The 101493-nt window shown below is 39.7% G+C and overlaps 3 protein-coding genes and 1 long non-coding RNA gene across 9 annotated transcripts; 2 read left to right on the top strand and 2 right to left on the bottom strand.

Moving 5' to 3' along the window:
- Positions 1 to 31909: 31909 nt before the first annotated feature.
- Positions 31910 to 32764, bottom strand: LOC144988691 (uncharacterized). The gene is made up of 2 exons (XR_013652663.1): positions 32586 to 32764; positions 31910 to 32286 (listed from the first exon to the last, which is right to left on the bottom strand). It is a non-coding gene; the product is annotated as an uncharacterized LOC144988691 (long non-coding RNA).
- An 11068-nt stretch (positions 32765 to 43832) lies between these two features.
- On the top strand, positions 43833 to 71049 carry LOC101171223 (lactase/phlorizin hydrolase). Of its 6 annotated transcripts, none has more exons than XM_078939456.1 (19): positions 43833 to 44508; positions 44617 to 44696; positions 44837 to 44914; positions 44999 to 45092; positions 46119 to 46203; positions 46285 to 46948; positions 47029 to 47677; positions 47772 to 49322; positions 49413 to 49681; positions 64340 to 65498; positions 65597 to 65865; positions 65936 to 66226; positions 66322 to 66520; positions 66897 to 67099; positions 67169 to 67275; positions 68062 to 68193; positions 68286 to 68509; positions 68630 to 68866; positions 70612 to 71049. In XM_078939456.1, exons 1-19 carry the CDS (start codon positions 43908 to 43910, stop codon positions 70620 to 70622), a joined length of 6903 nt encoding a protein of 2300 aa, XP_078795582.1. In that variant the 5' UTR covers positions 43833 to 43907; the 3' UTR covers positions 70623 to 71049. The 6 variants fall into 6 exon arrangements, with proteins under 6 accessions (XP_078795582.1, XP_078795583.1, XP_078795584.1 ...); XM_078939457.1 differs by having other exon boundaries at positions 68630 to 68881; positions 70612 to 70716; XM_078939458.1 differs by lacking the exons at positions 64340 to 65498; positions 65597 to 65865; positions 65936 to 66226; ... (5 more) ...; positions 68630 to 68866; positions 70612 to 71049 and adding exons at positions 50015 to 50305; positions 50396 to 50594; positions 50762 to 50964; ... (3 more) ...; positions 51942 to 52199; positions 52771 to 53351.
- A 5249-nt stretch (positions 71050 to 76298) lies between these two features.
- On the top strand, positions 76299 to 87796 carry LOC144988690 (lactase/phlorizin hydrolase). The gene is made up of 17 exons (XM_078939462.1): positions 76299 to 76992; positions 77333 to 77403; positions 78049 to 78126; positions 78207 to 78303; positions 79881 to 79965; positions 80042 to 80720; positions 80801 to 81449; positions 81544 to 83094; positions 83196 to 83464; positions 83546 to 83836; positions 83923 to 84121; positions 84251 to 84453; positions 84540 to 84646; positions 84737 to 84868; positions 86579 to 86802; positions 86890 to 87126; positions 87342 to 87796. Exons 1-17 carry the CDS (start codon positions 76392 to 76394, stop codon positions 87506 to 87508), a joined length of 5640 nt encoding a protein of 1879 aa, XP_078795588.1. The 5' UTR covers positions 76299 to 76391; the 3' UTR covers positions 87509 to 87796.
- A 683-nt stretch (positions 87797 to 88479) lies between these two features.
- gjc4b (gap junction protein gamma 4b) lies at positions 88480 to 95100 on the bottom strand. The gene is made up of 3 exons (XM_078939463.1): positions 94888 to 95100; positions 90217 to 91394; positions 88480 to 90143 (listed from the first exon to the last, which is right to left on the bottom strand). The coding sequence occupies exons 2-3, from the start codon at positions 91364 to 91366 to the stop codon at positions 90130 to 90132; spliced, it is 1164 nt and encodes a 387-aa protein (XP_078795589.1). The 5' UTR covers positions 91367 to 91394; positions 94888 to 95100; the 3' UTR covers positions 88480 to 90129.
- Positions 95101 to 101493: the final 6393 nt, after the last annotated feature.

Here is a 101493-nt window from a genome sequence, read left to right as displayed (position 1 = left end):
CATTTGCTTGGCAATAAAACAAACAAATAAAAACTTGATTTCACAGGGGGAAAAAACTCCCCCATGGATCATTTGTGCGGTGGTTTTGTGAGCAGTTGTGTTTTATGCTCACAAACACAAAAAAATATTTCTCAGCTTGCTTCCATAAACACTGTCTCATCCTTTGATTGCTTTTTAAACTCTCTCAAACTAAATAGGTTGCAGACTGACTCTACGATCTCAGTCATTTCAGTGATGGGGAGTTTATTTTTTTCCCTGCTTCCTGCAGTTTGTGGTTTGTGTCAAGCACAGGTCCTTGACACAAACCCTGACTGGGCTAAGACTCTTCTGCAAGTGTGCTGAAAAGATCCTGAAAACGTCATCGAGGCTGCTTTCAGCTGCTTTGTACATGAACAGCCGCAGAACAATGAATGGGATGAGTCAGCCGCTGACTCATCAGAACTGACGTGGAAGATTTAAATTAAAGGCTATTCATCAAACCCAGAGCACCTCCCTTCACGCCCAGCGAGCTCGTCTTCCCGGCGCTCTGAAAGGAAGGATGACATCCGAGAAACAAAAACGGGCTGAAAGTGACTTCCAACAGGAAGTGCCTTTGATCATGAAATCCAAAATTTACACTTACGCAGACAGAAAAAGCAACAATTTGGCTTTTTAATCACTTGTTTTGTCCATATGGAGAGTATCTGAATCATTCTGTCCTCAGTGAGTCCTTCATCCATTAGAGGCTTAATTATCAGCTGCAACAGCTGCCAAACAACAATTATTTTCACAATTGTTGCTTCGTATTCGTTTAGTAGCCCTTTGGTGTTTGAAGACTTGTTTTTTTTTTTGCTAGTAATTATGTGTATTTTTATGAACAAAAATAAACAAAGAAGAACCATGATTTTTTTTTTCACTCCAGTTTTCACTGCATTTCAAATATCAAAATAAACCTAAACAGCAGCAAAAAGCAGAATCCAACTGAGGTCATTTGGTCTGACATGAGCTTTGCTTCATGAAACATCTGGTCCAACATGTGCCTGGAAATTCCTTTAGGTTTTACTTTTGCACTTAATGAGTTAAAGTTAAAAGATTTGTTTCCCCAAATCTTGCTGAGACGGATGGATTTCAGGAAAATGAGCAAATTAAAAGACCTTTTTTTCAATAATGTCTCAAAACTGTGCAGCTGACATGAAAAGGACAAACAGAAAGCTGAGAATATCTCAAAAATACAACAAAGAGACTGAAACATTAAGCACAAAATGTATGTTTCATGCACAAAAATGGTGTTTTTTACCCTATTGGCTAAAACAAGGACTCAAGATTTCTGTGATTTAACAGTAGACAAACATGAAAATTTGTATTTAAAGATCCACTCGATGAAAATAGTTTTTTTAATATGTTCCTGTGGCATTTTATTTGACAATCAAGGACATACATAAAGAAAATTCAGCTCAGTTATGGGTGATGGGAAAAGGGGCAGGGTTGCTCCACGCCACCAGTCCCACCCACAACTCAGAGGTGAATTTCTAATGAACTTCTGCCGCTCTGCAGAAACTTGACACCGTTTTGTTTTTTTTGTAGCTAAAAATGGCAAAATCATCATGAAAAGAAACTTTTAACCTCTTAAGATTAAAGCTAATATTTGCCCGAACCTTCTGCACACATAGTCACATGTAAGGCCCCAGTTAAGCAGAAACACCTACTGTGGGGATTCCACCCAAAATCTGATCTCTACGCATGTGGATGCCAGGTCTTAAGAGGTTCAAATACATCAAAGATGATGAGAGTGGGACTTTAAAAAGTAATGAAGCGGGGAAAAAAATGTCTGTTAGCAAAAACGAGCATCTTTGATTGATAAATAGGTTCTGGATCAACTTATACTGGGAACATTTTGAATTACCGGTAGTTTTTTGTTCTATGTTGACCTGAATGTATTTATTAAATACAGGCAGCAGCTTTCAGAGACTAAAACTGGACACAGAGTTCCAAAGTCTTGCACCTTTCATCAGGAGGGCAGTCTGAACAAAACTAGTAATGTCAGAAAGGGATCTTACTATTTCCACTCTGATCAGTGGAAACAGAACTGATGTTAGTTAATAAAGGTTGAACATTAATTTGAATGACTGTGAAACATGTAATTGTCTTCAGAAATGGGCAGATCTTCTCATTTCTGCCTCCTCGACTTGGATCTGGAGGAGTTTCTGCTGAAATGTCATATTTTAGAGTCCCAAACTCGATTTGAGATTCATATCCTCATTGGATATTGTTATTTTGTGCTGAGCACAACATACACAACTTCCCATAATTTCATTTATATGTCCTTTATTAATAGTTTTTGACGTCATGTTCTTGTAGAAATCACGTAGAAGCACATCTGCTTTTTGCTGAAAGAGCTTGTCCCGGCTTTTGTCACATCCGTTTTCCAACATTTTTGTGGTGCAGGATAAATAAAAAGCTCTGCAAAAACACAAAATATCACCGAGCATTTTTGTCTAGTTTCTAGTTTAAATATCTTTTTACACTTGATGTAAGATTTTGAATGTCTTGCTGCGTTATTTAATCTGGAAAAAAAATATTTTAAGCAATATCCCTGATGAAAACGTTTTTTGACCCACAAAAAAACATTTAATTTTGAGAAATCTATCCTAAATTGTGCATTTTTTAAAAGGAGGACAGTGGACTCTTGTAGCGCTTAAAATAGGATATTTAAGGGAGGGGGAGTCACACTGTATGAATGTACTTACTTTAAAGACATAACATGTTTCTTGTGGTTATTTTAGGACTTTGTATTTTCAATTTCCAGAGTAATTTATCGAAATAAAAAATTTCAAAATTACATTTTGTCTTAAAAGGTCACAACTTGTGTTACGATATCTTACCAGAACAAATTCTACTAGTTCTATTGGCAGATTGTTTTTTCTTTTTCTTATAACAAGGGAAAAACATCTTGTTTTCTCTTTTTTCATTTGAGAAGGACATTTCTTCTGGTGAGGTTGGGGGCCTCTGAGTGTGTGTTGGTTAGTTGTGCACAGACAGAAGCACATGCCTGACGCAGCAGGGGGATTGAGAGTGTGCGGCCTACATCCTATCATCATGAAGCTGCTTCAAATCGTTTCCTGGAGGCCAGCAGCACACCAGACAACCAGACCTAATGAGGACTTTATAACTAAATTACCTCCCAGAAAAAGTTTCCCTCATATTCCTCTTCTTTTCTGTACCTTTTTGCTTACATTTCTAAAACTTTGAGTTACCTTTTGTACAAAACAGTAAACTGATAATTTTGTTGAATCATGTTCTGTTGGACTAATTCTTTTTTTTTTAAATAATCAATTTTTTTCCATGAGTGGTTTCTGTTGAGTTTGGCTGTTTACAGTGACGTAGAAATGAAAGTTATAAAAGTTTATAGCTTTGAATTTTTTCCAGTTTAAACAAACATGAGATGAGTTATGATGCATAATTGTGTTATAACTTTGAAATTAAAGCTACAAGTAGCATTTAGCGGGCCCGAGCACGTGCGACCGCCTGGCACGAGCGACCGCCCCGTGAGCAACGCCCTGCTCGAGCCATTCTCGTCGTTCTTTCTTGTCCATTCTGGAGCTTCAAGCTAATGTCAATAGGAAAGCAGCCTGTGGGGGGGGGGTGGGGGTGGGGGGGGGTACTGTAATCTGTTGCCTTAAGGGACAAAGACTTTTGCATATAGCATGAAAAAAATTCTTAAATCTAAGCCTCGTTTAGACCTGCTCATTTTCTCATCAAGTAGAAGAAGTTTTTTATCAGATTAAGAAACAAGCAATGATGATAATTGCTATCACTGTCCCTAAGGATGAGAACAATAGAACTCATTCAATTTTCACTACAATGTCTAGTTGAGTGTCAGCTATGTCTGATAACTTGGCCAATTAGCTGGACCGGGATCTTACAAAGTGCAGGTGGTTAACGTCCAGTGTGATGAGTCTGTGGACGGCAACAGAACAGCATAGCTTTTGGTTTCCACAAGAGAAGAATTCCTGACACATTTGCCCTAACAGACAACTACAAGAGGAGTTGAAATGTATAACACGGTGAAGGAGTTTTTGTGCAGAAAAAGGTACCATTAGAAAAGCTGGTAGCCATACCTGCAGACGGGGCTCCTGCTATGATTGACCGACAAACAGGTTTCATCACTCACTGTAAAGCTGACCAAGACTTTCCAAAATGTCTGCATTACTGCTGCGTCATTCACTAGTAGGCCTTATGTGCAGAAGTGATTGGCTCTGGACATATAATGACTCCTATTGTGAAAATCATAAAAAACCTCAGCTGCAAAGCAAAACAGAACAGGATTTTTAAGGTGCTATTGGTGGAGATATCTGCTGAATATGGTGAATCTGAACTTGTATTCTTGACTGACATTACTGGAAAACTAAACCACTTGATCTGCGAGCTGCAAGACATTGGTAAAACTATATTTTTTTATTGACCAGCCTGCCTGAGCCAGTGTTTTTCTTGTGGGGATCTTTTCTGCCAGGGCTTGTCAGCTTGGTCAGTGGATGTTGCTGCAGTTGTCTCCCTTGCTGGGACAGCTGGAGTTAAACACAGCAGCCTCACGGCTGTGAAGTGGACCCCGTTGCTGTCCCAGTCTGGATGGGCACTGTGGTGATGTTCCAATGTTCAGGCTGGCTCCTGGTATGAAGAGATTCCCAAGTACCATTTCCTAACCGCAGAGCCAAGGATGTGTTTTCATGTTTAGGTCAAAAATGTGATGAACAGCTTCATGTTGTCTATTGATGTAAGTTTAAACCTAAACATGTTTCCCTGTTACTAATCCAGTTGATATGGTTCTCCATCTGTGTCTAGGTGATAGAAAAGCATTTTTTTATATTTAGAGCTCCAAGCAAACAAACAGTTGTCTATATAAGAGCTTTTACAATTGTGGACTTTTAGCAGGTCTCTGAATACATGTGACCAATGTATGGTGGATTTTCACAGACTTTGTGTAAAACTGAAGGTGACAGAGACTTTGGAGAAGTGGCTACATTGCTCTGGACTTCTTTGTTTCATCCACAGAAGAGTAAAATATGTGATTGATTTTGAAAAGCTGCTGAAAAATGTATCTTTTTAAAATTGCAATTTCTAATTTGGGTTTTACATTTTGTGTTCCATTTTTTGTGATTGTATTAGAAAGATTTGTTATTTATTTGGTGTTTAAAGGTGGTACATAATGTATATACACAATCTTCTTAGAGACATTTGCTATATGTTGTGTTTGTTGTCGTTGTAGTTTAATTTCTTTGGATGTATTGAAAGGAAATGAAAAGAAGTTGCAGCATTGATTAAAAAAGCATAAAAGAGACATTTACTGTCTGATGTTACATCTGTAGGAGTGTACTGAGACTGGGTTTTGTTTTGGAGCACATTCATATATTTTGTTTGTAAAAAAAAAAAAAAGATAAAATATAAAGTTAATTGTATTTTGGATGATTAAAAAAGCAATGATTAGTGCTAAGGATGTATAAAAGACAAACAAAAAAAAGGAAATTGCTGTAATTTAGTGTTGAACTAGGCTTTCTAACTGTTCTACTTTCTGTCTGCCACTCCTGGCTAATTTACATGTGAGCACACAGCCGGGGGGGGGGGGGGGGGGGGGGGGGGGGGCTAACTCCACTCCTGCAGCAGGGGAGACTGATGAAAAGCTTGAGGATGTAAGATTGAATAAATAAAATCCTAGAGTTGACCAGTTCATTTTATAAATGTAAATATTTTTTATTTTGGTGCTGATAAACTAAACAGATGTTATGATAAAAATATTTGCTTGAGTCAAAATGTCCAAAAATTTGCTTTCAGCACAATAGGGTGATTAAGGTGGTTAAATGTTTCTCGTACGTATAGTGCTGCTTTTCAAACGTGGAGCTTTGTAAGACGCATCTATTTCTGAAATCTCAGCTTCCTGAGACAAACGGCTGATTTCCTATGAAGCTTGATTATATGATCATGCTTCATGATCATTTATGAACATATATAGCTCGTCCAAAATTGTCATATCCATGGGTTCAGAATGGAAGTTTCATCAAATCTATTTAATTTCAGTGAGATCAGACAAGGAATGTGAACGTGAGAGCAACATTTGTGCATGGCGAGATACCCAACTTCGCCGCTCTGTCACGACCACACCCCCGCGTTGAAAGATTTGTTTTTTCATCAGAGTAAACTTCAATGGTTTTTCAACAGGTGGACGTCATTTTGAGGTGTGTTTGCTCATCCTACTTGGAGCAGTGATGCTCCAAGTAAAACATGTCATTTCCTGTTGCCAACAGGTGGCGCTACACCTGTTTCGGATTTTTCCACTGCAGATGTGTTCAAAGTCAGACTACAATCATGCACAACAAATTTGGATCAGATTAGATTATTTATGGCTGAGTAATGGCCATTTTTCTTTTCATGGCGTGATTTCGAAACGACCTCAAATTTTGACGCGCCGCCACGGTCACAAACAACCGTAAAAACTTAAAAGCTTCGCAATTTAAGATCGGACATGTGTTTAGTTTACAAAACCAAAGTTTGGAGTCATTGTTCAAAAATCTCTAGGAGGAGTTCGTTCTAGAACGAGGCCTGCAAAGGACCAAAATACAGCAAAACTGACATATTGACATCAATATAGCAGACTTCCTGTGCGACTGACAGCTTGGTCCCAAGAGACTTTTTTGTAGGTTTCCATCTGATGAACATGTCCTGTAAATATCAAGCTTGTATGTTAAAGAACATGGCGGGGCTCTCAAAAACAAACATGGTAGGTGGCGCTATTGAGCCGTTTTTTGTTCACCCATGCAAGTGCTGTGTATCTAAGTTGGAGATATGTAAGAGGCCTCTCATTCTGAAATCTCAGCCTCGTGATACAAACGGCTGATTTTTTATGAATTTTTAATTATCTGACTGCAACGCAATCAACCACTTCCTGTTTGGTGGTGGCTTGCGCAGGCACCGTCAGGTGTACACCCATGAAACTTTAGATGATGAGAGAAGACCCTTATGAGTATCTCCTGTTGTAATTTTATGAATGTCGGACAAAGCACAGAGAAAAGATAGGTCAGAATGTGACATAAAATGTATTTGTCAATATCTAGGTGGCGCTATGGAGCTCGTCCAAGATTGTCATATCCATTGGTTCAGAATGGAAGCCTCATCACCTCTATTGAATTTCAGTGAGATTGGACAAGGAATGTGCACGTGAGAGCAACTTTTGTGTGCATGGCGAGACGCCCAACTTCGCCGCTCTGTCACGACCACACCCCCGCATTGAAAGTTATGGCTTTTTATCAGAGTAAACATCAATGGCTTTTCAACAGGTGGACATCATTTTGAGGTGTGTCGGCTCATCCTACTTGGAGCAGTGATGCTCCAAGTAAAACATGTCATTTCCTTTTACCAGCAGGTGGCGCTACACCTATTCCAGATTCTTCCACTGCAGATGTGTTCAAAGTCAGACTACAATCATGCATATCAACTTTGGATCATATTGGATTTTGCATGGCTGAGTAATGGCCATTTTTCTTTTCATGGCGTGTTTTCAAAATGACCTCCATTTTCGACGCGCCACCACGGTCACAAACAACCGTAAAAACGTAAAAGCTTCGCAATTTAACATCGGACATGTGTCTAGTTTACAAAACCAAAGTTTGGAGTCATTATTCACAAATCTCTAGGAGGAGTTCGCTCTAGAGTGGGGCCTGCAAATGTCCAAAATGAAGCAAAAATGACATATTGACCTCAATATATCAGACTTCCTGTGCGAGTGACAGGTGGGTCCTTTCAGACTTTTTTGTAGGTCTCCATCTGAAGAACATGCCCTGTAAAAATCAAGCTTGTACGTTAAAGCGTATGCGGGGCGTCGGGACAAAAGTCACTGTAGGTGGCGCTATCAAGCCGTTTTTCTGCGCCCATGCCAATCTCCTATAAAATACGAAATTTTTCGCGACTCCTGATGTGTGTGCCAAATTTGGTGAGTTTTGGGGTATGTTAAAGGCCTCAAAAAGGCGACTCTTCCGGTAGAATAATAATAATAATAATAATTAAAGCTACAAGTAGCATTTAGCGGGCCCGAGCACGTGCGACCGCATGGCACGAGCGACCGCCCCGTGAGCAACGCCCTGCTCGAGCCATTCTCGTCGTTTTTTCTTGTCCATTCTGGAGCTCCAAGCTAATGTTAATACGACAGCAGCCTGGGGGGGGGGGGGGGGGGGGGGGGGGGGGGGGCTGTAATCTGTTGCCTTAAGGGACAAAGACTTTTGCATATAGCATGAAAAAAATTCAAGCAATGATGATAATTGCTATCACTGTCCCTAAGGATGAGAACAATAGAACTCATTCAATTTCCACTACAATGTCTAGATGAGTGTCAGCTATGTCTGATAACTTGGCCAATTAGCTGGACCGGGATCTTGCAAAGTGCAGGTGGTTAACGTCCAGTGTGATGAGTCTGTGGACGGCAACAGTACAGCATAGCTTTTGGTTTCCACAAGAGAAGAACTCCTGACACATCTGCCCTAACAGACAACTACAAGAGGAGTTGAAATGTATAACACGGTGAAGGAGTTTTTGTGCAGAAAAAGGTACAATTAGAAAAGCTGGTAGCAGTGACTGCAGATGGGACTCCTGCTATGATCAATAGACAAACAGGTTTCATCACTCACTGTAAAGCTGACCCAGACTTTCCAAAATGTCTGCATTACTGCTGTGTCATTCACCAGCAGGCCTTATGTGCAGAAGTGATTGGCTCTGGACATATAATGACTCTTATTCTGAAAATCGTAAACAACCTCAGCTGCAAAGCAAAACAGCACAGGATTTTTAAGGTGCTATTGGAGGAGATGTCTGTTGAATATGGTGAATATGAACATTGTGAATCTGAACTTGCATTCTTGACTGACATTACTGGAAAACTAAACCACTTGATCTGCGAGCTGCAAGACAATGGCAAAACTATTTTTTTTTGACCAGCCTGCCTGAGCCAGTGTTTTTCTTGTGGGGATCTTTTCTGCCAGGGCTTGTCAGCTTGGTCAGTGGATGTTGCTGCAGTTGTTTCCCTTGCTGGGACAGCTGGAGTTAAACACAGCAGCTCACGGCTCTGAAGTGGACCCCGTTGCTGTCCCAGTCTGGATGGGCACTGTGGCGATGTTCCAATGGCCAGGCTGGCTCCTGGTATAAAGAGATTCCCAAATACCATTTCCTAACCGCAGAGCCAAGGATGTGTTTACATGTTTAGGTCAAAAATGTGATGGACAGCTTCATGTTGTCTTTTGATGTAAGTTTAAACCTAAACATGCCACCCTGTTATTAATCCAGTTGATATGGTTCTCCATCTGTGTCTAGGTGATAGAAAAGCATTTTTTTTTATATTTAGAGCTCTAAGCAAACAAACAGTTGTCTATATAAAAGAGCTTTTACAATTGTGGACTTTTAGCAGGTCTCTGAGTTCATGTGACCAATGTATGGTGGATTTTCACAGACCTTGTTTAAAACTGAAGGTGAGAGAGACTTAGAGAAATGGCTTCATTGTTCTGGAGTTCTTTGTTTCATCCACAGAAGAGTAGAATTGGTGATTGATTTTGAAAAGCTGCTGAAAAAAGTATCTTTTTCAAATTGCAATTTCTAACTTGGGTTTTACATTTTGTGTTCCATTTTTTGTGCTTTAATTGGGAAGCATTTGTTATTTGTTTGGTGTTTTTAAGGTTCTGCAAATATACACATCATTTTTTAGAGACATTTGTTATCAGTTGTGTTTGTTGATTTGTAGTTTAATTTCATTGGATGTATAGATGTCGTGTGGGGGGGAGGCTCGAGAGCAGGTAGGACCCAGGCGCAGAGACGGGAGGCAAACGGGTTCAGGGCAAGTGGGTTTATTTAACTAACAAAAAGCGCTGCAGAGCAGGATGACAAAACTAAAAACAAAAACTTACTGTGGCATGGCAAGGGACATGGACGCCAGACAAGAAGACGTGATCAACATGAGCAGAAGTTAATGGACCAGCACAGGAGGAAGGGAGAGACAAGACTTATATACAGACAGGGCAGACAAGACACAGGTGAACACGATTAGGGCAGATGGGGACCAAAGGAAGTAAAACTCAAGAAACATGACAAGACAGGAAACCTTTCAAAATAAAACAGGAAACAGAACCAAACAAGACAAAACAAGAACTAAAGCGAAAAACAAGACAACAAACTGAAACCATGACAATAGAAAGGAAAAGAAGTTCAAACATTGATTATAAAAAAGGATATAAGAGATAAAAAAAAAGAAAAAGGAAAAGAAAAAAGATAAAATATTGATTTAATTGCATTTTGAATGAATAAAAAACAATGATTAATAGAATCAGAATCAGAATCAGAAATCAGAAAAAGTTTTATTGCCAGGTTCAGTAGAGCGCACTTTACAAAACGAGGAATTTGACTTGGTGTATAGTGCAATTAAGAATAAGTTAAAAATTAAGTTAACAACAACAACACACTATATACAGTAGAGTAAGGTGACTTAAAGTGGGAGCACAGATGGGCTGGGATGGTGGGGCCTGTAAGTGGCACCGACAGTCCTTTGGTGGGCGGGGGGGGGGGGGGGGGGTCACCTGGGGGAGTTGGGGTACTGTTCAGCAGGCTGACTGCAGTGGGGAAGAAGCTGTTCTTGTGGCGCGAGGTCCTGGTCCTGATGGACCGGAGCCTCTTGCCAGAAGGGAGGGGCCGAAAGAGATTATGTCCTGGATGAGAGGGGTTGGCTACAATCCTGGCTGCCCGCCTCCAGGTCCTGGAGATGTGCAGCTCCTGGAGAGACGGGAGGTGGCAGCCGATCACCTTCTCTGCTGAGTGGATGACGCGTTGCAGCTTGGCCTTGTCTCTGGCCGTGGCCGCAGCGAACCAGACTGTGATGGAGGACGTGAGGGTGGATTCGATGATGGCATCGTAGAAGTCTACCAGCATCTTTTCAGGGAGGTGAAACTTCTTCAGCTGCCTCAGGAAGTACATCCTCTGCTGGACCTTCTTAGTGATGGAGCTGATGTTCTGCTCCCACTTGAGGTCCTGGCTGATGATGGTTCCCAGGAAGCAGAAGGACTCCACAGAGGTCACCGGGGAGTCACAGAGGATGACAGGGGGGAGGGGGGCTGGGGCCTTCCTGAAGTCCACTGTCATCTCCACTGTCTTCAGAGCATTAAGCTCCAGGTTGTTAGCGCTGCACTATGACACCAGCCTGGCTATTTCACTCCTGTAGGCCAACTCATCTCCGTCAGAGATGAGGCCGATGAGTGTGGTGTCGTCAGCAAACTTCAGGAGTTTGACAGACAGGTGACCAGCTGTGCAGCTGTTTGTGTACAGGGAGAGTAACAGGGGTGAAAGGACACAGCCCTGGGGGGATCCGGTGCTTGTGGTCCGAGTATCTGAGACGAGCTTCCCCAGCCTCACATACTGCTGTCTGTCCGTCAGGAAGTCTGTGATCCACCTGCAGGTGGAGTCAGGCACATTCATCTTGGAGAGTTTTTAATACTAAAGATGTATGAAAGACATACCGAAAAATATGTCTTTCAGTGTTTAACTGGCTGTCTTTGGATTATGCATGCCTGAGTAATGGCCATTCTTACTCCTCATCTCTCTGTTCACTGCTTGCTAATTTACATAGCAGGGGTCCCAGCAGGAGGGGGCGGGGTTGTAACACGACTCCTTCAGCAGAGCCAGGCTGAGAGAGGCTTTGACATGTAAGATGTTAGATGTTAGAATGCTAGATGTTAGAATGACCAGTTCATTGTATATCTATGAAAATATTCAGGGAGCTATGGGACATGTTCAGCTATAGGTCTGTGAAAATTGGTGTCGATTGTTGAAACATAAGTTACCATAAAAAAATGTTTGTTTGGAGTCTAGACAGATTTAACACAGGTTTTTGGATGAAAAAGGATTTTTTATAAATCATCTGTTACACTTTTAAGTCTGAAAAAAATATGGAAGGCAGCAAACACAGATCTCTACCGTTTTTAATTTGTTTGTGCTGATATTTGAAAGATAAGTTATGCAAAAAAATAGGTGTTTGCAGTTTTGCCTAAAAAGACGTTTTCGGACCTTTTTGGATCAAATGTTGTCTAAAAGTTCACCTGTAACTTCAATCATTCTGAATTTTTTTAGGAAAACTAAACCACTTCAACTGTGATCTGCAAGGCAATGGTAAAACTATATTTTTTATGGAACAGCCTGCAGTGTTTCTTGTGGGGATCTTTTCTGCCAGGGCTTGCCGGCTTGGTCGGTGGTTGTTGCTGTTACCAATCCAGTTGATATGGTTCTCCATCTGTGTCTAAGTGATATAATCAGAATCAGAATCGTTTATTGTCATTGTACATGGGGATACAATGAAATTGCAGCAGCCTTGGAGTGAAGGAGTTACATAAAATAAAAATAAAAATAGAATAGAAAAAGAAATACTGTATTTACAACTCTTAACAAAAAATGAACAATATGGACAGAAACTGTTAAATATTAAATATTTGTGAATAAAATAGAAAGGAATTACATGAGTTGCTGTGAGCACAGCTTAATAAATATCAAGTTATTGCACAGTGACCCGGTTAGACAGTCAGGATATTGCACGCATTGTAGTAAAATTAGAGTGAGGTGTGGTTGGTGGACGTATGTGCATTCCGTATGATAATTGCCTGTGGAAAAAAGCTGTTTCTTAGTCTGTTTGTCCTGGTTCTGATGGACCTGTACCTCCTTCCAGAGGGCAGCAGTTCAAACAGAGGGAAAGCAGAATGGGTGGAGTTAGTGGTGATGCTAGTCACTCTGCTGAGGCAGCGAGACTGGTAAATGTCCTTCAGTGAGGGGAGGGGGCAGCCGATGATCCTCTGCGCTGTCTTTACCACTCTCTGGAGACTCTGCCGTTCTGCTTCAGTGCAGTGGGAAAACCACACTGTGATGCCATAGGACAGAATGCTCTCAATGGTTGAGCGGTAGAACGTTACCAGCAGCTCCTGGCTGACGTCGTTCCTCCTAAGTTTTCTCAGGAAGTGCAGGCATTGCTGGGCCTTCCTGATGACAGTCATGGTGTTGTTAGACCATGTGAGGTCAGCAGAGATGGTGGTGCCCAGGAGGGTGAAGCTGTGGACCCTCTCCACACAGTTTCCATCGATGTAGAGTGGGGGTGGATCTGTTCTGTTCTGCAAACTGGTGGGGGACGAAGATTGGAGGGAGGGAGTCTTTGATGTGTCCCAGGAGCAGCCGCTCCAGACACTTTGTGATTACAGCAGTGAGTGCAACTGGGCGGAAGTCCGTGAGGAAGGCTGTGGATGAGGACTTTTTGGGTATCGGGATGATAGTGGATGACTTCAGGCAAGCAGGGATGAAAGCCTGAGCTAGCGACAGGTTGAAGATTTTTGTGAAGACCTGGGAGAGTTGATCGGCGCAGGCCCGCAGAACCTTTCCGGGAACTCCATCAGGTCCCGCCGCTTTCCTGGGGTTTACCCTGCTGAACATCCGTGCCATCCGTGCCACGTCCATAAAGGCATTGTTTTTATATTTAGAGCTCTAAGCAACCAAACAGTTGTCTATATAAAAGAGCTTTTACAATTGTGCACTTTTAGCAGGCTGAAAAAATTATCTTTTTAAAATTGCCATTTCAAATTTGGGTTTTAAATTTTGTGTTCCATTTTTCTGTGCTTGTATTGGAAGGATTTGTTATTATTTTGTTTAAAAGTGCTACATATTGTATATACACATAATTTATTTAGAGAAATTTGCTATAGGTTGTGTTTTTTGGTTTTGTAGTTTAATTTCATTGGATTTATATTAAGGAAAAGAAGTTGCAGCATTGATTAAAAAAGGATAAAAGAGACATTTACTGTCTAAGTCTTATGTTACATCTGTAGAACTGTACTGAGAGTTGGGTTTTGTTTTGGAGCACATTCATATGTTTTGTTTGTAAAAAAAAAAAGATAAAATATTAAGTTAATTGCATTTTACATGACTAGAAAAGCAATGATTATTCATAAAAATCTATGAAAGACATACAAAACAAATGAAAAAGCAGTCTGCCCTCCCTCTTGTGTCTAAACTATTGTCACCTCACTTCTGGGTTAGTTAGCATATAAACAGGCAGCTGGTGTGTGTGTGTGTGGGGGGGGGGGGGGGGTGAAATTTGACTCCAGCAACAGGAAAGATTGAGGAGCAGGCTGCAGCATGAGAAAAAGACTGAACCATGTAAGAGGAAATGACATCCTACAGTTGACCAGTTCATTTTATATCTGTAAAGAATATTCAAGAAGCATTTAGACATGTTCAACTATATGCGTGTTAAACTTGGTGTGGATATTTGAAGCATAAGTAATTTTAAAACACACTTGTTTGGAGTCCAGACGGAAAAAGCACAGGTTTTGGGATGAATCAGGATTTTTTTAAAATCATCTGTTTCACCTGGACTTCTGAAAAAAATATGGAAGGCAGCAAACACAGATCCCTACATTTAAAAAAATAAATGGTGTTGATATATGATGATTAAGTTATGAAAAAAAATAGGTGTTTGTAGTTTTGCCTAAAAAGACGTTTTCGGACCTTTTTGGATGAAATGTTCTCTAAAAGTTCACCTGTAACTTCAATCATTCTGAATTTTTTTAGGAAGCAGTAGCACATAAATGCCTATGAAAGTTGAATTCTTGGTGCTGATAACCTAAACAGAATTTATGCTAAAAATCTTTGTTCAGTCCAAAATTTCATTAAAAAAATCAAGTGATGAAGTTTCTCGTAGACCCTATAGTGTTACATATCAAAGCTGGAGGTTATTAAAGGCATCTAATTCTGAAATCTCAGCTTCCTGAGACAAACGGCTGATTTATAATAAATTTCTATTATTTGGGTGCACATAATCGACCACTTCCTGTTACGCAGGCACCGTCAGGTGTACACCCATGAAACTTTACATGATGAGAGAGGACCCTTCTGAGTATCTCCAGTTTTAATTTCATGCACATCGGACAAAGCAAAGAGAAAATACAGGGCAGAATGTGCCCAATGCAATAACTAGGTGGCGCTATAGAGCTCGTCCAAGATTGTCATATCCATGGGTTCAGAATAGAAGCTTCATCATATCCATTGAATTTCAGTGAGATTGGACAAGGAATGTGCACGTGAGAGCAACTTTTGTGTGCATAGCGAGATGCCCAACTTTGCCGCTCTGTCACGACCACACCCCCGCATTGAAAGTTATGGTTTTTTGTCAGAGTAAACTTCAATGGCTTTTCAACAGGTGGACGTCATTTTCAGGTGTGTCGGCTCATCCTACTCGGAGTAGTGATGCTCCAAGTAAAACATGTCATTTCCTCTTGCCAGCAGGTGGCGCTACACTTTTTCCAGGTTTTTTCACTGCAGATGTGTTCAGAGTCAGACTACAATCATGCACATCAATTTTGGATCAGATTGGATTATGCATGGCTGAGTAATGGCCATTTTTCTTTTCATGGCGTGTTTTCGAAACGACCTCCAATTTTGACGCGCCGCCATGGTCACAAACATCCATAAAAACTTAAAAGCTTTGCAATTTAACATCGGACATGTGTATAGTTTACAAAACCAAAGTTTGGAGTCATTACTCTCAAATCTCTAGGAGGAGTTCGTTCTAGAGCGAGGCCTGCGAATGACCAAAATACAGCAAAAATGACATATTGTCATCAAAATATCAGACTTCCTGTGCGACTGACAGCTTGGTCCCAAGAGACTTTTTTGTAGGTTTCTATCCGATGAACATGCCCTGTTAAAATCAGGTTTGTACTATAAAGCATATGGAGGTGCTCGCGAAAACAAATTTTGCAGGTGGCGCTATCGAGCCATTTTTGTTTACCTATGCCGTTCTCCTATAAAATATGAAATTTTTCGCGACTCCTGATGTGTATACAAAATTTGGTGAGTTTTGGGGTATGTTAAAGGCCTCAAAAAGGCGACGGAAAAGTCGGAAGAATAATAATAATAATAATTAAAGCTACAAGTAGCATTTAGCGGGCCCGAGCACGTGCGACCGCATGGCACGAGCGACCGCCCCGTGAGCAACGCCCTGCTCGAGCCATTCTCGTCGTTTTTTCTTGTCCATTCTGGAGCTCCAAGCTATTGTTAATACGACAGCAGCCTGGGGGGGGGGGGGGGGGGGCCTGTAATCTGTTGCCTTAAGGGACAAAGACTTTTGCATATAGCATGAAAAAAATTCAAGCAATGATGATAATTGCTATCACTGTCCCTAAGGATGAGAACAATAGAACTCATTCAATTTCCACTACAATGTCTAGATGAGTGTCAGCTATGTCTGATAACTTGGCCAATTAGCTGGACCGGGATCTTGCAAAGTGCAGGTGGTTAACGTCCAGTGTAATGAGTCTGTGGACGGCAACAGTACAGCATAGCTTTTGGTTTCCACAAGAGAAGAACTCCTGACACATCTGCCCTAACAGACAACTACAAGAGGAGTTGAAATGTATAACACGGTGAAGGAGTTTTTGTGCAGAAAAAGGTACAATTAGAAAAGCTGGTAGCAGTGACTGCAGATGGGACTCCTGCTATGATCAATAGACAAACAGGTTTCATCACTCACTGTAAAGCTGACCCAGACTTTCCAAAATGTCTGCATTACTGCTGCGTCATTCACCAGCAGGCCTTATGTGCAGAAGTGATTGGCTCTGGACATATAATGACTCTTATTCTGAAAATCGTAAACAACCTCAGCTGCAAAGCAAAACAGCACAGGATTTTTAAGGTGCTATTGGAGGAGATGTCTGTTGAATATGGTGAATATGAACATTGTGAATCTGAACTTGCATTCTTGACTGACATTACTGGAAAACTAAACCACTTGATCTGCGAGCTGCAAGACAATGGCAAAACTATTTTTTTTTGACCAGCCTGCCTGAGCCAGTGTTTTTCTTGTGGGGATCTTTTCTGCCAGGGCTTGTCAGCTTGGTCAGTGGATGTTGCTGCAGTTGTCTCCCTTGCTGGGACAGCTGGAGTTAAACACAGCAGCTCACGGCTCTGAAGTGGACCCCGTTGCTGTCCCAGTCTGGATGGGCACTGTGGCGATGTTCCAATGGCCAGGCTGGCTCCTGGTATAAAGAGATTCCCAAATACCATTTCCTAACCGCAGAGCCAAGGATGTGTTTACATGTTTAGGTCAAAAATGTGATGGACAGCTTCATGTTGTCTAAACATGCCACCCTGTTATTAATCCAGTTGATATGGTTCTCCATCTGTGTCTAGGTGATAGAAAAGCATTTTTTTTTATATTTACAGCTCTAAGCAAACAAACAGTTGTCTATATAAAAGAGCTTTTACAATTGTGCACTTTTAGCAGGTCTCTGAGTTCATGTGACCAATGTATGGTGGATTTTCACAGACCTTGTTTAAAACTGAAGGTGAGAGAGACTTAGAGAAATGGCTTCATTGTTCTGGAGTTCTTTGTTTCATCCATAGAAGAGTAGAATTGGTGATTGATTTTGAAAAGCTGCTGAAAAAAGTATCTTTTCAAATTGCAATTTCTAACTTGGGTTTTACATTTTGTTTTCCATTTTTTGTGCTTTATTTGGGAAGCATTTGTTATTTGTTTGGTGTTTTTAAGGTTCTGCAAATATACACATCATTTTTTAGAGACATTTGTTATCAGTTGTGTTTGTTGATTTGTAGTTTAATTTCATTGGATGTATAGATGTCGTGTGGGGGGGAGGCTCGACAGCAGGTAGGACCCAGGCGCAGAGACGGGAGGCAAACGGGTTCAGGGCAAGTGGGTTTATTTAACTAACAAAAAGCGCTGCAGAGCAGGATGACAAAACTAAAAACAAAAACTTACTGTGGCATGGCAAGGGACATGGACGCCAGACAAGAAGACGTGATCAACATGAGCAGAAGTTAATGGACCAGCACAGGAGGAAGGCAGAGACAAGACTTATATACAGACAGGGCAGACAAGACACAGGTGAACACGATTAGGGCAGATGGGGACCAAAGGAAGTAAAACTCAAAAACATGACAAGACAGGAAACCTTTCAAAATAAAACAGGAAACAGAACCAAACAAGACAGAACAAGAACTAAAGCGAAAAAAAAGACAACAAACTGAAACCATGACAATAGAAAGGAAAAGAAGTTCAAACATTGATTATAAAAAAGGATATAAGAGATAAAAAAAAAGAAAAAGGAAAAGAAAAAAGATAAAATATTGATTTAATTGCATTTTGAATGAATAAAAAACAATGATTAATAGAATCAGAAATCAGAAAAAGTTTTATTGCCAGGTTCAGTAGAGCGCACTTTACAAAACGAGGAATTTGACTTGGTGTATAGTGCAATTAAGAATAAGTTAAAAATTAAGTTAACAACAACAACACACTATATACAGTAGAGTAAGGTGACTTAAAGTGGGAGCACAGATGGGCTGGGATGGTGGGGCCTGTAAGTGGCACCGACAGTCCTTTGGTGGGCGGGGGGGGGAGGGGGGGTCACCAAGGGGAGTTGGGGTACTGTTCAGCAGGCTGACTGCAGTGGGGAAGAAGCTGTTCTTGTGGCGCGAGGTCCTGGTCCTGATGGACCGGAGCCTCTTGCCAGAAGGGAGGGGCCGAAAGAGATTATGTCCTGGATGAGAGGGGTTGGCTACAATCCTGGCTGCCCGCCTCCAGGTCCTGGAGATGTGCAGCTCCTGGAGAGACGGGAGGTGGCAGCCGATCACCTTCTCTGCTGAGTGGATGACGCGTTGCAGCTTGGCCTTGTCTCTGGCCGTGGCCGCAGCGAACCAGACTGTGATGGAGGACGTGAGGGTGGATTCGATGATGGCGGTGTAAAAGTCTACCAGCATCTTTTCAGGGAGGTGAAACTTCTTCAGCTGCCTCAGGAAGTACATCCTCTGCTGGACCTTCTTAGTGATGGAGCTGATGTTCTGCTCCCACTTGAGGTCCTGGCTGATGATGGTTCCCAGGAAGCAGAAGGACTCCACAGAGGTCACCGGGGAGTCACAGAGGATGACAGGGGGGAGGGGGGCTGGGGCCTTCCTGAAGTCCACTGTCATCTCCACTGTCTTCAGAGCATTAAGCTCCAGGTTGTTAGCGCTGCACTATGACACCAGCCTGGCTATTTCACTCCTGTAGGCCGACTCATCTCCGTCAGAGATGAGGCCGATGAGTGTGGTGTCGTCAGCAAACTTCAGGAGTTTGACAGACAGGTGACCAGCTGTGCAGCTGTTTGTGTACAGGGAGAGTAACAGGGGTGAAAGGACACAGCCCTGGGGGGATCCGGTGCTTGTGGTCCGAGTATCTGAGACGAGCTTCCCCAGCCTCACATACTGCTGTCTGTCCGTCAGGAAGTCTGTGATCCACCTGCAGGTGGAGTCAGGCACATTCATCTTGGAGAGTTTTTAATACTAAGTCTAGACAGATTTAACACAGGTTTTTGGATGAAAAAGGATTTTTTATAAATCATCTGTTACACTTTTAAGTCTGAAAAAAATATGGAAGGCAGCAAACACAGATCCCTACCGTTTTTAATTTTTTTGTGCTGATATTTGAAAGATAAGTTATGCAAAAAAATAGGTGTTTGCAGTTTTGCCTAAAAAGACGTTTTCGGACCTTTTTGGATCAAATGTTGTCTAAAAGTTCACCTGTAACTTCAATCATTCTGAATTTTTTTAGGAAAACTAAACCACTTCAACTGTGATCTGCAAGGCAATGGTAAAACTATATTTTTTATGGAACAGCCTGCAGTGTTTCTTGTGGGGATCTTTTCTGCCAGGGCTTGCCGGCTTGGTCGGTGGTTGTTGCTGTTACCAATCCAGTTGATATGGTTCTCCATCTGTGTCTAAGTGATATAATCAGAATCAGAATCGTTTATTGTCATTGTACATGGGGATACAATGAAATTGCAGCAGCCTTGGAGTGAAGGAGTTACATAAAATAAAAATAAAAATAGAATAGAAAAAGAAATACTGTATTTACAACTCTTAACAAAAAATGAACAATATGGACAGAAACTGTTAAATATTAAATATTTGTGAATAAAATAGAATGGAATTACATGAGTTGCTGTGAGCACAGCTTAATAAATATCAAGTTATTGCACAGTGACCCGGTTAGACAGTCAGGATATTGCACGCATTGTAGTAAAATTAGAGTGAGGTGTGGTTGGTGGACGTATGTGCATTCCGTATGATAATTGCCTGTGGAAAAAAGCTGTTTCTTAGTCTGTTTGTCCTGGTTCTGATGGACCTGTACCTCCTTCCAGAGGGCAGCAGTTCAAACAGAGGGAAAGCAGAATGGGTGGAGTTAGTGGTGATGCTAGTCACTCTGCTGAGGCAGCGAGACTGGTAAATGTCCTTCAGTGAGGGGAGGGGGCAGCCGATGATCCTCTGCGCTGTCTTTACCACTCTCTGGAGACTCTGCCGTTCTGCTTCAGTGCAGTGGGAAAACCACACTGTGATGCCATAGGACAGAATGCTCTCAATGGTTGAGCGGAAGAACGTTACCAGCAGCTCCTGGCTGACGTCGTTCCTCCTAAGTTTTCTCAGGAAGTGCAGGCGTTGCTGGGCCTTCCTGATGACAGTCATGGTGTTGTTAGACCATGTGAGGTCAGCAGAGATGGTGGTGCCCAGGAGGGTGAAGCTGTGGACCCTCTCCACACAGTTTCCATCGATGTAGAGTGGGGGTGGATCTGTTCTGTTCTGCAAACTGGTGGGGGACGAAGATTGGAGGGAGGGAGTCTTTGATGTGTCCCAGGAGCAGCCGCTCCAGACACTTTGTGATGACAGCAGTGAGTGCAACTGGGCGGAAGTCCGTGAGGAAGGCTGTGGATGAGGACTTTTTGGGTATCGGGATGATAGTGGATGACTTCAGGCAAGCAGGGATGAAAGCCTGAGCTAGCGACAGGTTGAAGATTTTTGTGAAGACCTGGGAGAGTTGATCGGCGCAGGCCCGCAGAACCTTTCCGGGAACTCCATCAGGTCCCGCCGCTTTCCTGGGGTTTACCCTGCTGAACATCCGTGCCATCCGTGCCACGTCCATAAAGGCATTGTTTTTATATTTAGAGCTCTAAGCAACCAAACAGTTGTCTATATAAAAGAGCTTTTACAATTGTGCACTTTTAGCAGGCTGAAAAAATTATCTTTTTAAAATTGCCATTTCAAATTTGGGTTTTAAATTTTGTGTTCCATTTTTCTGTGCTTGTATTGGAAGGATTTGTTATTATTTTGTTTAAAAGTGCTACATATTGTATATACACATAATTTATTTAGAGAAATTTGCTATACGTTGTGTTTTTTGGTTTTGTAGTTTAATTTCATTGGATTTATATTAAGGAAAAGAAGTTGCAGCATTGATTAAAAAAGGATAAAAGAGACATTTACTGTCTAAGTCTTATGTTACATCTGTAGAACTGTACTGAGAGTTGGGTTTTGTTTTGGAGCACATTCATATGTTTTGTTTGTAAAAAAAAAAGATAAAATATTAGGTTAATTGCATTTTACATGACTAGAAAAGCAATGATTATTCATAAAAATCTATGAAAGACATACAAAACAAATGAAAAAGCAGTCTGCCCTCCCTCTTGTGTCTAAACTCTTGTCACCTCACTGCTGGGTTAGTTAGCATATGAACTGGCAGCTGGTGTGTGTGTGTGTGTGGGGGGGGGGGGGGGGGGGGTGAAATTTGACTCCAGCAACAGGGATGATTGAGGAGCAGGCTGCAGCATGAGGAAAAGACTTAAGCATGTAAGAGGAAATGACATCCTACAGTTGACCAGTTCATTTTATATCTGTAAAGAATATTCAAGAAGCATTTAGACATGTTCAGCTATATGCGTGTGAAACTTGGTGTGGATATTTGAAGCATAAGTAATTTTAAAACACACTTGTTTGGAGTCCAGACGGAAAAAGCACAGGTTTTGGGATGAATCAGGATTTTTTTAAAATCATCTGTTTCACCTGGACTTCTGAAAAAAATATGGAAGGCAGCAAACACAGATCCCTACATTTAAAAAAATAAATGGTGTTGATATATGATGATTAAGTTATGAAAAAAAATAGGTGTTTGTAGTTTTGCCTAAAAAGACGTTTTCGGACCTTTTTGGATGTAATGCTCTCTAAGATGTCACCTGTAACTTCAATCATTCTGAATTTTTTTAGGAAGCAGTAGCACATAAATGCCTATGAAAGTTGAATTCCTGGTGCTGATAACCTAAACAGAATTTATGCTAAAAATCTTTGTTCAGTCCAAAATTTCATTAAAAAAATCAAGTGATGAAGTTTCTCGTAGACCCTATAGTGTTACATATCAAAGCTGGAGGTTATTAAAGGCATCTAATTCTGAAATCTCAGCTTCCTGAGACAAACGGCTGATTTATAATAAATTTCTATTATTTGGGTGCACATAATCGACCACTTCCTGTTACGCAGGCACCGTCAGGTGTACACCCATGAAACTTTACATGATGAGAGAGGACCCTTCTGAGTATCTCCAGTTTTAATTTCATGCACATCGGACAAAGCAAAGAGAAAATACAGGGCAGAATGTGCCCAATGCAATAACTAGGTGGCGCTATAGAGCTCGTCCAAGATTGTCATATCCATGGGTTCAGAATAGAAGCTTCTTCATATCCATTGAATTTCAGTGAGATTGGACAAGGAATGTGCACGTGAGAGCAACTTTTGTGTGCATAGCGAGATGCCCAACTTTGCAGCTCTGTCACGACCACACCCCCGCATTGAAAGTTATGGTTTTTTGTCAGAGTAAACTTCAATGGCTTTTCAACAGGTGGACGTCATTTTCAGGTGTGTCGGCTCATCCTACTCGGAGTAGTGATGCTCCAAGTAAAACATGTCATTTCCTCTTGCCAGCAGGTGGCGCTACACTTTTTCCAGATTTTTTCACTGCAGATGTGTTCAGAGTCAGACTACAATCATGCACATCAATTTTGGATCAGATTGGATTATGCATGGCTGAGTAATGGCCATTTTTCTTTTCATGGCGTGTTTTCGAAACGACCTCCAATTTTGACGCGCCGCCATGGTCACAAACATCCATAAAAACTTAAAAGCTTTGCAATTTAACATCGGACATGTGTCTAGTTTACAAAACCAAAGTTTGGAGTCATTACTCTCAAATCTCTAGGAGGAGTTCGTTCTAGAGCGAGGCCTGCAAATGACCAAAATACAGCAAAAATGACATATTGTCATCAAAATATCAGACTTCCTGTGCGACTGACAGCTTGGTCCCAAGAGACTTTTTTGTAGGTTTCTATCCGATGAACATGCCCTGTTAAAATCAGGTTTGTACTATAAAGCATATGGAGGTGCTCGCGAAAACAAATTTTGCAGGTGGCGCTATCGAGCCATTTTTGTTTACCTATGCCGTTCTCCTAGAAAATATGAAATTTTTCGCGACTCCTGATGTGTATACAAAATTTGGTGAGTTTTGGGGTATGTTAAAGGCCTCAAAAAGGCGACGGAAAAGTCGGAAGAATAATAATAATAATAATAATAATAATAATAAACCTAACAGATACAATAGGGTCCTTGCACTCCGTGCTCGGGCCCTAATAATAATAAACCTAACAGATACAATAGGGTCCTTGCACTCCGTGCTCGGGCCCTAATAATAATAATAATAATAAACATTCGAATTACAATAGGGTCCTTGCACTCCGTGCTCGGGCCCTAATAAACAAAATTCAGTGGATCTTCACCTAGTTTTTTGTAGACACTTGTTCCATTGTTTTGACTTTGTCATTGCAATGTTTTGTAGATTTATAATCTTGAGGAACTATCGTGTATTATAATCAAAAATATATTTGTCAAAATAGACGCTAGGATTGTTCTAAAAGGTTTGATGTTAAGCATGGCCACAAAAAACTGTTTGAAGATAAATTAATAAAGCAAATGTGAATGCAAAGTTAGAAAGAAGTGTTTAAAAAACTAGACTAGTGAGTGATGAAAGTCCCACTCCAATCCTTTTTGGATCTGTTGTTAGCACAATAAAAAAAAAACTGTCTTTTTTTTTAAAAACAGTTCCTGCAGAGCAGCAGGAGTTTGTCAGAATTTTGTTCTGAATTGTGGGCGGGACCGTTGGTGCGGAGGAAGCCAATGCATTGGAATGGAGCGGAGCAGGGAGCTTGTGCCCCGCTGATCGTATGTACGACATCACACCAAAAAAAACACCAAAAACAGGATTTTCATCGGAGTGTAAGAAAGTTAACATCTTTGCACATTCCTGCTTTAATTCCACTGTTTTCATTCTGTAGCCTTACCCAAACTGAAATCAAAAGCAGATAATTTTCACTCATTTTCTAATGTACAGAACTGAGGAGCGGCAGAGGCTTTAAAGAGACTGCAGCGCTCAGAGAAAGACAAGCTGTGAACCTGCTGCGGTGGGCATCCTGTGTCCTCTGAGCAGCCGCAGTCAACCAGCCGCCAACACACATGTCTCTATAAAATGTAATGGAGCTTTAAAAAAAAAAAAAGCGTCACGGTTACTAGTAAAGTTGCAGAACATGTCTGACCAGAATTTTCCCCTCAAGGACTGTGAGGATTATCCGACAGGACACACACACACACACACACATCTGGTGAATGCGCACGACTGGCATGTTCAGAGGAAATAGCAGCAGGCCCAGCAGTGCCCACATCACAACAGGACCTCTCTTTTCAATTTCCTGCTGCAGTTTCCATTTCTGCTTCACTTCACGCAGGGAACTGTGAAGTGGGATTGGCATAGAAAGAATGCAACATTTAGCCGATATGACACAGCGGAGCACAAAACAAGGAAACTGATTCTGACAAAGGCTATATTTGTGATAATGTTCTCAATAAAAGCATGAAAGCGACTTCTGACCTGATTCCCTCTGGAGATGGAGCTCCTCCATCGCAGCAGCGGTTTCATGCCGTACGGCAGCCTGATATTACACATCTGAGCTAAAGCACTATAGTTTTTAAGTTTGTTGTTAGTGTTTTCTCTAAAGCTGGGCTGCTGTTTCTGTTTTTTTTATTAGAACTCAGAGACTTCATGTCTGGATGACAGATGCCAGAATGTCTTGGTGTGACACCATTCAGGTTCACCCAACACCGATTAAATGAATGCTTTTATTCATAAATTGGAGATTAAAGGTTGAGAAATTCTTTTTAGACATAGTAGGAGGATTGCCTTGAGCTTGCTAGCCCACATTTAATATGTCAATATGCATCTTTTTCTTCCTATTTCTGGTATTTTTACACCTGTTCTTCTTTTCCCCCTGTTTGCTTTGTCTTTTTACCTAAGAGATTAAGACACCAACGCCAAATTTCTTGTATGGTCTCTCATATTTGGTTCTGATAAACATGTTTTTGGTTCAAATTTTCTTTCAACTTGTGCACAATTTTAATAAAACGTCAGTACGATTATATGGATATATTGGAAGAACGAGTGAGGTAATCAAAAAAATATGATGCTAAAGTAAAAAAACTCAGTGGCGTCAAACAGGTATTTGGTGCAAATCTGTGTTTTGGTCAGCCTATTTTTTCTCAATCTTTGGGGCCGACTCATATTTCTTGGGTGTTAATAATAGCACCATAACTTCCGACACCCCCAGTGTAGGAAGTGTCACCGCAGGTCATTTATCTGTAAACTCTACTATATGACTAGGTCAATAACAATGATCCACTTATCTATTTATTTGTTTCTTGTTTGGCTTATTTGGAATGATCTGTAATTTGTATTGTTACTTCTTTTGTATTAAGACTCCCTTTGCACTGCCTTGACTGGTGAATTTCTCCCCTGTGAGATAAATAAAGTTAAATTCATATAAATGGCTTTTACATGCATGTGAATACATTCATACATTGTTATTAGCAGATCTGAGAAGACAGAGCACAATGCAGAACATTACAGGCATTAATCTGTGCACATATTTACCAATGACAGTGAAAAGATGACCTACACTTGTGGTCATCATCATCGTTGTTGATCGTGAGGTCTTCAAACACCTCAAAACAGGCAGAACAAACTAGCGATCGCTTGTTGGAACAAAAAGGTCTTTTAGAGATGTAGATTGAATGGTCACCTGTCAATCAAAGTTCCACAACTATGTGATCAATTTAATTGTGGAATGCAGAAAAAAAAGAGATTCATAAAATTCATCTAGTCTACAGTTTACCTCCATATTAAATATTACCATTGAACTGAAGTGTGTTTGGCATATAAGGTGTTTCCACTGAGCAGCAGCATCCAGTCCAGTCCAGTACAGGTAGAGTGTTTTCAGTCTGGAAGTCAAGGACAGCAAACCATCCCATGTGATGAATGAATGATTGAACCTTCTCCAAACATTGTGTCCATCCATCCAACCATCCATCCATCCGTCCGTCCGTCCGTCCGTCCGTCCGTCCGTCCGTCCGTCCGTCCGTCCGTCCATCCATCCATCCATCCATTTTCCAAACCCCATAATCTCTTTTGGGGTCACTGGGTTGCTAGAGCCCAACCCAAAGATAGGGTACAACCAGTGACTGTACATGAGAACTGGAGTGAGTGGCCCCTTCCCCCTGGTGTTCCAAACAGGAAGTACTCTTTGGGTCCAGGAAGCTAAATCCCCAGAGACTTCTATAGAGTAATTAACATGTTCTTACTAATCCTATTTATTTGTCATGGTTTTTGGTCTGTAGTGCAAGTTATTCAGGTTATGAACTGACCAATCAGGTGTATCAATTACAGTCTCTTGTCCAACATTCAAAAAAAGTGATTGACAGATTTCGTGTAGCCTGCTTTTAGGTATTAGGGGTGTGGACTTCCAAAAAGCTAACTCATTGGTGAGAATGGTTGCCATAGAAACAATGAGAGACATACTCAAATCAGTCACTGCTTACTGATGATGTCAGGCTCAAACATAGCGCTGTCTGTTTCGTGGAAAAATGGTGACTTAATAGGTTTCATTTAGTTGGAGCCCAAAGTGAGCCATTCTCTCTGGTGACGCCACTCTCACTCAGTCCAGTTCTCTTATACAGTCAGTGGTTCCACTCTTGACAGGTCGCCAGTCCATTGCAAGGTCACACAGATTCACACAACCATACACACCTAAGGGCCAATTTGGATTTACCAATGAAATCTATGAAGCATCTTTCTGGGTAGTGGGAGGAAGCCCAGATTCAAACCAGGGCCTCCTCACTCAGTCGGAGGTGCAAACCACTGCACCACCTTGCAGTCAGACATTGAGTATAATCTTTCTCCAGTAGAGAGTTGTGATGTTGGGTTTTTTGGTAGCTTCTCTACATTTTGCACCATTTAAATTTTCCAAATTGTCCACTTGTGAGCAAATGATTTTCGCCCGTGAGTCACTTTTGTGACAGTGGGTGTTGGGAGAACAGTGGGTCATCCACTGAGTTCAGTCCCTTGATGATGATCCAATGACTCATAGGTCAAACACGCACAAAGACGGGATAGTTGCACTTCACTAATAAGGCTAGTAAAAGGAGAAGTAGCCTGTACTTGCCTATGTACAGTTGCCATGGGTAGCAGACACAACACTACACAACACTTCACAACATAATTCTTCCCAGATGGTGTTTTTGTAAACTTGTTGGTTAGTCCATTTAATGAATAATGTTAAATTCCTGTGGAATCACTAATTACAAATCTCAAAACAGGAGTTTTTTTGTTTTTTCTGTTTCTTGAATTCACTAAAATCCTTTTAAACCATGTACAACTGCTGACTCAGAACAAAAATATTCAAACCCAATATTCCTGTAATATCAGGGAGCATTTACTAGAAATAAAGGTGATCCTTCCCAAGTTTTCCCGCATCCACCCCTCCAGGGACTTTTACAAAAACACCAACAGTGTGTCAGCATATCCCCTAGTTTATTTTCCAAAAACATTCACATGCTTTACACTGCAAAAGCGTAATCTTAGGAAAGTAAAAATTTCAAGAAAATTTGTCTTATTTTCTGTCTTGCAAGAAAAAAAAATCTTACCATGAAAGTTTTTCAGTTGGAAAATAATCTTAATTTAAGAAAATATATGTTTTTCTTAAATACAAATTTTTGGTGAGACAATTTTTTTAATTTAAAGAAATTTCTTACTCATTTCTAGGGAGCCGGTTTTTGCTGTGATGCTCAACAGGAAAGCTGATCACCTTTGAACGTTCAACACCAGCAAACGACTTGTCCTTAGAAACAGCAAAACTCCTCTTTGCCAGTGTGGTTGTTGTGGGGCTCATGCAGCAGAGGGTGTCAGGAGGAAAGATGGCATGCGGTAGTTTGCAATCACAATCATTCTTCCTTCATGACTCAAAAGGGAGGCTCTCGCCCAGCAAGCATTTGATTAAAGCAACAGTGGAGCATCGGGTCTAATCTTTTTGTCGAATGGAGAGGCGACACGCAGCAGCAGGTTGTTTTTTGTGTGTGTGCATTCAGTGAGTTAAAGAGTCGGAAGGGTCTTTAGGAGGAAGCTGCTTAAAGGCACAAGAAGAAATAAAATGTAAAACAGGTCCATCAATGAGTGTTTGACCTCTGTGAGATCTTTTTTGGGGGGATTCTCTAAATTCTATTCAATTTATACACTAATGATATTTTTTTTGTCACAGATGGTCTATAGATGAGTTCTGCCACCAAGCAACCATGGTCCATCAGAGTCTGTTGGATGTTCTTCAGTTAGATAACAAACAACTGAGAGGATCTTTATGGACTTCAATCAGAACTCACTGCAATGTCAGACTTTCAGCGTATAAACTCGGGGGATTTTTGAGTGTTTTTTAGAACAATTTGCTGTGATAATGTCTCAGTTTTTGCTGTAATATTTGATATCCACACAAAGTTCCAAGTGATAATTAAGCTACGATTAAAAAGATATATTGTAATAATAAAATGCAACAAAGTACAGATACTGCAAAAGTTAGTTTACCATGTTTAATGTGATGTGTTTGTGTTTCCACATTACTTACTTCAGTCACCGAAATAACCAAATAAAGTATTCCAGAATGTGTTATCACTTCAATAAGGAGAAATATTTGGAACGCGAGTGGAGATTTATTTTTTTTGCATTACAGAAAAAAAGGGGAATGAAATAAGGCCATAGTCTTTTGACATCTGGCGTACTTGGGGTGAACTCATATGAATAAACCCCAGAGCCCAGATGTTGATGGTGGTTAGAGGCCAGACCATGACAAAGCAAGGCTCCAGGTGGAGAACAGGGAGGAGGAGGGCCGCCAAAGAATGAAGAGAGATGATGGCAAGTGACGTAACAACCTGGAATTGTGGCAAATCTTCCTTGTGAAAATTGGCACTGAACTAACTTATACTGTAAAACCTGCAAAGAAAAAAAAAGACGATTGAAAATAATAAAACAAATATGGTCAAACAAGTAAAATTTCAGGCTTTTGATGAAAAACTTGGATGCCCAACTTTTGTTTTGTCGGCTTCTATTTTTTCATGACTTGATTGTTGTTTAAAAAATATTATAATAAGACAATAATAGTGAAAGGTGATGTTTCTGATAACAGAAAAAAAAAATTGCCCAGACGGATGAAACTCAAAGGAGCCAAATACATTTGTAGTTCGGACAGAGAATCACGACGTTCTGTGGAGTTACAGCTGAATATCTAGCTGAATATTTTAAATGTCAAGGAATAAAAGGTCATGAACTTTCACAAACTGGTGTCATTTGCATTTATTTTTAATCTGCTCCAAAGTGTTCAGGTCTAAATTTTTTGTGACACTAAAGTTTCCTTTGTTGGCCTTTTGGCTTGCAGTTGAATGTCCCAGCCAAAAGAGGGCGCTAAAGATCCTTCCTGTGACAATCTGTAATGTGTTTATGTATTAACAATAGTTTAAGATTTTTTACCTCATTTTATTTTGTTTTACAACCATCAGCAAACCCAGCAAAACTTTCATGAGTTGATCAGGCCGACCTGGGAATTGTTCCATCAAACTATTTGTAGATGTTTTCTTCCAGCTTGACTCAGAGCCGTCCTGCAGGCTCTGGCCCTTTAGATTCTCCGTGGTTCTCTGTGAAGTGCAAAGCCGAACTGAGCGTGTGCAGAACAGGCGGTGGTGTCAATTAGTGTGTACATCCTGTTGAGAGGGCAGGTCACAGAAGTGGGTGGCTCAGCGGGGAGGCACAGACTTGAGGTGTTAAAAGGCATGAACTGTTTGTACTGTTTCACTCAGCTGCTTTCTGCTATTGAGACGGTCTCAGTCACAGTTGCAGGTAAAATCATACAGGTGTCCCTCCTTAATCCCTTCACCCCATATGTTGCTATGGTAACTACCAGTTTTTTTAAGTCATCATAAACTTGAATAGAAAAAACACTAAAGAATATTTATTTTTATAATTGGAAATACACTCAGGCGTGAAGGGGTTAGATAAAATAAGATGTGGTTTACCTTTTTTTTTTGTTATTGATCTTAAGCTAAATGATCAGATGCTGTGAAAGTCAGTTTCTGACAAAGACAGCTCACTGTCGCCATCAAAGGGTCATTCCTGGAAATGAACAAACGCTCCAGAGACGTGACAAAACATTTAGCTTTTTCATGTTTACGTTTGAAATAAAATCACATAAAACTGTCAAAATCAAAGCAAATCAACTACAAAAGTTTGATTTAACAAGGTAGACAAACAATGATGTTACATGTTCATCTGAAGCTTTTATTTTGTTTCATTAAAAGCAGGATGAGAAGTGATCATCTTTATTGATATAATAAAGATATAATACTGATGTCACAAAGTTAATAGGAAACTGATCAATCTCTTTCTAGATATACTAAAGTGGGTGGAAAGGTTAGCGTATCGTTTTGTAATTGTTTAGTGGAAAGTCATTTTTTGTTGTAGCTGCAGCTGATGAAGTCATTTGGGCACAAATGCCATAAAATGTACTGTCATGTGAAAAAATTTGGACAAAGCCTGTGAATGTTTCCCACATATTTGGATACAAACACGTTTAAAATCAATTTGAACATCACAGAGTGATCCAAGTGACACTTCACACTTAAGACACATTTAAGGGGCTGGTAGATGACACAAAATAGTGTCTCAATGACGCGATTTTAGCCTAAGGAGCAAAAACAGCTAATATGAGGCAGGAGGTCCAAGTTTTGACCTCTATTACAATATAATTTTCTGTCCCGATCTTTTTTTCTATGCGTTGAATAATTATAATGTTTTAGTTTGATTTTTATTTAATCACTTTCTTTTCTAGAAATAAAAAAAAAACATTTGACATTTGACATTCATATGTGAACCTTTTTTTTCAAAACAGAGCTGATTATTTAATGAGGATTTCACATTTCTTCACATGACTGTGGCTTCTATGTGGTGTTGGATTGGTTATGCATAAAAATGCAACTGCAAAACTCCATCCATCCGTCCATCCTGTCAGGAACTGGAGGTGTGGGACCCAAAAATGCAGAACACCAGGATTGGTGAGAGAAACTTAAGCATTAAAAAATTAACCAGAACATGATCAAAACCATGGCGAACCAAAAAGGGTGACACAGCAGATCAGATGACCTGACGAGATTGATTTGATTTTAATTTGATTGGATAGCCCCAATCTGATCTATCCATCCATCTTGTTAACCTGCTATATCTCTTTCAGGGTCAGGGGGTTGCTGGAGCCTGTCCCAGCTACTGTCGGGAGAATGCGGTGTACATCCCGAATGGGTCACCAGTCTGTCACAGAGTTCACAATCACTCCCAAACACACTCGCGCTTGCACATCTGGGGACACTTTAACTTTAAAGTAATCAGTCAACTTATGAAGGACGTTTTGGACTGTTAGAAGCAAGGGGAAAATCCACGCATGTGTAACCTTCTCTTTGCTCCTACTGCTCCACAGGGGGTGCGGTCCACTGTGGTAGAGGGGAATTTTTCTTTTGCTCAGGTTGGGTGAAGGCTTGGGTCAAATTTTACCTATCAAGGTTAATACTATCCACCCCAAGAATTTCACACGACACGTACAGAAAATGATAACAAATGTATTAATAACAGAATTATACTCAACAGTTTCAAAATAAAAAATTGTTCAAAATAAATAAATAAAAAACCACTGAGATCTCAGGGAAAATTGCAGTTTGGAGCTCCAAAAAAAAGAAAGAAAAAAAACCCACAAAAATACCCTCAATTGTGAGTGCACTCAACAGTCCTACCGCCCTCTAATGTCCAGGAATGCAGTTCACGGAGTCGGTTTGGGTGTAAGGGGATGATGGGATGGGACCAACGGTCTCTTCACTCAAGGAGGGAAATTATCCAAGATGGAGGCGTAGAAGGACCGGGAACAGAAGACGGCAGACGAAAGAAAAACTCCTCTGGAATGTCACATAAAAAAAAAAACCAGCCTGCACAACGTGCAGAAATATTATTCATTTAACTCTCATTCACTAGAAATTTAATTAAAACAGTTCAAAAAGTTTTTTTCTTTTTCCTATTCACAGCATATCAACAACATACAATGTTTTTCCACATTTATTAACTGCATAACCAGGTTATAATAACCAATGTGACTGAATATAAAAACTGAAAAAATTCTTATAAAAAGTAATCAAAGTTATCCCGACTGGTTTTAATGTAATCCTGTGCACGCGGCAACTCGGTTTAGCATGCTAACACAGCGGTTTGAATAGCTGCAATAACTCACCAGGATATCCGTTGTACAAGTAAAAAAAAATCTTCAGTGCAGTTTCAACAAGCACAGCTCCAGCTTAAATCAAAAAGCTTTCTGGGTTTTATTTTCTTTAAACTCCAATATCAATATGGCTATTCGCTCCCACGTTCTGTTTGCGTCTCTGTGACTGCACACGGTGTTCCAAAAAAAAATCAATCCCACACAGATCTCAGTAAGAGTGAGATGATCACTCTGAGCTAAAAATAAAATCTGTACGCAAAACAATGCACTTTTAACAAAGATGGTAGACAGTTAAGATGACCACTCTTAATTAACATTTGTTAACATTAACTTTGTTAGGAAAAAAACATTTTTCCTCTTATAAACAAAAACCAACAACAGCAGGCTACCTCCAAGTGCTATATGAAGAGTGGGGTCACACCACCTGGGTTACACATGCACAGGGAGAACATGCAAACTCGACACAAAATGGTCCCAAACAAAATTTGGCTTTTCATGTTGATCTCTCATTGTGTACTTATCTCTATCATTTATTCAGATTCATGTTGCTTAGGTTTTTACTGGGCTGTGCTTAAGGCTTATTATTTTATGTCAAAAGATTTGTGAGAAATAAACAAACAGAAAAATGAATCCTTTAAATTTAAAAATGTCATTTATGCCATGCTGTAAAATAAAAGCCTTGTCACTGATGGACATCAAAGTCCACAAGTGTAAATGCTGACTCATGATTCTTGGTTGAACTTTTGTGTGAAGGTGCATTTGTTTGTTTACGGTTTGTACACAGATAGTGATTGTATCTTCCTGAAATAACCTTCTAGATAACTGCTTAAAAAAAGTTCAGAATAAATGTGATAAAGGAGTATACAAGGAACATAACAGTTGGTAAATAAAAGCCCACAAATGTCACTGAAAATATTTTGAAACTGACAAAAGTGCAAAAAAAAAACAATGAGACTCAAATCAAAGCGAACAAATAGAACTCACCCATAGAAGAGAAAGGTGGATAAAGGTGGAGAGGATTTCATGTCATCCATGCACACCAGTGAAGATCACAAATCATTGAAAAAAAAAGTTCAGCGCACTGTCTAGTGGGTCTAGATGACCCAACTCCCAATGGTAAAGTGCCTAGGATAGCACAAGGGTTATAGGTTAAACATCAGGCATATCAGCTGCATGTTTCCAGATAGAAAAAGAAGATTGCCACAGTGGAGCATAAAAGGAACAAGCTGCATTTAGCACACAGTGTCTTAAATATTAGCAAAGTTCAATGAGATTTCAAGATGATTAGGCCTCAATTCTTGACAAAAATCTATTAGAATCTTTTAATGGAAGTCCCACCCAATTCTCCAGCGTTCTCAGCGGTCCATTAATTATGATTATGCTGTTTTTCGCCAAAACAGAAATAAACCTGTGTGTTCTATAGGACATAATTACTGCAGAGTGGCAGTGATTCATTATTAATTTGCCTCTGAGTCGTGGGGTTGCCCCCATTTCCCCATTTCCCATCATCCCTTTGTTTAAACTCTCTAACTTGCAGCCCCTCACACCCCCAACCTAACTTTACCGGTGCAACAAAAATGGTGAGCAACATGGCAGATAACTGCCATGTTTTAGGTTCTACATCACAACAAGCTTTTCCCAACCTTTTTTTTTTTTTCATCTGCTCCTGATTGACAATGATTTGAATGAAGAAATACTCAGAAATGCCATTTTGAGGTTCATTGTCTTCATATGTGTCCTCCGTCATCAGAAAAATGTCACAAGACCACTAAAAATGATAAATGAGAACACAAACAACTAAAAAAACACCTGAGCGACGAGAAAAGCTATGCATTATTCCAAAGTGTCCTTATTTGATCCCTATTACAAACTCCAAACATCTGTGGAAAGATGCGAAACTGATTGTCCGCAGATGATATCCTTCACATCTGAGGCAAGTTTTCTGTAGAGTAGTGGGCCAAAAGACCTGCTGACCACTGCAGAAGTCTCCTTAAGGCTGTCAATCAACAGAAGCTCCCGAAAAGTTTTCTTCGTTTGCTCTGAAAGTGAGTCTGGTGAAGAGCTAAACCCAAGACTATGTCTGATTTCTCATTGGTTTGCTCTTTGCACATATTTTATTTGAACTTTTGCCAGTTTTGTGTTACACTAATGACCATTGTGAGTTTTTCTGTCATTAACAGAGGAGCACCAACGATGTTGTCCTCCAGAGGGTTCTCTTATCCTTTCCTTCGTACCGCTTTATCTCATTAATTGTGAACTTTTGTACGCAGGAGCTGAAGTTATGGCAGCTTTACAATCACAAAAAAAGCACCGTCACAAACAGGTGCTATTGAGAATCATGATCAGCATTCTCACTTTTGGACTTTGCTGTTGATCTGTTCCAGCAGATACATTTTACTGCACATAATAAATAACTTTATTTTGTATTTTTTATAGAAGTTATGTTCTGATACCAGTGCTTGACAAAAGTTTAATCGTGAATTATGACTCGCCGATCACACTTCTGCATGGAAAGCTGCAGTATATGTTGCTCAGGTGAGAAAACGTGTTCCTGGAGGCTTCGTGCACAATGACGGAAATCCCAATCTGGAGAAGCTCAACGAATCTAAATTCTGAATCTAATTTATCCCCCCCCCCAGTTGCATTTGAAATCACTGTGTGGTTTATGGACTTGTTGGTCAATATCCAATGTATCAAGCTGATAAGAGGAGTGGAAGGCATTGGTGGTACTTTGCCTTTGCAGCTCCTCATTAGTCTTATCTATATGAGATAGTCTGAAATAATTTACTCACTAGGACTTCTGGTTTGAAGCTGTGAAGAAACAAATCATCCAAAAATGGTGCAAAAAGTAGCCTTACAAATATTATAGCTGAAGTTGAAGCAAATTTGAGTTACTGTGATGAAGTTTTCGTTAAAAAAAACTGAGTTAAACTTTGAAAATGCCTTTTTTTTGTTTTAACCTTGTAAAATCACACAAACATGAACATTTTCCACAAATTCTTGCATTTTTCAGATTCTAAAAAAAAGCACCCATTTTTAGTAGCAATAAGGCTTTGTGTGCAGAGTAGAAGTAAACAGGGATGCATCACATTGGACTTTCCCTGACATCTGATTTAATGGTATGTTTGAGCAAATTTTTTCTGTTACTGAAATATTTAATCCTTAGTGTTTGATCTTTATTAAAAAACGAATAAATACTCCTCTATCAGGGGTCGGGAACCTTTTTGGCCAAGAGAGCCATAAATGCCACATATTTTGAAATGTAATTTCGAAAGAGCCATACAATAATGTAGTGTCCCTTCCCCACACTGAGGCACGGAGACTTAACCTCTTTTAAAGTTCTTTATTCCGATTACTGCAGACCGCAACAAACGCCGTACAATTAATTCAGCAACTCCTGAATCTCTCCCGCCGACACGAGAGCGCTTCTCCCAACTTTATATTCCCCTGCTCCCGCTGCAGCCCTCCCATTTCCCTTATTCGGCCCATAGCTGAACCCCATTGGTCCAAACTACCTAACAACAGGCTGAGCGACAGAACTGAGGGCCAATCAGATCTCTGCTTGACGCGTTCAATGAACTCCAGAACTTTTAACGCGGCCCAACAGCCATCCAACTCAGTCCGCGACAATTTGTTTAAAACTAAATATACAAATGAATGTGTGCATTTGATTTAATTTCAACATTTTTAAAGTACAATAAGTCTGTGGATTCTTTTTTAATAATATTGTTATTCTGTTGCTAATAAATGATGAGTATTTCTCGTGGTAGTTTTGCTGATGGTCTAGTCTGGTTGATACGTGGTGAGTTTCTGCTTCGTTCAGGCGTTGAGACTTTAAACGTGATCGTAGGTCTGAATGTTCTGTAGATATGACAAAGACTGATCACATGCAGACGGGGAGCCAAACACACACTCACGCTGCAGTGAGTGACGGGCAGTGGGTTTTACGTTTTTACAATCCCTGCGCGATTCACCTGCTGCCTGTCCCCACAACACCTCAGCCCCACCCTCTGCTTTCTCCCTCACACATCCCGTCTCCGCATCTGCGCGCTCTTTCTCAGAGACGGGAGCGCGTAGTTTTAGGCACGTCAATTCACAGGTTTCCAGCTGGTACAAACTCTGTGAAATAATAGATAATAGTAATCCTCAACACCATATTCCTCCTTTTTTTTTTTGCAAGTTAAGGATGCGTTTTTAGTGTCAGATAAATATTATTTTGTGAAATTTTGTAAGTTATAACTGCAGCGTTACAGACAGACTGCAATTTATCATTGATTTCAAGGTTTTGTTTCTTTAAAGTCCCACTCTGATCATATTTTGATCAATTTTGATATCATATCTGTCAAAGCCAAAATCAAAAAGCCTGTGTCGTTTTCTAGAACATAGTTTCTACAGAGTTCATTTGAAATTCGCCTCAAAGTTGTGGGAGGGTCCATTGGCTCAGAGAAAGCCCACCATCATTTCTCATCATCCCTTTGTTTACTTTCTCTCCCGCTAGCTTACAGCCCCTCACAACCCTAACCTCACATTAGCAGCTCAACACAAAATGTTGGGGCTATTCAGCCGTACAGTTTAAAGCCAGATACCAGCTCAGACGAGGAAAAAAACGACATACGTTGATCTATTTGTCTGCAAGCGGCTGCATCGCAATGGAGCGGAGCTTGTGGCTCGCTGATTGCAGTTTGTCCATAACAACTACATGCTTTTTCTAACGTCATTCTTTTTATCTGTTTCAGATTCACATTAATTTCAATAAAAATATAACCAGAAATGCAATTTTAATCTTTTTAACCTCCATCATGAGAAAATTGCGACAAGAACATGTTAAAAACATCAAAAACACATTGAAGTGAGTCTTTACGATTGGACAACCCAGTCCTACACCGTCTCTGACCAGTCACAGTTTCGAACAAAAACGTTCTCTTTCCTCACATTTTTCTCATCAAACTCCATAAAATCCTCAAACAGATCAGCATTTCAGCCCAAAGAAAGCTTCAGTCACCAGGGATTTTACTAGACTTTTAAATGGGAAGGAGGACCATTCAGCAATGGGACTCATTCTGAAGAACAGACTCTCAGCTTGAGTTCTGGTACCAGACACACTCTGTGTTTAAGATCACATTTCAAGCCTGTGTATCGGTCGTCGTAACCAGTTTTATATCCTTACAAAATAAAAGGTCAGTTACCTTCATGGTTGTAGAGAAAGCACCAGAAGAAAACATAAAGAAATGTGAACAATGTCTCAATAAAGCATTTACTACATCATCTCACATTGTCCCTGAATCACCTGGAAGCAACGTATCTGCAAAAGGACTCTTGTAAATGTGTGACACTAACCAAAGATCAGTCTAGTGGGAAAGTGTTTTATGGCTGGACTCTTTGTCGTGTAAAAACAGACGTGAAAGCTTTCTTCAAAGCTTCTGTCAAATATTTGTGAGTTTGACATTTATGGAACCAAATAAAACATATTGGTGTCATAAATGACGGCAGAACCAGAGGCAAAAATGATTTAAAACGACATTATGTAAATCTTATCTTAAAGATAACAGAGGAGAAACAAAAAGAGGAATAAAAAGCTTTAGATAAAGCTTTAAATTGAAGTAACGGACAGACGTAGAAACAAAACTCACTTTTGGAAAGAAGCTAATTTATTGGCAACACTTTAAAATAAGGGTCTCTTTATTAATGTTAATTAATTCATATTTAAGCATTATTCAATTGTAAAGTGTTACTAAGCTTTCAAACGTGATTCAAATTAAAAATATACATTAAAAAATTCAGAGCAGATGTCAATGTTTTGAAGTTAATTCTGTTTAAAGTAAACAAAATAAAAAATAATATGAACTACCTTGTTAAACCATCAGAGAAGTAGCACCTTTCCTTTCTTGTGTTTCTTTTTCACTTGGATTGAAAGTGGTGTTAAACGTCATCAATCCAATCAGCAACCCGATCACTTGAGCAGCTGTTCAAAGGACGAACCCAAACCCTCCCATATAAAATGATTACAGGCCAATTTGAGGGCCTGTCTCTGCACTGAAAAGCTTTGATGATGTGGCGGTGGCAAAGGTTTAGTTGTTTTTTAATGCCTGCCGGACACCTGCACAGGTTATGGAGGGAAGCTGGAATACAAGCAGAAAAGCCATCAGGAAAACGTGCTCATTTCACCCAGATGGCCTGAGGCGGCTCAGAAACCGCTTTAGACGCTGCAATGTTTCTGCTTTCTGCAGGTATCTAGGAGACCAGGTGAAAGCAATCATTGGCAGTGCTGCAGGCGTTGTCTTAGCGACGTAAAAGCCTCCATGATGTCTGAGTTTTTACGTCAACGTCAAGATAAGTCTGAGGATGTATTTGGACCAGGACTCCTCATAAACTACTCTGGCCTTCAAGCCGGGACACATATCACACGGCTCACGTTTTGTAGAGCTGCCACCTCCCTGTAATGATATCAAGTGTAATTCATTTTATTGAAGGTAAATTATTGTCTTTTTTCAAGCTTTCAAGCTGCTTTTTTAAGGAACTATAAATGACATTTTAACCTTTTAGATTTTTTTACTTATGGCAAAATTTTCAAAATAAAAGAAATTTAGTGATTGATGAACAGTCTTGCTGTGTTCAGATTTGTTAAATTACCAGAGAACTGTTGATCTTCACTCATCAGCCGTTATTGGTTCTCGTCTGTGCTGCACTTTCACATCCCTCTCAGTGCACAAGCTTGATGGCAGTTTTCTCCACCAGAAGGAGCCACTGCATTACCTCCAAACATCCGATTCTCCCTTATTTTGACAGCAGCTGGTGACTTTCTTTCTCTGCACCAGCAAAGCATCACAAACTCCTCAGCTCTGTGATCCCACAACGGACAAAAAACCCGGCTCTGCATGCCCAGAAAGCTCACTTCGGTATTTAAAAAAATTAAACTGAACTTTTCTGCAGCGTTACATTTTATCCAAATTAGACTTACACTTTACTTGCTTAATTGATTATTTGTTTTCGTGCAGGTAACGTCTTGTCTTGTAAAAAGTCTTGTAATTTGCTTCAGATAAAAATATTTGCTTTTATGACAAAAAAATAAAATATTTCAGTTCATGCACATTTGTACTATTGTTCTTATTTTTATAGTTCTGTTCAAGAAAATAATCTCCCTCATGTTAATAACAAGGCCATGATAGCATATTAGTACTTGTGTAACTTCAGTTTAATCTCTGAAAAGCTGCTATCTGGTGACACCGCATGAACTCTTTGAGTGGGATGTTAAAAGGAAATTGGAACCTTCTCCTTTGCTCAGATTTATGTCATTATCATAAAAATGGTGACTAAATTATGTTTATATAATGTCATAAATGTATAAAAAAAACATTCTTGATGGCTTTATAGCTGCTAAGCAATTACACACAAAACGTGGATGTTCCAGAACCTTTCTGAGGACATAATTCAATGAAACAAATGTTCATTTTCAATGAAACAAATGTTTATTTTGAATGAAACAAATGTTTATTTTGAATGAAACAAATGTTTATTTTATTTAGTTCATATACTGTGGTGTGACACTTTTGATTAAATTAAAAAAAAAAATGAAATTTCACATGTCCACAGTCCATCCATCCATTTTCTAATCCCGTTTTTTGTCCCTTTTGGGATGACAGGGCCTAACACGAAAAAGTAAAGATGTGATTTTATTTATCTTTATTTAACTAGGGAAGTCATAGTCAGTTTAAAAATCTCCTTTTCAAAGGAGCCCTGGGAGGGAACAGGGAGTCATTCATTCACATACACACCAAAACTGAAAATTTGGGTTTCTGCAAAAAGCAAGTGCAAATTTAGTTAAAAAGCTTTATATAAATATTTATAGTTCAGCAAAACCTTCTGATTTTATCTGTTAATCCACTTCTCTACTCTTTGCTTGGACAACTTCCCTTGTTTTCACTTTAGTTCTTGCCCTATAGGAACACAGACCCATTTTTCCCCAAAAAGAACAATTATGTGTGATAAACTACAGACCAAATGGACCACAACATTTCTGATGTCTTTCTAATTACACTAATGTCAGAATGGGATTTAAAAAAAAACACTTTGTGATGTTATTTAATTGTTGTTGTTGTTTTTTAGAGAATGCATTTTGCAAAATGTTTCAATAAAGTTTTAACTGTTGCAGAAAATTCGTTTTGTCTTTCCTTTCATGACATCCCTCTCTGGATTGGCTAGTTTTTTGTGTTAACCTCTTCATGCCTGACTTCAATTGTATAAAAATATATTTTTTTAAGTGTTTTTTCCTGGGTTCAATAGTACTTTGCGAATTACATGAAGGGGTTAAACTCTTAAAAACGTTATTGTCTCTCAGTCTTTAACTTTCAGTTACTAGAGAGCTGTTTTGTTTGATTTTGCCCTTTTTCTGTGACAGTTTTTATACATATGTGTCTGATCCATAATTTGTTTCTATCAGCACCAGAGGTTTTTGAAGGAGTCCCTGTGTGTTGATTCTCCAGCTACTGCATCTGTGATGCTGGAAAACCTTCTTATCAGTTAAATTTTTGATTACAAAACCTTGTTTTTGTTGCTATGCAATGATTTTTATTAACAAAATGTAAACTAAAAACAGTCATGTTGAACACGTTATTAATGCTTAAATTTGCAGTTGTACTTTACGGGTTTACTTACTAATATTTGTGAATTTCTGCTCTTGCAAATTGCATTTACAATAACTATGTGTTGGTTTGTATTTAAGCTGTCTAAATTTCTTTTTCAGGTTTTTGCTGTCTGTATTTCTATTAATTCTTACATCACACACCGCCGCACAGACTTCTTGCAGAAAACAAAAGTCTGAAAAAGTAAATCTACAGACGTTGTTGGACTTCATTCATGAAAATCATATAAACAACATAATTTAACTCACTTAAATCTTGTTTATTTCAAATTTCTTGTTGTAAGCAGGAGACAATCAAGGACCTTTGATGTGATTGCCAGTTTAGTAAAAGGGACTTTTATTCTGAAACTTTCCATTTAGTTAATTTTCTGCCTAAACATTTTCATTTAAAATCACAGGGAGGCGTCCATTTCTTTTTACCTGCAAAGTTCTTATCTTATCATGAACTCTACCACGTGTAATACGAATCTTATCATGTAATGGAATTGTCATGTTGTAAATGCAAAAAAAAAAAAATGGAAGCTGTAAAGGACACACATGAATGTTTACAGGTTATGAAACATTAATGATTATGAAGTTTAATTACCTCTGAAGATTTAATAATATTTTTTAAAAAAGAACTTTAAAACACATTGGATTACAATTTTTTCAAAATAAAATCTTGCTTTTGGGATGAAAAATTAGGGTTTTGTGATTATTTGTGGTTAAAGGGGAATTGTGTTTTGAATGCTTTGTCTGCTGGTGGTTTGAAAAAGTTTCCTACTGGTTTTGTAACCCTGCCGTAAGACAGGATTTCACTCTGGGTCCATAGTTTAAAAATGCTTCAGGTGTAACATAAAAAAGATTTGGCCTTTGAATGGAAGAAAACTTTCAGTTCTTATGAGAAATGCAGAAAATATATTTAAAAAGGATTATCTTTTTTAAAAAGTTTTTAAAACCTTTATTCTTTAGCCAACTTAAATTATTAATAATTTACTTTTTTCTTTTTTAAGCTACTTTAAACATCCTTTGATACATTTTTTATACTTTGACTTCCTTTTCTATTTTATTTATCGATTGTAAATGACTTAAAGTGACATTTGATTAAAAGAGGTGCAACAGGAATAAATTAATCCTATGATTTTAAACCTTTTTGGGGAGGAGCCATGTTAAAAAATGACTGTATTGTTGGAGATTTTTGTCTAAAGTTTGCAGCCTTTTCATTTTAGAGAAAAAAAGTTGTGAAATTTGCTCATCAAAAATGGTTATCGGGTGAATTGGGTCAGGTACAGCTTTTGAGATGATGGGAAGTTTTTTTTCTGTATTATCTTGAAACAGTGCAATACAATCAATGGCTGGTACTGAAAAAGAGAAAATAGGCAACATTTTAAAATGAAAGTCAGTTTTACTTTTTATTTCCTTAATCAATGAAAAGTTCAAACCAAATGATCATAACTGGTAAAATTTTTATAAACAATTTTTTTCCCCTGATCGTTTATTAAGCTGGAATACATCTATTTTAGAATCCACTTCAATGAGAAAGAGAAGCAGCTCAACAAGGTTTGTGATCTTCTAACAGCTCCATGTTCTCCAGCATCACTTTAGTTTTACCTCACCTTTATTTATTAGTATTTCACTGCTTACCTTTGGACAAATTTATGACCTGAACTGGATGCTTTTAATAAAAATGAAAAGAAGTCCAGAAAGTTTTCCATTGAAAAGTTTAGGACCAGTCACAGCATCAGACTCATGCAGGACTGTCTGAAATTTCTCTTTAAAACTGTTTAAATAAACAATTTCTGCTGAAATAGTCACATATTTAAGCCTTATATCATGAAAAGTTCAGAAACAGGTTAGTTTTATTTTAACAATTTAAAATCATGATTAAGCCTATTAAAATGAAATTTCAACCCCAACTCTTTTAAAAGAGTGAAGTGAAAGCCAGTTAGAAGGATATATTCGTTTGAAAAGTCTGCTTATAAATGGACCTGTATGTTAAGCTAACTAGGCAAATGCAGACAAAAACATATCAGATCGTTCAGTCGCTTCTAAAATGGGAAGACAGCGCTGTCCTTTTTTAAATCCATTGTTTATGAAATCACATAAGAGTTGTGTAGCCATGGGGGGGGGCTACCAGGGTCTCAAGGTGACTCTGATCTGCTTATAGAAAGTCTTCACTAAGGTCTCTATCTCAAGTATTTTTCATTTAAAAAGATATTTTGCTGAATTGATTAAATTACTTTTGGCAAGCCATCCATGCTTTTATATTATTAGTGAAGCACAATGATAGCAACATTTTGAAAGGGATAATAATTTCTAGGAGCGATCATATAAGTGTGATAACTGGAGAAATTATCTGGAGAGGCATAGAAACAGAGAAAACACATAACAACACACGAAAAAATCTGCTTTAGAACATCCTGCCACTGCCCTGAAGTGCACTTTCCTCAAGATTTTCTGAATGTAAAGGTCTTATTCTAGGTGCAAAACTTTTCCTTGTTTGAATTGTTGCTGAAAATACAATTATACAACTCAAGGTCTACAAACAGAAGTAAAGATGTCTATCAGTTTTGTGAGTCCAGAGTCTGAAGCAATAGAAGGTAGTAACTGGGAGTGTTTGAGATAGTACTTATGTAAGAACCACATAAAACCAAAAGAGTTTGCTTTAAAGAGCATCACAGTCAGTGGGCTGCATCAGTGCAGCCTTCAGACCCAGAATGAAGGAGCTCTTGTGGGTTGCGTGTCTGTACATCTTCTGTCTTCATGGGTGTGGAACTCTTGGAGTAAATGGAAATGAGGACTTCTTGCTCCTTGCAGGTCCTCTGACTGAAAATGTGGCCACGAGCTCCGACAAGGAGGGACTCTCTGAGTGCAGCCTTCCCATAGTTGCTGCTTCTGAGCCGTATTTGAAGGGGCTGCAGAGCAGAGGGGTGACCCACGTCAAGGTGCCGCTGTCATGGGCTCAGCTCCTTCCCACGGGTCTGGCCAGCCAGCCCCAGCAGGATGCGCTCCAGTGTTACAAGACTCTGATGAAGCAGCTGCTGAAGGTGGGTCTGCAACCTCTGGTCATCCTCCATGAATCAACCGTTCCAGACGCTCTGAGGGCAAGGTATGGAGGCTGGGAGAGCCAGGAGCTGGTAGACATGTTCCAGCAGTATGCAGAGTTCGCCTTCAGGGAGTTTGCAGATCTGGCACACTCATGGGTGACTGTCAGTGACTTGGGCAGCATCTGGCAGAACGGACCGACTGCTCAGCAAAATATTCTGCAGCTCAACAAGAATGTTTACAAGATCTTCCATGAACATATTCCAAGCAAATGTGAGTAACCCGACTTCTGTGTTTGTGACCCCTAAATGGAAACCCACTGAAGGGTTTTTCTTCTGAGGTTGTTTCATTAGCCCAACTGAAGAAACACTTTTCTTTTAGTGTTTGCAGGGAGGAAATTATCCTTTGGTCTGGAAACAAAAGACATGGCGACAGTTCCCCACATGGAAGCGTCAACAGCTGTAAGCTAAATTTTATTTATCTAGCTGTTTGGATTTTCACATGATATTCTTTTTTAAATCAAAGAAACTGATATTTATTTATAACACGTATTAAGCATAACTGTAACATTTTTCTATTTTATTTTATTTTTTACAACCAGGCCGATTTCCTTTCCGTGCACGTTCAATACAGTTGTGGCTCCCCAGCAGACTTTGAACAGCAGCTGAGGAACTTACAGGTAAAGAAAAGTTTCATATTCACAGCTGGTTTCTTGTGTCATTTGTCGAAAAGAAATCAATTGTAAACTTATTTTTTTCCATAGATATCTAGTGGAAACTTGCCCATCCTCATTTACAAGATGACTGTTCATGAATGTGCCCACAGCCAGCAACAGCCTGTGGAAAAATTACTACATGGTAAGAGCCAATTCAGATTTTTTTCACCAAAGTGACCATAAAAAATGATATTTTAAAAGGGAGGAATAACAATAAAGTGACTAGAAGAAGCACAAAAACCCTGTGGAAACAAAAAAGCCAGTTTCATAAAGCAAAAATAATAAAAGGTCGATATTACCTCATTTGTAAAATGTAAATATTTTCAATAATAAATAAGACGTTGAATCGGCAACAGCCAAAGAACTAAAGATATAAATGCTGTATATTTCTAAATATTTGTCTTGCCCAAGTACTCTTGGGCAAGACACTGAACCCCACATTGCTCCTGGTGGTTATAAGTTATTTCCATTGCAAGGGATCAGAGTGTGAATGTGTGTGTGTGCATGGGTGAATGGGAGTGTCACTGTAAAGCACTTTGTGTCTTAAAAGCAAGGTTGAAAAGCACAATATAAGTATTTGCCATTTAACATTTAAGGTGAGCACATGTGCGTCTTGCAGGTCCCTTGAGGCTCGTACAGCCACCTCAAGGGACTTTGTGTACATGGAACTAAGGATTGTTGTGCGTGTGGACAGTGTGTCATGAAGTATTTGTACGGCTAATGCCAAATGCTCGCACTTATGAGTTACAGGGATTGCTTTCATACAATGCCCTTTAACGACACATTAGTAGTTATTAAGGTGCAAGTACAGGCTCCTTAGCACTCATTAATACAGAGCGAACAGGGTGTGCATATGATACACAAGTGCCCGCAGGGCTCCTTTAAGATGCCCACACAAACTACACTCTGATTGTCTAATTTCCTCATTCCTAACACTTAGACTCTACTGCAATAAACCGCAACCCCATCCAGGTTTTGCCGTTTTTCACCCACAGGCAGCCTGTCTCCACCCATAAGGGCAGTTATGGATGGGGTCACATGCATACATAACCTGTAAACCTTGTCACAACTACCCAAGATTAAATGCATGAATTTCCATCAGATATGTCTAAAATAATACGACATCTAAATATGCAAATTTTGCCAATTCTGTCTTGAACATCTACAGTACTACAGAGCAGTGGATTGAATATTATTGGATGCGACATCGTCGACATCTTACTAAACATGGATCAAAGGGATGCTTCATTGAGGTATGACTTTAAGTCACACTTGTAAGAACAAACCATGTTTAATCACGTCTGTTAATACATATTTTGGTTTATTGCATCCAGGAGTTCTGGTCACCCAGTGTCCAGGAACAGTTATCAGAGTGTTTGGGATAAATTTGGCTCCCAAACAGCAGCAGAACGAGACGTGTTCCTTGATGAGTCTTTCCCTTCCGGTTTCCAATGGACAACCTCTGCAGAGTCTTTCAAGGTGGAGGGCGGCTGGTTGGAAGGCGGCAAAGGAGAAACCATTTGGGATCGCTTTGGCCATGATAACTTAGCCTTTGAAAATCAGACAGCAGATCTCGCTTGTGATAGCTACAACAAAGTGGAATATGATGTCTACCTGTTGAGAGGTCTTCAAGTCAATACCTATCAGTTTTCCATCTCCTGGGCTCGAATTTTCCCATCAGGCCACAGAGACAGCCAAACAGAGAAAGGAGTTCTCTACTATGACAAGCTCATCAATACGCTCATAGAATCTGGCATCCAGCCTGTCGTCACACTCTACCACTGGGATCTGCCACAGGCCCTCCAGGACAATGGTGGATGGACCAACCCAACTATAGTTGATGCTTTCAAGGACTATGCAGACTTCTGCTTCTCCAGGTTTGGAGACAGAGTCAAGACCTGGAACACATTTAGTAGCCCCTGGGTGGTGAGCCATGCTGGACATGGTACTGGTGAGCATCCTCCTGGAGTAAAAGACTACGCTTCATCCTCTTATCAGGTACAAATTTACCTTAAAATTACAATTGTCTTTTTCCTGCCCTAGTGCATTTACTTTATCATTTCTTCTTACCCTTTCAGGTCACTCACAACATTATCAAGTCTCATGCTGAGGCTTGGCATGTCTATAATGACAACTACAGGGCAACTCAGGGAGGGAAAGTGGGCATAGCACTTAATTCTGACTGGGCTGAGCCCAAAACCCCAACCAACTCTGAAGACATTGCAGCTGCAGATCGCTACCTGCAGTTCATGCTGGGCTGGTTTGCACATCCCATTTTTGTAGATGGAGATTATTCTGTGGCACTGAAAACACAAATTGAGCTGAAACTGAAAGAGTGCCCCAGCTCTCCGCCAGCAGTGCTCCCAGTTTTTACCTCTGAAGAGAAGGCCAGAATAAAGGGAACAGCTGACTTTTTTGGTCTAAACCATTTTACCTCTCGGTTGGTAAATACCGTTAAAGGGGGTTGCACTTCTGGTCCTGAGGGAGTGGGAGATTATGCAGCAGGTGTGGACCCCTCATGGCCTTCAACAGCCTCAGATTGGATCTATTCTGCACCGTGGGGACTTCGGAGGCTTCTAAACTACATCTCATTAGAATATTTGAGTGCTACCAAAGTGCCTATCTACATAACTGGGAATGGAATGCCAACAGCATACAGCAGTGAAACCATCAATGATGTAAGCAGAGTAGAGTATCTGAGAAGGTACATCAACGAGGCTCTGAAAGGTAAGTGTCGTCCATTATATAAAGCAAATGCAACATCAAATATTGTATAAACTTTTCTAAGTTGATCGCTTTCTCTTTTGATTCCATATTTTAGCACAAGCGACTGATGGAGTTGATGTGCAACGATTCACAGTGCAGTCACTCATGGATGGGTTTGAGGGCCCGCAAGGCTATAGTGAAAGATTTGGTCTTACTCATGTGAACTTTGAAGATGCAAACCGACAAAGAACCCCAAAGCAATCAGCATATTTCTTCTCTGGTGTTATTGAGAACAATGGTTTTGGAACAGCCACACGCAGTTTTAAAAATGTGGCAGAAATAACAGTGACTCCTCGTTCTTCCAAACTTTTAGCTTCAGAGGTTCCATCTGAAGCAAAGGTAGTGTGGGACACCCTGTCCAGGCAATCCAGGTTCCGGAGACACGTGTATCACTATGGCACTTTCCCACAAGACTTCATTTGGGGGGTTTCATCTTCAGCTTACCAAATTGAGGGTGGCTGGAATGCTGATGGGAAAGGACCCAGCATCTGGGATAATTTCACTCATGGAATAAACACTATCCCTGAGGTTGCAAATGGAGACGTAGCTTGCGACAGTTACAACAGACTTGATGAAGACCTGTTCATGTTAGGGGCTCTGAAAGTGAAATCATACAGATTTTCCTTGTCCTGGTCCAGAATCTTCCCTGATGGAACACGCTCTTCTCTCAACCAGAAAGGTGTTGACTATTACAACAGGCTAATTGATGGTCTCTTGGCTCGTGGCATCACTCCCATGGTAACACTTTATTATTGGGACTTGCCTCAGGCTTTACAAGATATTGGCGGCTGGGAAAGTATACAAATGATCAATTTGTTTAATGATTACTGTGACTTCTGCTTTGCCACCTTTGGCGACAGAGTCAAATTCTGGATAACCTTCAACCAGCCTCACACAATTGCTTGGGCAGGATATGGAACAGGTGCCATGCCACCAAATGTCAACAGTCCAGGAAGTGCACCATACGAAGTTGCACACAACCTCATAAAAGCTCATGCTACAGCCTATCACACATACGATGACAAGTATCGTGCATCACAAGGTGGTCTGGTCTCCATTGCCCTAGATGCTGACTGGGTTGAACCTTATGATGTTAATGTCCACCGGGAAATTCTGGCTGCTGACCGCGCGATGCAGTTCAGGCTGGGTTGGTTTGCACACCCCATTTTCAAGAATGGAGACTATCCTGAGGCAATGAAAGAACAAGTTCGTGTAAAAAGTGAACTCCAACGGCTGACAGAATCAAGACTACCTTCCTTCACTGAGGATGAGAAAAACTTCATTAGGGGAACTGCAGATGTGTTCTGTATAAACCACTACACCACCAAAATAGTTAATCATGTAACGGACCAACTGACACCTCCATCCTATCAATTTGACAGGGACATTGTAGAAAATGAGGAAACCAATTCTCCAACTACAGTCATAGGGGGCCAAAGAGCTGTAGCATGGGGCTTAAGAAGACTCCTCAACTGGATAAAGGAAGAATATGGAGATCCAGACATTTACGTCTCTGAAAATGGTGCTGCTACAGATCGGGGAATGACTTGGGACGACATTGATAGAGTATTTTTTTACAAGACCTACATTGACGAGGTTCTCAAAGGTACTTTGAATATTTTCTAAGACATGTGTTTAATGGTCAATGGCTTTTTTGAGTGTCAAAAATGAATTTCTTTGTTTGTTTGAATGACAGCTTATGAGCTTGATGGAGTGAAGGTCAAAGGCTACATTGCAACATCTCTCCTGGATTCTTTTGAATGGTTACACGGCTACATATATGCATTTGGGTTGCATTATGTAGACTTCAATGACCCAAACCGTCCAAGAACCCCAAAATTTTCAGCTCATTACTATTATCAAGTCATGAAGAATAATGGTTTCCCTGAAACAGCAGAATTTGGAAAGCTGTGGGGACATTTTGCAGATGGTTTCATGTGGAGCACTGCAACAGCATCATACCAGGTAAAGTGACTTAACCCTTTACACCAGAGATGTTGATGGCAACACCAATTTAACTCATATTTTGACAAACTGTATCTCCTCAACCAACATGAATTAGCTAATTCTTACATATCGGCTCTGCACAGATATACAACAGACTAGTAACGTAAAGTATTGCATAAATGCACAAGAATCAGCTGGAATTACGTTAATTTGGCAAGTGGTTGAGGAGTTACAGTAGTTAAAAGAATGTAAACACTGGAGCTGAACCTCAAGTTTAATAGGGTAAAACGATAGTAGTTTTTTGTAAAGGGAAATTCTTGTGCTTGATCTTTTTTCGTTTTCTCTTTTTAGATTGAAGGAGCATGGAGAGCAGATGGGAAAGGTATCAGCATCTGGGATAAGTTCACCCACACTCCAGGCAAAGTGTTGAACAATGACAATGGGGACATAGCCTGTGACAGTTACAATAAATTAGAAGTGGACATTGGTTTATTGAAGCAGTTAAAGGTAACCCACTACCGTATGTCCATATCATGGCCACGGGTGCTCCCTGATGGTACGATAAATAACATTAATGAGGCTGGGGTCGATTACTACCATCGTGTGATAGATGCACTGCTTGCTGCAAATATCCAGCCTCAGGTCAGTACAATTTTATATTCATTTTCTTTGTGTGTACTCAAATATTTCCACGGAAATGGTAAAAATTCTGCCCTTTTTATTTTGTTGCAGGTCACACTGTACCATTGGGATCTTCCACAAGCTATAGAGGATCAAGGAGGCTGGTTGAGCGATATTGTTGTGGACAGATTCAGGGATTACGCAGACTTTCTTTTTAGCCGTTTTGGACAAAAAGTCAAGTTTTGGATCACAATCAATGAACCATATATTATAGCTCTTTTGGGCTATGGTTATGGGTCATTTGCGCCAGGTAAACAAATGTGATGCTTCTAATGGAAAAACTGAAATACCTTAATTGTAGTAATGGTAATGATTTTAAACTGTTTTAAAGTTGAGAAAATTCAAGTTTAGATTTTTCCCAAATTCCATCAACAAGGATCATGCGGCTGAATTGCATCTTCTTGTATCTGTTTCCAGGAATTAGCCATGACCCAGGCTCTCTACATTACGTTGCTGGCCACAATGTGATTAAGGCACACGCAGAGGCCTGGCACGTCTACAACGACAAATATCGAGCCGAACAAAAAGGAAGGATTTCCATCACTCTCAACTCAGACTGGGCAGAACCCCGAAACCCCTACAAGCAAGAGGACATCGATGCTGCAAAGCGTTACATGGATGTAAGCCAAGATATGTTACGCTTCACAGAAATTGTGCTGCATTTTTTTCTGAAATAGATGCTGAAAAAATGTTTTTTTGTAGTTCTTCCTTGGTTGGTTTGCCAATCCCATTTTTAACGGAGACTATAATGAACCGATGAAAAGAATCATTCGAGAACGCAGTCTTGCAGCTGGTTTGGAGAAATCCAGGTATTTGAAACTAAAGCTAATTGTTATGAGTTGAAAGAACAACTTGTGTTTGGTTTACATTTCTAATTTAAACTTCAATTTTACTTCCACAGATTGCCTGAATTTACTCCAGCGGAGATAGAGAGGATTAAAGGCACGCATGACTTTTTCGGGTTAAACCATTATACATCTGTTTTGGCATTTAGTGTTGATTTTGGGGACACTCAGAACTACGATGCAGACAGGTAAGCAAGTTTTTATCCCAATACTTACTTTGTTTCTAAAATGCCATCTCTGATTTGGGTCATTTTGGAAACCCTGTCAGGGACATAATCTGTTTTGCTTTGTTTTCTAAAGATGTTTTTTACTAAATAAATTGAGTTGAGTTAAAGTTGTCTGTCATAATGTGACTCAAAAATGTAAACCTTTTGATATCTGAAGAAGTAATTTTCTTCTTTCTTGTGTGCTTTAAACGGTTTTACCCTAAAATCGTAACAATTTGACTTCCAGAGGTGTAGTGGTGATTTCTGACCGAACCTGGCTTGAGAGCGGCTCTAACTGGCTGAGGATCGCCCCACTTGGGTTCCGGAAGCTTTTGAAGTACATAAAGGATGAGTATGGAGATCCTCCAATCCTTGTTACTGAGAATGGTGTGTCAGAGAATGGACCAGTCGATCTAAATGATGAGCACAGATCTTTCTTCTATGAGAATTACATCAACGAGGCGCTTAAAGGTATCAAAGCAGTTTCAATGAAAGCAAATAGTTACACAGGTTCAGTAGATTTATTCTTGTACTTCTTTTTTCCAGCTAACATGACTGATGGCGCCAATGTCATCGGTTACACTGCTTGGTCACTGATGGACAACCTGGAATGGGCTTCTGGCTATGGAGAGAGATTTGGCCTTTTCTATGTGAACCATACAAATGCCGACAGGCCTCGTACTCCTAAGGCCTCTGTGCCTTTTTACACCACTATTGTCAGGTGCAATGGATTTCCAGACCCTGCAGATGGACCTCATGATTGTACAAACTCACTCTCTTCAACATCTGCGCCTATATCTGAAGGTAAAGAGGTTCAGGAGCCATTCCGGAGGGATCTCTGGTTTCATCTCTAATGTGACAGCAGTTTAGTTTAGACATTGAACAAAAGCTTACTTAAATCTTCAGTCTTGGCACTGACGAACGCCAGCAATAAATGATATGATGATGTGTATGACACCAAACAATGTAAAAAAAAGTTAGAGTTGGGTTACGTCAAGGAAGGAGCCAGAACATTAAAGACTTTGGAAGGTTGGCAAATGAGAACATGTTATTTTAATTTATTGTTCATTTAATTTGGCTCTGAATTTTGGGGGCAACCCTTTGCTGGTGGGGACACACTTCCCGATCTGCACCTTGTAGCTCCGCCCCTGTGTTATTTTTATTTTAACGAGTATAGCAGCTGTGCAAGTCAACCTAAAACTGCCATGGACAAATTTTCCACTTAAAATACAAAAACGTAGATTTTCCATAGTAACTGTGGCAAAGCTCTGCCCGGTTTCAAATTTGTTTGTTTAGCTGAGCTACAGGTTGCTAACTTTCTTTCCTGTTTGAACCTGATTTACAAACTCTAACCTAATGACTGTTTTATCAGCAGTAACAAAAGAACCGATCCAAGAAAACCCCGTGAACTTCCTGGGTATGAAGCTCTCCATCGATGAAGCTGTGACTGGACTCAACACCACCTTTGCTTTGCTGATAGTTTCCGTGGTTGCAGTGGCTGGTGTAACCGCTTTGCTCATTGTTTCAAGAAAGCGTTCAAAGAAAAGGAAGAATGACCCGTGATGTAAATACGAATTCATCTTCTTTAAAGTTTTCTGTAATATCTGTCAACTTTCACAATATAAACCCAATTGCACCTTAAAAGTTAAATTTTATGAGACGTCTTTTCACATTGATAGAGTTTCTCATTAGTGCCATTTTTTTTACAGCAGCTTTGATTGACAAGTTTTATGTTGCTGTAGTGAAACGTTTGCAATTTCAAAGTCAGTGACAAAATATTTTGTGACAAAAAAGATGTTTTATTTAGTATTTTGTAACAGCAATGTATAAATTTTGATAAAGCCCTGTTTTGATCCCGTGTTTTTCTGTTTCCTTGAAATGCCATTGTATAAAATATTGCCATGTAACGTGTGTTGTGTCCAATCCAATAAAATATTTCTTTACTTGCTATAAAAACCTTTCAAATTATTTGCCTTGGGGAGAACCAAAGGTAAAGGACTGAATGTGTGGACAGAAACCCAAATGATCAAATAAATGGACTTGATCAAACATGAAAGAAAAAAGTGAAAACACAATTTCTGGGGGGAGAAATTTTAGTTAATAGTTGCTAAATTTTACAAAAGAGTTGCAGATTTATTTTCCTGTCAAATCTTATTTGTTCCACTCTGGTCACTTACATCATCTCATTTCGCCAGTTCTAAAACCAAGGGGCAAAGGAGATTGCAACTGTAAAATAAGATTCTTCACAGCAACAATTCCCATTGTATTTGTTTTGTTGTTTTTTGAAGAGACAAAAAGATGTTATTGAGGGAGAGAATCCGAGTATTGTCAGTAGCAAGAGTCGGAATGTGGCAAATCATTTCTAAATTGCATATAAAGCTGGGTCAATACCTGACACCAAAGAGCCTTTACAACATGACATGCCAGAACAAGGGATCAGTATGGAGAGAAATTAGACTCAGTCGGATAGATCAAACATTGTCACCACATCCATCACATGAAGGACATCCAGATTCATTTATATGGATAATCCGGAACAAGTTTTCTGTCTGAAAACACCCCAGTTTGGGCTTTGTGACTGGAACGTCTTTTTAAATTGCCCATTATCACTTTTTAATCCACACCCTGCAGCCAATTAGAATGAAGTATTCACCCGGACCATGGTATAATCCTTGTTTAACCCTTGTGCTATCTTAGATGACCCCACCCTTACATTGACGTGTTCTCCCCACCATGACAAAGGTGGATAAAGGTGGAAAGATTTCATGTAATCCATGGACACCAGTGAAGATCACAAATCATTGAAGAAAAAAGGTTCAACGCACTGTCTAGTGGGTCTAGATGACCCAACTCCCAATGTTAAAGTGCCTAGGATAGCACAAAGGTTACATGGGTGTTGATGGCATCCTCATTGAGAGATCCGGTAAATTTGAGGGATTTTCTGATGTGACCTATTATCTGTAGCAGGGCAGGCCATCCCTGGTCATCAAGAGCTACAACCCTGCCTGTTTTCTAGCTCTTTCTGGACTCCTCAATGCTGACAACCTCAGGATCAATCAGGATGTGGAATCACTTGAGTCAGCTGATCAGCAGCAAGCTGGTCAGAGAGGACTGGAAAACAGGGTTGTTGCTCTTGAGGACCAGGGTTGGCCATCCCTGATCTGTAGAGTTGTCATTGACATAGTTACAACCTTTCAATTTATTGGAAGATCAACAACAAGGCTGGTAGTGACATTTCAGAAACTGACCACACGCCGGTTCCAGCTGAAGCCAGAGCGTGAGGTCATCAAAATAGCGGTTGCCTGGGAATCCCCAATGCCAAAATAAAAGGGCTCTAGAATTTAACTGAATTGACATCAGAAATTTGTTTTTGAAAATGAGCTTTGGATATTTGAGGGGGTTTTCCTGCTCAGATAAATGAGAAAACTCAGTGATGTTTAATCTATAGCAGAGCAGGAGACGGGAAATTATCTTTTTTAGCCTTAATTGAATGATTATTACCTTTATTGAATGTAGTTTTTCTGGGCTCTGACTTCATGAGAAGGCTTATTTCTGGAACTTGACCCCAAGACAAAACATTATAATTAACAGAAAGGTGTTCCGTTTTGAAACTGGGGGAAAATGATGCAGAATATAATTAAATTAGAAACTGCAAAACATTTTTAACCAGTTTTATTGGTTTTTGGAACTGAAATTTAAGGATGAATTTTATGACTTTAGTTGTGCTTTTATAAACCAATAACTGAAGTTTATGTTTGGCATTTGCTTCCCTCTACTGGACAGAAGGCCATAACAACAATAATCATCACAACAAAAAGCCAGATGTGAGCAAAGAGCCAGACCCGGGAGATCCCGCTGCAGCGTCCCCGTTCACTGAAAAGGGTCGATCGCTGATGTGGAGGATCCCTGTGAGGAAAACTCTAGAGTTAAACTAAAATGAGAAAGTAAAATAAGTAAACATTCTGAACAAAAATAAATAAATAAACCAATAAGTAAATAAATACATCTTAATCAATAGATAGTGATCAATAAAGTGACTAAAGAAATATCAAATGAGTAAAAAGAGAACTTAAAAATTTTTAAATATCAAATCAGCTCCTGAATTTCAGCTAAAGGTTTGAATAAAAAGGTAGGTCTTGCGCCTTCCTTTGAAAACCGTGAGGCTCTCTGGGAGGCTGTTCCACAGATGAGGTCCATAATGACTGAATGAGGCCTCGCCATGAGTTTTAGTTCTAACTTTTGGGATAACTAAAAGGTCTGTATCAGAAGGCCTCAGGGTCGCTCATATTTTAAAATCATATCAGTTAGATATGAAGGCTCGGGATGTTGTCTCGTTGTGTCTTAAGTTTTAAAATTCAGACTAGTTTTAGTTTGTCTCATCTTACACAGCAGATAAACATTTCATAATGCCGCACTGCAAAGCTTTGATGAGGAGACTTTGGCAAACATCTCTTCTTGTACCATTTCGTTTTCCAGTTTTGTAGCTAGATGTATTTTTATTCAAACGGCTTAAGAAAAAAAAACAAGTAATGATTAATTTATCCTTAATGCATAGCTTTTTTTACCTGTAACCTAAAAGGCTAAAATAAAATTCTTATCTTCACGACTGTGTTTTTATCCTGTCCAGTGGCGGTTCTACACTAACTTACTCCCTGGGCGAGTAACCCCACAGCCCCCCCCCCCCAACCCCCCCCAGCACACACACACAATTTGACAACATCCTGTTGTGTTCCCTATCTTCTTTTTAGCAATTTTACATAAAAAATGCATGAATTTTCTAGACTCGTATTACAGGGGGGTCAAACTCAGTCAAACACGCTTAAGGTTTTGGGCCGAAGAAGATAAACATTTACTGAACACACTAAAGCTAAACTTTTAAACCTTTTAAACTGAACTTTTTTAACATAAATATGCATAAAAACAGGAACACTTAAACCCTAAATAACTTGTTATATTTTGCTCTCCATAGAAATATATTCTGTTAAAATTATACAAATATGAACATGCTGCAGAATAAAACAAAGAAAGCCTGGAAATATTAATAAGAAATTACAATTCAAATATTTCCGTTTTTTTTTTGCTCTTTTATCATTTTTTAGAGCATTTTTTTAAGCTGGACTCCTGCTTCATTTTTAGCAATAATTTCTTAATGTGTGACGTCCTGTGTGTGTCTTTGTGAAACATATCAGAGGGATTAGATCTAAAAAAAAAACTTATTGTGATTAATATGTTTATGTCTTGTAAAACATAAAAGACTAAATCATAGAATTCATCAGTGGGATTACTCCAAAAATATTTGGCATTTCCCTAAATTTGTGCAACACCAACAGTAGAAATCCTCCAAAAAAACTCAATCCATAAAAAATGGTCTGCACCCATCACCCCTGTTACGGTTTCTGTTTCTTTGCCCCTGTGGTTTGTTTCCTTTTTGTTCTGGCATGTTTTGAGTTTAACTTCCTGTCTTATTTTGTAGGGTTTCCTGTTTCGTTTTTGTTGTGAGTTTAACTTTGGTTCCCCATCCTTCCTGATTGTGTTCACCTGTGTGTCGGTTGTCTGTATGTATTTAAGTCTTGTCATTCCCTTCCTCCTGGGCTGGTCCATAGTATGTTAGTCTGTATGTTAGTCTGCTCTCCCCGTTTCGAGTGTTTAGTGTTTCTAGCCTGCCGTCTGCAGTGGTTTTGGTTTTGTGTCCTTAGTTTTGTTTATTAAAGCCCCCGTTCCCCTGCAACCTCCTGCCTCCTCTCGCTCTCTGCGCCTGGGTGCTTCCTCCCTTCTCCCCCCGTAACAATCCCTCCCCCTCCCCTTCCCTCTGACACACGCGGCTCCGTCTCTATGACGGGAGGCACAGCTGCGGCCCAGAGTTGATTGTCAGATAGAAAATTCTCCCAATCACCTGTTAGCGGGATTCAGCCAGCCACCGGCGAGTTGCGCCCCCCTCTCGAGTTTTTGGACTTATGCTCCAAAGACTACCGCAAAGAGGTGTGGCCGCAAGCATCTTGCAGCAGAGGGCGGTGGTCACGTGTGCGTCGGGTCTGCTGTGTCGGAGCAAAGAATTATGGGAAATAATCCCCATTGCCTGCTTTTGTTGAAAATGGGGTTGAGCACGGATGTTTGTTCTGCCTAATTCCTTTTCATGTGCCTGTTTTATGTTGTTTCACTCTGAGTTATTTCATCTTTTTTTTTTTTTTTTTTTTTGCACCATAAGTGTGAAGGGGAAAAAGGATGAAGACATTCTTAAGAGTCTGATGTGTCTAACTAAAACTGTTAAGTGTCGGCAGCTGAAGCAATTTCAAATTAAAAGCGCAAATCTTCCTTTATGATTATAGTAGCCTCTTTGAATACAGTAGCACAGCATCGGGCACGGCAAATGCCGCCCCCTATGAAGTGCCGCCCTGGGCGACCGCCCACATCGCCCATATCAAAAACCGCCACTGATCCTGTCTATAAATAGTTTTTTTGCAGTTTTTTTTTCTAAGTTATAAATTTACTTTTTGCTTCTAAAGTTAGAGGGAGTAAAAACTATATCATTTTCTTTATCTTAATCTCCTATCATCTTGAACTTTGACACGTCAGGACATTATGAAAACTCTTATCTCTTACAGATATTGGCCTGTCATAATAAAATAAACATTCAGAGGACGGCAACAAAACACAAAGCTTGATTTGGTGATTGCAAAACATGGACTACACTGGGAAGCAGTTTAGAAAAAATACTTTCTCTCTTAAAACATAAAATATTCATCATTTCTGGTATCTTAGTTTACATAAAAAACTGTTTATTTTTTTTTGCTTTTGGCACAATTTTTAAAGCTCAGAAAATCACAACCTCCTAAAATCTAGGGACAACTTCCTTTTTGTCTTAAAGAAAACATTTATAACGAATCTCGAATGCTAATCCGGCCTAATCTCAATACTAAAAAAAGTTCTTTGTCAAGTGTGGCCTGATGTTGATGACTGCATACATCATTCCTAGAGCAGTAGGTGCTGCCCCTGCAGGAACAGCCAACCAACACGAAGCCAACAGTATCAGAAGTAACTTTTTGCCTTTTAAAGGTTAAATTTCAGAGTAAGCCACAAAGAGGAAATTGACTGCTGCTCTCTCATTTTATCTGAATTAAATAACTAGTGGTTTTTTGAATGTAAATGCATGCAATAGCTGTTAAATCTATTCAAACAAACATCTTAAGTTCTTTTGGGGCTCTTTACTGTCCAAAAAAATCATCTTATTTCTCTTGGTAAAGCTGTTCCAGAAAGAAACATTAGCTCACTTTTGAAAATTTTTAAATTAGTCGGAGGTTTTCCTATTCATGTTTTTCAGTACATATAAAGTGGTTGGAAAGCAGTAAACTGTTATGATACAACGCCAAAAATGCATAAAATATGTAAATGATATAATGAAAGACCTTGCAACTGCTTCAGGGAGACTTGATCATCAAAGTCTTAGGTGTCAGACATTTCCAAAACTCCCATTAAATTCATCATGAAGACGCTTGCCGATGGTTAAGATTTGAAGGTCTTTAAACATGGAAGCTATATCTGAGTCCAGAGTCTTTCTGAAGCAATAAAGGCCAATAATTGACAGTAATAGTGTCATATTGTAATTATGCAACAAATGTAAGGCGACCCATGTTTGCTTTAAAGAGCATCACAATCAGTGGGCTGCATCAGTGCAGCCTTTAGAGCCAGAATGAAGGAGCTCTTGTGGGTTGCGTGTCTGTACATCTTCTGTCTTCATGGGTGTGGAAGTCTTGGGGTAAATGTAAAAGAGGACTTCATGCTCCTTGCAGGTCCTCTGATTGAAAATGTGGCCACAAGCCCTGACAAGGAGGGACTTGATGTCTCTGAGTGCAGCCTTCCCATAGTTGCTGCTTCTGAGCCGTATTTGAAGGGGCTGCAGAGCAGAGGGGTGACCCACGTCAAGGTGCCGCTGTCATGGGCTCAGCTCCTTCCCACGGGTCTGGCCAGCCAGCCCCAGCAGGATGCGCTCCAGTGTTACAAGACTCTGATGAAGCAGCTGCTGAAGGTGGGTCTTCAACCTCTGGTCATCCTCCATGGATCAACCGTTCCAGACACTCTGAGGGCAAGGTATGGAAGCTGGGTGAGCCAGGAGCTGGTAGACATGTTCCAGCAGTATGCAGAGTTCGCCTTCAGGGAGTTTGCAGATCTGGCACACTCATGGGTGACTCTCAGTGACTTGGGCAGCATCTGGCAGAACGGACCGACCGCTCAGCAAAATATTCTGCAGCTCAACAAGAATGTTTACAAGATCTTCCATGAACATATTCCAAGCAAATGTGAGTAAAACTGACTGAATACAAGCATAAAGGCTCATTAGAATAATTTAACATATTTTATTTATTGTCAAACTTTTTATTTTAGTGTCTGGGAGAAGGGGTTTGTCTTTTGGTTTGGATGCGGCAAATGTGGCCATCCTCTCCCAAATTGAAGCGTCAACAACTGTAAGCTGATTTTTTTTCAGTTGTTTTTTCTTTTAAATTCCAGTTTGCATTTTAGCAGAAAAATATGCAAAAAAGAGATAAATATATTTGCCATGAAACCTTTTATGAAATATCACTCTGCTTTGACATTACTGTGCTGGTTGTTGCAAGTAAATCATGACTCCACTAGAGTTGCTTATTTATAACTGATATTCTTAAGAATACATTTTAAATAAAAATTGAAAAACTCTGACAGACTTTTGTGCTTTAAAATTGTTCAAATAAATATATATTTTTCAAAACAGGCAGATTTCCTGTCTGTGCATATTGAGTACAGCTGTGCCTCTTCAGCAGACTTTGAACAGAGCCTGAGAAACATGCAGGTATGGTGAACACCGTGTTGATATGAGTATTTCAAATATCATTGTTCAAAAACAAACACAAGTTTTCCATTATAGATATCCAGCAGAAACTTGCCTATCCTCATATCAAAGATGAATGTTCGCGACTGCACTGATAGCCAACATGAGCCTCTCCGAGAGTTACTGCATGGTAAGTGTCCATACAGGTTCTGAAATATTTGCATGGAATGCATTTACGTGGCTTTTATAGGTCTGTAAAAATATGTGTTTATTCAGTGTGTTTACCAGTTAGTCACACTAACTTATTCATAAATGCATCAATCAATTTTAGAAAAATTGAAGTGGTATGATGTGAAATGAATGGCAATGATGCTTGAAAAACATAATGTAACAAATGACTTATTTAACTTGCAGTTAGTTTTCAAAGTGTTCATAAATATGTGATTCATCATGAATTAAATTCATTTTTTGCACCCACCAATCATCTGGCCCATAATTCTAAGATATACACTCCAATAAGATTTAAATAACCAATTAGAAAAATATCCACACACAGCAAATCCAAAGCAATAAACCTTAGAAAGCATTTGGCATCAGTTTGTATATTTAAACATTTTTTTCTGGTATGAAATTTGACTTTTTAACATAGAAGTCAACGGTAAACTGGGCCCTTATGAGACCTGCCTCCAGTGGTCTTTTAAAGAACTCTACCAGCTGGTATTAAATGTGAGAATGGAAAATGGGGGCTTGGAAATAAACAGCTATTACTTAGTCATTTGTCAGAAAAACCATTCTTGTTTTGCCGCCTTTTTTTAACATGATCTTGCTAATCCTATTTTTTGTCATAATATATTTTCTGAAGGACAAGTAATTCAAGTTATAAACTGGTCAATTAGATGCCTCAATTAAAATAGGTGGTGCCAGCTGGCCCCAATGTCTAACATTCAAATCGTTAACTTTCCAATAGATTTCGTATAGCCCACTATCAAGCGGTAGGGGTGTGGACTTCAATCAAGCAAACGGATTGGCGATAGTGGTTGCAATAGAATCGTTGACTCAAACCGACTCGGACCAATCACTGCTTACTGATGTTGTCTCGTTTAAACATGGCAACCTCTTTAATCTGAAAAAATTGTGTTTTGATTGACTTTTTATGGGAACTTGAAGTAAGGAATTTTCATTGATCTACACTGCTGTTGTGGAAAATGCTGTTGTTGTTTTTCGTGTACAGACATAAGGATTACAGAACAATACAAATCAGATAAACAAATCAAGCTTAGTAATTTTGACAAAGTACTTTCTGTTTTCAAGATAGGACTTAAAACATTTAGTGAAAGTAGTAGAGATGTCTTCCCAGTCATCTTGTCTTTACTGTAGGATCACAAGATCAACTTTATCAAAAGCAGAACTCAGTTTCAAGAGCACAAAGACAGAGATTTTGCCTTAATTTGAATTCAGACGAATGTCATTTGCTGACTTGTTAAAAGGCATCTTACCTTAAAATGTCAGGTTTAAGAAAAAGATGACAGTTGTTTGTCATCAAGATTGCTCTTCTTCCGGAGAGCCTGGATGACAAGAGTTTTGAAAACCACAGGGACAAGTTGTGGTAGTGAACTGTTCATTGCAGATTGTTAAAATCTACTTGGTATCGAACAAGCATGTGGATGAACTCAGATTGGAGATCTCACAGATGTGAGGTGTGTTATCTGCATGGTGGATGGATAACTGCAGTTTTTACTGTATCTGTTTTTTGGAACTCGTTAGATGTTTAGTACACAGATTTGGTAATTACATTTTTTTCTAGCTAAAATTAAACATCTACCCTGCGACAGACTGGTGACCTGTCCAGGGTGTCCCCTGCCTTCGCCCACAAGTGGCCGGGATAGGTTCCGGCAGCCCCGTGACCCCGAAAGGGACAAAACAGAACTCTTTTTTCTATACCTTGACCAAATGCTCATATCTTTATAAACGTCCATCCTGTCAGAAGCAATGCTGCTCAATATAATAGCATTTTATGACAAAATATAAACACTTCATTTACATTAATGTATATCATTTGGTTTTGCTTATTTTTTTTAACATGTCACAGTACTTCAAAGCAGTGGACTGAATATCATTGGATGTGACATTGTGGATGTGTTACTCCGAATGGATGTGCAGGATGCTTCATTTGGGTAAGATGTTGTATCAAAGATTAGTCAATGTGTATTCACCTCAGTTGACATATTTGCTTGATCGTTTACTCCAAAGTTATCATCATCAAGACTCAATAGGGATTCCAGAGTCCAGGAATGCTTATCAGAGTGTTTGGGATAAATTTGGCTCCCAAACAGCAGCAGAACGAGACGTGTTCCTTGATGAGTCTTTCTCCTCCGGTTTCCAATGGGCAACCTCTGCAGAGTCTTTCAAGGTGGAGGGCGGCTGGTTGGAGGGCGGCAAAGGAGAAACCATTTGGGATCGCTTTGGCCATGATAACTTAGCCTTTGAAAATCAGACAGCAGATCTCGCTTGTGATAGCTACAACAAAGTGGAATATGATGTCTACCTGCTGAGAGGTCTTCAAGTCAATACCTATCAGTTTTCCATCTCCTGGGCTCGAATTTTCCCATCAGGCCACAGAGACAGCCAAACAGAGAAAGGAGTTCTCTACTATGACAAGCTCATCAATACGCTCATAGAATCTGGCATCCAGCCTGTTGTCACACTCTACCACTGGGATCTGCCACAGGCCCTCCAGGACAATGGTGGATGGACCAACCCAACTATTGTTGATGCTTTCAAGGACTATGCAGACTTCTGCTTCTCCAGGTTTGGAGACAGAGTCAAGACCTGGAACACATTTAGTAGCCCCTGGGTGGTGAGCCATGCTGGACATGGTACTGGTGAGCATCCTCCTGGAGTAAAAGACTACGCTTCTTCCTCTTATCAGGTACAAATTTACTTCAAAATTACAAGTGTCTTTTTCCTGCTCTAGTGCATTTGCTTTATCATTTCTTCTTACCCTTTCAGGTCACTCACAACATAATCAAGTCTCATGCGGAGGCTTGGCATGTCTATAATGACAAGTACAGGGCAACTCAGGGAGGGAAAGTGGGCATTGCACTTAATTCTGACTGGGCTGAGCCCAAAACCCCAGCCAACCCAGAAGACATTGCAGCTGCAGATCGCTACCTGCAGTTCATGCTGGGCTGGTTTGCACATCCCATTTTTGTAGATGGAGATTATTCTGTGGCACTGAAAACACAAATTGAGCTAAAACTGAAAGAGTGCCCCAGCTCTCCACCAGCAGTGCTCCCAGTTTTTACCTCTGAAGAGAAGGCCAGAATAAAGGGAACAGCTGACTTTTTTGGTCTAAACCATTTTACCTCTCGGTTGGTAAATACCATTAAAGGTGGTTGCACTTCTGGTCCTGAGGGAGTGGGAGATTATGCAGCAGGTTTGGACCCCTCATGGCCTTCAACAGCCTCAGATTGGATCTATTCTGCACCATGGGGACTTCGGAGGCTTCTAAACTACATTTCATTAGAATATTTGAGTGCTACTAAAGTGCCTATCTACATAACTGGGAATGGAATGCCAACAGCAAACAGCAGTGAAACCATCAATGATGTAAGCAGAGTAGAGTATCTGAGAAGGTACATCAACGAGGCCCTGAAAGGTAAGTGTGATCCATTATATAAAGCATAGGCAACATCAAATATTGTATAAGATTTTCTAATTTGACTGGATAACCTTGTGTTTCCATATTTTAGCACAAGCCATTGATGGAGTTGATGTGCAAAGATTCACAGTCCAGTCACTCATGGATGGGTTTGAGGGCCCGCAAGGCTATAGTGAAAGATTTGGTCTTCTTTATGTAAATTTTGAAGATGCAAACCGACAAAGAACCCCAAAGCAATCAGCATATTTCTTCTCCGGTGTTGTTGAGAATAATGGTTTTGGAACAGCAAGACATGATTTTAAAAAAGTGACAGAATTAAAGTTTACTCCTCGTTCTTCCAAGCTCTTAGCCTCAGAGGTTCCATCTGAAGCAAAGGTAGTGTGGGACACCCTGTCCAGGCAAACAAAGTTCCAGAGACACGTGTATCACTATGGCACTTTCCCACAAGACTTCATTTGGGGGGTTTCATCTTCAGCTTACCAGATTGAAGGTGGCTGGAATGCTGATGGGAAAGGACCCAGCATCTGGGATAAATTTACTCAAGCACCTGGCAACATTCCTGAAAATGCAAATGGAGACGTAGCCTGCGACAGTTACAACAGAATTGATGAAGACCTGTTCATGCTGAAAGCTCTGAAAGTGAAGTCATACAGATTTTCCTTGTCCTGGTCCAGAATCTTCCCTGATGGAAGACGCTCTTCTCTCAACCAGAAAGGTGTTGACTATTACAACAGGCTAATTGATAGTCTCCTTACCCAGGGTATCACTCCCATGGTAACACTTTATTATTGGGACTTGCCTCAGGCTTTGCAAGATATTGGCGGCTGGGAGAGTGTACAAATGATCGATTTATTCAATGATTATTGTGACTTCTGCTTTGCCACCTTTGGTGACAGAGTCAAATTCTGGATAACCTTCAACCAGCCTCACACAATTGCTTGGGCAGGATATGGAACGGGTGCCATGCCACCAAATGTCAACAGTCCAGGAAGTGCACCATACGAAGTTGCACACAACCTCATAAAAGCTCATGCTACAGCCTATCACACATACGATGACAAGTATCGTGCATCACAAGGTGGTCTGGTCTCCATTGCCCTAGATGCTGACTGGGTTGAACCTTATGATGTTAATGTCCACCGGGAAATTCTGGCTGCTGACCGCGCAATGCAGTTCAGGCTGGGTTGGTTTGCACACCCCATTTTCAAGAATGGAGACTATCCTGAGGCAATGAAAGAACAAGTTAAAATAAAATGTGAATTCCAAGATTTGCCAAATTCAAGACTACCTTCCTTCACCGAGGATGAGAAGAACTTTATCAGGGGAACTGCAGATGTGTTCTGTATAAACCACTACACCACCAAGATAGTAAATCACTTAACGGACCAACTGACTCCTCCATCCTATCAGTTTGACAGGGACATTGCAGAAAATGAGATAACTGATTTCCCAACTACAGCCATAGGCGGCCAAAGAGCTGTTGCATGGGGCTTAAGAAGGCTCCTCAACTGGATAAAGGAGGAATATGGAGATCCAGACATTTACATCTCTGAAAATGGTGTTGCTACAGATAAGGGAATGACTTGGGATGACACTGATAGAGTATTTTTTTACAAGACTTATATTGATGAGGCTCTCAAAGGTACATAACATCGTTTTTACAATATATTTTTATTTGATACATTTGACATTACCTTTCTTTAACCATAGTCATGAATTTCTCTATTTTTTTTATGACAGCCTATGACATTGATGGGGTGAAAGTCAAAGGCTACATTGCAACATCCCTCATGGATTCTTTTGAGTGGTTACATGGCTATGTATATGCATTCGGGTTGTACCATGTGGACTTCAATGATCCAAATCGACCAAGAACCCCAAAATATTCTTCCTATATTTACTCCCAAATCATAAACAATAACGGTCTCCCTGTGCCAGAAGAAGAGAAGATTATGTGGGGACATTTTAGAGAAGATTTTCTTTGGAGTTCTTCAACATCGGCATACCAGGTGCGTTAAAATGAAAACTGTACTTAACTTGTTCAAAGTTGTTTTTTTCATCTTTCAAGTCCCTTTTTAGATTGAAGGAGCATGGACTGCAGATGGGAAAGGTCTGAGCATCTGGGACACGTTTTCCCACACTCCTGGAAAAGTGGCAAACAATGACAACGGCGACATATCCTGCGATAGTTACAACAAAATAGATGTCGACATTGGTTTATTGAAGCAAATTAAGGTGTCTCACTATCGGTTCTCCATATCATGGCCAAGAGTTCTCCCCGACGGCACGATACACAACATAAATGAGGCTGGGATCAATTACTACCAAAGAGTGATAGATGCACTGCTTGCTGCAAATATCCAACCTCAGGTCAGTGTAATTCTTTACTCTCCTTATTTTTTAATTATTTTTTTTAGAAAACATTGAATTGGAAAGTTAAATTCTGGAAACCTGCTCTTTGTTAGATCACTCTGTACCACTGGGATCTTCCACAAGCTCTGGAGGATGAAGGGGGCTGGTTGAATGAAACTATTGTCGACAGATTCAGAGATTACGCCGACCTCCTTTTCAGTCGTTTTGGACAGAAAGTGAAACTTTGGATCACAATTAATGAAGCATATATTGTAGCACTTTTAGGTTATGGCTATGGGTCATTTGCACCAGGTATGTAAGTGTGAAACTTAAACATTTGTGTTGCAACAATGACATTTTACCAGGGTAAAGATAGTAAAACATTTCTATGACACTTTTCTAACATTTTTGAGAAGCATATCAAAACATATTGTTGTCTATACTGAAAAAAAACATAGTAGTTCAACGTTCTCTATTTTTGGGATGAGACTCATCAAGGAATGAGAGGAAGTTAGGCGCGTGCCGCAAAACATTTGTAGAGTTTTGAGCTACTTTACCAGAACAAGGTGCTACATCCAGTTGAGGCTGGATTCTGAGGAGTATAGATAAGATGGATGTCATGGAAAATGGTACTTGATGATATGGCAAATAAAGAATGCTTTAGTTCTTTTTTATGTTTTTATTTCAGGAATAAACCACGACCCAAGCACTCTGCAATACGTTGCTGCTCACAACATTATCAAAGCTCATGCAGAGGCCTGGCATGTGTACAACGACAAATACCGAGCTGAACAAAAGGGACTGATATCTATTACCATCAACTCTGAATGGGCAGAACCCAGAAATCCCTTTAAGCAAGAAGACATTGATGGTGCAAAACGCTACATGGATGTAAGCTGAGGTCTTTTGAATTTTGCTGTTAATTGTAGAAGCTATTAATATATATATTTTTTTCCACAGTTCTTTATAGGCTGGTTTGCCAATCCCATATTTAATGGAGATTACACAGAGTCCATGAAAAAGTATATTCTAGAGAGGAGCCTTGCAGCTGGTTTGGAAAAATCCAGGTAACTAAAACAAATTTTAAGAGATTAGTTGACAGACATGAAGGTTAAGGTCACAGATGTCACCCATCTTCCCATATTGTTGAGTGGGAACGTCATGACATTCCATAACCTCTCTGTGCCACCTCGAACGTTATAGCCATGGGAAATGGATATATGGTAGGGCAATGGGGCAGAAACATGACACCCCAATGATATTTTAGCCAATAAAATGCTGAGGAGGAGAACATTAAAATAAATGACTCAAATTCTAAATGAAAAGTTTAAAGGGCCTACATGTATTTCATTCCTTTAGTAAGACTTTCAGAGTAAACTTTGTCTGTATACATGATCACATGTTACTTTTAGGGCACAAAAGGACACATTTTCAATGAATTATTAGTTTTTTTCACAGCTCCCTATGCTCCTTGTGGGTGCCGCTCATTTCATGAGATCAACCTAGAGCCAGCCTTGGCAGCATGTTGCCCACGAAAGCAAACAACATCCTGAACTCTTTGCAAAGATCGATGTGCTTCTTGTGCAGAGAGCAGGATTTTTTAGAAAAACACTCGGAGATGGGTGAATGGAGCAAAATACCGCTTTGGACTTGTATTTCATGAGGAATTAACATTCTAATACAGTTAAAACCTCAAAAAAGGTTGATTTTGCATAATAAAGGCCCTCTAAAGATATACCTGTAAGACTGAACAAAACCTAAAAAATAAACGCTAAATAATTTAACAATAATTGAACAAAAACAAGTACAGTATAAGGGATGGTGGGAGACTCATTTCAAATGTAATCTTGCAGGCTGCCTGAGTTCACTCCAGCAGAGATTGAACGAATCAAAGGCACCCATGACTTCTTCGGATTAAACTATTACACATCTGTTTTGGTTTTCCCTGTTGATTTTGGAAATACTCTCAACTATGATGCAGACAGGTAAGAAAACCAGATTTTTTTAAATCAGAAACTATAATTTTTAACTATTCACTTTGTTAGAATGCACTCATCCATAATCATCTACCAAACAGGGGCGTGGCGTTTATTCACGATCGGACCTGGCTGGACACGGGTTCCAGCTGGCTGAAGATGGCACCTCTGGGGTTCCGTAGAATCCTAAAATACATCAAGGACGAGTATGGAAATCCACCCGTCATCGTCACTGAGAACGGCCTCTCGGAGAACGGGCCTATTGACCTTAATGATGAACACAGGAGTTACTTCTACGAAAATCATGTCAACCAGTTGCTGAAAGGTACTAAAGCAGGTTTGCTGAAAATGAAGATGGATGTCAGGAAAAGCTTTAATAGAGTGGAATTAGGAACACAATTCTGTTTTTAAATTTTTTTTATTTAACGTTGTTTTTTTTCTCCAGCTTACTTGGTCGATGGAGTGGACGTCCGTGGATACACAGCTTGGTCACTCATGGATAATCTAGAATGGGCTGCTGGCTATTCGGAGAGATTTGGCTTTTTCTACGTTAATCATTCACATCCTGACAGACCTCGTACTCCAAAAGCCTCAGTGTCCTACTACACCACCCTTGTTAACTGCAATGGATTCCCCGACCCCGCAGAGGGACCCCATGAGTGCATGAACCTTGACGTTAAAGGTAAATAAATTCAGAGTAAAGCAGAAATACTGACAGTTTACTTATTCTTTAAAGACCCACTCCAATCATCTTTTTATCTGCTGTACTTTCAAAGCGTTCCCAGCAGTCTTTTAATTCTGATTATGCCGTTTTAGGCTAAATAAAAAACCTGTGTATTTTTGTCCAGGAAATAGTTTCTGCAGTGCGGCATTAAAAATTTGCCTTTGAGTTATGGTCGAGACCGCTGGCGTGGAGCAACCCTGTCCCCTTTCCCATCTCCCATAAAATGAACTGTTTGCCCGCTCTCCTGCTAGCTTAAAGCCCCTCACACCCCCAACTTAACATTACAGATGCCACAAAAACAGCAAGCAATATAGGAGCTGTCCAGCCATACAGTTTTGAGCTAGATTCCAGCTCACACAAGGAAAATTAAGACGTACATGGATCTATTTTGTCGACAAGAGGATGAATCAGAATCGAGCAGAGCAGAGAGCTTGTGGCCCAGTAAGCTCTTTTTCAAACTGCTTTTTTTTTCATCCGCTCCTGATTCACAACAATTTGACCAAAGAAATGCCATGAAAGCGTTATGAAAACATCAAAAACAGCATTTTCATTGGAGTGGGTTTTTAAAATAAAATAAAAATCTAACTTGAATCCATTTTAGGATTGAGACAAATGCTTGGAAGCTTTTCGAAAACTCTGTTTATTCCGTTGGCATTCCTATAATTTAGAACATTTTAATTGTTTAGGACGGTCACTCAACAGCAGGAGCATACACTCATGAAAAAAAGAATTTGCTGCTGTCTTGGAAGTTTCTTTCATTCATTTCTGACACTGAAAATGCAATTTCTAAGATAAAATGTTCACATCATTTATCTGACTATAACCACTAACTTCAGGAATCAGCATGTGATGACCCATTGCAGTAAATTACTAAAAGTTACTCTAGTTTTGTATTTAATTCTGCTTTTATGGGTTTTAAAGATAACACAAAGATAAGAAATGCACGTTTCAGATTTTAGGTGCTGAATTTCTGTTGAGTAAAGGCCCGTACACACCGGGATGAATATTCGCCAGGCGTTATTCGCCAGCGTTTTTCGCCACGTTTTTTGTGTTCACACCCAGGCGATTTTCGCTGACGATGAGCCGAGCGAACATGCAATTTCCTTCCCTGCCATTAGATGGCGCTTAATGTAAACAGAAATACTCCTGTACACAAGGTGGCGCTGCGCAACTTTACGCTTCTTAAAGTCGCTTTTTACTCAGAAGAAGAGAGCAAGTATTTACGCGATTGTCAGAATCATACAAAGAAAACATGAATATTTCAAGCACCAGTTGCTCTAACTGGTGCTTGGTTCGGGGATATTTTAGAATGTCCGTCATTATTTCTTCGCGGCAGTATAGACGCTACTTGGCGTCTATCTTCTTCGCTGGTATGTGTGCTCAGCAAGGCAGTTTTGTGTTTGAGCGCCCCCAAGTTGTGTTTTACTGTAACTTCAGAAGCTCCAGACACGTGTGCAAAAGCGCCATTCTCATTGGTCGAATAGATTTCGACGCGACGCGTCGAAAAAAAAAACGAACCCGAGGCGTTTTTTTTTTTGACGCTTTGACGCGTGGCGTTTTTTTCGCGTCGGTGTGCACACTCTCATTGGTGCCCTTTGTTTAGTCACGCGGCGTTAAACGTCGGCGAAAATCGCCGGCGAAATTCGTCCCGGTGTGAACGGGCCTTAATGGTGTCTTCTCTCTGTTTTTATTGTTTGTTGCAGGTCAGACTTAAATAATGAACCTCATTCTGACGCCTCCACAAAGAGCTGAACTCTGTGGGCCTTCAGAGACCGGACTCCACACCAATGACTTTGTTAAAAGAAAAACCAAAACTGTTTATGAAGTATGTTAGATGCTGAATTCTATTCCTCTGATGTTTACTGTAAAACCCTGTAAGTTTAAATCATACACCTATTTTTTTTAAATGTATCCCGTTATTGTGACTTCAGTTAAATTCTGCTGCTGGTTTCACTCAATGATAACAACAATAATTATAACAACTTTGATATTTTTACACACTTTTTTCCGCTACATTCTAAGCATATATGTAATAGAAGTTCCATTATTCAGTATCTTAAAATCCTCTGAGTAAATCCATGTAAGGATGGAAATTGCAGTGTAGCTCTACATTAAAATAAAGTTAAATATGTTACTTTAAACTGCCTTGTGATTTATTTTAACTGTTTGTTTCAACATCACTGGTCAGATTTGATCACACAAAGTTTTCTGTTGACTTTCCTCAAAAAATAAAAACAAATTTTACCCCCCAAAAATATTTTGTTGTTGCTGTTCCCTTTTAACCCATTGACGCCTATTGATGCAAATAAACATCAAACCAATTCGGCTCTAAAATTAAGTTTTTTTAACGTGGACTTCAAAGCAAAAACATGTAGGATTTATTTTGTATTTGGAATAAATTCAGGCGTCCAGGGGTTAATTAGTTGAAATAAGAGCCGTGATCAATCAATAATAATTTATTAATTCATCATTCATCTGCTAATCCGTCTAGTCCCCTTTTGGGGTCACGGGGCTGCCGGAGCCTATATTGGCCACTTAAGGGTGAAGGCAGGGGACAGCCTGGACAGGTCGCCAGTCTGTTGCAGGGCCACAATCACACACCCATGCACTCTCACATTCACACCTAGGGGCAATTTAGAGTAATTAATTAACCTTGATCAATAATGATCAATTGCCAAGTTTACCAGTAGAGGGCACTACAGGACTGAGGAGACCAATTCCACCCCCTTTGCAGGAACTTCCAGAGCAGAAGCTGACCCGAAAGGACAGACCAGTGAAGTAGAACAGTTGATGTTTAAAACTTTCTAAATGATTCCTTTTTAAAGTCAGGGAATCTTTTAAGTCTTACGTTTCCTCAGATGTTTGTTTTTTCAAAAAATCTTCTTTCTCCAAAAATTTTCTTGTTTCTGTCTGTTTGTTGTTTTGTTTTTTTTTCCTCTATGCTTCTCCCGTTCATGGTTCTGTTTGGTTTTTTAAATCATTTTTAAAGCAATGTTTTGATAAGTTGTAAGTCACAGTTGTTTTTAGACAAACACATGTTGAACTTTAGGGTTTTTATGAAACAGCTCACTTCCTGGAGTTTGGATAAAGTGTCATGCCAACGAGCTGACTGTTCTGTTGATTCTTTTTCATTAGTAAGGATACTTTTATATCTTCAGTAAATGGATAAATGGAAGAGAAAGTTAAAGTAATAATTGTATTAACTCCTAAATTACAACAAATAATTTCTTTTAAAATGCTTCATTTTGGTAAAAGGAAAAAAAACTTTACGTTTTCATTAATTATTTCGCAGATTGGTCATTTTTTGAGTATCGCTTATTAGTGTGAATCCCTTTTCATAAAAATAGAAAAAAAAATATTTTGGGGGGGTGTTGACCTATATTGATGATTTCATTTTTCACAATAATTGATAGCTTGTCTTTTGCTTTTGGAAGATATTTTGCCAATTGTGGGGTTATGTGACTGCGTAGTTTTTACACAGAAAAAAGGTTTACATGGTAAAGTTAATACAGCTGCGGTCTGCCTCCACGCTTCAAACAGAATAAACAGGAATGTCCCACCCACCTTGCACTGATTAACAGCCAACTAAATGAGTTTAAAATTGTAAAAATTCAAAATAAAAACAACTAAAACTTGTGATTCTTAAATAGTGTTTTAGTATTCAGTGCTCACTGTCATGGTCAGAACACGAGACAAACCCAGACTCTGGTACCCGGAAGGAAAAGGCAGGTAAGTGGTAAGGTAAGAAATTAGTTTTATTGTAGATTCAACGGGTCTTGATGAATAGTGAGGCTGGTACTCTGGCGGAGCTGAGACTGAGGCGTGGCTGAAGGTACGGACAAAGGTTTTCAGAGTTCGTGGCGAAGCTTCGGTAGGGTTGAGTGGCGAGACGGCGGATCTTGATCTTGACGTGACAGGAGCACTAGTCAGCAGCGTGGCTGGAGTTCTTGAGGAGCGGAGTGTTTTAGGGAGCTCAGGTATTCGGCTTCTGCTCGAGGTGGTGGATGACTCATGTGACTCTCGTGGAATGAAGTTCCATCAGTGTTAACGAACTGGCGAAGAATGCTGGAGCTGGGTCTCCTTATGAAGAGAAGGAGTCTGATGAGGTGAGTAGTCACAGCTGGTGAGTCAAGAGCAGAGCAGAGCTGGGAGGGGGAGGAGCGCTGACAGAGGCACCATGACAAAGGGAAGTGTGTTTAAAAAAATCAACAAACTGAAACCTTTAATATTTGTTTGCTCACCAGGACTTGTTCTTCCTTACGTTTAGTCACGTTTCCTCTTTTTCAAACTTTGTTTGAGTCCTTTTAACAGTTAACCCATTCATCTACTTCAAGACACAACCTGAACAATCAAGTTTTACAGTTAGAACTTAAAGTTCTGTGGAAATAGAGTTACAAAAAAACAAAAATATGACTGTTGGATGTGTATATAGGAAACCAGGATCAAAAATTGAAACTTTTAAGGAAAATTTAGAAGATATGTTAAGTAATCTAAACCATCATAAACAATTAATAATTTGTGGAGACTTCAATATAGATCTCATAAAGCTAGATTCACATTTACAAACATCTGATTTTTTTGATTCATTATATAGTAAAGGACTGTATCCTTTGATTACAAAGCCTAGCAGAATAACAACAACTAGTGCAACTTTAATAGACAACATTTTTACTAATATTTTGGAAACTCAAAGAAATTGTGGGTTAGTAATTAATGACATAAGCGATCACTTGCCTGTATTTGCTATATTTGACTTCAGGTTGCAAAAAAAGTCAGCAGAAATTCACCAAATATACAAAAGAATAAGGAATGATGAAACTGTGAACGCGTTCAGAAATGATCTCATAAATCAAGACTGGAATGAAATTTATACAGATGATGTAAATGGTGCATATGAGGCTTTTCTGAAATGTTATTTAGATCTTTACAATAGACATTGTCCAGAAGTTCTAAGTAGACCTAAATCTAAAAATAAAAGAAAACCCTGGATAACAAAGGGCCTACAGAATGCTTGTAAAAAGAAAAACAAACTCTATAAGGACTTTTTAAACTTAAGAACAGCAGCAGCTGAAAAACGTTATAAGGTTTACAAAAACAAGTTAACAAATGTATTGAGACAAGCTGAAAAGAAATATTATCATAGGATTCTGCATGAAAATAAACATAACTTAAAGGCTACGTGGAATATTCTGAATAAGGTCATAGGAAATAAGTCAGGATCAATGGAACTACCTCACTTCTTCCTTAAAGACAATGTGGTCATTAAAAAGCAAGAGGACATGGCAAATGAATTCAATTCATTTTTTGTAAATATAGGACCCAATTTAGCAGAAAATATTACATGTAATTTACAATCAAAAGATATTATTAAAAATAAAAATTGGATTTCTCAATCTATGTATTTATCTGATGTGACTGATAATGATATTTTGACTACAGTATACAAACTAAAAAACAAGACCTCAAAGGACAGTGACGGGACTGACATGAAATTAATAAAAATGACAATTGATTGTGTTGTAAAACCACTACATCATATCTTTAATCTTTCACTTAGATTAGGAATTTTTCCTGAGAAGATGAAAATAGCTAAAGTTATTCCTTTTTTTAAAAATGGAGACAGACATACTTTTAATAATTACAGACCAGTTTCATTACTTTCACAATTTTCTAAAGTTTTAGAAAAGTTGTTCGTTAACAAACTAGACAGCTTTATTGAAAAAAATAAATTGTTAAGTGAGAATCAGTTTGGGTTTCGTTATAATAGGTCTACAGACTTGGCTATAATGAAAATAGTTGAAGAAATTTCAACAGCAATTGACAAAAAGAAATACACAATAGGAGTTTTCATGGATTTAAAAAAGGCTTTTGACACCATAGATCATTCTATCTTGATTTCTAAATTATATGCATATGGGGTTAGAGGAATCGCCCTGAACTGGATCACCAGTTATTTAAAAAACAGACAACAATATGTGCAGTTTGGAGGTAAGAAGTCTGATCTCATGAATATTATTTGTGGACTCCCACAAGGCTCAATTGTAGGACCTAAACTTTTTATTTTATATATAAATGATATTTGTGATATTTCTAAGTTGTTACAGTTTGTTTTATTTGCTGATGATACCAACTTTTTTTGTTCTGGGGATAATCTGAAAACCTTAGCTAAAAGTATTGAAATGGAAATGATAAAACTAAAAATGTGGTTTGACTACAATAAACTATCTTTGAATCTAACTAAAACAAAGTTTATGGTATTTGGTAATAAAAACGGAACAGAAGTGACTTTGTCCATTGACAACATAAATATAGAACAGGTGTCTGAATTTAAATTTTTAGGGGTTATGTTGGACGACAAATTAACATGGAAATCTCATATATTTTATGTAAAAAATAAAGTAGCCAAGAGCCTTTTTGTTCTGAACAAATCTAAATATGTTTTACCATGTCATATTATGCACATGTTATATTGCTCTTTGGTTTTACCTTATTTTACGTATTGTATTGAAGTGTGGGGAAATACATATGAAACAAATATAAGGCCCTTAATTCTGCTACAGAAGAGAGCTATTCGAATTATTCACAAAGCTAATTTTAGAGATCACACAAATGAACTTTTTATTAAGTCAGGCTTATTAAAACTCAAAAATTTAATTGAATTGCAGACCTTATTAGTTATGTTTAAAGCCAGAAACAGAGATTTACCAGAAGACCTTCAAAAGCTTTTTATTTTTACCACAGGAGATGAAAATCATAGGAGAAAATTTGATTTCAAACAACAGATTGCTCGAACAACATTAAAGCAAAAGTGCTTGTCTATAGCAGGGGTAAAAATGTGGAATTCCCAGGAGAATCAGTTAAAAAGTTGTCAAAGTATTATTCAATTTAAACGGATGTATAAAGCTAAACAAATTAGTTTGTACAAACTTGACTGTTGAATGGAATTTTTGGAATTTATGTAATAAATGAATGGAATGTATTTACTGTGTAGTGGAACTGTACATTGTGAAATCTGAGCACAGGTGATGGTGTGAGAAATGTAAATGTAATGTTTAAAAGGGAGCAGATAATTATAAGAATTGTGTTCTTCAATTCTGCTCCTTTCCAATCATGAAAATGTTTAATATGTAAGAGAAATATGTAAACATTTGAACATCAATTTTCATGAAAGGAACAAATAAATAAATGAAATGAAATGAAATGAAAAGTTGTTCTATAACATTGTTTCTGTTAGATTCCACACAACAACAAAAACAAAAACTGCACCAAGTACACATTTCAAGGTTGTCAAACTTGAATGCAGATGAAGATACAGTTATCGCCTGGCTGAGTTCAGAGTCTTTCTGATCATGTTGTACGGCCTCCATAAACAGGGTCATAAATAGAGGTGATTTTGATCTTAACTTTGGAACAATCACACACACTTTTGAGGTAAACAGTGTTGCAGTCAGTGGGCTGCATCAGTGCAGCCTTCAGAGCCAGAATGAAGGAGCTCTTGTGGGTGGCGTGTCTGTACATCTTCTGTCTTCATGGGTGTGGAACTCTTGGGGTTAATGGAAAAGAGGACTTCATGCTCCTTGCAGGTCCTCTGACTGAAAATGTGGCCACAAGCTCCGACAAGGAGGGACTCTCTGAGTGCAGCCTTCCCATAGTTGCTGCTTCTGAGCCGTATTTGAAGGGGCTGCAGAGCAGAGGGGTGACCCACGTCAAGGTGCCGCTGTCATGGGCTCAGCTCCTTCCCACGGGTCTGGCCAGCCAGCCCCAGCAGGATGCGCTCCAGTGTTACAAGACTCTGATGAAGCAGCTGCTGAAGGTGGGTCTTCAACCTCTGGTCATCCTCCATGGATCAACCGTTCCAGACGCTCTGAGGGCAAGGTATGGAAGCTGGGAGAGCCAGGAGCTGGTAGACATGTTCCAGCAGTATGCAGAGTTCGCCTTCAGGGAGTTTGCAGATCTGGCACACTCATGGGTGACTGTCAGTGACTTGGGCAGCATCTGGCAGAACGGACCGACCGCTCAGCAAAATATTCTGCAGCTCAACAAGAATGTTTACAAGATCTTCCAGCAACGCTTTCCTGGCAAATGTAAGCTTAAATTTGTGTGTCTATTCTTTTTAATTAGTAGTATTATTTCCTTTTTCTTGGTTTACGTCTTTTTAGCCAACATTTAAGCTGTAGGACCCATAAGGAAAACCATTTCATGATGCATTGATGAAACTCTTTCACCACGTAGCTGATAGCAGAGATAGCATGTCAAGGTTATCATGTTGTCTCAATAATCCATCAATAAAGTTGCAGCAATGGTCACTTTGCACATGTGGAAAATCTTTTTTCATCAAAGACTGGTTACTTAAAGCTTTGAAGCAAAGCTTGTTCTTTACATTCTGTTTTGCTAAAATAGTCTATAATGCCTTTGTGTTTATAGGGAAACATCTTTCCTTTGGGCTGAAAGCAAAAGACCTGGAAACACTTCACCACATTAAAGCTCCAACAGTGGTAAACTAAAATCTGGTTTGATCAAAAATGAGATCATATTTGGTTAAACCTTTATCTTAAATGTAAAAATATTCAAAACGTCGAAAAATCAAACAATCGCTTAAAAAATTTAGGGAACATGTTTGATATTTGTAAATCAAAAAGAGAATTTGTAGCATATGCAATGTTTCTTTCATGGAGGGGGTCAAAGCTGAGAGTGTCTATGTCTCTGGAGCTACGTTGCCATAGGCAACAGCCCTAACTACAAACTTCTTCAACAAAGAGTTGTCTGGAACAGTATGAAGAATGCAGTGATTTTAATCTTAAGGATAATATTCCAAAATAAAACAGCAAATTTCATATTAAATTAAACAAATTTAACTTGTAAGGAATTGCCATTTGATTTATGAGTTGATATGTGTCCATAGTTTTCAAATCCTTATATTCTTCAGTGTTTTAAAGATTTTGCATGAAGATAATCTAGTATCAAAGCACAATTTATAATTCATTATAAAGTTTAACTTTATCTTGATTTTTTTCTGCAGATGTTTTGTTAATCAAAACAATTGTTGAATGAAATATAGTTGGATTTTTTGCTCTCATGCAAACATTTTCAAAACTATAAATTATTAAGAGCTCTGTTTTGTTTTCTTTTTCTCTAAACAGGCAGATTTCCTGACTGTAAAGCTTGAGTACAGCTGTGCTTCTTCTACAAACTTTGCCCAGGAGCTAAGGAAGATCCAGGCACAGTTTTCTCTTTACTTTTATTGTCTTGCACTCTTATCTTGAATATACAGTACTTATATCTCTGTATGACCTTGCAGATATCCAGTGGAAACTTGCCTATCGTAATTTACAAGATGGTTCTTCAGGATTGTTCCAACAGTCAGCAGCTTCAGCCTCTTGGAGAAGTACTCCAAGGTACGAGTCAGTTCATGATGTGGTTCAATAAATTTGGTTCTTGTACAAGGAAAAGCTATTTTTCAGGGGACTAGTGTTTGGTACTTCTACTAAAGATAATAACATTCATAAACATCATCAAGGTAGTTTTGGGGATCTATTGGTCATTTATGCTTAATAACCTTTTTCCCAAAACACTATAGTCAGTCAAAAGACTCTAGAACATTACGTGATTGGATCACATTTTTTTCTCCTCGTTTATCAAAAAGTCTGGTAAACCATCACCTCAGAACTGAAGGGTCATGCTGGTCAATGGGTGCAGCAGAAAGAAAAACCTGAGAAACCAGAATTAAGCCGAAAACAATGCCAAGACCACAAGACCCTAATCCTGCTGGTACACTGATTGGATAAGAGACTCCCTTTATTTTGACATAAAACTCTTATGAAGGAACTCTCCAACCATCATTAAACGCAAACTTTGCTGTTTTGAAGTCAGCAGGATAAAGCTGATAATCTTTGGGAAACAATTTGACTGATTTTTATTAGTTTACTTGTTCAGTGTTTCCAGGAAACAGAGGCTGTTCTATCAAGTAGAGATCAGTTTTAATATCCATATAGACTTCTATTGCAATGTTTGGAAATGCTTCTGTCTCTGAAGAACTACTGCAAGGTAAGAGTCAGTTCATGATGTGGTTGATTAAACTTGGTTCCTGGCAGAACAAAAGCCATATTAGGTAAAGTTGAGGTTAAGTTGCAAACCATTTTTCCATCATTATATGCAGTTTTATTTACTTCTTTGTAAGTTTATTCTAAAGGCATTTTTTTTTTGGTTTCTTCATGTTTTTGTCCTTAATTATAACAAAACTTTTTTGGGTATGGTCATATGCATCAGCGACTAATGTCAGAAACTGGTGATGTAGGACCCAATATGCCACTAAACTTGGTGGCAGAAACAGAATATGACAAGAACTAAGGAAATGTTACTAAAAATCCAAACCAAAGTGCAAAATCCTCATAGATGTATGGTAATTTAAAAAATGGAACTAGTGTTTCTTGACATCACAATGTCAGATAAGCTGTTAACAGAAACATGATAGACTTCCAAAGTACAATAAACATAAAAGCTCTAACCTTTGTTCTTATGGAGAGAAACTAATGTTATCTCTGATTAATATCATCGAGGCTGTGGAAATCTCCTTGTGCTTTCTGTCTACAGTCTCGCAGTCAATGTATTAATATAATTCAATGACTTGCTAAGGCAAGGACATTTTCAAATCTGTTTTAAGAGGTTCATAGCAGTATGGTTGTTACCCGGACTTCTTTTCAAGTGTCAGATTAGATTCTAGTAGGTGTCAATGATACATTTCTATCTGTCTAAATGTCTACCTGTTGGAAGGATCCCAGGTTTCTTCCCAGACTTTCAAAAAATTTCCAGGTAAACGGTGTTTGTGTAGATAATCAAAGTGGAGGACGTGTACATTCCCAATAAGTTTGACGTCTTATAACTATATTTGACATTGCGTGCTTATGGATGAATTAGTTATTGTTGGTGACATTACATTTGTGGATTTCATATTCAAACACTGAACATTTCCTAGTTCTGCAGCACAGTGGACTGGATATCATTGGATGTGACATTGTGGATGTGTTACTCCAGATGGGTGTGCAGGATGCTTCATTTGGGTAAGACATTGTAGCAAAAATTTGTAAATCTGTATTCACCTCAATTGACAAATTTTTTGATAATTTACTCCAAAAGTTATGACCATCAAGACTCAATCAGGATTCCAGAGTCCAGGAATGCTTATCAGAGTGTTTGGGATAAATTTGGCTCCCAAACAGCAGCAGAACGAGACATTTTCCTTGATGAGTCTTTCCCCTCCGGTTTCCAATGGGCAACCTCTGCAGAGTCTTTCAAGGTGGAGGGCGGCTGGTTGGAGGGCGGAAAAGGAGAAACCATTTGGGATCGCTTTGGCCATGATAACTTAGCCTTTGAAAATCAGACAGCAGATCTCGCTTGTGATAGCTACAACAAAGTGGAATATGATGTCTACCTGTTGAGAGGTCTTCAAGTCAATACCTATCAGTTTTCCATCTCCTGGGCTCGAATTTTCCCATCAGGCCACAGAGACAGCCAAACAGAGAAAGGAGTTCTCTACTATGACAAGCTCATCAATACGCTCATAGAATCTGGCATCCAGCCTGTTGTCACACTCTACCACTGGGATCTGCCACAGGCCCTCCAGGACAATGGTGGATGGACCAACCCAACTATTGTTGATGCTTTCAAGGACTATGCAGACTTCTGCTTCTCCAGGTTTGGAGACAGAGTCAAGACCTGGAACACATTTAGTAGCCCCTGGGTGGTGAGCCATGCTGGACATGGTACTGGTGAGCATCCTCCTGGAGTGAAAGACTACGCTTCATCCTCTTATCAGGTACAAATTTACTTTAAAATTACAAGTGTCTTTTTCCTGCTCTAGTGCATTTACTTTATCATTTCTTCTTACCCTTTCAGGTCACTCACAACATAATCAAGTCTCATGCTGAGGCTTGGCATGTCTATAATGACAATTACAGGGCAACTCAGGGAGGGATAGTGGGCATAGCACTTAATTCTGACTGGGCTGAGCCCAAAACCCCAACCAACTCTGAAGACATTGCAGCTGCAGATCGCTACCTGCAGTTCATGCTGGGCTGGTTTGCACATCCCATTTTTGTAGATGGAGATTATTCTGTGGCACTGAAAACACAAATTGAGCTGAAACTGAAAGAGTGCCCCAGCTCTCCACCAGCAGTGCTCCCAGTTTTTACCTCTGAAGAGAAGGCCAGAATAAAGGGAACAGCTGACTTTTTTGGTCTAAACCATTTTACCTCTCGGTTGGTAAATACGGTTAAAGGGGGTTGCACTTCTGGTCCTGGGGGAGTGGGAGATTATGCAGCAGGTGTGGACCCCTCATGGCCTTCAACAGCCTCAGATTGGATATATTCTGCACCGTGGGGACTTCGGAGGCTTCTTAACTACATCTCATTAGAATATTTGAGTGCTACTAAAGTGCCTATCTACATAACTGGGAATGGAATGCCAACAGCATACAGCAGTGAAACCATTAATGATGTAAGCAGAGTAGAGTATCTGAGAAGGTACATCAACGAGGCCCTGAAAGGTAAGTGTCGTCCATTATATAAAGCATAGGCAACATCAAATATTGTATTAACTTTTCTAATTTGATTGGATAACCTTATATTTCCATATTTTAGCACAAGCCACTGATGGAGTTGATGTGCAAAGATTCACAGTGCAGTCACTCATGGATGGCTTTGAGGGCCCGCAAGGCTATAGTGAAAGATTTGGTCTTACTCATGTGAACTTTGAAGATGCAAACCGACCAAGAACCCCAAAGCAATCAGCATATTTCTTCTCCGGTGTTATTGAGAACAATGGTTTTGGAACACATGCAAGTGAAGTTAAAACTGCGAGACAAGTAACATTTACTTACCGTTCCACCAATCCAACACCTTCAGAGGTTCCATCTAAGTCTAAGGTAATCTGGGAAATTTTTTCCAGCCAATCCAAATTCCAGAGAAAAATGTTTCACTATGGCACTTTCCCAGAAGACTTCATTTGGGGGGTTTCCTCTTCAGCTTACCAAATCGAGGGTGGCTGGAATGCTGATGGGAAAGGACCCAGCATCTGGGATAAATTTACTCAAGCACCTGGCAACATTCCTGAAAATGCTAATGGAAACATAGCCTGTGACAGTTACAACAGACTTGATGAAGACTTCTTCATGCTGAAAGCTCTGAAAGTGAAGTCATACAGATTTTCCTTGTCCTGGTCCAGAATCTTCCCTGATGGAACACGCTCCTCTCTCAACCAGAAAGGTGTTGACTATTACAACAGGCTTATTAATGGTCTTGTGGCTCGTGGCATCACTCCCATGGTAACACTTTATTATTGGGACTTGCCTCAAGCTTTGCAAGATATTGGCGGCTGGGAGAGTGTACAAATGATCAATTTGTTTAATGATTATTGTGACTTCTGCTTTGCCACCTTTGGCGACAGAGTCAAATTCTGGATAACCTTCAACCAACCTCACACAATTGCTTGGGCAGGATATGGAACGGGTGCCATGCCACCAAATGTCAACAATCCAGGAAGTGCACCATACGAAGTTGCACACAACCTCATAAAAGCTCACGCTACAGCCTATCACACATATGATGACAATTATCGTGCATCACAAGGTGGTCTGGTCTCCATTGCCCTAGATGCTGACTGGGTTGAACCTTACGATGTTAATGTCCACCGTGAAATTCTGGCTGCTGACCGTGCAATGCAGTTCAGGCTGGGTTGGTTTGCACACCCCATTTTCAAGAATGGAGACTATCCTGAGGCAATGAAACAGCAAATTCTTGCAAAAAGTGAACTTCAAGATCTCTCAGAATCAAGATTACCCTTATTCACAGAGGAGGAGAAAAACTTAATCAAGGGAACCGCAGATGCATTTTGTATAAACCACTACACCACCAAGATAGTTAATCATGTTACTGACAAACTGGCACCACCATCCTATCAATCTGACAGGGACATTGTCGAAACTCAAGAAACGGATTCACCAACAACGGCGATTAAAGAGCAAAGAGCTGTAGCATGGGGCTTAAGAAGGCTCCTCAACTGGATAAAAGAAGAATATGGAGATCCAGACATTTACATCTCTGAGAATGGAGCAGCTTTAGAAGCAGGGACCTTGTGGGATGACATTAACAGGGTATTCTTTTACAAGACCTATATTGACGAAGCTCTGAAAGGTAGGTACACTTAACAGTTTTTAGATTAAATGTTCAGGAGTTCTAATAGCTGATAAAAAAAATGTCTTTCCTTAGTTATAATTTTGTGTTTACCTTAACAGCCCATGAACTTGATGGAGTAAAAGTAAAAGGCTACATTGCAACATCTCTCATGGATTCTTTTGAGTGGTTGAATGGCTATAAACTTGGGTTTGGATTGCACCATGTGGACTTCAGCAATACTAATAGACCAAGAACACCTAAATATTCAGCACATTACTACTACCAAATCATGAAAGACAATGGTTTCCCTTTGCCAGATGATGAAAGGATGATATGGGGACACTTTCAAAAGGACTTTATTTGGAGTTGCGCAACAGCAGCATATCAGGTCAACTGAAATCTAAATTCTTTAACAATCAACCTATCACAAACATTCACAATTTTTCTAATCTTTCTTGTTCCATTTTAGATTGAAGGGGGATGGAGAGAAGATGGAAAAGGTCTAAGCATATGGGACAAGTTTGCTCATACCGCTCTAAAAATTGCCAACTATGACAATGGGGACATAGCCTGTGACAGTTACCACAAGATAGATGAGGATGTTGCCATTTTGAAGCAACTTAAGGTGACGCACTATCGTTTCTCAATATCCTGGTCAAGGATTCTGCCTGATGGCACCATTAATCATATCAATGATGCTGGACTGAACTATTATCACAGACTGGTGGATGCACTCCTTGCTGCAAACATCCAGCCACACGTATGTGTAAAATTCTATTGCTTTCAAAATATCTAAACTTCAAAGTAGAAAAGTTCTGGGAATTTGTTTTTTCTAATTTGTGTTAGATCACTCTTTACCACTGGGATCTTCCACAAGCTCTGCAGAATGTTGGTGGCTGGGAGAACGACACTATTGTCGACAGATTCAAAGATTACGCTGACCTCATTTTTAGCCGTCTTGGCCACAAAGTCAAACTTTGGGTCACCATTAATGAGCCATATAATGTAGCAATGGTAGGGCATGGCTACGGAGTGTCTGCCCCAGGTACAGTGAGTTAGTTTCATATATTAGATCTGTGAATTCATACTTTAAAAATGTAACCAGAAATAAATGAGTAAAAAAACTGGCATATTTTTAAGTACAATATTAAAAGCTCTGTTACACTGTTTCAAGGTGAAAGCTTCCGACCTGGAACTTTGCCATACATTGTCGGCCACAACCTTATCAAAGCTCATGCAGAAGCTTGGCACATATACAATGATAAATACCGGGCTGAACAGAAAGGAATGGTCTCCATTACCATCAACTCTGACTGGTCAGAACCAAGAAATCCCCATAAGCAAGAAGACATTGATGCCTCAAGACGTCTGTTGCAGGTTTATCGACACGACACACTTTGTCCAGTTTTATTCAAAGTCTGTTTAGCTTTTACTACCAGTAGCTCTTCTCTTTCTCTGAACAGTTTTACATCGGCTGGTTTGCTAATCCCATTTATAATGGAGACTACAATGAAGTGATGAAGACAGTGGTTCGGGAGCGCAGTATTGCTGCTGGTTTGCCAAAATCTCGGTATAGAAACACGAAGGACACACAAAATGTTATGACGGAACAGTATTGTACTTACCCGAATGTTTTTCTTCATTTGGCTAAACTCTGTAGGCTGCCTGAGTTTACTCCAGAGGAGATTAAGAGAATAAAAGGCACTTATGATTATTTTGGCTTCAACCACTACACCACCGTTTTGGCATTCCCAGTAGAGTACGGAAACCTTCAGCATTACGATGCAGACAGGTAAGCAAAGACCATCAATGAAAACAGTCTTATTTTTGACGCATCCATTCATGCGTTGAGTATTAGAACCGTAATAAATATTTCATCTTTTTGGGAAGACACTGAGCTGAGCAAAGCCAGTAATTTATGGGGATGAACACCAGAGTAATGCATTAGTTTCTCTCCATAACTGCTTAGAACAGAAGTTGTGGTTTCATTTAAGAACAAAAGTCTGTACTGAGGATCGTGTCCCTATCTTTCCCTATACAATCCTAGTTTGGGGTCAAAATAAAATGAAAGGCTCTTGGTTCTGTGGTTTATTTTGGTTTTTATGTTGTTTTTGGTCATGTTCTGAGTTTCCCCTTGTCAGTCACACTGTTAGTACCTCGTGGTGTAGGACCCTATACAACACCTGCAAAGAAGGCATCTGGAGGAACAACATAACAAAAGATGACCAGAAACATTTAGTGTTCTTGAAACCAAATCAAACAAATGTTAGGAGTATAAGAGAACCCCTCCTCAGGAACAGGCACATGAAGAGGAGCGGCCCCGGCACCTATCCACAGGAAAAAGACAGGGAACATGAAGGAGCGGCCCTGGTGACCTTTCACAGGATCAGGAAACTTGGGGGTCGGGGCTATTACCTTCTTTTTTCTGTACCTGGGGAGAGTCGTCGGGACTGTTCCTCTCCATGTCTGTTCCAGAGTAGGGGTTCTGTGATACCCCTCACATCTGATTGGCTGCAGGAACCCTAAATGTTTTCTGGTCATCTTTTGCTTTGTTGTTTCTCCAGGTGCCTTCTTTGCAGGTGTTGTACTGGGTCCTACGCCACCAGTTCCTGACAGTGTGACTAGCAAAGGGCAACTAAGAAGATGTACAAAACTAATAAAAAAAAAAAAAAAATTCACAGAACCCTAAAAGGTTTACTTGAACTCCCGCATATTTTCCTGTTGTAAAAAGCTGAGGTCAGTGACCATAACGAGAGCTAGACATGAAATGAGGTTTGAGTCAGTCTTAAAGCCCAAACACAGCAAACGTGGTGACGTGGTTTAGCGTCAGCTGCTTTAAATAGGACTCGTGGTCACACTAAAAACAAGTGCGGCAGTAGTGAGGCAGTCAGGAGAGTCTATTCTGCTGTGCTGCTGCTGAATCATGTAAATGAATGTGGATAGGATGCAGCAGACAGGAAATCTATTTAGACCGCTGCTTTATGAGTCAGATATGGTTGAGTAAAGTGGACGAATGGGTGATTGAAATCCTGCGTTTGCCCCTAAAACTTTCAACGATCAACAAAAAGCATTATTTTCCAACATTAAAAGGAATACATAATTCTATAATGAATCAATCTTTATGTAAAAAGCTGGATCAATGGATCCAATCCCTGAATTTTTTCCTCTTCATTTTCCTCTAGATTTTTTTTAATTAGTTTTTTGAAGCAAAAGTACTTCCTACAACTGTATTTTTTATTAAATGTTCAGGTATTGTTCTGTTCATATCACTGGCTTTCTAAAAGGTTCTTTATATGACTGACCAAGTAAATATGGTTTTTCATTGAATTTTGAAAAGACAACTCATTATTGAGTTGAATCATAAATTCATGCAGTATTTTGACAATTATCATCTCTTTGTTTTATTTCAGAGAATATATATGAATATAATGCATACATTTTGAGTGTTGATGTAAGTTATTTGCAGAAGGTTATTGTCTTAATGTGGTTGTTGTTGTCCCAGGGGAGCGGGCACCATTGTGGATCGTACGTGGTTGGATTCGGGTTCGGGCTGGCTGAAGGTCACACCGTTTGGATTCCGCAGAATATTAAATTTCATCAAAGAGGAGTATGGAAACCCCCCAATTATTATTACTGAAAATGGTGTTTCGGAAAGAGGACCCAAGGATTTAAATGATGAGCACAGGAGTTACTTTTATGAGAAATACATCAACCAGCTGCTAAAAGGTAATTTCATTGCGAGTTTTCTACACATATTATAACTGATGTGATGTAGCGGTACATTTTTTTTTCAAGTGCTATTTGTTTTCCCAGCTTACCTGTTAGATGGCGTGGACATCCGCGGGTTCACAGCCTGGTCACTGATGGACAACCTGGAATGGGCCACTGGTTTTTCAGAGAAATTTGGTCTTTTCTACGTTAACCATTCAGATCCTGATCTGCCTCGTGTTGCCAAAGCCTCCGTTTCTGCTTATTCCACCATTATCAGCTGCAACGGATTCCCCGATCCAGAACAGGGACCTCATGACTGCATGTCACCTGAACCGGAAGGTAAGGGAACTTTGTTATTCAGAGACCCAATTGGGCAAAAATTGTAGATAATTGTTTGGTTTTTGTTTTTAAGAACAAGCAGCCTGTTGGTAGAGAAGAAACTAGACAACTAGAGTGTAGTTTGTGTGACTATCCTCCAGGCTTCCTGTCAAGCAGAGTCCTCTGGTATATATTAATATATATAAACCTATTCTGATGCTTTTTTTTTCTTCCAGCTACTAAAGAGCCAGAAGGAGACAACTCTGTAAGCTTCCTGGGCTTACAACTGTCCGTCAGCGAAGCTGCGACTGGACTCAACACCACCTTTGCTCTGCTGGTTGTTGCCGTGTTTGCAGCCATTTCCATGACCACTTTCTTTGTTATTAAAAAAAAGAAAAAATAATGTAGAGAAACAACATGAGATGGAACTGTACAACTCTGAGGTCCAACATCACTGACCTGTAGCTATTCACAAGCTTCTTTAAGTATTTTACTCTGTAAATAACTTACAAAAATGTTTCATATTTCCTAATTAATTTCGTTACAGCTTATATGATCACGTTCCTTACGTTTTGGCAGAATGTCTACTTTTATTATCCAGAAGCATGAAACTAATATCCACTGATGTAAATTCTTACACAACCAGGTTGATTAGTTACATAATGAATAAAACAGTGAAATAAAAAATAAAGTATTTCCTGACTTGTTTATTTTGGAAGGCTCATAAATATTAAATGAATCCACAGTTTGTACGATAGTTTAAACTTTAATTATATCTTAAGTCTCCAATAGTCCAAAGCATCTGTAAAAATACCCTACAGTTAAAGTGAGTCCCTAGAAAATGTTAATTTTGGGAATATTTTATTTAGTGTTTTTAAGTCACAAAATAAATCCAGCAAAAACCAACAATAAGGTTGGTAAAATCGTATTTTATGTCAACATCAAATGAAAAAAGGGAACTTATTTTTTTAAAACCAGGTTTTATTCCATTCTGGATTTCAACATTTAAAATGTAAAATAAACAAGTGTATTAAAAGTTTATGTAAAAAGGTCGTTGAGTTTTGTTTCTCCTGGTGGAAGTTTAGGGATCATTTTCAGTTGCGTTTTTGTGTTTGCCAATTCCATCTTGAAAATAGCATTTATTCAAAAAGTTTTTTTCAATGCAACTCATTTCGAACAGCCACATATTGATTGCAAATATGTGAAAAGATTAGAAGTGGTAATATCCCACAAACAACTTGGATTTATCTTTTTTTTAAATAATAGATCACTGTTAAAAAGGTAAAATAAGCCAATAAAGATGCAAACATCAAAAGTTCAGCGAAATACAACAGTTTCAAGTCACCCAAGAAAAAAAATGATTGACTTCCCCTATTTTCTTTATAGTTTTACAATTTTATTCCAAAAACTAACCACAAAGTACTAGCAATACAAAAAAAGGTATAAAAAACACTAAAAAAAGTTACATTTCAAAAATAAATGAGATGAACATATTTAGGTTGGCACTGTGGGTTTTGTTTTGAATACAAAAGATGGCATCTTAAGAGTGCGCTCAAGGCACGGAATTCACATTTTTATCTTCCCAACCCTCATCTAGACTCTGGAACGTCAAAAATCAACATTTCACGTCTTGAAAAAAATAAAACATGGAAGAGTTTACGGTGAGAAGTAAACATTTCCTGGTCAAACTCAACTAATTCCTTAACAGAAGAAGCAACAGGCTGGAATTAACGTCAATAAACGGCTGCCTTTGAAGCGCCCAGCTATTGACAGCAGTGGAATAGGACTAACGTAAAGAAACTTTGGCCACAGTGACAACACCCCACAACTAGACGTAAAAAAAAAAAAAACAGAACAGCAATAAACATTTAGAGCAAAACATAACATCACGTTTTTCAAGCATTACCCAGGTTGGTTTATTCCTTTGGACAAAGGCACCTCAAGTGTGTTCAACTTCCTCCAAAAGGCCTGAACTGCAAGAAAAGCAGGTTCTACCAGGCTCTCTCTAAGGAAGATCAACCATCTTTTTTGCTTGTTTTTTTTGGAAAATGGATGCAAAAACATTCATGTAAACGGAGCAATGCGAGGATGAATCTGAAGCGATAAAATGTGGTAACAGAACCCCCAAAATATTTTTAAAAGAATCAAAGAAAATAGTAAAAAAATCATAAAACAAAAGCTGTGCTGCACATCCTCTGCCAATACCAGAAATCTAAAAAGAAAAAATACATAACATAAGTACGTCTGTTCATTTTCTAGGGAAATAAATAGAAAATCGAAGATGAAACCATTTTGATTAAAGACAGTTTTGTTACTAACGGAAACATCCTGCCTTGAACAGTAGGCAGTTTTACCCGACCCCGGATGTCCTAATGCCATATTTCCTGCTTCACATCCATGAAGACTGACGTGGGAATGCTGACCGGCGCAGTGACAACACCATCACAAGCGGCGAACAGAAACACACTTGATCGACGCCCTTGTGGGACAACACCTTTAAGTTTATGTCGATAAGCCCCCCCCGTACCTTTTCCTTTTGCAACTACAGTCATCAACTCTCACAAATACAAAACTCTTACAAACTTGCACAACTGGTTTGGCCCTACTTTAAAAAAAAAAAAAAATCAAGTTCCAGTTTAGGTGTAAGGCAAACTTGAGATTCACAAACTGAACTTTCAACACTTGACAAAAATGTCATACAAAAAAAGAAAAGTGTAATAAAAATATTTGTATAAAAAGGAATAGCTGCCCTGAGGGAGATGCACACGCGATTCATTCTAGTTGCACGATGGCAGTTTGTAAGCACTTTGGATCTTCATGCAGGTCGGTGCCTCCAGGTGACTGTTCTCCTTGGATTTGATGGTCAACCACAGCTGGTCGTAAACACTGGAAGGCCTGGACTGTACTCATTCGCCTCAAGCAAAGTCAATGTCCCATCATGCATGAGCACTCCCCGCTCAGTTCCCTTCTACTTTCACTGCTCCTCCTCTTCCTCCATGTTTGTTCGGATCGGCTGCTGGAAGGTTACGCCCGGAGACCTGAGGACACGTTCAGTTAGGCTCTTGTTCATCACTGAAGGTGTGAATACTGACAAGAGTTAAACGAACGTACCTTTGTCTGAGGTGCTGGTCTGCTTCTCCTGGGCAAAGTTGAGCCGGTTCTGCTCTGCCGCAGTGCCGTTGGACTCTGGACTGCTGCTGCGAGGAGGGCTGCTCTCCTCATTCTGATATGCTAGGTCCAGGTGCTGCTGGGCGAGTTTTAGGTGTCTGCGGAGCCTCTCCAGCTCCCGCGACGACGACTCATCGCCGAAAGACTCGCGGCCAGAGTCTCTCAAGTTGTCCCTGAAGGTCATTTTCCCAGACGGGTCCTTCTTCACAGTGGTGTGGTAGCCTGGAGGTGCTGAGGGCTGGCGGGAGAAGGAGGATCTATTGCTGGGGAGAGCCGAATGGCGAGGAGAGCGACGCGGACGAGGCTTTGGAGAGCAAAAGCATTCGCGTAGCCCGCTGTAGCCGAGGTGAAGGATTTCCAGCACGGTGAAGAGCAGACACAGAGCGCTGACAGCATACATGATAAGCAGGAAGATGGTTTTCTCTGTGGGGCGGGAGACAAAGCAGTCCACTGTGTGCGGGCACGGAGAGCGGGTGCACACGTACGACGGCGACACCTCCAGCCCGTAAAGGATGTACTGTCCAAACAGAAAGGAAGCTTCGAAGATGGCGCGCGACAGCAGCTGGAAAATGTAGACCTTCATCAGGCCATCTCTCTTGATGCGACGCCGTCCGTCGTGCTTGTTTTTGGGCTTTGGTGCGACTTCCTTGTCCTTTTCCGGCTCAATTTCCTCCATGATCATAGGATCTTCCTCCCCGTTATCTTCCGCCTCCTCATAGTCCCTGTTGGCACCTCGGCTCACAATGGGTATCCTCTTCCTGCTCTGGGGCCTGTAGTCGTCGTCGTCCATGCGGGCGATCTTGTGCATGGCGAACCCCAGGTACATGATGGTAGGCGTGGTGATCATGATCACCTGGAACACCCAGAAGCGAATGTGCGAAAGCGGCGCAAACGCATCGTAGCACACATTCTCGCAACCAGGTTGGTGTGTGTTGCACACAAATTTACTCTGTTCATCATAGTAGATGGACTCGCCACCGACTGCCGTCAGCACGATCCGGAAGACGATGAGAAGGGTGAGCCAGATTTTACCCACAAAGGTGGAGTGATTGGAAATCTCATCCAGTAGGCGCGTGAGGAAACTCCAGCTCATTTTGCTCACAGGACAGGAAATCCGTCAACTGAAGAAACCAAAAAACAAGCCCATGTTAGTCGTTTATTGGGATGCATGGTCATAATTTAATTTTACTTTCAAAAATACAAAAAACAGCCACAAGGAGGTGCTAGACCACTACAAAACTCCAAAATCCTCCTGTAGCAAAGATCCAGCATGCTCAGACAAAGATTCGTGAATGATCTGGATGTTAGTCTCAGCAAAGCTGGTGTGCACAATACAAACTCCATCTACCAGATGGGTCTTACAAAACAAGTATTACAAAAGTTATCGCGGCCAGAACTTGTAAATGGAAATCAGTTCAGAAGCTTGAAGCTTGAGCGCGTAAACAAGTACTGAAGAGCTCCTGTGGTTTCACACCTTCTGTGTCAAACCTCAACTTCTACTGAGTCATGGCAAATTACCATAAAAACTCACACTGCAATACTTCGGCAAATAGGAATAAACAGCACAGATTTACACACCAAAACACGCTTTGTTCTGCTCATGCATCCAAGAGAGAAAAAAGTAGATTGTCCAACACTTTAAAGTTTACTGCAATCGTTGGATTTCAAGTACTATTTAGCACTTCTCCTTAAGGTAATTACCCATTAATTAACAACAATAAAAGCTTATGTTTATGAAATACATCAGCCATTGGTGCTTAAGAGGTATTTAATCATCTGTAGCATACTTGTCAGTCACAAGATTGAAACATTTTCAGGTTATTTGCTCATATTTTATCTCCTCATTTATCAAAAACTTTGGCAAATCTTCACCTCAGAACTGAAGAGTCACGCTGATAAATTGCTCAATGTGTTCAGCAGACAAAACCAAAACCTGAGCAACCAGAACTAACCGCCAATGATTGCATCAGCAAAGTGGCCTTTAGTTTGGCATGAAACACTGAAAAAGATCTTCAGTTCAGAAAGCTACAGTTCAATTGATATATTTCCTTTAGTTTTTGAAGACCAACTCGGATTATTTCTTGATCTGATGTAAAGTTATTCCCAGTGGTCTTTAGATTATGATTATGCAGTTTTTAGCCAAAGTCAACAAACCTGTGTTGTTTTCTAGCCGTAATTTTGTTTTTGAGTTGCTGGCAGGACTGTTGGCATTGTTGAGAGCTCTCTGTTTAGATGCTCTCCTCCCAGCTTACACCCCCCACCTAACATTAACAGTGCAACAAAAATGGCGAGCAATATTGGAGCTATCCAGCCGTACATTTTTGATCCAGATGCCAGCTCGGATGAGAAGGACCTGGCTGCAGAAAGAAAAAAAAAAAAACGGTGCCTGACATCATTGGCCCGGAAGCAGAAATTATACAACCTACCCCAGAAAAAAAGTTTATAAACGCTTACAACGAGGAAAAACCATAACTGTTAGGGTCACCACTTAAAATTTGACTATAGGGATGTGGAGGGACTTCCTGCTTCAGTCAAGAACCTCCGAATCTGGACAAGGACGTATGCAGCCAGGTCCTCTTGGCTCGGACAAAGAAATCAACGACGCACACGCATCAAGTCTTCTACAATTGGATGCATCGGAATGAAACCGGGTTTGTTGTCGGCCGATTGAAACTTCAATGTTACAAACAGCTTTTCTTAATCTGCTCCTGCGTCACAACAATTTGAATGAATAAATGCTCAATTTAATTTTATTAATATGTGTCCATCATCAGACAAATGACACAAAAACATTATGAAAACTCCAAAGATACAATTTCATCCGAGTGGGTCTCGATACAATGACACGTGCGTGTTTTGTCTGCACTGTGCGCTTCAAACGTTCTTTTCTGTTTGTCGTGTAGTCATCAAGGTCAGGATAAAATGAAAAGCCCTAAAAATTAAACTGGACAAAATTACTGGTTTTCGCCTCTCATTCGAGCGGCTTTTCTGTTGCAATAGTCTTGTCTTTATCAATGATCAGTGGCTTCCTGCACCATCTTCATCCTGCAAACAGCTGTGTGGTAACAACAGCACTGTGGCATTCAGGTAACAGCTGCTACTTAGGGAGACAAAAAACGTGAAACAAAGGAGTTATCAGTCAATGATGGGTTAAATTAGCACTCTCCTGAGATAAGGTTTAGCAAACCCTCTGTATTTGTTCCATTAAAACACATTGAGATAACTATTATGGAGTTCCCCAAAGAAAGTCAAAGCATTTGAATAGGCCTGTTCTTCAAAAACAACAACAACTGAGTTAATTGAGAGCTTCTTTTCAATGCAAGACTTCAACGTCTTTAGTTCACAGATACCTGATTCTAAGTACCTTTGTTGCTGCTCCCAGCTAAAATGCAAAAAAAAAAAAAAAAAAAAAAACAAGGATCAAATATACATTTATCATTTATAGAAACATGAATTAGGAATGTGTCGTACTCTTAGACTTTTTTGACTGGTAAATGAACAGAACTGAAGAAAGCATTTTGTTGATGCTACACTACTGAACTGCAATAAGTACATTTCAAAATAAAATGATGAAATCTACAACTGAAAACAATAAATCAAAAACATACTTGAGCTCTTTCGTAACGCCTCATGTGAACAGCATAATCCCCTCCACAAAGGCAGTCCGGGCCCATATGTGGCACTTGGAAGTATAGTTCCATTCCCTCACAGAGGGGCTTTTGTGGCCTCTCACATCTGGGAGACAAGTTAAAGTGAAGCCCCCGGGGCTCAGAGCTCTGAGGCATTTATTCTGATAGGATCCGTGCATAATTACCAAAGAAAGGGTGAGACTATATAAGCCTGGCCATATTTTATACATACTATACAATTAGTGGTCATTATAAACAAATATAAATGAGGTTAACTTACAGTTTTAGATGTAAATATATTTTGAAAATGCAGAGCATGTTTAAAAGAAATACTACTTCCGGTGTAATATTATACAAATCTCCGTGGCACAGTTATGGAAAAAAATAAGGAAAGAAAATGCTCTGCGTGGCAGTCGTGACGTCATCGCGTAAACGTGACCGTTGCCATCCCGAGTAAATATTCCAAATTAAAGTATATTGTCGGCTAAATTTTGCTTGAAACCACAAACACTTGCTGGGAAAACTGTCAAAGAGAGGCAAGATTCTAATAGTGAAAATATATTATATATATATATTTGTGAGTATTCCCGCCGTTAACAACATCCCCAAAAAAGCCGTAAACACACGCCCAATGTAATGAAAATGAAGACTTCAGAAATTTACGACAGTCTCTAAAGTGCCGAACATCGACTGTTCTAGAAATCCCGAACACTTTTCCAGCTTCATTTGGCGCTTCGGACTACTAGGCACTAGCATAAGCATGTGCGCCCAAACTTCAATGTGAAGGATTGACGTTTCCACCTCTGAAGTGTTCGTCTTTTCAAATTTACATAGTATTTCGACCCAACCGGAAGCACATTAGAGTTATTAGAAATGTTCAAAAATGAGAATTAAAGGCACAAAGATGCTTTAATAAAGAAGTGATGCTGCCGCGTCTTCTCACACACACACACACAGCCGCGCCTCGTCATGTTTGGCGTCTCACCTTCAGCTGAGATTCCAGCAGCTTTGTTTCCTTCACCGGACGCTCTCTTTTAAATTTTATCTCTCTTTTTGTTTTTCATCAAATCACGCCATCCACGTTTTTTTCCCCCCTCCAGAAGATTGGGGTCCGTCCTGCGCCAGTTGTGTGGATTGAACTGCTGGGAGAAGACAAAGACTGATCCTAAATCTCCCCCCACCTCCTCTTTCCCGCCCAGTCTCCGCCCACTCAACCAGATCTTTGAGGAGCTGCCGGCTCGACTGTTCCTGATGCAACCCTCACCGCCTCACCGAGTTCAGGAACTCCACACGCTTTTGTGTTGCGAGAATATTTGCAAATTGTAAGAGTAAAAAAAAAAAACATCCAAAACCCGCAGGATTTGACAATAATCTGTATCTCCCATGAAAATTGTATTTGTGGTGTTGTAACACATTCTGGTAGCATTTTTCTCATGATGGAGGACACCTTTAAGGGAACTTAAACTAAAAAAAAGTGCATTTCCTAGTATTTTTTGTTCAAATCATTGTAAATCAGGAGCAGACGAAAAGCTTAAATGTGATGTTGGACCTCCATCGGCAAGCCAGATGATCCATCCACTTGTAGACAAATGGGTCGTCTGAGCTGGTGTCTAGATCAAAACCGCATGGCTAGATAGCTCCAAAATTGCATGCCAATTTTGTTGCGAAGGCAATGTTAAGTATAAACAAAGGTTGTTGTTCACCTCACGGCATATCCCTTCAGGGGACGCCACCTAAGGTTTGGCAGAGAGTTTGGCGTTGGATGCCTCTCCTGCACAACTCTGTATTTTATCCGGGCTTGGGACTGGCACAAGGAGACCCAGACTTGGGTCTTGTCCAAGGACAAACTGGATAGAGCTCATTGCGCCCCCTGAGATCCAATGCCCCAGTCCTACAATCAGCCAACTGAGCCATCCAGTTCATAAAAGTTACGAAACAAATTAATCTGCCTGGTGTCAGTTGAGAAATTCTTTCATGTTGTGGACAAAATTACGTGAAAATCTATTAGTCTGAAGCACGTGGAGCAGCTTTTTGTTCTTCCAGCTCCTGTGTGCCTGTTAGAGGGGATGCATGTCGCATGAGGTCCTCCTTTTCCTGTCATGCAGATGTTCGGAAGTTGTTGCTTTATTCAATCACTGCTCACCCTTTCCTTAGTGGAAGTAACTAATGGGTTTTGAGTACCTCCTGGCTACCACTCTGCAGTGACCGATATGCCCTGAGGTAAAGGAGTTTCAAATTCATTTCACTTATTTGTTTGGCCCTTGTTGGTAGCAGTATGAATCCCTCATGGCAGATTGTCTAAAGACATCTTCTGAACCAATTCCTGCAGTGAAAAATGGAAACTACCATTCTTTTAGCTGATATTAACCTGGCTTTCCATCACAAGGGGCGAGGAGTCTAAGTGGAAGCTGGCTGACGCTGCACTTTCTTTGGAGGAGACTTAAATGAAAAAGATGCATTTAGATTTGAAATACTGCAGGAAGACAGAGAGATCAGCCGTGCGAGGACGTTGCTCAGATTGAATGATTGCATCTTTTTACTCTGGATCTTTTGAAATGCCTGCAGTCAGCAATTCCCCATTTCTACGCACACAATGCCTATTTACTTTTTCATCCTCTGTCAACGCACTTCATTGAGGACTGTTGAGCTGCATCCCAAATTTCTGCTCACTGCCTCTTTTTAAAGGAGCTAGCATGCAGAGAAGAGCAGTTATTTTTTAATATCTGCAGCAAGCAGGATGTCAGTGGAGGAATGCATTGCCCTTCCCCCTTTCTCAGGGAGTAGCTGAGCCTCCATTGTGCACCACAAGCATGCTTTTATTCATAGAGTGCATTATGGGGTGCCCTCAGCAAACCTCAGTCCAAATTACAGAGATATGTCCAACAATCTGGAGAATGAGATGAGAAATCTTGTGGTTTTTGCTAATTACAAGCCGAATCTTGCTCATCTGTGAGATATGTGTTGTAGATGCTGCAATCACATTGTTCCGGTTTTCTTGTTCCATATTGTTCTTTTCTATACCAGTTGTCTTAAATTTAGTTTTGGCACAATAGAGTAAATATGATGTAGTTTTACGAAAACCAAATTACACTTATTGTTCATAAAAAATATTGCTCCCAGGCCAAATTGATTGCTCCAAGTTTACAAGAGCAACACTAGGAATTGATCAAAGTAAATTAATGCTACTGTGAGAAAAGTTATCATGCCCCTTTTTAAGATGGTCCCTTTCTTGTTCTATTTGTATTTGGAACACAGGTTTTCAAAGATCTGGGTTGGAAAATCTGTGTACAAACGTCTGCTGATGTCAAACTTCCCACGTCTGATCATCCCAAATACAGAAATTCTTATGCCTGAATCTTCTATCAACCGGATCCATTAGTCTGGAAATGAAAACGTAAATTTTTTACACTGCATCAGCACTATGATGGATGGATCATATGTTTTAAAGTTAATCAGTAAACAAAATGTTATTCTAAACGTCTAAGAAGCTGTTTCTCATCTATACTGACACTAAAAAAACAGAAGTTTATGACATCGAAAAATCCAACCAAACAGCTTTTAGTTTATGAAATGTTTAAATTTTAAAAATCTCCAGGTATCCTTTAAGATTTAAATGGCAATGTTTTAAAAATAAATTTATTGAACAAGAAAATGTTTGGTTCACATCTAACTGAGCAGGATGATGGAGGATTTATTCCACTATGATACACCTCAAATCATGGGGTTCCATTAACTTGCAAGTGAACCCTGGAGTTCAGTGTGAATGCAGACATACTGTGCACTAGACAAAAAAAGTGAAAAAATAAAAAAAAACTTACAATGTATTTCAAAAAGGAAAAAACACAGTTCATATGGCAATTTCATAGACGTGCAATCCACACAAAGGCCGGAAAGTCTCTGAACAAGGTCAAACCATTTACATACAGTATAGCAGTCAGAGACCGGCCAAACTAGCCGATTTGCTTTTTACATAAGTCAAACTAAATTTGGGCGTGGGATTTTTTTCCAGCATCTGTTTGAACTGAGTCATGCAGACTCACATTTTTGTTTGGGCACCCTTTATGCCTAAATCCTACCTGGCAAAAAAGTAAGATGTCTTCTTGCACAGACTACAAGACAATAGCCGTTGTTACATTTGCAAAGTATCTTGATCGGATCAATGGTCGGATTAGAATTCAACAGTGTAAATGGGCCCAGAAAAACTTTTTCCGATTAGAACAAACGTTTACATGGGTCTCACTTTCGGTCGGAATAAATTATTTGGGCATGCGCAGAAGTGGTGAAAATACCAGAAGCGGAAATGAGTCCCGATGTAAACAAACCGAACGACTACATACATCTATTTAGCAGCTCCGTAATATACGAAATGATCTTCTGAACGTGCTTTGATTATTGTTATGGTTACCATGAAGCACCTGTTCGTTCATCATTTTATTTTTTAATCCGTGTGGTCAGTGCTTTTTTGTGGCAGAACGAAGCCGGAAGAAGAGTTAGGAGAAGGCTAACATGGGCTAACAACAACATTTAGCTTTGGATGAACCTTAAATCCATGCGGGAAATGCCGCAATCTGCATCTTGGCTGCACGTAAATATGTGGGAATAACATCAGCATTTATTTTGTCGGGACACGAATGGAAACACAAATCCACGTAATTGTTTGAACGGATTCTAAGGACTGAGTGGCATTTCTGCTTTGAGAAGTTCTCACTGCCCCAAAGCTGCTGTGTGAGCTGGCAGCCCGAGCTCTGCCCGGAGACGGGAGACATGGTTCTCCTGAATTCGGTTGCTCGTTCACATAGAGCTGCGGGACGGATGGCAGTCCGAAGCCTCCCACACGTAACAAAGCATCCTCCCCTCCCCTAAAACATAAAACTTTAGGTCCGGCTGCTCTGCTCAGAAACACGGTTCGCTCCGTCCACCGGCACCTGGACCACGCAGGGTCCGGACTTTAGGGGGCACGAAGCGCTCCTCCCTGGTGCCCCCCTTGCGAGGGGTGTCGGAGAAGATAGAAGGGAGAGGCAAGGAACCCACGGGGTGAGGGCGGAGCGCAGAGGCGCCCATGCTTTGCACCGGGCATCCGTGGAACAACCGGTCGGTCCTGTTTGAGCTCCAATTAAAGCCTTCTTTGGAGCGAAACATCCATGACGTTAAACCAGAGCAGTAGTGACACACGATCGGAATGAACTGTTTACATGAACCACGATCGGATCAACAATCGGCATAACCCTCCCTAGAAATAAACATTTTGAAACGTCCCTCCAAAATATTCTAGTTGAAATCTGGTTGTGTCAATTTTGAAAAAACTATTGCGTGACTGGTGTCAAGCGTCAAGAAGCAGGGTGCCCAGGATGAAAGTAGAAATATCCTATATACTATGGAGAGATATCACTTAAATCTTACCTGCTGAAGAAAACCTCTGTTTCGTATTTTTGTGCTTTTGTTTCTTTTAAATCCCACAATCCTTTGAGAATGTGACGTATGTAGCAGCAGAATCTAACCAGAAACTCTGCAATGAGCCTTGTAGTTTCTATATGAGATCCTTGCCTAAAATACAGCGTGTGTCATGTTAACCTTTCATTCTTCATGAGTTTTTTTTCTCTGTTTGCGTCTTTCCTCTGCAAAACTATTTGGTGCTTGCTCGAGAATTCACTGCTGACTTCACAAAAGAATCCCCCGTTGCTTTCACACAGTTTTCAGCACTTTTCAAGCCCTCTCTATTAAGCAAAAGGTGATGCAAAGGAAGAAAACTCTTGCTAATTTCCTTATGTGATCCACAGAGAACACACATTTTTTTCCTTCACAAAAGGTCATCCTTTAGAGTGTCTTTGTGCAGCTTCAGCAAGGAAAACCTCTGCAGTTCCTATTTACTTAGTTTTAGTCAGCACTTTGAGAGGAGAAGGAACAAAGTCACCAAGATAGAAAAAATTTTACTTAGTGTTTCTCGCTTACTCCAGCATTGCAGTGAAAGCCGCCAGTTTGTTTTGACCTATAGCTCTAATGGGCATTTTTTGCTAACTTTTCTGGCAGCACCACCTTTACAAAGTGAAATAGACCAAACTGGCACGCAAATGCAAATAGTCATTAATGTCCTGGTGAGAGCAGGAAATGCTTCCTCCACTTTAACGTTTTTTTTCCAGCTTGCATTCCTAAGGCAGTCTCCAAGCCAACTCGTTCGGACAAAAATGCGGAAAATGTCTCAACTCATTTTATTAAATGAGGTTAGCTTGAAGAATGGCAGTGAAAGCTGCATCTCAGCTGCAGAGCAGGAGGAATCCTTGCTCTGGCATCCTGTCAGCAATGAAATTCTTTCACTCAGTCAGAAAAGTAAGAGTACTTAAATTGAAATAAACTAAACTCACGTCCAACTCATGAAGCTGGCACTAAAAATATCCTGAAATAAGGAAACAACCATTATTTTAACATGAAATTATCAAAGAAAATTGTAAAGAATTTAGCAAGACACTGGCATTTTAAAATAGCTGTTGCACCTTTCTTTTAGATTTGACAATATTATTGTATTTGTAGAGTGATGTGACATATACAGTTTATTTGCAACTTAATTCAGTCTCCAGTATGTTTTCATTTAGTTCCAGGGGGAAAATCTCATGTTCAAATGGACATTTTCTACTTATGACTTTGGCAACTCCCAATGTTTAAGTGCCTAGGATAGCACAACGGTTAAGTGTCTTGGTTTCTGTTCATCCTGTTCAGGTCATCTGCTCTGTTGTGTCACCGTTTTGTTTCTCCCCATAGTTTTGTCATGTTTCAGTTTGTTTATTAAATGTTTTATTTTCTGTCACCAAGATTGGTCTCCTGCATTTTGGGTCCTACACCACCAGTTCCTGACACGGGGGAAATGAACTCTGGTTCACTTTAAGCTGACCAAATGTGTCCAGTCTGAATTTATCCTTAGACACCATGGTTAGGATAAGAAACAATAGTATAACCCTACATTTAACAGAAAATATCTGGTCTGTTATTTGAACAGCAGACCCCAGGACATTGCCTTGAAAACTAAATTGTTCCTTTAATATCCTTTATAAGTTTCAGTTGAAAAGATCAAGCTGCACCTGTGGGGTCTACAGTAATTAATCATTTTATAGAAGTTAGTTCAGTTCTGCAGTAAATTTAGCCCAAACATATTAATTTACAGAACACCAGGGAAGTTGAGTTTGCTGCCAGAAGAACTAATCTGTTCCATCTGAGTGTTGTTTTGAAGTCTGTGCGCCTAATAATCTGCCTCAGATCAAAGCAGCTACCCTGAACCTCAGCCCTGTAATACCATGAAATCTGGAGGATAGAACTTATTATCACGTGGGAAAAATTTTAAGAGCTTTCAAGCGCCGAAACAGTAAAAAGGGTAAAATGGAACGGACAGAAAAGTATGCTTTCAAGACAAAAATGTGCAGCTTAAAAACACCTGCAGGGCCGTGTTCAGGCAAAGAACAAACAGAGGTGTTAGTGAAATGCGGTTAAGTTTGTAATTACAGCCCCGTCGCCACAAATTAGTTTGGCATTAAAACAAACAGACTCCCATGGATTTTTAGACTTCTCTGCATAAGGAACAGAAATCGTTTAGTTCTAAAAAGAC

This window comes from Oryzias latipes, chromosome 21 (genome assembly GCF_053564925.1).
Source record: "Oryzias latipes strain Hd-rR chromosome 21, Olatipes_Hd-rR_3.1".
Taxonomy (NCBI): Eukaryota; Metazoa; Chordata; class Actinopteri; order Beloniformes; family Adrianichthyidae; genus Oryzias; species Oryzias latipes.
This window is presented reverse-complemented; position numbering and strand designations above follow the sequence as displayed.

What these genes read in the sequence shown, in the direction of transcription:
- LOC101171223 (XM_078939456.1), top strand. Translation starts at nt 43,908, where the DNA reads ATGAAGGAGCTCTTGTGGGTTGCGTGTCTGTACATCTTCTGTCTTCAT. An exon ending in TGAACATATTCCAAGCAAAT is followed by an intron (nt 44,509 to 44,616) that starts GTGAGTAACCCG and finishes CTTTTCTTTTAG; the next exon opens with TGTTTGCAGGGAGGAAATTA. An exon ending in CTGCAACAGCATCATACCAG is followed by an intron (nt 49,682 to 64,339) that starts GTAAAGTGACTT and finishes TCAGCTTACCAG; the next exon opens with ATTGAAGGTGGCTGGAATGC.
- LOC144988690 (XM_078939462.1), top strand. Translation starts at nt 76,392, where the DNA reads ATGAAGGAGCTCTTGTGGGTGGCGTGTCTGTACATCTTCTGTCTTCAT. An exon ending in ACATTAAAGCTCCAACAGTG is followed by an intron (nt 77,404 to 78,048) that starts GTAAACTAAAAT and finishes TTCTCTAAACAG; the next exon opens with GCAGATTTCCTGACTGTAAA. An exon ending in GCTGGTTTGCCAAAATCTCG is followed by an intron (nt 84,647 to 84,736) that starts GTATAGAAACAC and finishes TAAACTCTGTAG; the next exon opens with GCTGCCTGAGTTTACTCCAG.
- gjc4b (XM_078939463.1), bottom strand. Translation starts at nt 91,366, where the DNA reads ATGAGCTGGAGTTTCCTCACGCGCCTACTGGATGAGATTTCCAATCAC.